This window comes from Vidua macroura, chromosome 4, assembly GCF_024509145.1.
Source record: "Vidua macroura isolate BioBank_ID:100142 chromosome 4, ASM2450914v1, whole genome shotgun sequence".
Taxonomy (NCBI): Eukaryota; Metazoa; Chordata; class Aves; order Passeriformes; family Viduidae; genus Vidua; species Vidua macroura.
The window spans coordinates 44,144,017-44,266,175 of NC_071574.1; the positions used below are offsets into that span (position 1 = coordinate 44,144,017).

The window sequence follows — 122,159 nt, forward strand, 5'->3', positions numbered from 1 at the left end:
TCAACTGTGGTGATATACTTTTCTTAAACCAAAATTGGCACTGGCCAGCAGAAAGGTTTGTTTTGTATTAATGCAGTACTTTAAATGTAGTCTGCATAAGCAAAGGGGAACAGTACTCATCACGTGCCAAAGAATTTGAATGCAGTTATTGACAGCCATTACTGGCCCTCTCTCCACCTCAAAAAAAAAAAAAAAAAACAAACAAAAAAACCCAAAAAAAAACCCCAAAAAATCCCAACAAGAAAAACCCAACCCAAACCAAAAAAACCCCATCACAACAGAGTGCTTTAACCTTCAGCCTGAAGGAATTTCATCTGACAGAAGTCAGCCTCCTGATGCCAGAGAATCACCCATGAATACTCTCCTGTGTAACATAAACAAATCCACAACATGGTGTTTTCCCAAATATAGCCAGAATAAGACTTATCACAGACTATAAACCCACCACAGCCAAGCTGTTTTGAGTGTTGAGAGCTGCAGCCCCCATGTTCTGGTACCAGTTTGCTACCCGAAGCCAGAGCTCTGGGCCATCTGCCCCACATTCCCCACCACACCAGAAGCAGCAGTACCTTGGACCAGAATCTCCAAAAAGTAGTGTGAGAAGCACTCGAGTTGTCAATTACTGACATTCCAACTACAGCCTTCTTGGCATCTAAAGCATTTAATTCTTGCGTTAGGCTTCAGTGGGGTCTGCACTTAGATTTTGGCATTTTTCAAAAACATGACAGGACGAAGGAGAGGTTCTCTCAGCAGCTAAACAGGAAGATGTAAGACCTGGAGGGTCATGAGGACAGTGAAGTCCTATGTGACAATTCCCAGGAAATTCCCTTCATGACCAGGCCAGAGGCTAGATGGGAGGAATGTCTTTCATTGTGCCTGCTGAAAGTCTGTTATTCTGAACAAACTAATCCACATTCATTGGTCCAGGGAAGCAAGGCATCACTTTGCAATGCAACAATTAAGGTCCCTAGCTGGGAGTAGGGAAATTTAAATCTCAATCCCTATTACAACACTGCTTTTCTAGGCAATTACCATATAATATTAAAGTACACAAGCAACCATTAAGAGTCAGGAACAGAAACTGAGTTCCCTAATAACCTATTCAAAACCATCCATTACCCTGGATATCAGCAGGACCCAGACTGGGCCATCCTGTGCTGCTGCATTTTTACTGTTATTGATACTCAAGTTACCTGGTACTATTGCAAATTATTTATACCTGCTGCAATCATATCTATTATTAAAGACAGACATACATTAATCTTGGAGTATGAATGCATCTGAAAGTATCTTCCAGAGCCATTTGTGGAGCCTGCTCCTGACTACTCCTACTGACACAAAACAGGGAAAGAATATAAAAAAGATCTGTTACCTCATTTATTCCCTTTCCCATCTATTGTGATATTCACCTCTTGCTTTGGTGTCTCCAATTCTTTCCCATGCTTTATTCTACTTTGGGGTCCAGGCTACTTTCACCCTCGTCATCCTTTGTCTTTCATTTATCTTCCTTATTTAAGTGATTTTGTCTTCCCTCTTTTTTTCCTCATTTCCTTCCCTTCAATTTCAACATTCAGTATTCCTCCTATATTCATAAAACTTAAAAATGCATGGACCAGAAGAGGTAAGGAAGAAAAAAAAAGGCAGAGAAGCAAAAGTCATTATCTCTAAAAAAAAAAATCTAAGTTTCTGGTTTTCAGTTTGATTTTTCTCCTTGATTACTGCTGTATGAAAGGCCTAGACAAACAACAAAACCAGGAAAAATTAAAGAGCCATCAGAGTGGAATGGTTGCAGCAAACGCTGAATGAACTGTGATCTTTGGCAGGATAAAGATCGACACCACAAGCTTTCAGCTGTAGCGATCAGTCGATATTTTCCAGACCATCCCCACGGTGACAAAGACGGAGGCATTTTTAAGTTGTAATTGAGATTAGCCTTGATACATACAGTTGGAGCCATGCCTGTGAACTTTGCTAAAAGGCTGGCTATGTAAACTATCTATCTCTCAGTTTCACATGAGCAGTAACCTAATGACACCACAAAAATCTCACTATGTGCCTTGCTCCACACGTTCAGCCACAGCAGTAGATTCATGCTAGGGTGCTTCAGCTGTGCAACTGAAGTGTTTGCCTCCCAAGGTCTGAAGCACCACACAGACTATTCTGGAGTGCTCAAGTTATGTACAATGCTCAGCATTGTAGCCCAAAAGCACTCTTGCTCTGATCCAGCTTACTAGATTTGCAGTCACGTGCTAACTGAAAACCCATACATAATAGTACTGAGTCCAGAACGCTTTGGATGAAGCCCATAAAGACACACTAGATTGCTTTTCATGGATGGGAATAAAATATTTTGTTTGTTACTATTAAGCCAACCACAATAAATAGTTCTCTTTCATGTGGTGATGAAACAAAGCAATCATGCTGTATTCCTTTTCTAATTATTAGGTTGAAAGAAGCAGTGTCTTCCTGGCATGTTTAATTCTGAATCATATTCATCACATATATAAATAGCCAGCAACTGTATACAGTAGAGGAGGGCAGAGAGGAAGGTCAGGGAACTAGCTTGATGTCAAGAAAGCATTTCCTGTGGAGTCACCAAATCTGTCCTGGATACAGACTCCTACGTTGCATACAGGGAGCCTGAGGGCAGCTGTGCCCTCATGCACCAGACATGCCAGGTAAGCGTCTCCAACCTTGCTGGCATTTGGAAGCTTCTCTTCCCTAGAAATCACATGGGCATAATTTACTTCTTAGAGCTTTGCAATGATGAGTAAAAGATTTTTCCTCTCTGCTTCACATTATGGGTAGTGCCACCACTGTGAAGACATAACTTTAGTGCCAAATCTCCAGCAGCTACTCCACTGGGTCGGGGAGACTACCACAATATGAACTTTCTCCACTGAAATCCAAGTAGACAGATCCTGGAGGGAACGGCTGGCTTACTACCACTGAAATCCAAGATGCTGAGCCCTAAGAAGTGGCAGCAAATAATACCACGAACAGAATGCTAAAAGGAGTTATGACAGAGTCTAATGTTGTGGCCAGTCACTAAACTCACACACTTTCTATCTGGTTTATGTTTATAAACCACTCTGCATAAACACAAACTTAGCCCTAGACTGTCATTGCACATCTTAGGCCATCAAGAAAATTATGCCTGAACTTCCTGAGGCTTCTTGTTGTAACCTAGACATTGCCTTAGTTTTGCTACACACTGTTTCGCTAAGGTAGCTCTCAGCTGACTTCACAGAATCCTCGAGGTTGGAAAAGACCTTTAAGATCATCAAGTCAAGCTGTCAACCCAGCACTGCCATTGTAACCAGTAAACCCGATCACCAGGCACCGGATCAAGGCGCCTCTTAAGCATCTCCAGGAGGCGACGACTCCACCACGACTCTCTCCCTGGGCATCGCAATAGGTTGCAGGAACTTCGCAGGAACAAACTTCTTTTCCACGCTCGCTCATTCGGGCCGGCAGCAGTGGGCACGCGAGCGAGCGAGGCAGCCGCCTGCCGCAGCAGCCCGGGGCGGCAGGGATGGCAGCCCGGCACGGCGGGGGCAGGGCCCTGCCGGGGGAATGCGGCCCGGCCGGCCCAGGCGCTGCCCCGGGCGGGTGATTTAGCCCGGCTCTCCAGCACCGGGGCATCCCGCGGCTTCTCACCCCGCGCGCCGGCCGTGAAGCCACACGCGGTTTAGGAACTGAAACGAGACCAGGCAGGTTTTGTCGCTGTCGGTTGCGAGTTTGAAACAGCGCACTTTGCCCGGCTGGAGCAAGGTCACTGCCTGCCCCGGCTCGGCCAGGGCCCACCATCCGCCGAGACCTGCGCTCCCCCGGTCCTGACAGCCTTCAGGAGGAGCGGCCGCCTCCCCGGCTGCGGCGGCCGGATCCTCCTCCATCCCGTGCGGTATTTTTAGCCGCTGACCCAGTTCCCCCGCTCGGCTACCTGCGCTTCTCTCTCCGCTCTGCCGGGCCCCCCCGCCGATAAACGCATCGCCCAGGGCCGGCCTGGCCCCGCCGCCCTGGCCAGCGCCAGGTGAGGGGGGGCGGCTGCGGGGCAGGTGCGCCCGGGACACGGCGGCGGCGCCTCGCACTGGACGGCCCGGAGGAGGCGCGGGGCTGCTGAAGGGGCGCAGCCCGGGGCGGGACAGCCGCGAACGCCAAGCCGGCGGCGCTGGCGAGGAGCGGGCGGGCTGGTGCGGGCGCGGCGCTGCCGGGGCCTCCGCGGGGGCGGAGGGGAGGCGGTGCCGGCGGCGAGAGCGGCCGCGGTGCAGTTTTCTGCAGCGGCGCCGATCTACAAGTGAGGGGTAGTGTGTGCGTGCTGCTGTAAGTACTGACTTACTGTCTTTTACAGAAGTGTGAGTGCTCCCCTTTCTTCCCCTCCTTTTCTTTCTCTCCTCGCTCTCTCAGCGAGGACTTCCCAGGGTGGCCGGATAACGGGGCACGGGAGCGGAGCGCGGCTGGGGCTGTCCGGGTGCCGAGGTGCCGGCGGGGGAAGCGGGTCACTCCGCCGCTCCGTCCTGCTCCAGCTTACTTTCCTTCTGTTCTCTTTGGCGATTGCCGCCCGCCGCGTTTCCGCGGCCCCGGAGAGGTGAGGCTGAGCCGCGGCCTCGGGGCGCAGCGCAGGTGCGGCTGCAGCGGGGCCCGGCCCGAGGGGCCTTTCCCCTGGAGTGAGGGGTCACAGCTTCGGCGGGCCCGAGTTGTGTGTTTGGAGTTTTCGATATTGAGAGATACGGAAATTGTATATGGCTGTCGCAGCTTTTTATTTTCTTTTTTTCTATCTAGATGAACACTGACACCGTGTTTGATATGTGTAAAATGTGCTACAGCTTGCTCTTGTGCACCCGGAGTGCTTTGGTCCTGCACTACAAGCATGAAAACTCCTGAGATTTTTAAAAGAGTATTTTTAATGCTTGCTCTTCTGCTGCTATTTATACCGTACAAGGTTGGCAAGGAGAGGAGAACCAGACTTTGAAAAGGACACTGAGCTTTAACTTGATACCATTGTTCCAAAGCGAGAGGGTGCAGATATTTAAATAAAACAAAACAAAGAAATGCCCAGAAAACAACCCCGTGAAAACACCCTACCACTCTGTTTTTCTAGTGCATGATCCAAGCAGAGAACTGAGCATCCCCTTCTGGTTAGGATATGTAGGTGATGTTCTGCCGTGGGGTTTAAGCCTGTACTTCGGTTTTATTATTTGTTTGCTTTATATTTGTGATATGATGGACAGTCCAGCTGGTTAAACCTCACAGTGGGGGATTATCTGAAAAGTGAAGTCTCACACTGGCAGATACATGACTTTCACTTAGGTAAAAGAAATCATTACTGGTCATTGCCTATGCATTGTAAGGTCTTAGAGTAACTATAATGTAAAATATTGTTAGCACTAAGTCTGACAAATTGGATGATACCTGCGCTGTTGAATATATATTAATGGGTAATCAATTTCTTTCTTCTTTTTCTGAATTAATTCAGTACACAGTAGCACCTCTCTCTAAAGTCAGGAAAGCTAGACGCTTTTCATATAGTGAAACTTTAATTTTGGGAATAGAAAAGCTTTAACCTTCATCACTTATATCACTAAGATTTTCAGAGTGGATGGTGATAACTAATATGATGGATCTCCCTCTCTGGATTGCTAAATAAGATTGGTATTAAAAATTGTTTATTCCTCGTGACATGCACCATGGTCTGGTGGAACTGCAGAGCAGCATTGTAGCGGCTGGCTCGCGTGACAGCACACCAGCCACTGGGGTTAACTTAGTTCTCTTAGTGCTAATTATCGTGGGTGAGCAATAGATTGCATTTGAGTTCCGTTTTTATGGAGTAATTGTACATGTGGTTAGCAAGGCTCTGCTAAAAATTCATATAGTCACTTTTAAAATATTGCAAAGCTTTGACTTCTGGCTGAGATCAGTCTGCTTCAGAGCTGTGGCTGAAACAGTGATCATAATCTGGTAAATCTGATGCTAAAACTTTACCTAACATGATTTTCCATTCAGAGTAAGCATGATTCTGTATGTAATGATTCCATAAGTTGAAAATATTTGAACAAATGTTAAATTTCTGGTAGCTAACCCCTTAATTGTGTTTCATGATATTTTTGAGCAGTTGTGATTCAGTACTTACTGCTGGATGCATAATTGTTCTTTATTCTCATGTGTTTTACTTACAGCTGAAATCAATATCTGAGAATTGACTAGCTGCAGAAGTGCAGTGTCAAGCCCTTGAAAAAGTCAAGATTTGACAGAGTAATGACACTCTAAATGCATTTGGAACTTCTGTTTCTAACTCTTGTATTTTGTGGTTTCAAACTTTTGTCTGCAACCACATATGTTAGAAGTGGGTTTCTTTTGTAGGCAGAGCCAAAATTCTTGTACAAAAATGTCAACTCTAAGGAGGCTTTTTTTTTTTTCTTTTAAATCTTGTAGGATTTACTATTGAGCTGAGATTTAACATGTCGGATAACTAATGGTCTCAACAATCTAGCAAATAATTGCTAAGATTAGCAGTTATAGTAATAGGAACTGTGGAATGCAGATTAGCCAGCTGATAGTGTGGGAGTTATTTTTTTTAACTACAAAAATAAAAACACTTATGTTTTTATACATATATATATATAAATGTATATGTAAATTGTATAAATGTATATGTTTTGTATAGAAATGTGGCATATTACATAGTCATATAAGATGTGAAAATGTATCACTGCTGTATTTTGATTGTTTGATGATGAGAGATCAGATTATGTGGTCAGAAGTGCCACGTGTGGTATGTATGATTCAACAGAAGCTGCTGAAGTGATTGCCTGCCCTAAGTCCCTGTTTCTGTTCCAGTCACTTTGTTCTATTAATTCAGTTTCATGAAGTATCCTGATTTACTGTTTAATTGGGAAAATCAAGCATTTTTAGTTGCCTTTATCTCTTTAATTTAGAGGATTACCTGGTGAGTTTGTGAAATGCTCATTCTATGGAGTAGTTTGGAGTTAAGGCTGGAAAAGTTAAGCTCTTTATTCTGCTTTACTTGATTGCAAGAATTAGTGCTTCTTCAGTGTTTGTGCTGTGGAACTGGCTGTTGTACTATGTTTGCTCTATGCAAACATTAACGTGAGAATGATAACAGCCTACTTCTTTTTAAGGGAATGCTTGCACTGTGGAGTTTTTTGCTTTTCCTGATTTACGTACAAAGATGTTTTTAGACTCAGTAGTTGCTCTGATGGAGGCATGGGAAGAATTGTTTTTGGCTTTCCTATTTTCTCTGTTGTTGTGGAGATGATTCCACAGAGTATGCTATGCATAGATATGCTTTATTATCTAACGAAAAAGTCAGTGCTAGTTGATAATTTTGTGTCCTCCAACTAAAAAAAAAATATTAATTATGAGTTGTAGTTTTCTACATGAGTGGGCTTTTTCAGTGCCAAAAAGTTATGTCAGTGGGAAATTTCTTTTTTCCCCATCCCTAGCACCTATATTGACTTCAGTTTTATTTCATGGACTTCTCCTTCCCTTGAATGAATTGCATTAATCCTTTTAAGTTAACTCAAACTGCTTTAGTTACAACTCTATTTAGTTTTTGCATCAGGAAAAACTGAAGCTGCTCTTAGTGGATGACTTTGATGTGATGTGTGAATTGCCCCCTTGTATTGACTCCCCAGTCTCTGTTGTCATTCCTCTTTAGATGGTTCCCTTAGTGTCTGTCATTTTGTTTGGCTTCGCCATAGAATTTATTTGAGCCCTTCCAACTTGGCTAAGTTGCCAATGTGCTCTCAGCAATCTTCAAACACTTACACATTTCATATTTCTTTTTCTTTTGCAATCTTAGATAACTATTTTAAAAAGTGAAAAGTAGCTCATTTTTGCATTTAAAATAACTACGGATTTAAAGATTGCAATATGATAATTGTGGAGAGAAATGAAACTAGTGCACTCAAGGCACTGGGAGTTGGGATATTGTAACCTACACTAGTTCTAGTGCAGACCCCTGTGAGTGTGCATACAGAGGTTGTCTGTGTGCTCAATGACAGTGGTCATCAGCTGTACATCCATCCCTGAGGTGGAGTAAAACCGTTGGAACGTGTGTGGTGTAGCACTTCATTCTACTAATATCTTTCACTCTGTACTCTCTGTACTGTGTCTAACAGGAAGAAACAGGAAAAGCTTTCTTCCTGGGTCAGTTTCCCTGCTTCATTCATGTCAGTGAAGAAATGGACAAGCCTTCTTCAAGCAAAACCATAGTATTGAAGGAGGAATTGTCATTACTATAAAAAATATGGTTGTAGATACATTATATGGGTTTTTTTCCCCGATTTCCTGTCAATGTATGAGGTCCATATAGTGTGTTCTTGGGCTTGTTAGTTCAGTTTGATAGCATTAGCTGACACCAGTGAGGTCTGGATGGAGTGATTTTTGAACTGGTGCTTCTTTTTTCTGAGATCAGCTGTAAACCTATGCAACTGGCCAAAAAAGAAATTATTAACATCACTGGGCTCCTAAAAGAGTGTGATTGTGCTCTTGGATGAGTGTGAGTAGTTGGTGCTGCAAGTGTTAGAGACTGTGTTTTGCCTCTGTTCATCCCCTGTTGGAGTTGTAGCTGAGGCTGCTGCCTTGTCATGCCTCTAGTGTTGAATTGCAGCAGACTGAATAATCTGGACTGAAGAATTTAAAAAATATGAGGATTTTGCTGCACCATCATTTCAGGAGGGTTTGGGAACTAAGGATCAGTATACCATTGGGCAGTCTGAGAGCATTGTGGTAAAGACTATGGGCTGATGAATAAACTGTTGTTAAACAAAGAAGACTATGACTTGTCCATTAGCTATGGTTTGTGTGCCCATTCTCACAATTAATGTGGATCTGCCTTTCTTATTTTACTTGGTGCTTTACCTGTGTGCTTCTAGTGCATCAAATATGATTACTCTTACCTGAGGATTCTAAAGGTAAGATTGTTGGACTATTGTGAGACCATTTTTAAATTGGAGGTATAAATGGAAGATGCTGCTGTGCTGGCTTATACATGGTGCACATCCTCTTAATGCATAGTCTACAAGAATCATCAGTTCTTGGACAGAGTCTGAGTTGCTTGCTCTTAATATCTTATTCAAATGTTTTAGTGGCAGTGATTTTTTTTTTTTTTTTTGCTATAATTATTAGAGGTATTTGAAATACCAGTGATGTGACTTTAACAGGGAAGTCAGGAAGTACTTTCATAATATTTTCCTCAGGTTTGTATTTTTCTTTAAAAAGTGTTCTAATTTACAGAATTACAGTTTGCCTGGGAAGTACCTTTTTCCAACCTCCAAACTGAAGTAGGACTACAGCCTGTGCTAGATCAGCTCAGACATGGCAGGGTACAGCTGACTCTTGCAAATCTGTAGCTGGAGGTTCTGTAACCTATTTTGGTAATCTAGAAAATAACTTCATTTAAAGAAATAAATAACTTGAACTGGGATGGTTGGTGAGCCATTTACAGGATTATAGGCAAGTGTTGTTATAGAAGTTAGTTGGCAATTGTACCTGGTTTTGGTACAGAACTCTTTCAGATGAAACACTGAGATCTTCAAGGAAATTGATCTAAAGTGAGCTGTTGGTGGCCCTTGCCTCTAAAATGAGTCTGATCAGGTGATTAATTCTGTCCCTGAGCAGGTCCATAGCTCTTTGTTGCAGCTGTGAGTTGCAAGAAGATTATAGTTCTGCAGTTTTCTGAATGCTGCCTCTTGCTCTAAGATATTCTCATATGCTCCCGTGAGCCTGTAATTTCATCCAGCTGTATGAAGTTCTGATGCGTCAGATGTCCTTAGCATTGTTTTTAGTTTCAGGGGGGAAAATCTCCAAGTTTGCTGGGTGAAATTAGCATGAAATTTGACTATTTTTAGTGGTATATTGGTAAATGGTGAAAAACTGGAAGATTGCTTAGTGGATAGAAGTAATAGCTTGATTAAAAATTATTCTCTAGAAAAGTGGCATATATGCAGTATATAAAACTGGAAGTCTGTCTTTGCAAGCTTTATTTAAAAATTTTGGAGTTCTGGTAACCTGTGCTCTGCAGTGGTCAGTACAACTTCTACTGTATGGAGCAAAAGCAGCAATACAGAGCTGTTGTTATTTTTAAACTGGGTGTCCAGTTTTAGAGACTGATAAAGGGTTGTTTGATTGGAAATTGTCAAAATTGAATCTATTTTTCACTCTGAGTTGCTTTGGTTATTTTCTTCTGCTTATTTTATTACTTTTGATGTCTTGAATTCTGTGTTATTTAATGTCACTTCTCTGTAGTGGCAGTATTTCATACAGGTAGTTTTCCTGTGTCTATCTTGGCCTTAAAGTTGCTCAATTAAAAAGACAGCTCATGGCAAAGACATTCACCATGAACATTTGGAAATAACCTGGGTAGGCATTCATTTTGGGAGATAATGGTTGGTACAGAAAACAAATATGCAGCATGCATCCCAATATTAGGATTATTTATATCAATATTAATTCACCATTTAACTTACAAAGCAGCATAAAACGTTAATGGTGTCAGGATGCTGTCCTCTTGAATCTTTGTGATGTTCTTGTGGGAAAAACTGAAGAATAATTTGACATTTAGTTTGAAAGGCTTTCAACACTCCTCTCTGCCGCAGGCCGTGCTTTTTGGACTGTCATGTCATCTGCAATGATGTCGCTTGGAGATTAAACTCTTCTGGTATTTTATTGATGGAGTTTTTACCTGTTGCAAAGCATGAACTTCCCTAATGTCTTCATTACTAGGCTGTATTTAAACATTTGTTAAGCCTTCTGTGGATTTACGTTGGTTTTGTTCATACTTAAATTGTGCTCTTTGAGGTTAACAAACTTAAACATCACAGTTTTCAGAAAATACAGTCCCATCATTAAATCAGTGTATAACTTTCCCAGAGACTGGAGAACTAAATGTAATAAAAAGTGAGTTGTTGCATCTTGATTTACTGCCCACATTTGTCTGAAAGCTGATGTTTGTTGGTGAAGGAGCTGACAACTAAACACTTTAAAGCTTAAATAATCCCAAAACCCACTAGGGTGAAAGGATGGGTTGTTTGAAGAACTAATTCTTGCAGCAAGGTGTATGCAGTATTAGGGTTGTCACTTTGTGGAATGTAAAAACTATCATCTATCTTAATTCCTGGGAGTATGCATTATGCTCAACATTTTGGACTGAAGGAGTAGCTTGTTTAGCTCTTCTCTGAAATTAGCACTGAAACTGTCTTCTCATACTGTTTTTTGGCACATCTTCAGACATCTAACCTGGCTTTTAAGAAAATTTTCTGTGGATATTGGACAACTTGAGAAAGTTGCTTGAGAAAGCCTCCTCTGTTTTCTTTGATGATGTATACAGGTTCTCCATGTAAGGCTCAGTGCAGTTTGCTACAGGTGATCCTGTCCTGCTTTTTTGTTGTTTTGGTTTGAGTTTTTTTCTGTAGAAGCATTGGTTGAAACTAGACGGTGCTTTGTCCATCATTGCATGTGGACTTCATGATTGCCTCTAAGAGGATTGACATCTTTTAGTTTTGCAAATGTGCTGATGTTCAAACCATTACTGAATTATTGTGTGTTTCTTTTTGTCTCCCCACTTCTTTCTGGTTATTCCTTTGAGAAGGAGAAAAAAGAAGAAAAGGAATGCTTGTGTTGAAATGTTCCTTTCCACCTTCTGGACATTAATCTTTCAGTTCTGCTGTGTATGTGATTATTTCTGACTCCTGGCTGAAGCTCTTAATGGTTATGTGGCTTCTTTGTTGATGCTGTCTAAGCGTGTGAAGCACTGATGCTGCCTCCACTGTGTCCATGTTGAGTTGCAGGGCAGCTCACCTTGGATGCTGCTGGTTGATGGCTTTGTGATGCACACCATTTCTGGATGTACTGGCCTAGCAGTTCTTGGCAGCATAAGGAGGCTCTGTCTGTTGCAGTGCACTCTCATCTGATGTGTGCACTGGTTATTGCTTTTCTCCCATTAGTCATCAAGGGTCTTAAAGCCACTGCTCTGCGACTGCTATCTAATCTTGGGAAGCCTATTGATGGCTGTTCCACTGTTGCAATCTTACCTAATTGCATGGCTTGTCTGCCAGTTTCACCTCTGCAAGACGCCGTCCATGCTGACTTGACCATTTTATTACATTGTAGATATCTAGAAGGTATTAACAAAAATTTGCAGAAATTTGGTGTTTGTTTGTGTTACTTCTATCTGAACAACTCCCTGTTTCAGGTGTGCTCTCTACCAGATACTTTTAAGTGGGCAGTCTATATGGTGCTGTATCATCTCAGTAATACTTCAGGTGTAAGTTTGCAGGAGCTGAAGTCTACTGCAGATTTCCACCAAAGAGAATGTTATTTTATATGCTTTATTTGCTCCTCATTTAACATTACAAGCCAAATTTATGGAACTTATTCATACTCCTTTATGTTTCAAGAAGTGTGCAAGGAACATGAACTGTTTTTGTTGTCTGTGAAATTTCATCCTTTTCAGGTCTCTGTTAGCAGCAGCTGCCATCAATAGCATGAAGGGGCTGAAATAAAATCTGTTGGTATGATTTGTTGTTCATATGTATTATAACATGTGACTTGATTTAATGAATTTGTTGTCAGAATTGTCTGAGAATTATTTTCATATCACATAGTAGATTACTTACTTACTGTGTACTTTTTAATGCTTTTTTGATTTTGTAAGAGTAATTTTTTTTGTTGCTGCAGGTGGATTTATTTGTATCTGCAGGTGGATTGCTGGAGTTGTTCCTTTGCAAGCTTTCCCTAAATGAAAGGAATTCCTTGGATATTTTGCTCTGTTTGCATCCTTACTTCTGTCTCAGTATAGAAGCATCTCAAAACTACGGATGTTCTTTGTAGTGCATCTGTGTTTCCTCTGCTTTGTTTCATTGTCATAAACAATTCATATGACCTGTTGAGGAATTGTTAAAGTTGAATATTATGAAACTGAACTGTCTGGGTGTTGTCTCCTGACACATTATTATAATCAGCCAGAACCTTGATGCTAGGAGATAATAAAGGCTGGTTCTGTAATCAGCATAGGTTGGTGGCCTTGGGCAGTTAGATGCCTTTAGGTGTTTGCACTCTCAGTATCTGCCTGGAAGGACAACTGTAATGTACTCAAAGGCAGAGGCTTGTCAAGCAGCTGGGAAGGTCACCTACTTTAGTGTGCTTGAATGTGTAGTAACAGAATGAATGTTCTTGCTCTTCTCTCGTGTAATGAATAGCTTCTGATTTGGAGTTGTGCAGACAACTGCTTCACCTAAGGATTTTTTGTGCTCTGTAGATCCTTGATATTCTAATAACAGATAATACAAACCTTGTGAGCTTGGCAGTTTTCTCAGGAGATTGGACATGCTTTTGGACAACCACTTCATTATGTATACTGCTTGTGGTAAAAGCTTGCTTCTGCTATATTGCACAAGCACACAGATCAAGATATCTGAGCAGTTTCTGTATGTGGTTAGGACTCATCTTTACCTTTCTTTCCATGCCTTGAACTTGTTCGGGTTTGTCTGCCATAGATTTTGTGTAATAAAGTGTCCTACTGCTCAGCAAGTAGGCTCCAAAGTCAAATACCATAAAGCTAGTCTTCTGTGTTATATGTTTCATAATAGTCATATTGGGTATAACTAGTATTTAGTTATGCTTCTCTGCTTTAATCAAGCTGTATCTCAACACTGAAGAAGTTAGCAAGTCTGGCTCCAAATTTCAGTCAGCTTGAGCTGGTAGTTCATTTAATACCTTAATTGCAAGGTGATAATTGAATAGGAGTTATCTTCAGTTTCCTACATGCAGAGGCTGTATCATTAGACCTTCTGAAGTCTTACTACAAGCTGCCTCTGCTGAAAGATATATTGCAGCTTTAGCTATTACTTCAACAAGAAAAAGTATTGAGCATGTTTTTTGTTGTTGTTGTATTGGACTAGTTTCCCTGCTTGCCCAGATGACTGTTGGCCCAGTGCTTCAAGCATGTGGTGTTGGTGCATGTCATGTTAGTTGGGGTCTCTGAATGGTTTTAAGCATTCGGCTTTTTCCACCTGTCCCAGCCTAGTGGCAATCAGGACTGTAATTCTTCCCCTTGGTGCCCAGTTAACTGTATTGCAGTAAGTTGAACTGCTGCCCTCACGCAGGTCACAGCACTGTTGTGCTGGTGTGTAAGCTTTACACTACAGCAATGTGTAGTCACAAACACACATTTGTGAAAAATGCACTTTTTAGACAAAATGAGCGCTGTGGAGCTTTGAAAGTAACAACTGTAATGTACTCAAAACTGAGAAGAGTAAAGGTAAGAAACTGCAGTGGTTAGAGCAGCTCTCCCAGCAGAACATATGACACTTCAGTGGTGTAGCTTGGCATGTGGGCATGCCTCCAGCCTTTACTCTCCTAGGGGTTACCCTGTTGGTAAGGTGTCACCTAAATATAGTAAGCCTGTGTGATGGGGGTGTTTTTTCCTCTGCAATGGGCTATTTTCAGCGTAAAATAAGCAGAAGAGCTTTGTGTTCTACAAGGTCACTCCTTCATAGGCTTTCAGATGTTTCCAGTTGTTCAGTTTTCTTGTTGAAGGCTATGTAGAAACTGTGGCAAACCTTGAGATCAATATTTCTGTTCTCTAATCTGTAGTGGGGTTCATATCATTGATAAAAGATGTCTGGTTCTGTAGAGGTCATTCCACAGTATCTACGCAAGTTATATTTAGTGCATGTTTTTTTCTGATTGGTGTCAGAATAAAGCTGCTGTTACAAACTGCTTACTTATTTATAAACACAGAGAATGCAAGCTTCCAGTAGAGGGGCAACCTAGAATTTTGTTCTTAAAAAAAATCTGGGGGAAGAGGTTTCTAGGAAAAAAAAAAAATCAGTTGCAGTGTGTACTTGATGGCTGGTTGGTGGTATTTTGTTTTGCTAACCAGTGGCTTCATATAAAGGTACGTTTGTGGTTGTCAAATGTGAATACAGTTAGATGCTATAGAGAATTAAGTTTTTCAATCTCCAGGACTAATCATGGTCTGCAGGTAGCAGAAGATGGCTTACAACACAGTTGCAAAGTCGTGGGCTGGCTCCTTCCCTGAACTTCCTGTGATGATCATCTTCCCCCTGCCCCCCGACCCCCCACCAAAAAAACCCACAAAAAAAAAACCCAAACCATTTAAAAATGCAGTATTCATGTCCATCCCATATCTGTTTACTTATGAGTGAACACTTGGAACAGTGTACAAACGGGCAGATCCTTGAATCTCTTAACAGTTAATAGTCTTTCAGTGTATTTTGTTTTCTATTTTTGTTGAAGAGAAGTCTTAGATGGCAAATTCATCTTACTTTGTGCCTCAAAGTAACATTGAATAACTGGATAACCATACAATATAAAACTATTAAGAGTAACTGTAGCAACCCTGTATTTTTTCATTCAGCAAAAGAGTAGCATTTTTAAACACAGAAGGTGAGTCTGTAATGTTGAAAAGGGAAAATGTCAAATAACATGTGTCTGTCCGCTCTTTCAAAGAAGTCTGTCATTGAAGTGATTATGAGTGCTGTAGTATCTTTTCTATGCTCTTCAGCTCTTCCAGAAATCGCTTGCAGAAGGAGGCAGAATGGCCTTTGTACTCAATGATACTGCCTAGAGAAAAATTTAATCCCTCTGGACTAACGGCTGGCTTCCTACAAACCAGTGACTTTGAAGTTAATGTTTAAATATTTAAATGGATTTGGCATGTTGCCATTTAAGTGGAACAGAATGTGCTTAACCTGAAACTCAAACAGTTCCCTCGGTAGCCAAAAAAATAAATAAATTACTCAATAGTGCAGTGATCTGGTAAATTGAAAGATTATAGTTTAACCCTAATCCTGAACAGCATTATCCCAAAGGAGCAATATCTGACTGCTTTTTTTCTATTTAGTTGAGGGCAATTTTTACAGTTGTTATTGGAACTTTTTACAGAAGTTCTTAGGCTAAGTGGTAGCACTCATCTGTGGATCAAAGTCCAGTATAAACAAGTTCTACTATAGGGTAGTTCTGCATAAAGTAATTTTAAACTTGTTGAAAATCGGGTAACTTGCTAAATTTGGATTATTTTATTTTTAGTTATTTTTCTTTGGGTTCCAACGTAAGGGTTAAACAAAGGTTTGATGTGTGTAAAGCTTAGTTTGGGAGTCTTGATACTTACGACTTGAAATAGAAGAAGTTAAAGAAGAAAGGCAAGAGCAAGTGCACCTGGCATTCTTCACATCTCTAGGGCTCTCTCCCTTAATCCAGAGGACTGGGTTACCAGTGCCTGGAAGAGAGGTATGAGCTTTGGTCTTGAGACTGCATCTCTAATCCAGTCAGATTCTGACATCAAGTTTACTAAGAAGTTTGCTAAAAGCATCCCACTCAGGGGAGTGTTTCTTGCCTCTCGTGCCAAATGATGCAAACCCAGGTTTTCTGCCAAGTATCACAAGGATTTTCTCATTTTCTTCACATTCTGCACCGGTGACTGCATGCTGTCTGTAGTTGAGAGAACGAAGCAGTGTTCAAGGCATGCTAAGGTAAGCTGGGCTGGACAGGGGAGACATTTTCTTTCCTCATCATGCTTTCTTTTACAAATCTCATGTTCAAGTTAAACAAATATGTGAATTGTTCAACATGTATAGATGTAAAACCTCACACTTTAGAACTCTTAATGAAAATAATTATAAATTCCATAAGTCCAAGCCTATGGAAGAAGGATTTTAAGTTGCAACAACTTCACAGACAAGCTAGTATTTTGCTAAACTCTGGTTGTGTGGTATTTGTACTACAGCACAGAAGTGAAATTGTCTGGGCCAGTATTAGATATTTGCTTGAGCACATGTTTGCATCATAGAGAAAGGAATGATACTGCAAATGTCCAGCACAGAATTCATACATCACATACTATGATGTAATTTATGTGAACCAAAAGAGGGGTCCCCTGGTAAATGATTAGGAAATCTGCACAGTACCAAAAAGCATCCTCCACATGAGCGCTACAACTCTAAAACTGGTATGAACTACTTACTCTTCTACATCGTTTATGTCAGTAGTTGGAGACGATTTTATCACAGTTTAATGTATTTGGTGATTTCCTTATAAATGAAAAAGAAATTTCTACTTAAGTAACTGTTTCACAGGCCATTTCAAGAAGGGAGAACAGACAGACTGCTTTTCATAGACCAGCCTCTTTCTGCTGGTGGTTCAGAGGTAAAGGGAAGATCAAGACAAAGAAAAGTTTTACTTTTGAGTGCTTTATAGAAGGACAATCTGTGTTTCATTCAAGAAATAACACACTAAATACCTCAGTTAGAAAACTTGCAGTAGGAGCTTTTAATATGAAATTTTCAAATCTTATTTCTGAAGAAAAAGGCTCTTTTTTACCCCTTATGTGTTAAATTAGATGAAGGAGAACAATATGTCCAAACTATCAGCTTAACTCTCAGAAGATTACAGTGATCTGTTCCTCAGCTTGCTCCTGCAGTACTCTTTAACATCCTTAGTGTAGGAAAACTTTTCCTTAGGGAAAAGAATCTAGCGGTCAAAAGTGGTAGGCAAGAAATTAGAAAAACCTATTCAGGAAATCACGCAGATTGCAGATTTGATCAGTTTACAAAATATTAATGGATAGGTCAAAGAGAAGATAAATTTGGATCTGTTCTGAAGGAGAGGAAAAGGAGAGCAGATGGTTGGTGATCGCTTTTTTTACAGGGAGATATTTGTGATGTATTTAAATAGAGAGAAAGTATGTTAATCTCCGTGAGAGAGACTGTTATGGGCAAAGTGGGGAGTAATGAAGTAGAAACATCAGTCCAGAGCTCAGTATTGACTAACCTTAAAGAGTAGCTTTTAAGAAATCCTTGAAGTCATAATCAAGCCATAACAAGTTCAGCTAGGGACCAAGGAAAGTGAGATGATGAGACAGGCTTGGCACAGCAGGGGAAAAAGGGCCTGTGTGTGCAAGCTTCCGCTGGTGTTGCTTTAATTTTGGGGGTGGTGTTAGCACGTGGCTGTTAGATGGCTATGGTTAACATACCCTGCCTTGTCCTTTGCGCCAGCTGAGCAGCAGCAGGATTCACCACCCAGTGATTCTGAATGCAGAATGCTTGTGGTGCTGAGAGTAAGGTTCTTCAGCCTGAATATCCTCTCAGTCAATAGCTATATACTTAGTGCTGTAGTTCCTTCTGATTTCTGCGTCTTTGCGTGTTGTTTTTGTTTTTCTCTCAGAGATCACAGAATCATGGTATGGCCTGGGTTGGTAGGTGCCTTAAAGGTCATCCAGTTCTAACCCCCCTGGCATGAGCAGGGATATGTTCGATTAGATCTCTTATTAGGTTTCTCAAAGCCTCACCTCAGCCTGGCCTTAAACACTTCCAGGGATGAGGCATCCACAACATCTCTGTTCAACCTGTTCCAGTGCATCACCACCCTCACAGTAAATAATTTCTTCCTAATGTGTAATCTAACTTACTGTCTTTCAGTCTGTAACCATTCCCCCTTGGCCTGTCACTACATGCTCTTGTAAATAGTTTCCATATTTCTGGTAGGCTCCCTTCAAGTAATGGAAAGCTGCAATTAGGTCACCCTGAAGTCTTTTCCAGGCTGAATAATCCCAGTTCTTTCAGCCTTGATGATTATAGCCTGGAGACAGCTTTTCCTATTCTGCAGATGGTCAACTCTCTACTTTTCTATTAAATTTCTGACATAGTGTTTTTCTGATGGTAAATACAATGAACTGGTAGTCAGTATTTGAGGCTGTGAGATGGGATCTCAATGACAAACTGTGTAGTGCCTAAGTCTTGGCTCTTCCAGTATCAGATTCTTCCACTGGTAACTCTATGGAGCTGTAGTATGCTGTCTGTTAAATGGAGTTCAAAGCCTATTGCCATCCACTTAAGTTTTGCAAGGCAGAAAGAAACTTGGATTTGCCAAATTAGTTTGACACCTTGAAGAACTTAAATGCTAAAAAGCTTATTGGTATAGAGAGGTTGTCATCCAAGAACATGGGATAGCTGAAAGAGTTGTTTCCTCTTCAAAGAGCAATCATTTTATTAATTTAGCCTCTATTGCTAAAAGGATGTCTTAGTAATATAACAGCTGTCACCTATTTCTCTATAGGCAGAAGAGTGAGTTGGTGCTCTGTGCCTTCTTCCATAATGATGCATTATCAATTCTCACTTTAAAATTAAAGATAATTGCATCATTTCTTGTAATACTTCTGTATCACTAACTGGATGCACATTATCCACTGGATACCTTAGATTCATAACTTTGTTTCTGAAATATTGGAGGTTGTTGCTTTAGAAAAAAGGTGTTTAATTTTGTGATCTTTTAAAAGATTTCAGTTGGCTTCATTCCTTATAGCTTGAAAACCCAGATGTTGAACTGAATAAATTAAATGAATGTGGAGAAAGTTCTCACTGAAAAAGAGGAATTACTCTGAAATGTTTAACTCTTCAGCTCTAAATCTGTGTACCCAAAAGTAGTGGTTTGTCTGTGTTTAAAAGTGTCGGTGAGCACATAGCACTCAAATGGCTTAATTTAAATTATGAATATGTTACTGTGAAGCTTAATATAACTATGATAATTTCACATTTAAATTGACTTTGTTAAAATGTACTTGTTTGTATTTATTGCAACTCTTTTATACCCTAAGGAAAGAAATACTTTCAGAGAGTGAAACTAACTTTAACACTGTTTCATATAACTAATGTTTTCTAGTTTTCTTTTTTTATCTCTTCCCACTATTCCTGCAATGCTGAATTAATTTAGAAACCTAGAGTAAATAGGTTTAGCAGCAAGTTATACACTTCCAGATTAATTCTGTGATGTGATTAAATTAATTTAGTACAGGAAAGTCTTCACTTTTTTGGAAGCACCATTTTCACCTTTACTTGCCTGTAGCAGACAGGAGTTAAGGGACTGTAGTTTATGCCACTTAAAAAAGGTGAGGGAGAACTGTTAGTTCCATAAGGCAAAATGAATAATTGTTTGATGTGTTGCAATATGACTTTTCCAAACAACAGTTATTTTCTCAGGCTGTCTGAAGGTAGGCTAAGATTACATTTATCCAAGCTGCTCTGCAGACTTTTCAGTATTAAATTCTCTTCCAGGGAACTGTATGTTGTAATTTTTTATGCACAGGAGAAGGACAGTGACCATGGGGGGAAACACCTGCTTGTGTGTGTATATTTCTCTGTGACCTGGAGCAATGGGTCAATGTTTGGCCATGGCCCCACCTGTATGCTCTCAGCACCCAGCACCTTGTGGAGCCTTGTGCCTACAGCACTAATGGCACTAGGCTGCAGGAGCTCCTGGCTCAGCAATTGCTCTGAAGTAACTTTGTAGCCTCACTGTATTTGAGTTGTGGTAGCCCACAGCTTTACAAAAACAGCTTTTGTGGTTTTAAAGTCTTCTGAGTTCCTCAGTTGCAAAAAAAAGTGAGTTAAGTTCGTCCTCCTCTGACTTCAGCCCTGGCCAGGCAAAGGTGTGCTTATTTTGTTAGCTAGAGGTTTTGTCCCTCGGTGTGAACGTGATCTGAAGTGTTACAGAAAAGACTTCTCTACAAATAGCATTTGTCAAACTTGTGAAGTCCTTGTCAAACCTGTTGAATGTGTTGGTAGCATGCAGGGAATTTTTGATGCAGTGCTGGCAGAGCGTCTAAGGAAAATTCCTAAGCCTGAGTCTTTTATTGCTGCGTGGCTGAGCTGATCTTTGAAAGTTGAAATATCATGAGAGGACTCTCTCTAATCTGGCTTCTATGGTTTTGTTTTGTTTTAGTTCTTCTTCCCTTACTCCCACTGATTGCTGTACTCTGCTGTATGCCACTGTGGAGAGCTTTTGATGACTAATCTAACTCAGACTCAACTTGTCTCTTTTGAAAGGCTTGTGCTTTTTAAGTAGTGCTTGTGCTAAGTAAGTAGTTTATGGGGTATATTTCTTTCTACTATGCCCTAGTGTAAGTTGTTGTATACACCAAATAACTTCCCAGATTTATTACTTGAAGTTGTCTGTTCCATAAACATAGAAACATGCTTTTAAATGTGACGCTTGCAGTTTATTCTTTACTTTAGAGGTTGAAAAGATTATTAGCATTTTCTCAAGCTTTTTGCTTAAAAGTACTTCAAAGTAAATCCTTTAGTTGTAAAAATTACATAGAAGGTAGTAGCACTTGTGAGTGAGGTTTGGTGGCTTGTATTGAATGATAAACATGTACTGTCATTGATTTCATGTTCCCTGTGTTTTAAATTTTACAGCTAAAACAGAAGTGTTAGTGGCTTCCACAGTTAAGGCTAAACACATACCAGGCTGAGAGACAAATGCCAAAAAACCTCCTTCACGTAGTTTCCATATGTTGCTGACACACTATTTCCTGGAAGGCTGATTGATGTGTTGGCAAAACTAGTATAAAATGCCATTTTCTATTAGAAGTTTAGAAAGGACTGTCAAGCTCCAGTTCTTAAAGTGAAGGATGGGAGATGATAAAGGGCCTCTATTTAGTGGGTCTTTTTGCTATTCTCAGTATTTGAAGTGGTCTTTGATCATTGATCTTTGCATGCTAAGGTATTGCTTTTCTGTGTCTGATCTTTTCTGATCCTGCTATCTTTAGCTAAGCTAAAATACTGAAACAGGATCTGCCAGTATTTGATTTCTAAATTAGAAGGAAATGATTATAAATCAAACCTTTAAAGGTGATAAAGGAAATGTAATTTGTTTCTCTTTATGGAAGGGGGGAAGACCTAAAACTAGAATGAGGAAAAAAAAAAAGAGGAAATTACTATTGCAAAATGTATTCAAGCCAACACAGTTACTGACTTGAATGTATTATTGAATTGTAATAAATACTCTGTAGGCAGGACTAACTTGGCTTAGAAACAAGCACAATCCTGTGCTCAAGCAGAGTTCAACACCAGGGGCAAACGACTGGGGCAAGTGACTGTGTAAAAATTCATAGTTTGAGTGATAGTGGGCTGACTCTTGCTGCCTCAATCTTTTGGTGATTCAGGGGTTTTTCCAAACAAGGAAGTAGCCACAGCTTCACCTTAACTTTTAGCTCCATTGTGATCGTTTCAGGAAAAAAGGTAAAGTACCCCAAACTCTGCAGGAGGAAATGCTGGATGCAGCAGTCTGCATATGGGTCTCTGTTAGATAAAAGTAGTAATTATTTCTAAAGAAATCCTGGAAGTAGCTTTTGAAGGATTGTACTGCAGTGACAATATCTTAAATTTATGATTCTCATTTTTAGGTTATTTAACAACCTTTTAAGAATAGTATCCATTTTCAGCATTCTCCCATTCTAACATTCTAACCCTGAAATGTTAGAGGAGGAATTAGTTTGTGCCTGCATTTCTATAACTCACATCTTCACCTATGGCTTTCTGTTGTCATTGAGTAGGACTGGTAGCAATGTTTTTTTTCCAAAAAGCTCAAGATTTTTCTTAATAAAATGTCTTTGTCTTATTGATGCTGAAAGGTGAAGAGCGCATGCAAGTGAGTGTGTGCATGCGAGGAATAACATCTTAAACACTTACACACTCAAAGTGGAAGCTGGTGCTTGGTATCAAGGTGTCTTTCACAGCCAGGCAGATTTCGCCTGTAGCACAGTGGGCTAACATCTCCAGCCAAAAGGTCTGGAAAAGTGCATTAAGTAGAATCTGCTTAAATGTTTAACAAAACCACTGTGGATTCTGACCTGTACCTCATTCTGTGTAATATATCTGTAAGCACAGATACATTTTTCAAACTGAGAAAGGGGAACCATTGTCACAGTTCACTAATATGCTGCTTTTCATTTCTCTCCAAGACTTGATAATTTCCTCAGCAGATGGAGTGAAAGGGAGTGCAGGCTGTGGAGACAGTGGTGGGCTCCACAAACTTTGTTTCCCTTACTATGATCTGAGGGAGTGTGGGATCTGAGGTTATTGCACAGTACCAATTGTTGGCCAGAATTGTATGATTCTTGTACATCTTGTCCTGTTCCTGGTCACTCTGCCGTGCATGAGGCTGTCAACGACCATTCATGTGCTTGTAAATAGATGTGCCCGCCCGTCTTGCAAGTGAAGCCTCCTGGCTTCCAGCTTTCCCCTTGACTCTGATTTCCCCATGAGGCTTTAGTTAGCGAAAGTAGATGATTTGTATTGGTGTAAGTATAGTGGCTGAATTTGTTCCAAGAAATACACTGTTGCCATTAAAGCACTTAACCAACACCTGAAAGTCTGCAAGTACATTCTGTCAGAAGCAGCTGCTGACTGCTATTTTTCTGTATGTATTCTTTCTAAGTGAGCGTGACAGTACTGGCATCTTGTTTCTTTCTGAATATGGTAGGTTATTATGCAAAATGTATTCTTGTGACTCTGACTTACCTCTAACTCTTCCCCTCCCCATGTCAGTGGTCTGAAAGCCAGCTTTGCCATTCTGGTCTGAGTGGAGACTTTTATTCAGACACCCTTTTCCAAAAGGGGCCTTTACTTTTCTTCCTACTTTGACTAGATCTTTTGGTTTTTTTCCCAAGCACCTGGAGTGTGTGAACTTGTTAGGGTTTATTCTAATTGTGAGGAAGATGCAGCAGCCTACAGTCAGGAGAGTCTGGTCTTCGGGTGTCCCATCATCCTGCTGATACTCTTTGTAATTGTAACTCCTGAAGTGAGAGTGCAGCTGTGATTGCTGCAGCTGCATCTGCTTGGTTGTTAAATATGCTTAGGTGGTTCTCCTTGTGTTGGAGAAGCTGTCCGCTTTCCTGGACCTCAGCTGGCTCTATGCATCTTGGCAAAGAGGTGGATGTCATGCCAGGGCTGCCAGACTTGGGTAGCTCATGTAATATGAGAGACATGGAATTTGGCAGCATCAATTTGAAAGAAGTCTGGTGGTGAGACCACAGGAATGTTGTCTAAGTTGGTACTTGGTTTTTCCTTCCATAGTTAACATTTTGAATGTAGTGACCTTCTAGGTACATGCAAGATGGCTCTGCCCAGGCCATAGGGTGAGTCTGTGCAAATGCAACTTCTGCTCATGGTTCTGGTGCTGTAATTTCAGTCAGCAGAGCCTGACTTTGGCTTTGTTATTACATAGTTTAGTTCAGAATAGAATCAATTCACCTGTGGTTGGTTTGTAATCCAAATTATTTGCTGATCTAACTGTTGATTTTCATATATATTTGATGTTGAAAACTTAACAGGGATCTTAGTAAATATATTCTGTGTTGTTTAAAGAGTGAGTATATTTATTCTAGTTAAATCCTAGAATTGTATTTTGTCCTGGTACACTATAAATGAGTTACTCTTTATATCAAAGAGTAAGGTAGAGATAGGCATCTGATTAATCAGGTTAACCTAACTGCAAGCTCCAGTGTATTATTGCACTGATTCAGTGGTTGTGATAAGACTTGTGAATGTTTTGTCAAATAGCTTTTAAGTTGTATTTTTCCATTGTGTGGTCATATAAGGAAACATACAGGTACTGACATACAAATAAACCGGAATACTGAGGTTTATTTCATTTTATTTCTGCATGTGGAATCTAATGCTGAGCAAGCTTTTTGAAGTAAGCGCAGTGTAATAATGGTGTTTCTTGTGTTCTGTCCATTCTATGCCAAATAATTTAACCATGTGGTAGGATGAAGATATAAAAATTGACTGCTAAGCTGGAGCACAAAACGGAACAGGAGAAGGCACTGATGGCAGCAGTGTTCTTTCATTTGTAAAGATTACTCTGCTTAAACCAAAACATGGTCTCTGGCTTGTTGGTATGTGAATGCCAGTTTATTCTCTATGTGTAAGGCTCTTGGCTCTTTCAATGGAGTCTGTGTGAATACCTCAAGTATTACTGGATATAGAAAGCATTCTCATAGTTTCCAGCCTCTCTACTGTAGCATGTGATTGGCTTGGATTTAGTATGTATTACGACCTGCTGTGTGAAATTGCAGTTTCTTTGTAATACATGGAATTTCAGGTTTGAATACCTAAATAATTTTTAGGAACGAATGTAGCTTGTCCACAGCGCTTAAATTTGTTAGTAGGCAACTTTTAATTTGAAATTTGCATGAGAATAATTGAAAACCCCAGTTTCTCAGTCTTGTTATGCAAACTTGGAATTCAAGGACACAATGGGGAGAAACACACACCAGTTTTGGTGTGACTACTAAGACAGAGGTGGGTGGTAAACTGGTAGGACTTAAAACTTTTAGAAACCAGAAGTTTAAGCAGGCAGTTGCTCTTGCTTCTGCCGTGGATGGGGAGAGGAAGATTTTGTGAAACAGTTCAGAAGACTTTAGTACAGTTGACTATTATGAAAACAGTTGCTTTTGCTACCTTTCATGCCCACCATTCTCTGTATTGTGATGATTTGTGAAGAAAATGGTCAAAGGACTCAGTCTATCAACTTCTGCCATGGAAGGCTTGATTGTCTGACAGAACTTGGTTTTGAGACCAATATGTATGCCACAGTAGAGGTTGTTTACCTGTCATGAGATCATTTAAGAATACACATTTTTCTCCTTTTTAATAATAATAAAAAAATCTTATTTTTCTTAAAAACCCTTATCAATGGTCAGAAATTAAATACTCAGTGCGCCAGTCAGACTGTCATGTGCAAGGTCAGAAGAGCAGGACTAACTTGAGCGCTTAGTACTTGCCCATAGATTGAACCTTGGCCTCCTGCATGATAATTGTTCCAGTTCCTGGGTGCTGTCCTTCCTTCTGACTTCTGGCATACCTTGTTTTGATTAGGAACTTCCTTGTTGATGGAAGAAATTCAGCCCAAGAAACTTTATTGTCACCATCCTATTCCTAGAACTATTTTGCAGACTACAGTTCCTTGTTATTTCTTTCAGCAAACTTCTGAACAGTTTTAAGTCTAACTACCAAATATTGCTCTGCAATCCTGAAGGCTCTTCTGTAGCTGGACTTTTCAGAGGACAGAGGTGAGTGGTTTCCAGGTGCCAATCCTTTTCACCCCTTGTTCTTGTGAGGCAATTTCCTCTGAAGAAAGTTCCTAATGCAGTATTAATGGCTTGTAGTTGACATTTGTGAGCAGTATACTACCCAAATGGCTTGTGAAAACACCTCTCTGGTATGTTTAATATGGCACAGAGAGAGCAGAACCCCAGTGGTGGATTTGAAGGAAAAACATCAAGATAGAAACAGCTTCCTCTTCCAGGAATATCCTGCAATACCTGATGAAGGAGGGAGAAAGTACTCTTAAATAGTCCCTAAAATTAGAGAAACAGAAATGAGAGATCCAGTGGATCTTGTGGATTCTCCTGGATGTTCTACTCAGCTCAACTTTTTTTTTTTGCTCAGCTTTTGGCAGTTAGGGTTATGTATTTTCCTAGCAGGAGAAGCTTAATGACTTCCCCCCCTATTTATTTTCTAAGATTACTCAGCACTGGGTGTGTGTTATGGTTTGGGTTTTTTTACTTTGCTGGGGGCTTTTTTCCCCCTGCGCCTACACAGGCACTCCTTCTATATTCAGCCTGCTCCCGCATTCTGGGATTTCATTTACCAGAGTTGTATCAACAAGCTGTGTATGCAGAGTCCTGATTGAGCAGGACATGAGGATCCTTGTTTGTGCACTGTGAATTGGTGGATTTCTAGATGAAAATTTAGAAACTGCAGCCTTATTGACAAGCTTTGTTGAACTTGATGCTGGTAGAGGAAGTAATTCTGTCATGCAAACTTAAATGAACTGAGATTGCTTTCAAAAGGAAGTTAGTTACCCTTCACAGGACAATGTTTGGTTGTGCAAGGTTAATTAACTATTACTAGGTACCTGAGCGTCAATTTTTTATTTTTTTCCAACAGTGTTTCTTCCTCATTCCCTAATGTCCCCCACCATGCAATGTGCAGCCTAAATTCATGGCTATGTATGAGAATTGTTTTCTTGCTTCTTTAAGTGGAAATGCAGGAGTTTCTTATCTGTGTTCCAAACTAATGTCAGCTGTATGAAGTCATTCAAGTATGCTTCTTTGTGTTAGCCCTCTGTAAGAGCTTTCCACCTGCACTGCAGAGTGGTGAAATACTTGCCTTATCAAAGTGTTTGTGACTTGCCTTTGATACGGATGGTAGTTCCATAGATTTAAGTGACTCTTGGCCCAGAAGCTGCTATTTGGTGCTGGTACTTAGCAGAACTAAATAATGGAGGCCTTATGACCCATGTAAATCCAAGAAGTAATATTCTGTCTCAGTTAATGATGGATACATATTATGTCCTTGGATTAACAGCCTGCAAAGCACAGCTTGTGCACAGTGATGCTTTAAACCCTGGAGTTCTCTACGGTTTTGAGCCAGGGAAGCTTTGAATTTTGAGTGTAAGAATATAAAGGTATCATTTAAATAGAATCTTTGCCTGTCCCTATGCAGAATCTATAGAAGTTGCAGTAATTTTTTTCCTCCTAAGACATTTTTTAGATAGTACTAGTGAGAAGCTCCTTTATATGTGTACTTCCAGTTGTTTACTGCTGCAGTTTTGCATGTCTTAAATGTGTTTTAGCCCAATAAATGGTATTGTGTAGGTTGCTGCTAAGAAGACTGGACATCTGGTTGTAGAATGACTGCTTGAAAATGTACCAGATCAGAGTGATGACTTCTAAATCATCCTGCTGCTGTCACTGCCTGTATGCAATTTCACTCCATCAGGCTTATAAAGCAGGTGAAGTGAAAACCAAAAGGGTTACACGTAAGGTAACCAAGTCCTAAAGACTGCAGAAGACCAATCCACGTATATAAGTGAATTGCCTGACTGAGGGTACTGTATGGCATAAGTTAAAGTGTGATCAGTCCTTTCAAAAAAGACAAAGTTGACTCTGAAAAAAACAGCCAGAGCAAGAGAGACAGTTATGATCTTATTACTGTAAAATGAGAGAGTTACTTTTTGCACTTGTTAGTGCAAAACAAGTGAAACAGTGAAACACTTGTCACTGTTAGTTAGAGACAGTGCCAGAGTGTGCAATGTCCTCTAGCTGTGCATATCTCTTATCTGATGAAAGTCTGTACAGAAGCTGAAACTCACTGGGGAACATCAAGTATGGATGTGGCACTGCGTATGTAACACTTCTGTCACTGCCTGTGGCATTTATTTTAGTCAGTTTTGAGTTGAAATCAAAGCTAATGTTCCCATATAACATATGACTGTAGTTCCAGGGAATCTGCAATAATCTGATAATGTATGTACATTTTACTCTTGTGGGAAGTTGTCAAGTCAGCTATTAGTTGAATGGTGAGAACTATTTGAGGAGTTTACATTTGAAGTTATAACATCCAGCTCTCTGAATAGTTTTAGAAGAGGCTTGGCTATACTGTAAAACGATATGTAGTCTATAACAAGCACCATTTGGATTTTATGCTTGACTTCAAGCAAATTGATTAAAGGAAAAATATTTAAAAATCGATTTGTACCACTTGAATTTTAAGGAAGAAATTTATAATTCTTTGCTAAACTACAGCATTCTTGTGGGATCTCAGATGGACTGACAGGATTATTTCTGTACAGAAGCTCTGAGTCCTGCTGTTGCCCTGCAGATGCACTCCCTTTGTGGGAGTGCTGCTGCTCAGGGCTCAAATGGAGCCCTATCCCACAAGCCAAGGAGAAACTGCAGGGCACAACCAGCAAGCGTGCATGTCTGGATCCCTTGCAGGGAATCCCTTGGGTAACCTTGCCGTGGCAGCCTTTCAAGCAACATGTGCCCAGTTTGCCCTTCTCTCCAGTCCTTCACCCTCAAGGTCCTGGTGGAATTTCAGCCCTTATGGAGCTGCAAGCAGCCTGTCGTCAGCTGTGTCAAGCAGCATGGTGAGCTCGTGCTTTCCAGAGAGCATTGACTGCAGCCTGCTACCCAATAGCATTGCATAAATCAAACTGTTGCCTTTTTTTTTTTTTTTAAACCAGCTCTGCAAAACTGCCACAGCATGTTTCTTGCCACTTGTCTGTTTCAGAGGGGCAGTGCTGTGTGTAGCTTTGCAGAGCTGGTCCCTTTTGGATTTGGGGACTTTTGTTTCCTGGGTCTGAAGGGAAACAACCAAAAAATGTAAGGTATACAACTCTTGTATCAGGATTGATCTCACTATTTCCTTTGTAGGGAAAATAACAAGATTTTCTTTTGAATGTAAACCAAATGTGTTTTATTTCGGTTATTTTTCCCTGAGACTATGACATTTGAAACAATGTCTGTGAATTGCCCCCTTGCTCCAGATCCCAGTTGTGCAACACTGCAGGTGAAATACTGGCAAAACTGTTGGGATTTAAACTACTATCCAGCAATACTTACTGAAAATCCTCAACAACCATTATGCCTTTAGGACTTCTAATCATTGGGTTGGTGCTGCTTCCTATTTGGCTACCAAAATATTATTTCCTGTAACCAGTTTATTGCAATTTTGTTAGATTTTTTTTCCACTATAAAGAATCAATAGCCTAACTAGTTTTTAAGTCTAAAAGCACTGCTTTTTTAATTGGCGAATGCAGCATCTTCAGAATTAAATTCTGCTGTGATGATATTGCTGTGCAAAAATGCAGTCCTAACTCAGTGGTAGAACTTCTTGATGTATCAGTGGAAACTGTTCTTGGCTGTCTGTAGTCTTTACTGAATAAATGACCACTTCTGCACAGCAAACAACTTTTGAGTCTGCAAAAACTGCAAGATGATTAAATTTCTGACTTGGTTAATGTGAGAAGCATATTGATTAATTCTTAAATTTCTACTGCAAAGCAATATCAGGGTAAAGATGCTGCTCTTTCAGTCATTAGTTACCAGTTTGGTCTGCTTTTTATGGAAATTAATCAAGTTATAGATGCATTGCACAGAATATTCCACTAGAACTAAATAATACTGCTGTACTTAGAGTGTCTTGCTTCACCACAGGTTGAGAGTACTCCAAATGCTCTGTAAACTAGTTCATATCATATGTCTGTGCTAAATATAGCCAAATGCTGAAAGGCTTCTCAGTTGTAGGTGAAGATCTGAAGGACATGCAATGCATGAGAGCAGATGAATCTTTCTATGTCTTTAACTATCCAATTCCATTGATACAGTTCATACAGAGAGTACTGCTAATGTCAGCTCCACGTTGTATAGTACTCACACTGGGGCTGTGGGCACTGATGCTTCATAAAAAGTTCAGGGACATGAAAAGCTTCAAGTTAGTACATAACCTTAAGAACTCAGTGTATGCTGCCTGGCACATTGTGGTAATGGTTGAAACCATTTCTACTCTGACCTGCCCAGTTGTGGCTCATTCTTAGGAAAGAACCACCTTTTTTTTTGTTTTTTCCTCCGAAGGTTACAACTGGCATTTTAGCCACCGCTCTTGCAATGTTGTGCTGCTTCTGCAGAGTATTTCTGCTGGATATACTTCTGTTTTGTGAAACCTTTGTACTTGTCAGACAAGAGGAGATTAGCAGCAGACAGTCTTCACTTAAATATTATTTATTAAATAATCAGGGTATTTAAAACCCAAATTTTAAAAATCACATGCAAACAAACAAAACCAGTCAAAACCAAACCACCCTAAAGCCACCAGCAAAATCACTTTGCCTTGAGAATTCAAGGTATTATGACTATTCCTGCTTCCCTGTGTACCTGCTTCTCTGCTAGATTTGACTTAGCTAGAATGAGAACAGAAGAACATGGGGCAAGTTAAGGGGATTGACAGGTCTGTAAAGGAAGAGAAACTTATAATGCAGGATAGAAAGGCTGGTGGGAGGAATGACTTCTTACTTTGGAACAGCTTTTATTTTGACTGTTTGAAGTTGATTTAAAGGAAAATGGGCAGCAGGGGTGCTGATGGATGGGATTTTGTCAGAGAATGAGAAATTACGATCCAGAATGTATGATGAGAGGCGTCTCAGGAAAATGGCTGGATATCTGAGGACAAGCTTGAAGCTCGAGGACACTCTTGAAGAGAACAAACCTTATTTGGTCTATGTGAACAGACAGACCTAGCAGGAGTTGACGAAGTATTTTTGTTCTGCATAATACATTACTGCCTTTCTTCCTATACTGATAATATTTCCATCAGGCAGGATTAATATTTCAATCAGAGGGAAAATTCCTGTGAATAATCCCAGCCCACTGTTTCATAGCTTCAAGATACCAAAATGTATGAATGTACCCTTTAAATGGTAGCAGTGGACAAAACCAGTTTAGCAGAATTCCAGGAAACAGAGAAGGTGATCGGATTTATAATCCCTATCTAGTCAAATAACTTGAACACTGATGAGGATTGTTGAACACCGAGCTCTGACAGTCACAGGCTTGTTTGTACTTACCTATTCAATCAAGTCTTTCAAAAAGAAGTACCTGAACCTTGACCTTGCAAGGAAGTGCTGTAATAAATGTACTGTTTGTTTTTTCAAGTTCCAGCTCCTTACTTTTATTTTGACCTGAAAGTTTATCCTTCCTTGTACAATAACATATGCTTTTGCTAAATAATTTAGTTGTGATAAAATAGCAAAAAAATAAAATAAAAAATCCCCAAAGTCTCTCTCTGAAAAGGTAATGTCTAATTTACCATTAAGAAAGAACTTAATGGCATTCTTGCAAGTTCCTAAAGAGGAAAAGACTGATTATTGATCTCATGGAAAACCATGCACAGGCTTTGTTCATGATGGCAACGGATAAGCAAATTATAAGTAAGTGTATAACTGACCATGTGTGGATTTGAAAACCTTTTGAGTAGCCTGACACTTTTAGCAATGAATGCTGTCTTAATGAAGCTACAAATGAGAGTCTGATTAAGTTATGGGGGTGTGCTTGACTATTCAAGCAAGGAGCTTACTGCTGTTCTCATTTGCACATTCAGATATGTAGCTTTGGTTTTGTTTGATCATGCCCTTAATCTCAGACAGTAAAGTACGCTTCCTTACTTGCAGCGTGTTAGTAGCTGGTGTTTGTCACTGGTTGGTGCTTAGCTCTTACTTACATGAGTTTCATCCTGGCAGTTGCTGTAAAACAGCAGAGTGGGGGAAAAGACACATGCATTTGCAGAACACTCTGTCTAGGAGGTTGCATATACCTGCAAATCCCTAGAATACTGAATGCCGTTTCTAGACAATGTTAAGTGTCTTGGTTATCTAAGTAGAAGAAGGGCTTTATTCTTCTAAAAAAAAATACTGGACCAGTGTTCCACTACTGAATACAGAGTTCTCCTAAAACTTACCTAACAATAAAATTCAAAAGTTGTCAATTATAAAAGGAAGAACTGTGTTATCAAGACACTGTATAAATCTGTTGGAGTACCTCTGTGTGTTATGTGCTTACAAATAGTCTGAAATTGAAGATGCAGACAACAGCACAATGTCCTTCAAGATCGGACAACAAGGATGGCCAGAGTTTATAAGTAATTAAATAGATAAGGATTTTTCATCCGAGCAAAGCAATGGCTATGGGCAAGGAAAAAGAGGGTTTGAAAGCTGTTGAAACTTTCCATTGAACCAACACTCAGAGGAGTGAATCACTGGAGGCTGAGAGTTTGGGGAAAACGCTAGCATTGCTGTTTCAAGCAACCATTTACTCACTACTAGGACAAACTACAAGGGTCAGTGTTCTTGTTAGGATCAGCTGTCATGTTTTGGGGTAGTCTGATGGTAGTGTCATGGTTTGAACATCTTACGGGAAGTCAAAACCTCTTGCACAACTTCAGGATGTCTGATTTATGCAGAGGAACTGCTGTTCTACTTACTTCTTCCATATCTTAGAGCCAAGATGTAACTGATTAAAATTAATGCTCCTTGATTACTGTAAATTTTATATTATGCTGCTGCTTCAGTCTTGAAACAGTCTAGCAAATGGCCCAGTAGAAGGCAAAACCTGGTGGTTTATACCTTTGAAAGTGACAGTATTCCTTCAGTCAAAAATGCCTGCAATGATTGCTTGCAAACATATCTTCTACACTATTTCTGCTTACTGTATCAAGTGTCTAATATGGTTTCTGACTTCTAAAATGTCTTTGAGTAAAGCATACAAATATTGCTTAGCTACTCTGTGGAGTGGGTTTGGTTTTGGTTTGGTAGTTTGTTGGGGTTTTTTGTTCTTTTATAAACATCTTCACAGTACACTCACTGGTGACACTGTGTATTCTGAAGCAAGCAATGCCACGAGCATATGAGAACTTAATGTAATGCACTTTAGGAGTAGATTGTACTTGTAATGTTATAAATATTTGTGTGAAGTTGTTACAGGAGCTTACCTTAATCCACTCTAGCATAGTTTGAATCAGCTTGGCAATAGGCTAGTTTACATTAAAATGTGACATTACTGAGGCAGCAGAGAGACCTCTGAAATCTGCAATTCTGTGTAAATGCAGCATTACCTGAACCATTTGGTGTTTTCCTAGTGCTTTCTTATGGGGCATATTCAAGCAACACTGAACAGCATGTTGGGAGGGATGCCTGGTTGCTGTGGATGATGCCATCTCTGCCTTCAGGTGTACATGCTGAAAGAGTCATACTTCTGTGATTGTGCTGTGTTCCAGGACATGGTCACGTAAACTGGTTGTAGTGTAAGGCCTTAATATATTAAATTCTTTCTATGGTTTTTAATTTCAGGGACAGTGGTAATCATGACAGTGGTAATCATGTAAAACAATTTTCTGTGGGAATGCTGATGCTGCATTTTGCCTGGTATCAAAGCATGTTCAGTTAATTAGAGCACTATAGACTGCCTCCCTGCATGTCTGGGCAGACCCTCTCCTTTCAGATTTATTCCCCACCCCATGTCCCCCTTCATACAGACTTCACAAACAGCTGATGGGTTTGAGTAAATAGTCTGTGATGATTTGCTTGAAAGAGTCAAGTTCCAGATGGAGTACCAGGAAAAGTGAAGAATTATTACTGTATGCATTGTGACACTAACACAAACTAACTTGAATTCTTGTAGTAATTTGTCAACCTGTGAGTTATGTATTGTAATTATCTGGCTTTGATTCCATTTTACCTCACACTGAACAAGTGACTGTCCCCCTGCCCTTTAACAACACACCCCTGGACACCTCTTGTTGGTTAATAGAAGTGACAAGATCTTGTTCTAAGCCCTGTTCTGTATGTTGTAGTGTATTTAGTGTATTTCTCCTGCATCTGGGGCTGTTGGCAGCCAATCCCTCCTCATTTTAGGAGAGTCTACTTGCCAAGCTTCTTTTGTTGTGTGGTGGTTTTTTTGTTTTTTTTTTTTTTTTTGGGGGGGGGTTGTTTGTTTTGGGGTTTTTGTTTTGGTTTTGTTTTCCAAGTGGTACTGCTGTTATCCCAAGTTCTTATTTCAGTTGAGGAAGGGGAAAACTTAGAGCTCAGGTAGTGCAGACTTTTTCTGCAGTGTGTAAGCACTTGAAGTACGCAACTGAAATTTCATAAGCTGAGCTTTACCGAAGGCAAAACCAGCTGAACTGTTTTGCACTGCACTGTAGTGTGTTGTGGAGGCCAGGCATTCGTAATGCTTGATGTAAGACCAAGTCAAAGCAAATTTATTAGTATTTAGTTTAGAGAATTCCTCAAGTCACTAGTTGCCAGGAACAGTGTGTTCTCAGCGAGGGCAACTGTTGTGTCTGTGTGTCTGCTCCTGACCCCCCCCAAGGAGGAGATGCTGGGCTGAGGTTAATTTTTCATTCCGCCTTCTATGGCAAATCTAAAACTAATGAATTTCTTTGTTTTATGGAAAGTTACCGAATGTCAATTCATTAAAGAATAATGTTCATCTGGGTTACAGATTTTTAAATACCATAGCTGATCCTTAGGAATACCTCTCTTTTTATGCAGGATGCTTTCAGGACTCTAAATGTGGATGTGAAGCTGTTTTTTAAGCTGGTCTACTTGTTCATGAAAGTATTGATTACTATAGTGAAAATTTGCTTTAAAAATAGTTGAATTAGTAATTTATTTCTGCAGGTGCTCTGGCTATGTGAAAGTCCAGCGCACTGAGTAACAGACTTATATATGTATATGTCCACCTTGGTATGTGCAATATGCTTCATTATTTCTCTACTCAGTATCAAATCTGCTTTTATTTTTTTTGGAGCTTCTTTTTGGAGCATCAGTTCAATCAAACTTTACTTAGCTACCTGTGTTGTTTCAAATTTTGGCATTTTTAACTACATATAGTAGCTATACAGTAGCTACTGTAAGGAAATGCACCATTTTTTAAATTCTCAGGATTTTATTCTTGCTAAGTCTTGAAGTTGCCTATTTTCTGCAGAATGAAAGCTCTTGAAAGAGGTAAGACTTCTGGTTTGATCTGAGCTACTCCTGAGTCAAAATGGAATCTTAACTTTTGTTGCGTGACTAGGTGAGCAAGCTGTGTTGAGGGCTGGTATCCAGACAAGTAGTAACAAGTTTCAATGTGTCAAAACAACAGTGAAAGCAAAGTTTGCAAATATTTTTCAGCAGTTGATTCTGTGATTGACTTAAACTAATGGAAAATTATTCAGAACTGATTCTTGCCCTGCCTTCAGGGAAGACTTTTTTTGAAGAACTTTTCAATCTGCCTTAAGTTTCCTAATTAAAGGTGAAAGTGAGGGTACTACAGTTGTTTCTGCTTCTTTAGGGATTGAGCAAAAGTCAGTAAGCAAAAGATCTAGATCAGCCTTGAAGAACCAGGAGATGTTTTAGCTAGACAAGTAATTTCGTCTTGGGGATGGGAGGGGGGCAGAGGAAGGTGTGCCATCTGATCTCAGTAGCTTTTGTTTCCTTGTTTCATGGTCTTTTTATCTTCCATCTGAGTCAGATGTTCAAATACCATGTAAAGAAAAGGTTGTGGGCCAGAAGCCACTCTGTGTTTCATTCATAGTGAACAGACAAATTCTTGAAGTTCTATAGTAGTCTTTGGATGCTGCTGTTTTGTACTCAGAACTGTTTATGAGCCCTGCAGCTTTATACTTTTCATTAGTATGATAAAGGCTTTATTTTGAATGTAGTCACTCAAGCTGTGTTTTCAGCTGAAGAAAGTAAGGTTTAAGGAAAAAAGTAAATTTTGAATAATGCAAGAAGTAACCTACCTTTCCCTACTTAGTGTGCTGGCTTCATTTTACGCTTTCCGAAGTATTTGTGCATGTGAGTTTGTTTTCTTTCCCCTGCTGTGGTTTCCAGAATGGCTTACATGGTTTCTGTGAGGATTTAAACTTACTTGTTAAAGAACAAATCAAGAATTGCTTCTCAGAACAAACTTGTTTCCCAAAGAAGTCTTTGATTCCTCTACAAAAATATGATTACAGAATTATTCTTCAATGTACCTAATCAACATTGCTATATTAGTATAGTAATATTAGTATTATTAACATTATCATCATCTTTTCTGACCTCGTTGCAACTGTCTTGTATTGCATCCAGTATTGTCACCATAGTTGAAACAGTGAAATAATTTTGGACTTTAATATAATTCTTATGTGAATTATAAGTTATTCTGCCCACTGTCCATACTTAATCCTGATGTACATGTCCTGCTGCACCAAATTTCAAATATGTCATTATATCAGTATCCTTGTTTGAAGAGACCACACTCTGATGTCTGCATTTTTGTTTAAACACCAGAGACCTGTTTGCTCATTGTTTTTGATGACAAGTGTCCCCCTTCCTGCTTTTGATTGGAGAGTATAACCTGTCATTCCAGACAGGTAAAGGTGTTCAACAGATGTTCGTTTTCTTCAGTTGGGAAGCTGACCTTTGCCCATGAATGCATCTTAAGCCAGGTTACCTTGTTAGATCCTGTGAACTTCTTCCCATCCGTTCAGGTTTGAACTGCTCTGAAAGCCTCCTTCTTGCAGATTCCCCACCCCCTGCAACCATATGTTATAAATCTGAAGTTCTTCCTGCCTCTGGTCTCACTACTGGTACTAGGAGCCTTTCATATGGAGTGCGACGGAGGTCATCCAGCTGCTTTGGACAGTTTGATCTTCTCTCTCATTCACATCCTTGTGGTTTTGGTACTTGGGTGCAGTCTTAGTGCTTGTTAGGAGCTTGTCACTGTATGTTGCAAGGGCTCTGTGCTGTTTGTGCTCTGTTTTTTGTTTGTGATTCTCCACCCCATGTGTGGTCAGTTGTCCTCCATCGTCTGTCCATGTCAATCCCGCCTCTTCACCTTTCCATTGGGTTTTGAGTGAGGCTATATGGCTCTGCTCTGCTGGAGAGGACACTGGAACTGTTTTGTCATTTGGCTAATCTTGTGTCATCTGGAAGATGGAGGCAGTTAACTGGTATGGAATTGCTTTCCAGTGACTCTGAAGGTATCCCACATGCGTCTACAGTTGGCTGCCCCACCAGCATGGGGACAGTGCACTGCTGTAGCCCCAGAGCTGATCACAAACCTCCCTTTCGTCTCTTTATTTCAATTCAGATGCATTAAATAACACTTTCAAAATCTTCAGTTGCCTCTGCTATGCATTCCTGCCTCGAAGGGCAGGAAAAAGGCCTTCAGTGCAGAGAAACAACAATCTCTAGGGCTGTTACTGCTCTGCATCAAGGGATGAGGACTGACGTTTTTCTTCACTGAGATTCTGAGTGTTGCTTCTGTGTTGCTGCTCTGATGTCTGAAGACTAGAAACTTAGGAATACTTATTGTCTTAAAATCCTGGTTTGGCTAACTTTTTAAAATTTCTTTTTAATTCCAGAACATTTGAATCTTCTTGGGAAACATGAAAACAAAGAACTCCTTTTTAAATATCTTTCAGGACAATTGACACATTCCAGGGAACAGCAGTTGGGGTTTTTTTTCTGCGAAGTTCAGAAGAATCTGCATTCTCTGAGATTTTAAAGAATTATAAAATGAAAACAATTTAAAATTTACCTTTCAAAATGAATATTGGGAAGTCTGATGACAAAGCAAAGAATGGCTTGAAGTCTTCCTTGCTTATAAGGGATGAAAATGGAAATAGCTATGCGTGTGACAGAGGTACACCTTCCTCAGAGAATTGTGCCACCAAGATACATGGTAATTCAACTGCCCAAAATATAGTGGCTGAGCATGAAGGTGATACCATTTTTGAAAATAAGGGCGACTTCAGAAGTCTTTTAAAACAGCAGTGTATTGAAGTACTTGATCTGCAGAAGACACCTGGTAAATACAGCTGCACAGGAGCTCCATTGGGAGATACAGATGTTGCATGCAAGTCTTCTGTGACTGAACAGACTTCTATGTGTCCTTTGAACTCCAGCTTGGAAGCAACAACAAGCTTAATGAAAGGTGATTTTGCTATGGCAAAAATGCAAAATCAGAGTATCAAACACTCAGTGCCTTACAGTCAGACTGACTCTAAATCTGTACTAACTCTTCCTACTTCAGAGCAGAACATGCAGTCCCTGAAAAATGACAGGGCATGCTGCAAGCTGAGTACATTGGATATTACTAATGTTACAGGTGAGAATCGGAGAACTGATCTAAATGATGACATGCATCTGGGGGAAACATTGATCTCTTCTGAAGTATGTGTCAGAGAGAAATTTGATAGAACCAACTCAGAAAGAACACCTAATTTCACCTCTGCAGGTGTTGAACACTATCAGAAAAACACTATCAAGAATGATAATGAATCACAGGAAACAGAAGCACAGGCTGTAGAACTACCTGCTGGATGTATAGATCCTTATAAGCGAGATGTATTATCACCATGCATTAATATTAATGAGGATGACCAAGTCAAATCCTTGCAAATTACTCCTTTCCATGATGAAACTGGGAATTCCAGTGCTGAAATATGCATGGATAGTGATGTAAATAGTGTGCACCTTCTCCCAGTAGATCAAATGGATGGAGAACAAGTATCAAACAAAACTAGTGAACCTTTAACCAAAGAACAGCGTATCTCTGGAAATGCTGCTCTTCAGAATATGCACTACATTCCTTCTGTATCTTGCAGTGTTCCAAAATTAAAGAAGATGGTTATGCCTGAGTTGAAATGCGAAGCAACTTTTGTGGTCTTCAGTCCAACAGCTGATGAAAGCAATTCATCTCTGTATACTTCAACTCCTAAAGAACGATCGAAAAATAGGACTTTTTCTGTTTCAGCTTTGGAAGAACTTGGAGACAAGTCTTCTAGACTAAGACAAAGTGAAGCACTTGTAGGAGGGCATAACAGGTCTGGACTTAAAGCTAGTTCAGATCAAACTGCAAGAAAACCAATGGGAAGGTCTCTTATTGCATCAACAATAACCAAAGCAAAGAAATCAGAGATAGTTAGTTTTCCCAAACCTAATTTTAAAAATGTTAAGCCAAAGGTTGTGTCTAGACCTGTGCCACAGCCAAGAGACAGTGCAGCATTAAAACAGTCTCCCCAGTCCCGTCAACTATCATCTGTCTCCTCACCTTCAAGGGTTGGTTCCCCAAGGCAATTGTCCTCTATAAAAGTGCTGAAAAAAACAGTAGATCCAGCTAAAGATACTAAGGTGGAATTGCCTGTAAATAGGCCCCATAAGCTACATGTTAACAAACACCTTTTCACTAGCCAAGTCAGTCATGCCACAGCGCATCCCAGAAATGCTTCCCATAAGGTTTCAAAAACACCTGTGTTAAAGTTAAGTCTGCAAGACATTGACAAAGCAAGTGCTACCCTTCCGGTGTGCTCCTTGGCTTCTGCTGTGCTTCCAGCATCTGGAGAGAACTCAAAAGAGATGCTAAACGATAAAATGGAAAGTTCAAACTCCTTAATGATTCCTTGTACTCAAAACATTGACCTGACCAAAGGTGAAAAAGAGCAATGCAGCAACATGGGAGTGCTTCTTGAAGCAACATTGATAAAAGATATGGCAAATGAAACATTTGAAGTGCATTCTGTTCCTTTGGTAAGTGTTTTTGCTTTCAAACTTACTTGTATGTTTTTGTACATTTGCAAAAAAGAAAATTCAGTATTGTACAGTGTGAAAATTGTGGAATGGGTTTGGTGTCTACAAGTATAACTGTAGTGTTGATTTCTACATGGAGTCTTTCCCTAGTAAAGACAGCAAAGAAGTATTGTTTTACAAATTAGTTGCAGTTGGCTTGAATTGCAATTTAGTGTCTCCACTTTCATCTTGTTCCATAACACAATTTTTTTAGTAAAGTCCTTTTTTAAGACAATATAGTTTGTAAGATGTCTAATAAAAGCAAACAAGTCTTAATTTAGACAACCTTGTAAAATTGCCTAGCATAACTTGGTGATGTTTTCCAAATACAGCTTTTAATATACATTTTTTCAAGATTATTCTAGTGATGCTGTAACTTCAAATAGGCATTAGAGATAATTGGTGGGTTTGGAATTTTCTTTTCTTTCAAAATGTGCTTTACAACTAAAGTAGACTTTTAAGTCAGTTGTGTAAATATTAACAGTAACATTAAGTCACAAAACCAAGAGACCAATAAGTTGGTGAAACATTTTATTTTTAACATCTTAATTTCATTGTCTCCTTTGTATGATTTGGGAATTTATTTGTTTGAAGTAGAGCTGGGACTCATTAGAATAGTTGGGAGTAGTCAGGAAATATTTCTTATGCAGAGGGCATATACCTGGTTTTAGGCAGTCAGCCAGCTGGAAGGTGCAAACTTCCTGGCCGGGAGGTATGCATGCGCTGGTTGGCTGGGAAAGATTTTGGGATGAGTCAGCTGCCTGTCAGGAGAAATCTACTGCTTTCAAATGCACTGAAAGAAGGTTAAAAGAAAAGGAGAAGGGGAAAGAAGGGGAAGAGTGTTGGGGTGGGTTGACAAGAATTTCAGGAGGTATAGTAGGGACACAGAATTGGAGTCTTGGTGCTTTTTGGAATCTCTACTATTGCTAGCTTGTGGATGCAATATCTTACGTTAAATTGGTGAAATGGAGGCAGCAGCTTTTACAACTGCTAATTAAACTGTCATCTGAATTTTTGACAGGCCTTACTAATTTGCCAGAAAAATTCCAGTGAAGCTCAGTATATGGGGGAAGCTACTTAGAACATTTTTAAAACATTGCACAAGAAAGTAATAAGTACTATTATTTGACTAATAAGTTAACTTGAAAATGTAAGCATGAAAGTAAGGTTGATCTTTTTTTAATTCTACATTCTAAGAGTTTGCATTCTTTATCAGTCCTTGCTTTTGGTATGAAGACTTGGAGAGAATGTTTTTAATTCATTCCATTACCAAGAAGGAAAACTTTGTGATTTTAATTGTTCTGCTTGTACCTGGAGAAGCAATAGAGAAATTTCTATAAAATGCACAGTAGAAAAATCAGCTGGATTAAATTTAAGAATGTTTTCTTAAATGGAAAAATACAAATTAACATCTGAAAATGAAGATGAGGATTGTAGTCAAAAATGGAAATTCAATACTCTGACCGAATTGCTGCAGTCAGCTTGAGTCACAGAAAAGCACTTGAAGAGCTGAACTGTAAGGTGTGTCTTTATAGGCTTGACAGGGGTGGCCGTGAACTAAAGGCTGTATAAACTGGAGCAAGAATTCTGTGTGAAACATAGATGTTTCACCCATATAAACCAGTTATTTTATACCTGTCCTGGATCTAGTCCTGCGCTTATGTTTTATCTATGGCACCTCAATGTGAAGGATTTTAAGCTGTTGTGACATAAGACCTAGACCAGGAAATTAATTACAAGGACTGTGACATTTCAGGTAGTAAAGGACAACTAACTTTTCAGGGCCTTAACATATATAGTTTGTTGGTTAAGATCTTGAGATTAGGTGTAGCCATGTAATTGAGTGGTTTAATTAGAGTTTGGGGAGGAAGAGGAAGAAATTCTGATGTTAAATGACCTCTGTAACCTCTTTTTAGTGTGTTGGTCATTACTAGTGATTAGCTTCAAACTAATAGGTTTGCATTGCTGAAGGTCATTCAGGAGATTGTTCTTGAGGTTCTGAACTGCAGATGTGGACAATGGGATAAAGACTAAGCATGTTTCCTACTTGGGTGGTCAGTATTTCATTACAGATGCTGCAGAGGGAGATCTTTAGTTTCGCACAGTGGTGGTGTGTGGCTTTTTTGTTTCTGTTTTTTTCTTAAAACAGATGCCTTCTGCGAAAGATGGGACAACACAAGGGAAAAACATACCAAAGAAAGACCAAATTACACCACGAAGTGTATTAACTCCCAAGATTAAAATGGTGCCATCTGTGTCAACCTTGAAGAGAGGATGTGAAAATAAAACTATCAACACTATTAAAACACATTCTCACAAAGAAGCTCTTATGTCATCAAGCTCTGGTAAGAGAATTTTTCACTGGAATATTGCCACTTAACCAGTTTCTTAAAATTTTCTTACTTATCATACTTAATGTACTTTCTGACACAACTTCTACGGTGGTACAGAGCTATATGTCTGTGTTAAATACAATACTGTCTAAATTGTAAATTGTTAATACAGAGTGTGGTGCTATTAGAAAAATCAGTATTAAATATTATTTATATTTAGTTATATTATAGTATTTTGTAAAATTAAAACTAAAAGTACTTGAAAGAGGGAAAAATAGTGTGCTCAGGCACAATGCTCTTGTGATAAGCAACTGCCTGCATCCCAATGGGAATGAGTCCTTATTTCAGGACATATTATATTTTGTTCAACCTAATTTTAGTAGAGCTCTGTAGTTTCTAGAAGGGGGAGAACATAACTGAAGGTGAGACTACTGCTTGAGCTGCTAATTAAACTCAGAGTGATTAATAGCAAGGGCAGGGATGAATCTCTCATCTAGTCTGTAGGCTGCTGCTCAGATCTCATGACTAGAAACTACATTCTGTAACTGAATTATAGAGATTCTCTGGTAGGTTATGTGCTGGGTTTTTTCAACCAAGTGTGGCAATCTAGCTAGTTGCAAAGGTAGCCTGTCTATGAATGACTACCCTATAATGCGCTGTAATTAGGAAAGTACACACCCAGCTATACCCAGTAAAACCTGTTCTTTTTTTTTCTTTTTTAACCCACTCAAACTAAGATTATAAAACAGTAAAAAAAAAAAAGTCCTCTTAATTATATACAGGTACTGAAGTGTGATAAAATCTGTATATATATTCCTTTACAGGATGAGTCCCTCAAAGGAAGTGGGTATAGGCTATTCTCCCACTTGAGGCTTGCTCATGTGAGGCACTTGCTCAGTAAACCAGGCATTAACCTGTAGGCTGCCAGTTTCTTGGAGAACTCATCACCCCTCTAAATACCATCCCAGAGCTTTCCTGTCTGTAATTATGGCCTTAGAAGAAGAGAGATAGATATAGATACAGAGTTTTCCTTTAGGTTATTAATCCAGATAAGATTTATGATACTGTCACTAGAAATAAATGTAAACATAGGTGAGTTATAGGACTAACTTCTTCCCTTCAGAAAAAAAAAAAAAATTAGATTTACTTTCAGAAGAAACAGAAGTCATTTGCTGTTGAAAATAAAAACATTTACTCCCCAGATTTTTTTTTTAATAAACCTGTCACTCCTTAGCCAATTGATGTATGTTGAAATGACGGTAGTCAGAATATTTTCCAAATTTTTCGTACTGGAAAAAGGCTGCTTAAACTAAAAGCACAAAGCAGCACTTTAACATTTCAAACTTGTGGTGTGATCTGGTAAGACTGGAACTTTAATGCTGCACATGAGAAGAAATTTATGTTCTCTATGCCCTTTCCCCATTTCCCTGTTCTTAGTTCACTGGTCCTAGCACATATTACCCTTCATCTTGCTTATGCAGTGTTTTAGTGCTACAAAGTAGGGTTTGATGCATTCAAATGTCAGGTTAACTTCCCCATCCCTTACAAAGGGAGTTTTTAAACATGTGTCCTTGTACTGATGCAAATCAGAGGATAGGATTATGGGGTGGGATATGGGGCAAAGTAGGAGTTATTTGGGATTGCTGCTAAACCCCCAGAGTATTATGTGACCACACCTTTCAGGTAAAACCATATCTACTGCTGCTTACATCTTCTGTTTTTAACATTTTTGATGTAAAACTGTACAAACACTTTTTGTGACGAAGTGGCAGTTTGTAAACCAAACCCAGTTACCTCTTTAGGCTAAAGCATTCCTGAAAGGAATAACTGCTTTTTCCAGTGGAGTCATTTGAACACTTTGGTATTAAACTTCAGCCCCCAATAAATCATTCAGTAGCTGTACAGTTGTTGGCTGTCAGGATTTTGTCAGACTATAGACAGACTAGCTAAATCCAGAAAGGAAAGGACTTCTGAAGGTCGCCTAGTCCAGGCCCTGCTGCCTGTAACTGGGTCATTACTGAATTTGGACTAGGTTGTTCAGTCGTTTGTCAAGTTGAGTTTTAAAAATGTCCAAATCCTAATGAACTTGTTTCTTCCTGAGGTACTAACATATGTACAGCTATTTCTTACCCAGTTACTGATAGTGTTTGGATCATTGGGCAACAAGCGAAGTTTGTGTAGTTGAATCCATTAAATACTCTGAACAAGACAAATGGTAGTATAGCTCTATGTGAACTCTCACATGTATATGCATAGAGATAGAAGTGGTGCATCTGTCCAAACTGTACTAGTGTGTGTATTATTCCTAGAACAACCAAGGGCTTGTGAGGGTTGTGTTCATACAATGGCTGTTCAAGAAATGAAAGAAAAAAATGCCATGTGTAAAACACCAGTTATAAGATCCTTGGAACTTGTTAGGAGTTGAGATTTTGGTAATATTTTTTTTCACTTGTAAAACTTAAGTACTCAGTGGTAACATTCTAATCCAATAGAAAGCATTTCTTCTCAGGAAATTTCCTGATTCTCACCTGAACAGAAGACAGCAGAAGGAAAGCAGAACTCATATCCCAAACACTGTATTTTTGTGAGGTTATTTGCAGAGCGTATTAGGCTAGAAATAACTGGGTTTGTTTATTTCAAAATGATTGCTGAGCATTATTCACCAATATTGGTGTATCTTAGCTGGAACTTGAAGTTTTTGCTGAATTACAAATAGGTTCTCTAAAAGACAAGCCCACCTTGATCCAGTGTACCAAAGTGATTTGGGAAATTATGAAGCCCCATTTCTGCAACTGTGACCAGATTTCCAGATTTTCTGCAAGCTAGATGCCTCAAAATTATTTCTGTAATTATTTATCTCTTTCTTCATAAGAGGGGATGACACACTCACTCTAAGACAAAAATCTTAATTCTCCACAGGTAACTTTTCCATAGTGGTGTGTGTAGGTTTCTGTAGTATTGGATGGCAGGCTGTATGTCTTTTGCTATGTTTGTTTTCTGTCAATGAAAACATTTATTAGAATTCAAGACACAGACTAACATGTTTGATTTACCCATTTTTACTGGAAGGGATATAATTTCAGAGCCCTGGTAGAGGACTTTGAACGAGTTTCAAAATCGAAGCAACTGTTGTTTCTGTTCCCATGAAACACACAGAGCCTTCTGATTTGGATGTATCATAGCCAGTGTGGAGGAGTAATAGCCTGATAACAGTTGAGGTGTTATGGTTTATGAAGAGTCATGTCTTTGCCTTACTTGAAGGGAGGAGTTGAAGGGCATTGGAGAAGCTAAGGAGCTTTGGTGTTCTCATGGAACATCACTCCAAGGTTTTCTGCTATCACACCTGCCCCAGCAACTGTATATTATCACCTGTGCAGTTGAACAAAAGCACTGTGACAGTTTGAGCCACAGGAAATTATTTTAACAACATCAAATAGGAAGCTAAATTACAGTAAATCTAAAAATGTATATGCCCACCAATGCCTTTTTTACCTTCTTTTGCTGACTGCAACCTACCTGAAACTATGTAAAGGAGAGGAGCTTTACTTGCAAGTAAGACTTCTGATATGCTCTAACTTCATCTCCACTTCTGCCTTAAAATTACACCATTACCTTACATTATTTCTCATTGTAAGAAACTTCATTCTTGTTGATGTCTTAGCTCTGTCAAGATGAGAGACCTGTCAAGCTTCCTATGTAATTGAAACTCTTTGGGAATCTGAAAGTATCAGTAATACTATTCCTCTGCTTACTGTTAAAAGACTTGCAGAAATAAATGGAAACCATATAAATCATCTGTGTAACAAAAATGTCTCTTGCTATCTGGTGGGATCTGTTTTGACATTTCAGGTACCCTTTTGTCTCTGATTTAGGTCACTAGTATTCCTTCAGCAGTATAGTGGCCCTGTGCTTTACTTCTAATTTCCATGTATCTAATCCAGTGGTCACTCCCGTTTTCTCTTGAGGGTATTTTCATAGCATTTAACAAGATCAATGAAAGCTTGGATACAGAGAAGCTTTAAAGTATGAATTCTGTGTTTCCTTGAAGATATTTTTGAACAAGTGAGACCTTTCACTTACAATCATACTGCAGGACTTTTCCTGTGTTCTGCAGCTACCAGAAGCATAGGAAAAATAATTCCTCAAATGGTATAGAAAATACATATATGCAGGTTTAGTGATAGTTTGAAATAATGATTTTCTTTTTAGTTCATAAAAATTCCTGCAGCTGAATTTTGGCTTAATCATACATTAAGTGGGTGATTGAGAGAAGCTTCCATAGTTAAACAGAGCAGGCAGTGATAGATTAAGACTCGATTTGTTATTGAATGCTATTGCTGTTTATTGCACAAAGAAAGACTTCTCAGATGGAAAATTCAAATTATTTCAGTCAGTTTTCATAAAGCTGGAAACATATATAAACTTGTAATTCAGGACTTCTTGGTACAGCCTTTCACAATACTAGTGAAGCAGGAGCAAAACAATTCAATTGCACTAAGCATTCCCACAGTCCTTGAGTCTTTGTTCTGACGCTGAACTAGGAGCCAACCCAAATATAGTTACTGAAAATAATTTTTCAGCTTGTATCATTCCTCTTATCTACCATGTGACTCTTTAAAGCTGGATTGACATACTGCCAAGAGGAAACAAAATATTTAAAAAGACAAACATAACTTCCAGGTTTTCTGCATTGAAACAGATGTGACTTTACTTGAAATCCTAGAATAGACAGTCACTTGTAAAGGTGTTCATATATTTTCTCATAAACAAGTCTGGAATGCACCAGGGTCTAAAAATAAAGCTTAAAATTTCATTTCAGCCAGTCTTTTTATGCTTTGCTTTTACAGAGCAGCCAGCTTCTTTTATGGATCCTAAAAGTACGTTCTTCATACACCAACTTACCCAAGATGATTTGTCCTTCTTAGTCCAGATTAGTGGGTTTCAGTCTCCTTTTCTTTAATATATCTGTACTAATTAAAGCCTGTGTTAAAAGTGAACTTGAAACGTGCATGCTTCCCTTCAGAGGTATAGGAAGGAGGAAACTAATACATGGGTCTCCACAGAACATAAGATCTGTAGTCTATAGAATGACACAAAGCTTGTGTCATACTCCTTCTTTGGTCATCATAATCCAGACATGTCCTCTGCATAGTGATTCTCTATCTGGTAACCAGTTCTCTAAACTGGGGAAAAACTTTCTCAGTGTATCCAAAAGGACTTTTATCCAGTTGATGAGTGTGTGAGAGTTCAGAAAACAGTGTTAATTGTGAGGGCCTGAGAGCCTTGCTGTTTACTGTTTCTCCAGTCACTTGAGTTGGACTTGCCTGGTAATGTTTCCAGTCTACTTCGCCCTTACTTCCTGGACATCCTCAACAGGAATGGTTTGCTGGAAGCTGCCTGAAGCAATATATTTACTTGTGCTGAGTACTGACTGAATTTCTGCCCCAGGTGTTGATCATTCAGCTACAAAATGGTCAATTCACAATTTGAAGCCAGAAAGGAGCCATAAAATGATGTAATCTGAATGTAGCTTTGTCAATTTGCTTTTTAGCCTTGACTACATACACTATCAGAAAAGGTTACCATAACTTTGACAGCTATTTTCTTTTGTTACTTTTCATTAACAAGGAACTCTTCCTGTGTGATAGGTTCAGCTTGTGTTTTTGCAAGCCTTTCATAGGGTTAATCATAAAAACGTATTTTGGAATAAAATACTTCCTTTTTAGCTTTGGAAGTCAAGTTGACCTTGAGAAACAAGTAAAAGTGAAAGGGTTTTTGTTCATGAGGTAGTATGGGATCTGTTGCTGTGAATGATTTCAAGGCAGGATGGTTTATTTATCTCAGTATAATTTGGATGTGGCTCTCTGAGTTTTGAAGGGATGGGAGAGAAGAGGCAGAGGGAGTTGGAAATATTTGAGTTTATGCGTAATCAGATAATACAGCTTTCAAAAGGGGGCATTTCATCCTGTCAGCTTTGTTTTAGGTGCCATCAGTGACCATAGTTAGGGAAATAATTTTTTTACATATGTTCCCAGACTTTTTACGGGCAATTTTGTGACTAGCCCCATTGAAGTTTTAGTATGTTGTACCTGTACCAAGAAGCATGATCATACTTGCAGAGACTGATTCTAACAGTTAGCATATTGGCACTGTCAGAAATGTGGATGTATCTATAAGAATAGTCTCCTTTATGAGAGAGGTGTGCACTATTTCCCTGCAGGGGAATTTCTTGGTGCCTAGTCATTTACTTGCAAGGACATGCTGGTGTGTCTTCAAGTAACTCTTTACCTGTACTGCTTAGTTCTGAATTCTCTCAGGGTAGGTGTAAAGGAGGAGGGAAGTATGCATAACTGTCTTCCAGAAGAAATATTTGTTTTGCTGCAGCGAGCTTCCTCTTTCATTCAAGGAACACGTGAATTCCTGCAACACAAAACTTAAAAGATTTGTAGATAATGTGAGTTTTAAAGCTGCAATCTAAGTCAAACAAAATTCAGTACTTAACATGAAGGGTGTGTGATATGGAGAGCTGGACAATAATGATAAAGCACGACTGGATGGGGTTGGTGATTTTCTTTTGCCTCAGTTTACCTTGCAGTACATTGATTTGACTTCTTGTGCCCAGTACTCCTAAACAGACTGAGCTTTACTATAGCTGTGTTAAAGCTAGGGGTTGGGATTGGATTGTTTAAGTCAGCATGCAGCCTACGAGAGTCTCCTGGCAAAACCGGAGTGGGCAAGCTTTGCCACTACTGTGTCTGGGAAGATGGTGTAAAACTATCTACTATCTGCTGTCCAGAGACAGGCTTTGCATGGGGTCATAGGAGGTTGGCAGCATGACTGTGCAGACATGGTCTCTCATGGGGCTGCTCTAGTTCAGTCTTCAAAAGGAAAAACCAAAAATGGACTAAATCCAGCAGGTATCATTATGGGCAGAGAGGAGGTGAGAGAGCAGGTGTGAGCTCAAACTCGAGGCCAGGGTAGAGAAGGGCTGTTTCTAGGTGCTGGAGAGGTCATAATGCAAGGGGTTGAAAGGAAGATGAGGAAGGGAGAAGTCTCTGATTGTGGAAGGGTTTAACTGGTAGGAGATCTGCCACATTTCAAAACTGGACCCAGGGAGGAGCAAAGGTGAAATTGAACAGTAGGCATACATGAGACATTACTTTTCCTCTCTCTTCCTCTAAAAACACCCCAATCACTCTTCTGATGGTAGGATCATTTGAGGGAAGAAAAAGGGATGTTTTGGTTGTTGGTAACTGCTTATTAAATGCTCTGTAATAGTGATGATCCATTCTCCAGTTTTAGTCCAAGCATGTTTAGCTGAGAGGGGAAGAACATGTGAATACTACCTGCATGGCTACCCTAGTTAGATTTTTGGCACTATCTTACTGTTGATTCCTTGCTACCTGTCTGAGGATTATAGGGGAATGGGAAGATTGCTGTCAAAGTTTGTATCAATGGGAATTGAATCTTGCCTTAGTATATAAACTGTTCTCTGACCAGTTGTTACCTGCTAAACAAGTAAATTTCTCTCCTATAAATATTTCAAGACTCAGAAATAACTTGAAATTCCCTGGTTTTGTCCATGTTTATACTGAACATTTGACCATTCATAGTAACATAATGTAATTGTGTCCTGCCTTTTTGGTAATTTTGGTAGTAATTTGAGACTTTAAAAGGGAGATATTAGAAAGACATTACCTTAGAATTACTAAACATACTGTAACCAGTCTTCCTTCCTTGAAGGAAAACTGATATATGTATAGCATAATAGATAGTATAGTTAATAATGCTGGGTGGCTAATCAGGCAAACTGAGGAGCTTGCAGCCATCAGAAAACTGTTAGTATTGCTACTGCTTTACACTGTTTAAAATGGCAACCAAAAGGACTCTTACATGTATGTCAAGATTGGTCTGCTGGAGATAATACCAAAGTCCAGTTTGTTTGTCCATTATTTACTTGCACTTTTCAATAGATGCCAAAAAATAGCATGTTTTCTTGGAGGTTTACTCCCTGTGCTTTATCAAGACCTTGTACTGTAGGCTTAGACAGGGCTTTTTCACCAGCTAAGAAGTTCAGCATTTTTAAAACAGAACCCTTTGGATTTTTAAACTTGCAGGGAAAACCGAAATGCATTAAGCAAAAATCCAAAATTCAACATTTTCAAGAGATTAGGCATTGAAGGGCCAAAACAATTATTAGTGTTAGCTTTAGGTTTAAACAAAAGCAGCAACAAGAAATAGCATCCTTCAAAAAACTCCTTTTGCACTTAGTGTGCCCAAAATTTGTGTTTGGAAAAGGCTTCCAGCCACTCATTTCCAGGTGCCATGTAGCTCAGTGAATGCCAGTTGCTCAGTGTTCAGCTCTATATGTAAAATGTATTGATGAGTGCTGAAATGGTAGACATGAAATTTCAGAATTTGCGAATACATACTTGGCTTTACAGTCTGCCTCATGTCAACATTCTGTCAGTGTGTGGTTTTTTAGTCTCCAGTGCTGTTTAAAGGAAGCCTTAACTTTTTCTTGACAATAACCACCTATGATGGATTGATATGAAAGGATGATTATTTGAGTAAGTATATGAAAACTGGATATATAAGTACATGAAAGCTGATTTTGGTACAACTTCAGAGCTTCTTGAAAAATGAGCTTTGTTCTTTGCTTATTTCCATTCTGATACAAGAGAGACTTTAACATAGTTCAAGTAACATGGTTGTTGCATGGAGACTTTTTTCTAAAGAATTGCCAACATTAGTTCACTGTAGAGGAATATAGTATTTCTGGTATCCCGCTTCAGTAACTAGATTAAATAACTGATGAAAGCCTTTAACTTTGATGCTGCTTCTTGTTTTGTTTATAATGGTTGACAAAATATCCTGCTTTTATGCTCATTTCCAATACTTCTGTTTGTATTCCATATCTTCCTGCTTCTGTCTTCAAAACCTTTGCATTTAATTCTGTGTAACTCTTAGGGAATGGTACTTATGAAAAAACCTTTAAAACCATTAGTTGAAGTAATACCTAGAGTAGTTGCTTAATCATCTTGTGTCATGACTTGAATTCTCCCTTGAGCTGGGCTTTTGAAAAATGCATTTGAGTGCTTGAGTAATTACTTTAATAGAAGCATTATAGGCAAGTACCAAGCAGCAGAAAAACTAAGAGAAAAGGTCATCTGCTTAGAAAAGGTTTGACATGCTTTTGAAACTGGGCATCCTAGAGATTGCTGTGCTCACTGGATGGATTTGAATTCAGAGCACTGCCACACTCCAGCCTCTGCAGAGAAGTTGGGCTTGCTGCAGATCATGTATAGAGAACATGCTGTATTAGACAGGACTGAGATTTTCACATGCTTACTTTGACCCCTCTTGAGTGAAAATCACTGTGAAGAAAACAGGATTTTGTTCCTGTATGTTTTGGAGTGGATGAACGAGTCCAGCACAATAGCAATTAAACATGTTACCTTCACCTTTAAGCAATCAAATACAGCTGATAAAATGCATTTGTTCCTCTAGCTCCCTTTCGTAATGTAGAACTTTAACTCACTAAGTCATACAAACTTAACACACAGTGTTTGTACAGTGACACTTTTTTCTGTTTGTTTTTTGGGGGAGTTGTTTGGGTTTGTACCTTGTTTTGCTGGGAGGCTACTTACAAAAGGAAATCTGACTGGTTTGGATTGGTTATTTTCCTGGTATGTTGACCCATGAATAAAAAATTCAGAAAACATTATGGAAAGTTTTATAAAGCTGTCAGGTTTGTTCTATGACATGCAAATGGGACAGAAACTTTTTTGGTCAAACACATAAATTTATTTCTGTTACATTGTCTGGAGTGCTGTTTCAGAGGTGTTTTTAAAAAGCATGAATTTGTGGTTTGTGGTGTTCTCAGCACAACAAAGCTTGTATGCTCTTTAGCATGTTCCATATATTCAATTGTCCCTTTCACTAACTTTCAAAAAATTCTAAAATACGGCTGATAATTTTTGTCTCAGAGGTTTAATACCAGGCTACAGTAAAGCTATGTACAGAGTCAGAGTTCGGCATAGTAATGGCAGGTAGTAAAAGTGCAGCTGTGAAGAGACATCTGATGCAAAGCTTGTTTAATTGCTCATTGAAGCTCGTGTGTTCTATTCTGTGACCAGTAGTATGTAATATGCTAATGCAGGTTCAGTATATATTGTGAGGCTTCTATTTGTTTCTGAATTGATCTGAACTGAGGGAAGTAGCTTGGACATACCTTCATTTACTAATCCTGTTCCTGGTTTTGTCTACTTGATACAGGACGTTTTGAGACAAGTTACTTAATCCTGTCACACCACCTACTGTTGAAAGGCAGATACTGGGCATGTTTTTCTTGTCTAAAATTTAATGCAATCCCTTTAATGTCATGATTTCCTGGGTTTGGTGCAAATTTTAGGTTTCTTGGTCATTAGTATTTAGGAGTAGAAATCCTGTAGTAAAACGAGTGTTGCTTAAGGTGAAATGACTAGCTAATTTTGTCATATTTCAGCAGTTTTCTAGTTTAAGCAAAGTTGAAATGTTGTTTATAGTGACAAGAATAAAGGGAAGGGTATTCCCTTTCAATAGAAATTTGATTGTTCTGTGTCAAGTCTGAGACACTTTAGTTGCTTCTTTTCCCTTAAGATAAACTGACAGCCTTGAAAATGGCAGTGACATAAGAAATCAACATATTTTAGATAGTTCTTCATTTAACATTCTTTCCTCCTCCTTTTGTTCTTATTTCTCTCTCCTCTTTCCCCCCTAATTGACAGGTGTAGGATCTTTGCCAGAAGAGAGGCATGCCTCAGTGAAAAATTCTCCAGCCTTGTGGACTAGCTTTGGTAAATCCCTTGCCAAATCCAAAGTGCCTGTCAAAAGATCAGTGCTTGAGAGGACACCTAGCCTCTCATCAGTGAGCAGCGCTCAGAGTGAGCAAAGTCTTTTCAGCACTAATTGTAAGTATATGTGAGGGTTGTGGGTTTTAACTGATTGATAGCCATCAATTGCTTGTTAGCAAAAATCTTCTTGAAAGGGAGTCCTGTCTGACAAGTACCTGTGTTAATTCTGATTGTACTGCTTATTGGTTCTAGGTCTTAATCTTTTTGCCTCTTTACTTGGAACTTTCCTTTTTGAGACATATCGTCTGAAAGAGCTTTGAGCCCTGGATTTTGGGTTGATGAGTAGAGATTTTGGTACAACTTCTCTTCTATCCTGAAACACTACATAATCAGCATGTCTTTTGAAGCAAGAGTTTCCTAATGTTTACATGTAGTGTAATATGTCTGGACAGAATGGTTTACTTGTCATAATATTTGGAACAGTGTGTTACAGGTTTTTGATGCTAAATGGTTTTTTGAACCAGTTTATATCTGCTTTCAGAGTTCTAGGACAAAATATGTAGATCAAATTACAGGCACATAAGTGAAACTTGTTTTAGAAGATAAATCTTTGTATGGGTAGACTTCTGTAAGTTCCATGGTAGCCATAAACATTGGTGTATGACCTAAGCAAATCAATCTTGATTAAAATTAGTGAGAATAATACAAGGACTTGCTTTGTTTTGAAGTTCTACAGAAGTTCTTAGGAGTTCTGAGGGGGAAAAGTATGAAGGAAATAACATATAGCTGACTATCAGGCATATTAGTATTCCCAGCTATGCATATTCAAATAAGTACATTCAAATATTCTGCTATTATTGTATCACCTGTTATATCTTGAAGACTGGGCAAAGACCTTTTATTTGTGCCAGATGTCACTTAAATCTGTCTTCAATGGACTGAAAAAGAGAGCTGTGATTTAACATACGTCTGTGGTTTATATATGCGCATATGCATGCACATGTAATTACATTTCTTCATATTCTTCTCCCCCTGCCTTGTACTGCCTTCATTAAACTAAAAGCTAACATAGTCCTCAAATGAATAAGAGTATGTGTAATAAAATATGCATGTGCCTCTTGCTCTGTAATGAGATCGCTTCTGATACTGTGACAGCCATGTTGACTTTTGCTGTTCAGGTTTAGGACTGTATCTGGAGCTGCTAAGCAGCTTTGTCCTCTTTTTGTTTTGTTCCCTCATGTAACAAAGGAAGGGGTCATCGCTTCGTAACAAAGGAGTGTATTCAGATTAAGTATCCAAACAGATGACTCCTTATTTAGCCTGATTTGCTAGCTGCTGTAATCTGTTTTGTCCACTGCCTTCAAGCTTACAATTTTTTCCACTCCGATTCACGAAGACCAAGCAAGAGCAATATGAGAGGTTGAACATGGCTGCAGTCTCATAGACTTTAAGCTTGCTTAGATCTTTTTTAAATGACTATACCAGGAGGACTCCGCAGTTGCACAGAAACTAATTTTTCTCCTATTATTTTCTTCAATTCTACACTAACACCACCGACTGACTCAGGAAGCCACTATGATATTACCTTACTGACATTGCTGGTAGTGGGGTCTTACAGCTTTTGTATTGTTCCTTTGTTAGCCACGTTTACTGGGAAGAGAAGTAGGTTGTATTCCTTTTATTTCTATTCTAAAGCTTGTATTTTGTTTTGTGGAGGTTGGTAAATATATGCAATATTTTGATCTGCTGATTTTCTGTGATATTATTTTCCTTTAGGGAATTTTTTACACTTGATGAGAATTATTTATATCTAATAGTAAGGATTTGTGAGTATAATGACTAAGATTATGTGTAATTCATATGTTAATGAAATTTTTGACTGAATCAAATTGGAAAGAACTAAGGAATTTTCTTTGTATTCTAATGCTAAGTTCAGTGCTGTTCTTGTTTTTTATTCTTGCATTTAGTCTACTATGTAATAATTTCAGAAAAAAATTGTGAAGCTAAGGTGTTTTTATTAGATTGGTGGGACACAAAAGATCAGAATGGGAGGCTTATGCTGTGTGTGTCATGAAATGTATGATAAACTACTGTGATCCTGTCAACAATATTAAATCAAAAAGGCACTTGGCTTGTTTGGAGTTTGTCTTCTGTTAGCAGAGAAAAAAAAAGGACAAGGGATAATTTCTGCTGCTTTGCCAGCTTAGCCCTTTGTTATGGGGTGTCCTTGGATTGGTAATTCCATGTGGCAGCATTAGGACTTGTTTGTTTGGTTTTTTTTTGTCTAATGAGCACTTGAACTTTGTGATTCTTTTCTCTAAAATGACTTCTTATTTGAGAAGCTCAAAAATCATGAGATTTGAAATGCTGTTGTTACTAAAGCATATTTTGCATGCAATCAGTTTGAGCATTGAAAACCAGATTTTTTTTAACAGTAATCTCAGTTTTAGCATTGAGCTAAAAATGCTATCCTTTTAGCATACCAAAATGATTAACTCTGAGGTTAAGAAAAAAGATTCCAGATTTTAATTGCATTAAATAATTACATATATAGTAAATAGTGCTTCAAAAGTTAAAAAGCTGATCCTAGCAGTTGACCTGCAACTGCATTTTTGTACAGCCAATACTTCATTAAAATTCTTCTAATGAGTTGAGTTTTCAGATCTTTACTGGGCTGAAATCACTTCATATCTGTCCATCTTTATTCAGAATTGCAGTAGCTGCTCTGAATTTGAATCCAAAAGTGATCAAACACTGTAAACCTGGGAGGTTTTCATGGGGTCATTTTAGATTTTTTTTTTGATTCCTGCACGCAGCCTGGTTAGCTGATTCCAGAGTTTTTAATAGGGCAGAACAGTTCCCTAAGTAGTCCTGCACCAGAAGGCTGCTCACACACCCAAAACGTTACTTCCATGGTGTGCTGCTGTTTTAGAAGAGGAAGTAGCACACTAGTTTGCAGGCAATTGTTAACTGCTTGCAGTGAACTCTGAGCAAACATCCTTAATTTAGTGATTTACAAGAAAAGTTAAGGATTGCTTCTTGCCTTGTGCTTTATTAAAATGAATTGTTCTAATTATCTAATGTTGATCAGAGTCCGATTCCTACAGAATAACTGTGTTGCTGATGTGTTATGCAAATTGCTCCTCGTGTATAGACTTTTTTGGCCAGTATTTAGCTTTTGTGTGTTTAGAGAGGCTCCAACTTCCTTTTTTTAAAAAAAGATGATGGCCTCAGTTGCATGTGTTTGTTAAAGGGAAGTCCTCTTTCTGTGGTAGAAAATATTTAGTGGCCGAAAAGCAGTTTTGAAGTAGTTAATTTATGCTAGTCTGTTTAAAGACAATAAAATAATCTCAAGACTGTATGCTCAATCTCTCGAGGAACAATATTAGACATGTAGTTCACATGGCTTTTAAAAAACCAGTCTCATTAAAACACTTATCTGAGGCAAACCTGGTAGTATAATGACAAAAAATTCCCCCTCCCCACCCTTTTTTTTTTCAATGAATAGAGAGAAAAGAAGCACTGTGACAAACAATTCCACAGTGACTTAATTTTTTCTTGTCCCTGGTAAATGCCATGTGAATTCTTATGCTTTAATGTGTTAGTATACATAATTTTTAGTGCCCAAAACAAAGTCTACTGAATCTGTACTTACTTTAGAAATATTTTCATATTTTTTCTGGACAACAGGAACAATGTTTTCCTAAATTTCAGTTTTTTGTTTTTCAAGGAAAAATTTCTATTGTGACCGTAAACTCAAACCTCTTTCAAGGTTGTTTAGTCTCTGGTAAAACTGACTTGTCTTATGATTTAATTTTCTCTAAACTATATATGCCTAGAGCAAATTCTTTTGTGATTCTGTTTTGCAGCTGCAAATGCCACAGTCATCAGGAATGGAGAATGGCCTTCAAAACCAGCCTGCCAGAATGGCACTTCAGGGTCTGCCCCTTTGAAAGCACTACCAAGACCTAGATTGCACTCATTGAGGTCAACTCCAAAAGGTATATGAGTCTGTCTGTAGACAGAGGAGATAAAATCACATCAGTGGTGCTTCAAGCATTGTAAGACTTCATAGGACGACTAAAGTATTCTTTGTAATTGGTGGAGGTGTTTCAGGGAAATGGAGAGGTCTACGCTGTAGTACAGGACTAAATGCACCTTGCTACATAGCAGGTTTCATCACATGGGGTTTGCATTGTTTTAAAAAGAGTTCTTTTCCTTTGGAAAATTCAGGGCACGGACTTTGTCACTGCTGGTAATCTGCAGAACAGACATACCTGAATTTATCCTGAGTGTATTGTTGTTTTTGTCTTTATGCAGACTTTGTATTATCTTCACCCTTTTCAAGACCCAAAGGACCTTGGAGGATGGGGATATATTTTTGAATAAGATATAGTTAGAATGTATCTTCTTCTGTAGAACAATGACATTATCCCATCTTTCAAAGAGAAGAGTCACAGAAACGTAGCTTCTCATGTTGCTTTTTCTTGGTGTTCTACTTGGGCTGAATTAGAAGAATTGGGCTGAATTTAATGGAGACAAGACGATTAATTGTGTTTTATATTCTTGTGCTAAAAGTAACATTAAATGTACTTCCTGACTTTGTATTAAACATTGTTCAGGTTCCTATTTTGGTTTGAGCTAGGAACTCTCGATTGGCCAACAGTGCGTCTTTCACTCAAGCCACAAACACCAGTTGACAAGTCATTCTCTGACCAAAATTAAAGACATGATGGGAGCAGATAAATAAGCTTGCTCTGTCTCTTTCCTAAGTCCTAGCTGTAATCAGCTTGCTTCTGACCATCTTTGTGGTGGACTGGTTATTGTAATTGGATAAGCCTAATTAAATGCTGTACTCCTGCATTAGACTTAAAATTTAAGCTGGTATCTGACATAATGGAGAATAAATAAGAGATGCCTGTCAAATGTCTCACTGTAATGACATGCTTTAAAAGAGTAAACAGTGAAAAGAAACAGAATTTGCCACAAATTATAAGTCACTTTGAAACAAATACGAATCATATGGCTTTCTGACAAGTTGATGCTTTGTGTCGGGGTCCAGCACATGCAGCACAACTATGCATAGCTCATCGTCTTCAGTGACCTGGCAGTGTGCCTTGAGCACCTGCAGGAGCAGTGTGGCCAAAGGAAGCTGGTATTCCCCTTCACATCAGTGTTACCAGGCCTGTGGTGTTTGGTTTTGGGTCCTTGCCAGACCAAGAGGTTGTTTTAAAACTGGAAAGATCCAGTAGAGACTTAAGATGGTTGGGGTCTCTGTCCAGTGAGAAGAGGTTGAGGGAGTTGAGCCGGTGCAGTCAATAACTTGAAAAAGGACAGCTATAAAGCTCATGGTGCCAAACTCTTCTCAGTAGCACCAGATCATGTAGCAATCAGAAATGCTTGCAAATTGTAAAGTGGGAGATGCATCTTTGCCCAGTGGTGCTGTAGAACCACCCTTCCTGGAGGTTTGCAAAGCCCATCTAGACAAAAATGTGGTCAGCTGATCTTGTCTTAATGGTGACCCTGCTCTGAATGGGAGTGTTGATATCTGGCCTCTGGAGGTTTCTTTCAGCCAGTGTTTCCTTAGCTGCATTGTATTTGCTGCTGTTTTGAGACTTAAGTAATTTGATCTTAGTGCTAAAATGAAATCTTTACTAATGTTTTCTCCTGCTTAGAAGGCTTTTAAAGTTATCTTTTTATTTCTTCCAAGGTGGGCTCTGGAGAAGCAGAGCTAAGTTTAAATACAGCTTAAACATTCTAGAAGGTTTCTCTTCTAGTGTTTGAATAGATTTGTGGATCTTGTACTTAAATGTAAAAATGTAAGATATGTCTTTAATTACTTTAAAACTTTAAATAGTTCTACTTTAAAGTTCATGTAAGCTTTTACTTTTAGGAGCCAAGACCAGATCTGCTTCGCTGAACCAGTGCACACCAAAATCATCTGGGCCTCTACACTTAGCAAGGAAAGTCAGTGAGACTAGAGGTAATCAGCTGTTGGGTAGTCAGTTTTTCACTTTTTCTTGGATCTCTCTGTCTTGAGAAGGAGCAACTATGCTTTATGATTTCAGAATAATTGGGATAGTTGGCTCATTTTCTTTGCAGTTCACCAAATTGGACACTGGCTCTGCAAGGTTCTGTTCTTTATTTGCTTTAGGGACATCCATTGTCTGCTTGAAACTTGCATCCCATAAGGACTAAAAATACAGAATAATTAATCTGTCTGTTAAATGATGTTCTGTCACCTGCTTATAAGGTTGTGTGCTTGCAAGACACAACCTTAGATTTTGCTAAGTTTGTGTTTAATTTAAGCAAGATTCTTGTGAGAGCATGCTGATGAGCTCTGCCTGTTGAAGATATTTACTCCACTCTATGTTTCTGTATCAGATGTTTGTTTTATCTTTAACTTTGAATTAAAATTGGTCCTTTCCACCAGAGTGAATCAAAAGAACAAATGCAAACCTTTGGAGAAGCTTTGCTCCCATTTTCACTTTGGGAGCAAAGCTCTATTTGCAAGGCTGAGGCGGGGGGAAACAAGTACAGTGGTGGTACAAAGCAGCTTGTTTCCTGAGGAAACCTGTGCCATCAGATCCACACTATTCCTAAAGTTTGTAGAAAGGTGTTGTCAAAAGCCCTTTTATGAACTTCTGCACATGACTTTTGCACTTAACACTCAGCTGTCCAAAAGATTGTTTTCATTCAATATCCTTCAAAATAATAAAGTTTTTAGGTCATTTTCATATAACTTGTAAGTAATACAGTAAGGGTGGGTTAATTTTCTCGGTGCTGTCATTTATATCTAACTTGGTTGTTCACACATTTGAGAATGTTAATTTATTGCTCCTCTATGCAAATAAAATAACTGTAGCATACAGAAAGAAAAAAATATGCTATAATGCCAGTATAGATGCTAGTTTTTCATTGTCTGTGGTCCTCTTTGAATGAATAAAGTGACTTTACAGTGCTACCTGACTTAAATGAAATATAGTAATCGTAATGGGATAATTGTAACTGGGAATGCATCCTGCATTTTCTAAACAATTTCTTGTAATGCTAAATCTTGCTGTAGATCATGCTGTCAGCCATCAGAATAAAGAAGCTGAAATAGCAAAATTTGAGGAGCTTATGTGAAAAGAATCTTGAATCTTAAAAAAAGGTAGCCCTACTGCCCCTTACTGGCTTGAAGTATAATTTCTTTGTTTGTTTCTTTTCTTTCTGAAGGTACTCCTGGAAGAAATGTACACCAAAGCCTATCTTGTTCGGGTCCTGGTGAGTTTTCTGAGTGCATTTTATATTTTCTGTGGTGCAACTCAAATTAAGTTTATACATTATATTAGTATGTTTATTCTTTTCTGGGAAGAATAGATGCACAATGGATAATTCTGTAAACTATCACTGACTCTAGTTTCAAGGAATATGGAAAAAAACCTATTTACCTGGGTTTTGTCTACTTCCTGTCTTCTTGCTACCCATCTTAGGCTATGCAGTCTGGTCTGTTCTTCTGTTTCCAGTGAAACCTAAGGAGGTTTAAACTGTATGGGAAAAAAAAAAAAAAAAGGAAGTGGAATTTGGGGGTAATTCTTATTTTTTAGCCAAAGTAAGTAATGAATGAACTCATGTATTTCAGCATTAAAAAAAGCCAAAAACAAACAAATGGAAGAATCCCACATAGCCTTCCTTTCCTTCCTTTTCTGGAACATTCATTGTAGATAACCTGGCAGTGTGAGGTGCTGTGTGTACCACTGTAAACTACGTTTGTGTAAGAAGTTGAAGTTATCGGAGCATGTTGATGTGTGTGTCTGCTCATATGGCAGAGGGAGAAATTGCAGCTGATTAAGTGGCAGATGGCATTTCAAAATCTGGCAGAGTTTTAAGGACTTCATATTGGGTTTGTTTTTGGTGTTTGTGCCAGTCAGGACACCTGGTGCTAATTTCTATCTGCCAAGAGACTGAAAAGTCTTCAGATGATGCTTCTACTTGCACCAGTTTCCAGGTCTTTTCAAGAGAGTTGGCAGTCTAAATTAGTTTCCTGAGAATCAGTGTGTATTTGTTGAATTAAAAGCTACTTGTAATTAATTACTCATTGAAAAGCCCTTTTTGAAAGATACTGAAGATCACTGGAAGGCCCTGTGTCCCCTGAGTGAATAGCAGATGTCTTTCTGAAAGAGGTGCTGTAGCCAAGCAGATGTTGTAAATTTGAGTCTGAAATAACTGGGCAAATTAGTTCTAACCTGTTACTCTTTCTGTGGCAGTTTTTTTTACATTTTCTGTAGTCATAACATGCATTTAATGGTTTTGTCTTTTACTCTCTTGGGTGTCAAATGTCTACATATTAATTGTGGCTGAGTATTTGATATCTTCTGTTAGGAGTCAGGGCTTTTGTCAGACTTTGCCCAAAGTGCTTGTTCTGTTTGTTGTTTTTATTAGCTGAACTAATGTTAGTTTAGGTAAAGCCTGACACTGAGTTTCAAGAGCTCAAACCTAGTCTATTGTATTATCATATAGGGGATGATTCAGCTGGCAACATAGTGTCTTGATCAGCTCAATTGAGGAAACTCCTAATAAGAAATAAAATCCATGTCTGGACTAGAAACTAGAAAAGTAAATTGCTCTTACGCTTGCTTACAGTAGTCTCAAAATACAACTTTATTTCCCTGAAAATTTAGTGTGCACATTCTCTCTACTTTCCAGAAAACTAGCGTTCTCTCCCCTTTTTTACTAGTTTAGTAGACTTTTGCTTATGATTCATCTTTTCTGACCTAAAAAAACATGTAAAAAATTATGTAAAGCTACATAACTTTGAAGTGTTGGATTTGAAAAACACAGCCATAAACTCCAAATTGACTGTAATATTTAGCAATATTTTAGTAAATGCTCTTTACTCATACTTTTGCCAATAAAATGGCTGTATTTCAGTGTTTGTTTTAATAAACCTGAACTGCTTACTGTACTGAGTCAGCTTCCAAAACTGGAGATGTTAGACATTCAACTTAATACATTTCTAATTTGTACAGAGAACTAGTGTAATTTCCCATTTATGAATGCAGAGCTATCTGGTAGAGTATTTTGCATTTTTAAGAAGTTTTTTTTCCATCCTTACAGTTGCAGATAATTCTTACAGAATAAAAATACTGTGTGACTGCTTGGATATTCTGCAGTACAATGTCTTACATTTTAAGAAAAGACAAATGATCTTTTTTGAAATGAACGGAAATAATGCCAGCCAGTACCATGTAGAATGAGGCCCGCTATCTTTTTTTTTTTTTTTTTTTTTCCTTTTGGCTTTGATATTATAGTGAAGCTTTGTTCTAATGACTGCAGCTAGTATAAAGCTTTTGTTCTTTTATTTCAGTGCCATAGTTAAGTCTACAGTTTTTAGCCTGATCCAGTCAGAAGTTCCAACCTCACTTCTATTTCTCGCCCATATGCCCAGGACTAATTTGTTACAGCAGAACTCTGATAATTGATTACAGTATGAAGGTATTAACTAAGTGTCTAGCTCAGTTGTTCATGCTGCCTTTCACATTTCTTCAAGGATGAAAAAATAGCAGGCTTTTCTAGATACACTTCCATTCCCTTAATGTTGGTGCTGTTTTTCCATTCTCCATTCATTTACAGCAATGATGCACAGCCAGAATCTGCTTGATGAAGCAAACCACAACTTACTGTTAGTGTGCCTGTAAATCTGGACAGACTTGCCTGTTTGCAGCTGTTAATTTCTAGTTTGTGTTAAAACATTCACAAGGCTTCTTTTTCTGAATTCTGTATTTTTCATGGGTGATGTTCAGTGCATCAAATAGATTCTACAAGTTCTGTGGTATATTTCTTCAGCACTGGCTTTAAAGCTAAGGCTTTAAAGTTCTTGGGAATGCTTTATTATACTTCCTAACTTGCTAACTTCAAGTAAGGATGTTTTTGTAAATATGAATAAAAGTGTTGCCTCTTATGAGATGGAATTTTGAACTATATGCAAAACTACCTCTAAAAATGCATAAAATGCTGTTTCCTTTCTTCTTCAACTTCCCTGTAGAAAAAACGGGCTGTGTCTAATTCCTCTGTAGTACATTGCAGTGCAGTGTGTGTGGATGCAGTGGGTTTTCACATCTCAGGTCTCTGTTACTGACCAGAAGTTACAACACATAATCTCTGAACCTACGTAAGCCAAGCAAAAGCAAATACCCTGTTTGGCAGTTCCAAAGGTAAAGCAATCACTTTGGGAATAAAACATGTGAATAGGTGGCTTATCCTGTTTTCCCATGACCCTGAAAGGGATCTGTGATGTATTATGGATAGCAAGTTACACTTACATATGCAGCACAAGACCATCGTCCGGACAACAGCAAGGACAACTGATGGATACACCTGCAAAGCGTTATAAATATGAACAGTGTCATTTGTGTTGTATCTTTTAGCACTATGATGCAGCATAGAATAGGTTACTAAAGGCTGCAGAAGCCATGAAAATCAAGGAAGCTTTATTAAAAAAATGGTACATGCTCCATAATGGTGTTCTGTTTTCTTATTCTCATAAAGAAAGGCTGTTTGTTTTAGTTCAACCATTTGTGAGAAAATATAACACTGGGAGAGGGAAGAAATTCAGTCAGGGGGGCTTATTGCAAAAGTGAGTAATAGTGCTGATCAAGCTCAAGTGGAAAAATAAGGTACAAATATAACAGTCCAAGAAGTTGTCCCTTGGAACAGGTTGTTAAAGGTGGGTCTGGCTCTTCACTCAACCCTTATACTGGGATAAGATGCTTTTGCTAACAAAATACTCTGGCTCAGGCAAAAGTTGGAGGCATACTTTAAGATTCAGTTTACACCCTTTTCTTTCATGCTCTTAGTCATCCCTGTAGAAATTTGAGAGGAAACAGTTCTTATGTTGCAGATTCTTTGATAGAATAGGTTACTCTCAAAATACTTGCACTTTCCACATCTGAAAAACAAGGATTAGTGTTTATCACATTCTGATTGTGTTTTGACAACAACAAACAAGACTTAAGTTTTAAAATTATATGTTATACTGTGTCAAAATGTGTATTTAAAAAAAAAAAAGGGAAAATTATTCTGAGATGTGATGCACATTGTTATGAGTGCCAAATACTTAGGTCTTCAGTTGACTCTAGCATTCAGCAATGTATGGCAAATTACCCCAGCTGACAAGGGATATCTGCTCAAGTAACTCATTAGGGCTCTGTTTCTCTTTTTGTATCTGATTAGGAGATCTTTAGGGGTTTGTTATTGATTGGGGAGTGGTGTGTATTTGCTTGCAAACGTTTTTGCAAATGTAGAAGAAACTCTGAAGGCAATCGTGTTGCTTGGAGACTTGAAAAGGCCTTGATAATGTATGTGAACATACATGCCCTGGCAGCCAAGAGATCCAGGTCTTCCAGATTGCAGAAGTGGGACTCCTGACTAGCACTAACTAGGAATTTCAATATAGATGTATTAGATAGACTGGATTTTCAGTCTCTGGTGTTAAGAGCTTCAGCATTTGTAAATAAGTTGGGTTAATCATGTTTCTGTCTCTGTCCCTATCTCCAAAAGAAAAGCTAGGAAATCCTGCAGAAGAACTTGGAACAGTTTTGCATGTTCTAGGGTGACACAGATTAGTATAAGATTAGATTCTGTATTCATTTAATGCAGTTAATGTTTTACACACTGGAGATTCTGGGAGTTGAACAATGTAAATAAATATTTTTACTTTATCCCTTGAAAAGCAACAGACATCAGGCTTAAACCTCTTTTGCAGATATTTTACTGTGGCTGTACTATTTTGTTGCCTTTCTAGCTGCAATAAAAAGCTGACTATAGTATTTTTTTAGATGTTTTTTTTTCATTCATGTGAACTATGAGGACTGTCTGAATGACTCAATTGTCTTGTGATCTAACCTTAGAATACCTTCAGGCTAATGCTCTTATAAACAGACAGCAAAGTAGAGTAGCTACTGCATGTGAACTAGCTATGAAAGCTGGCATTTCTTTTGCCATTTCTATATAAATAAATGCATATAATCTAAATGTATGTATTGGAGTTCCTTAATAATTGTATTCCTTGGGGACATATAATAATATTTATTTTGAAGAGTTAAGGGAAAATCTATAAACCTGAAATAATATTTGAAAAAGAAAAGCTGTTGCCTTCTTGGCCAGATTTTTACACTGTTACTAAATAAAGTACAGTACAACAACTGGATCTAAGGATTTAATTTCTTGGGTGAGAACTAGAATGCTCCAGAAGTCTTCAAAGTGGAATGGATGGTTTTGATATTCAAAGAATGCCACTCTAAACTCTGAAGTAATCTGTTTTGAGTGGGGCTTTTTGGTTTGATTGTTTTTATTTAAACAAATGGTGTTTTCCTGATGCAGTATATTTGTTAGAATAGGCAGTAGGATGCAAAAAAACCAGAGGTACATGACAACACAGTCTTAATGCATTCCAGATTTGGTCCCTTCAGCTAATTCTATCAGTGTATTTGCATTTGTGTTCCTTGTGTTCTTCTCAAACTTGATCTTCTGAAAGTTAACCATTTGGGAAGGTTGTCTGTTGTTCTGTGTTAACAATCAGCACTGTCCCCTGTGCCTTCAACAGATATTTTTACAAAAAACAAGGGATTCCAAAACCTCAAGGCTTCCTATGGAGTAACATATGAGCCATCTAATTCAAGTGGTAGTAGTATTCTACTACCACTACTAGTATTGAATTAGGGGGGCAGTTTATCAGATTGATGGACTGAAAATGTTGGGATTATATTTAAAATCCCAGCAATGAGGACTTTGTCGAGGTTTTATCAGTTTTACTATCCTGACAGATGATCATTCATTAAGGTCTTTTATAGCCCAACCAAAATGGTTTTCACATTACAAGGTCTGTTTCTTCTGCTAGTGCTTTTAAGTAAGGACCTGTTTTCTGGATTACAAGTTAGATATTTCAGAATTCTTTGTTATTATTTAGTTCCAAACTTCTGTGAGAACCTTGCTCTCCAGCTCCACGCATCCATACTCCAAACAAGTGGTGATGCAGAAATATTCAGGCTTTCTACAGCAGGAATGTTTGTAGTTTATTTCTGTGGTATTTATTCTGTTATGGGGAGGAATGTCTGTGGTTCTCTTCCCTGGTATTTATTTTGATGTTTCATAATAACAAGCCACACAGGAGCTTTGGTTTTCTCATACTTGTCTAAATATTGGATAGGCCAGCTGCTGTGTGAGTAGAGAGGGCAGCTGAAAGGGATCTCTACAGATTGCATCAACTCAGTCCAAGTGATAGATAGAGAAAATTCCCATGTTGGGAGCTGGAGTTCGTTGGACCCTGTTAGGGGCTTGAGTGGACATAATACTTGGAAGATCATTGAGCTGTCACAGAAATGTGAAACTCATGGTCTTGTGTCAAAGATGCCTTTTTTTCTGCTTGTCTGGGGTAAGGGAGAGCGTACAAAGCCCACACAGGTATGCAAAAGACAATGAGTTATCTTAAATGTGCTTTGTGCTCTCCAGATAAACCACTAGCATGTCTTAGGGCATATACTTGCCAAATTGACTTTATTTGCAATACTGCTCTTTATTAGAGGCTCTCTGGATATTTTTGTGAGGCCATGGATGAAATGCACGTGCACAGTGAATATAAATCAGTATTGTATAAATAAATAATTAATAGATCTGTTGGCTGTGACTCTAGTTTAAGCATTTATTTTTTCCTCTGTTGCTTGAAGTTGGAGCTCATAAGAACTTAAGCATACACCTACCCTGTTTCTGAAGGGCAGCAAAGAGTGGTTTTGAGGTTTTTTCACATCTGGCCAGACCATGGAAGCTTCAAATTTTAGGGCATTTTACCCTAACATTAGTCATATTGTACAGTGTTGTAGAGTAGTATCTCTGTAGAGATACTTCGACTGAGGAAGTCTAACCAAAATACCATTTTGAAGGGGACATCCTGCAAATGCACTTCCCTTAAATCAGAAGTTAAAAATGAAATTATTCTTGCAGTGTTTTGTGGCTATTCTCAACTATAAAAGAGTGAAGATAATGTAAACACCACTGTTGCATGTGGGAGACACAGATCAGCCTGATTTCTGTATCAGTTTGCCTGGGAATCCACTGCAGCATCACCTTCAGTTTGACAGGCTGCTGAATTTATAATGGTTAAAAGCTTCTGTGTACAGAAAAAAGAAACATAAATTATTTAGGATTTTAGTTCCTCTCTGAGGAAGGAAGATGATTCCTTTTTTCTTCAGGAGGGGATTTGAACTTAAAATTAGTCTTGAAGCTGCAGTTTGCATTCATTGTGGCAGCGGGTACTGTTGCCTACAGGACAATTAGCTTTTCAAAGTAGAGCACTGGCTAGAGCATGGAGATCACAGGAAAGTGGAGTGGGAGCAGTCATTTTCCAGAAATAAAAATGAGGACACAGATGACCCTTTGGCTTTTAGTAGGTTCCTGTTTCTTGCATCTCTCTTTGCATAAGCAATCACCCTTCAGTTCTTCCTGAAGTAAAGCATGCCAGTAAAATCCATCTGCTCTGCACTGCTCTTGCTGTCTTGTGACACAGAGCCAAGTGTCCTTTACATGGACTTCTTGGATTTAAATATCTAGCTCCTGATTTAGACCTTTATACAGTGAGACACTTAACTGTGTTCCAATGGCATTCTTAGAGACTGTTGGATGAGGAGAGAGGGAAAGGGACAGTAGAAATGCAGACACTGTGGATTGGCCTCGTGAGGCTGAATTGAGAGCCTACAGATGCCAGTGCACTTTGCTCCTTTTTTGTCACGTTGCTAATGTTCCCCGGAGTGGCAGATATACTAAATCTGCTGGGGTTAAAATAGGTCTGGCCCCTCCATCAATCTGATGGTGTCATCAGGTACTGATGCATTTAGCAACCCACACTGAATTACATGGTCATAACAGGATACAACCCCTTTCTCCATGTTGATCACAAGTTCTGCCCTTGGAATCAGAGGGAAGCCACCAGTAAGATACTAGCAAATAAAATCTGTCTTGTCCTTTTGTCTTTTGTATATTGCTTCCTATTTTATTCTGCTCTTTTCTGGTACTGTTTTCTGTCACCCTTCTCTAATGTCAAGAAAGCAAAAGACCTGTCTGTGATCCTCATGTTATGCGTGCAATGTAGACAGCGTGTGCTCCTGGCATGCTCTGTTAGGATCCCATGGATTATGCCCTGGCTTTGTAGTCTGGCAGCACGAGGCCCTAGATGACTGTCGTGGGAGTACAGACAGGAGTGGAAGGTGCTGTTTTCCTGAGCCAAGGAAACCATGCTAGCACATGCAGGGCCACCACAGTGGAGGTATACTGTGGTGTGACACTGAGCTCTGGAAAGATTACTGGAGGAGCCTCTCTGCAGGTTAACTCTCGCCTGGGAGCTGTTCAGACTGGCGTGGGCAGTCCTCTTGCTGGCTGCTGTCAGAGCGCTCTGAGCGCTGGGTACTAGATGGCACTAGATGAGCCACGCATCCATTGCTCTTTATTCGTGCTGTCACGTCTGCTTCTGAATAATGCAGACTTGTTTCAGGTTTCTGGGGTTTAGTAGAATTAAAACTCAAGAGGCTGGAAAGGCATTTCTGTCAAATTAGAAGGTTTTTTACAAGTAATATCTGTTTCTTCATGGCCTATTTTCACCCAAACAAAGAGCAGGAAAGAAGAGGCAGTAAAAGTATTATTTGTGCTACCTCTGTAAGAGGAGTTTTGTTCTTTCCTACAAGGATTTTGATGTCCATATAGAGCTTTTGTTTGCTTATATTTTGTATGGTGATTCATTCCTTCTGCAGTTTCCAAACTGGTTCATTACATCATGTTTTTCCTGTAGAGATTCTTTGTTCTAGCTCCTGTTCCTAGGAGGTTTCAGCAGGGTGTTCCATCTTCTCTGGTTTTACAGCCAATGAGGAGTTCTTTACCTTTCTCCTAAGCACTGTTGCAAGGATGGGGAGAAGTGGTGGGTTGTTTCTTGGATGTGTTTTGTTGGTTTGTAGTGGTTTGGGGTTTTTTTTTTAGCCTGATTGGATTGTTTACACCTTTTTGAGAGCATCAAATTGGGAAGGTGAGAGAATATTTACTACATAGGGCAGCTTCTCCCTTGGAGAAATGTGGGAACAGGAGGGAAATAAAAGGGAGTTCTTCTGGGGGTGCCCTGGCAAAAGGGTGAAACGTGGTATGGCTGGGTGCTAAATGATGTTTGAAGACTGGCTGTATGCCCAGAAAAAATCTCAAAATGTCTTAATTAAGAAAGGATTTGACAATAATGATCTAATATTTGCTGAGATGTGCTAATGAAACTGTGCATGTGTGAATACACAAGTCTACTGAACTGTGCTGTAACAAGCCTTCTGGTTTACTGCTCAGTGTGGTTTTCAAGCATCATAATAATGCAGCCCAGAAAGGGGCAATGTCTTTGATAATAGTATTGAACTAAGAAAGAGTCTGGAACTGCAGGCTGTTGGAAAGATAGATGAACACACATTGCTTGTGCCAAAGCTCTTCAGACTAGAAGGAATAGATGAGGTTTTATAGCAGTAATGACATGCATGCCCTGTTGTGTGCAGAGGCTGCCCTGGGAACCAAACAAAAAAACCTAATTTACTGTCTTTGTACTTATTTTGAATGGTTTTGTGGGGACCGAAGATGTATTATAGTACTTCAGAGTTGGTGTTTCATCAGTGTGCTGGGAAATAAATATTTTGGTACCTGCTTTGAAAACATGCCAGGGTATTTTCAGGCAGTCTGTTGTGGAGGTTGCCTTGATGGGTCTGTTTCGGTGCTGCCCTGCAGCCCTTCTGCTCTACATACAGTGAGCATCTGCCTCACTGTCACAGCACCAGGCTCTGTGTGATCTTAGACATACCCGGATACAGCAACAACATGCTATTTTTAGTTCTAGCTGATGTGGAAAATAAGCTCTATGAATTTAAAGTGCATCTTGGGCAAGTAAGATATGCTATTAAAATATGAAAGTTAGATTTGTGGAGGTAAAGAGAGGACAGGTAAGGCACTGCTGAAATGAGACCTGTCACTGTGATGTTTGATTTGGCTTATACCTGCTTCAGACTAAGTTGAGTTAATTGTTTCTGGAAGTGGAAAAACTGTTCCAAGGTATAGATGTTAGAGAAAATTGGCTGGGGTTTGCTGAAATGGCAGAAGTACAGAATCAATGGAAAAGCACTTAATTTTGTTGTCTCTAAAGAGTGACAAAATCTGTGGAGGCCAGCTCGTCAAACAGCCCCAAAGAAGTGTGAGCTGCCACTGTCTTGTCTCCAACACTGGCTGAGAGTACTTGGGTGGTCCCAGCTGCAATGGCTGCCTGGTAAGGCAGCTGCTGCCCTCAGGAAAAGTAGTGAAATGTTTCTTTTTGCACAGGAAGGTGGCCAGTGCATGTATGTATAGTCATAGGTCACAGGTAAAAAATGTAACATTTTCTAATCTGTAAAACAGTTACTCCTTTATTTTCTAAATTTATTTTTAATTTAATTTTTGCTAATGGCAATGGACTTCAACAAAGTATATGCAAAACTTTTCAGCTCATTAAATAGTAAGAGAAAACTTTTTCTATGAGGACTAATCAAATATGGGAAGATCATCTATTTTGTAAGAATTCCTCCAACACTGCTTATTTGCCTCAGTGTTTGGGTGCCTTCAAAACCCAGCTGGCAGAGAACTGTTTTAATGTGAATTAATGCCTGAGTCCTTCTCCTCTTATGATAAATGGAAGCATCTGCAGTGTTGAGCTGCCAAGCTAAGCAGAATTTCCCTTAAGCAGCTCTCAAATACTGAATTGTTCTTAGAGAATAGATGTGTCTTTGGATTTGTTAACACTTTAAATGTGGACGTAATATTTGATTGAAGGAAACAGTTTTAAAAAAAGTGCACACTGAAAAGAGTTTTGGAGAGTGAAGCTGAACTATGCCTCCAGGAATATTCAAATAATGTTCCTTACAGTGTCCAAAGAAAAATTACATGGACCGTGACATTGCCGGATGATATATTCAGCTGGTGAGACCACCCACTTCCTCCTCCTCCCTCCTCATCCTCCTCCTCCCATTTCTCCTTTTCCAGTTCCCAGCCCACGGAGTCCCATAGCAGATTGAGCATCGGTGCTGTGATGCAATTCAGAGGCTGATGGTTTTTGAAATCACTAAGTCGGTTTTATTCTGAGGACAAGCTTTGTTTTCAGAACATCTGGTGAGGAGAAGCTGCCAGCAGCATTTACATTGTGGATATCTGCTTTTACTGATTTTTTGCTTGTCTGTGCATAAGGAGTAACAGCAAAGGAATGGAGACCTGATTATTTCTTCAAGCCTGTTTTCTTTAGCAAGAATTGTTCACTTCTGGCAGTAGTGATTTAAAAACATAGTATGTGACAGTACATGGAGGCTATTTCTTGCTTGTTTGTCTTCCAATTGCACTGAAGACATGTTATGGTCCCCGAAATTTTCCTTATCTAACATGCGCGTAAGGCTGACAGCAAAGGGATTGCTTCGAAACATTCGTCTGCCTTCTGGCTACAAGAAAAGCACTGTTATATTTCATACAGGTTTGTGTATTTTTAATATGATGATCAGAGCATGCATTGAGTGAGTGGCTTGTTTACTTCAACAGCATCTTATTTTTAGCAAGTAAGAACTGTACTGGGCATGAGAGTTTTTGAATTTCAGACAGAAGTCTGACTTTTAAGCAAAGTAGTTTCATATTCTAAGCCTCTGCATGTGTGCTGAGCTGCTTGTTTGGAAGATAGTTATTCTGTTTATGAAATGCAAATTGGGATTTGCTTTTTCCTTGCACAAATCCAAAAATAGTATCGGGAAATCTGTGCTGTTAAATATTTATCTAATCATTTTAATGGTTATCTGCTGGGAGCACTGTCTTTTCTGTATCTTGATTGGGTGCAAAGGGGGAAACAGGGAGGGAAGTGGAATTAATACAGGCTGTCATGGTGTGACTTTCTGTCTATGGGAAATACTTGAATACTTACCTGTAGATATCTATTATCACAGTTGTTGTGCTAAATAGATATTACTTGCAAGTGGAACAAACAAACTTTTGTGCCTCTTGTTTCGAGAAAAACCTAAAAGGTACAACGTTTTGAGACACTGAAGACAAGTGTGTATGTTTAATTCACACATACACAGAGCACAACAAACAAAAAAAAAAATTTCAAAATTCTCATCTGCGTCTGACCTGATTTTTATTTTCAGTGTCAGGCAAAGCGAAGCAAGTTTCTGGAAGGTGGGCTTTATGCCAGGACAGGGTCAGGCGTGGAAGTTGTATTTTTGTTTGAGCTGAGCTATGTGACATCTAGAGATACTGAGAGCATCTTGCATAAGTATTTTTCTCCACTGCACTATTTACAATTTTCTTTCATTTTACTTAGAGGGGGAGCAAGCAGCTATATAAGCTAGTTTTGCAGAAGCTCTTCACTCAAGAATTTCCTCTCTCACTTTAAAACCCCCTTTTTTGCTTTTATTTTCTTGCAGTTGAGTGCTATCAGTCAGCTTTCCTTACTGTCCTGTCTTTTCACAAGGCAGCTTTAAACATTTGCCTTGTCATTTCGTATCCTTGCCAAAGTAAATCCTGCTTCAAAATTATCCTGGGACGATAAATGCATTTATGAACATAATACAGGCCAACTGTACAATATAGGCTTCTGTTTGCAGGTTGCTTGTGTTGGCATTAAGCTAGGATTTAAAGACTTTGATGTCAAAAACTCTTACGTAAAGAGTGTCTTTGTGCATATAACTATATAAATAATGTGAAATTTCTACATAACATAACACATACTCCAGGACCAAAAATCCTGAAGGAGAAGGTGAGGGGAGATAATGTTCAGTCTCCCAAATGTTCATTAAGTGCTACTGAAATTCATGTAATTTTGAAAAATAAATTTCATTAAAAAAGTGCATGTATCAAGAGAATTTTACAATTATAAGAATCAGCTTTTGGTTTAATTTATTTTGAGTGGATGTGAAAGCAAAACCTGCCTGAAGGTCTCTGTAAAATACAACACGTAAAATAGATTGCAAGCCCTGTGTTCTAGTTAAGAAGCACTACATTAAGAAGTGCTGAACAGACCTTCTGTGTGTTTTCTTTATGTACAGATTAATAGCACAGCACGGAAGCTTCAGAGGTTTTTGCTTGCTTTCCCCCTTCTGCTTTGCTGTCCTTGTAGGAAGTTATTATGTTAGCAGAAAGCTGACCAGTGGTTAGCTAGAGCTGAGTATACCAAAAAAGTAGGGCATATGAAAACCAGGTCATAGTCTGTAGTGGAAAATGCAAGTATGTATAGATAATACTGCAGTTTTTGAAACAGCAGAATGCATTGAAGCTTGTTAGTGATTATTTCAGGTTCATAAAACTCAGCAACAGTACATGAGGCAATGACTGTGTATATCACAAGCATAAAAGGTTATTTTCTGTTGTTGTTAAATGCCAGGAGGAGCCATATTTACTTTTACAGCACCAATATTACTGTCTTTTCTTGTAGTGGTTTAATTTGATTAAAATGGCATGTGGCTTCTTTCCAAGGTCACATGAACAGTAGGCACAATAAGCAGTAGAGACTGTGTCAATAAATATGGGAAGGGGTAACTGCCAGAAGGAATTTCAGGGTCCATCTAGGAACATGAATATGTACGAGTGTTACATAAACAACACTGAGTACCAGTTTTGATGTAGATTTTACTTCTAAGAAGCATTATCATGGATTTCATTCTTTGCTCCCTTTGATCATAGCATAGATCGACTGCCTTTACTACTGTAGACCATCCTTGAAATGCTTACGGCAATTGTTGAAATGTAGAATTTTAAAGTAATCTAGAGCACAGGTCAGGTTGGATTCTTCTGTTGTCATATCACCCCCCCCACCCTGTGCTTGACAATTTCAGTGCAGTAACTTGGTAAAGTTAGAATGTAAACACTGTTGGGAGGAAGAGGATGGAACTTTTTCTTGGATTTCAGTCTGACTTGAGGTTAGTTCGCAGCAGCCTGATGCAGTTTCTTCACATGGAGCATGGGGGGACACACAGTTGTTTACACAGGTGTTATGTTATTCTAGGTTAGTCATTGCAATTTAGCATTAAATGGATCCTTGGGCTGGATATGTTTGCACTACTTGTATTGTCATTCATGTGCAGGTGTCAAAGTGCCTAGAGTAATTCAGATATGTTAAAGCATAACTATGCAGTCTGTTCAGGGGAAGCCAAAAAAATCAGATGCTTTTCCACTAGGAAGGGAATAAATCCAGGTAAAATTTAATGTAATATTTAAAGTGTTTTTTAAGGTCTTTCAGCCTTGTGTCTAACTTCCATGACTGTGCTGTGTATTGCTTCAAGGTCAAGATATCCAGAAGTTTCTTCTCTCTCCTTAAATGCAGAAAGACATCACAGTATCATTTTTCGCAGCAACTGGAAGTACAAACACCTGCATTGTTTGCTGTATATAATGAGTGCCCTCTTCAGCAAAACAACATCCTGAAACCTTAAGGAAATAATTTATTTTCCCATCCTGTGACTTATAAAACTTACTTGTAGCAAGTAACTGCAAAAAGTCTAAACACTTCAGAACTGCATAAACATGGCAGAGGAGAGTGGGAACCACTGTATTTCAGTGATGAAATAGTATATTTGCTTCCTTTATTGAATTCACCATTTAGGATTTTTACCAGAGTGACTAAAGTGCTCTTACATTCTTCATGCTTCAGTGGTGTGACAGAGTAAATCATCATCTCTGCGTAGATCATCAGTTCTGTATAAACTGTGAGAGAAAGACATTCTGTTATGAATGATTCAAAATAGTAGTTTTGAGTTGCTTATGTTTTCTCTTGTATAAAGATAAAAGTCCAGACAAGAAACTAGCTTTGCAAATGGAGGTCAAAGCTCTTGTGCTTTTTTTCTGAGAATTTCTCAATGTTTCTATACTGTTTTGTCTCAAAATGTTGTCATCCAGCCCTTCTTGCTGCTTTTCCTCTTTCTTTCTTCCCTTAAGCAAACTATACTTGGTGCTCTTGTCTTGCTGGTGACTTCCTTTGCTTACTAAACATGTCTTTTCAGCAATACCAGTTTTAAAAACTCCCTTGCTTATAACAAGCAAACATCATAAATGTGTTTACTTGGGCAGCTGATATCCTTTTTCAATGACTTCTTCCCAAAGTTGTTCTTTGATCACATTGGGAACTATAAAATTACTTCTGTGTGTTGCAAAACAGGGCTCTTAAAAAAGGATTCTGAAAGCCTGAGATATCGTGAGTTGCTTAACTGTTCATATCACTTTTTCCCCCTCCCCCTGAACAATAAGTGAAGTACTGGTTAAATGTCTGGCACTACAGTTTAATACAGCACCAAAGAAAGATGCCCAACACACTGAATCCTATTAAGTATTCTAAATCCAGAAGTCTGCTGGAGAAATTTTATACAGGACAAGTATGTTAAATATTTGTGTCACCCACCAAGGAAAAAAATATTTCAGAAGTAAAGCCAGCTTATCTGTTCAGAGCAAAAGAAGTTGAATAGCTGGAAACCATTCATCATGGGGGATTTTGAATTTATTCATGTTCCTGTTTAAGTCAATGACATTCTGCTCCTGACTTAATCTATTCAAGACTGGGTACTAAATGACCTGCCTGATGTGCCTGATTTCAGTCTTAATAGGTCATAGCTTCAATAGGCATGTACATGATAACTAAATGGAGATTCTTATTTTCAGGTGTCATGGCTCTGTATTTCAGGGTTTGTAAGTACAGTTTGTACTCTTTGCAAGTCTCATCCAATGGAACTGTTTACAATAGCTATAAAATAAAGATAGCACTAGTAATTTAAAAGGTAGCATTAGTAGCAGAAAGGATCTGCCAAACCCACCCAAACCCTGTCCCTCAAACAACAAAAGAAACTCCCCAACCCAACAAAAAACATGCCAGAGTCAAAACAGAGTAACTTAGATGTTATGTTAACATTTAACCTGTGCATATATTTAATAAAGGATGGAAAAGAATTGAAATGGGGAGCTTTGCCCCAAAAAAATCTGAGAAAGAACAACTGGTATGCTACTGAAAAACAGATGCATAGCAACTTACATTCTACTCCACTGTAGCTAGTGATGTTGGATTTTGTTATGCCTTCACTTAATTAGATTAATTATATGTGAAGGATACCCCAAGTATTTGCCAGTATGAAATAAATAGAATTGTTTCTTCAAGCTCTACCTCATAGAAGAAAATTGGAGAGTAAATATAATTGTTGGAGTTAATTGGAGAGTAAATATAAAGACATAACAAATAATCTCTACTAGTACCACTGTATATTCTAAGTTGCATTTTTTCCCACTTGACATATCTAATAGGTGAAAAGGGTCTGGCTGCAAGTTCTATTGCTCTGAAGTAGGTTGGGGTTTGAAAATGACAGACAGCCACACTTACACTTAAAAACTTGAATAGCTTTTAAATTACTTCAGAGGATTTCCATTGTGGTAAAACAAGGCTTTTACGCTTCCAAAATCTGCCTCTTCCAGTTTTGCAGTTTGTGCAAATGAATCTATTACCATAATAGAAATGGCTTGCAACATTCAGACAAATTAAGTATTACTACTTACTCAGCCCTTCTAATCTGAACTTCCTAAAACATACAGCAATAGCTTTTTTTTGAGGAACATACCATGAAATTTCAGTGGTAGAATGCAACATTTTGAGTGTTTTCAGCCAATTGTTTCACTGTCTTGTGTTACTTTTCTTTCTTTGCTGGCACAGAAAACTGATGTGTGAAGGAGTTTTTTCTATTTCTAGTTAGTTTAATTTTATGTTAAGTAATGTGTAGATTGGGACCACAGTTACCATTCTCACTGCCATGAATGGCAAGAAATGTTGATTTATTTTTATAGAGATGTGCATTCATTTAATATCATGTAGTGAAGTAGCATTGCTAGTATTTTTATTATTTAAAAAAATTGTAATCTCTTAGTATTGCAATGCATAGGAATAACCTGAGTCCAGAGGTGATGGATTTGATGTCTTTAGGGAAGTTGTCGTGTTCCAAGCAGCTCTTGACTGTTTTGCCCAATATCATGCCAAAACCTAACTTATTTGGAAAATTATTTGCAAGCAGACCCTATCTCTTCTGGCTTGTCTTTTAGAAAAAAATTCTGTTAAGGCTCCACTGGTCAAGCAGTCTAGCTGGAATAGTGTTGGTACAGTTAAACAGTAACAAGTTAAAAGTTGGTACTGTTAACAACAAAAAAATTAGCACTATCACCAGCACCTTTCTAACCATGTTCACCAACAGGTCACGGAGTATTGTTTCTGTTATGTCTCCTACAGGACAACAAAATAGCATTTGATCTGCTGAAAAATGAATGTATTGACAGAAAAATGAATGTATTGACATCTTAAAATAGTGTAAAAAATATGAACAAACCAACATCCCATTTAATTTAGCTGTCTAGATACTTAAATGTGGAAATAACTCACCTTAAATAACCTGTGTTGTATCTGGACATGATGTTGCTTTACAGTTGCTATTTACAAACATTTCATTGGTATCATCTTTACTGATGTGTAGTAATTGTAGCAAGGGCATTAAATAACCTGGAGTCCTATGTTCATCTCTTGATTAAATTTATATTTACTGCTTCTTGTCATGATAGTGTGCTGCTTGTACACTTACAGCAAGTAAAAGATCTTCCTTAGGATCCTTGTGTAAACAGTTTGTATGTGATGTTATGGAAATATTTCTAGTTAGGCAGGAAATAGAACAGCTGGGAACATCTGTGGTGAAATTCTTTTAATGAAAGCTCATCCTTTTCTCAAAAAGAACTAGCAGTCCTTCAATAGAAAAGTCACAGTATTACAAATGGTACTCATTTATTGCTTAACTTCTGTATTAATAATTTTAGACTCTCAGATACTGCTTATATCAGAAGCATCTAAATTATAAAAAATGGTTTTTGTATTTATTACAAGAGTAGACTTTGTGCTAAGCCTTTTCAGCTATTTTAATTCGTAAAACAGGATCATCGGAAATGTTTCTGCAAAAGAATAAGTGAACTTTCTTAGAAAGCCAGTTGCAATTATTCTACTCCAAATAAAACAGAAGACTGGAAAAAATTTGCTTTTCTTAGACTTAAACATGGCTATGTTGTGTAACGAATATAATAAGGCTTGCTTATTTCCACAAATATTACTGTACAATCTGCCATCTGCTTAACTCACTTATCAAGTTAAGACATTTTGCCAATTAAGAAGATAAAAGGTCCTGATATGAAATGAGTCACATAACCCTATTAAAACTGTATTTCTTTATTTCAGGAGGGACCTCAGGATTTAAGGTAAAGGAAAGCAAGATGTCTGTGTAATGTGCAGTGAATATTTTTCTTGCTGCCTTTGTTAGTGGTACAAGTAGAGGTGCTCATATTTGGAGATTTTTTCTTGAGGATTAACCTCACATATGGATTTTGGTCCTTGTGGTAAGTTATGGGTATGCCCCAGTGAACACCACACTTACCTGAGGTGTCAGCTCCTCAAGAAGATTTCTGTTGTCTTCTTTCCCTCCCTCCCTCCCTCCCTCCCTCCCTCCCAGTCCACCACCCAGTTAAGCAAAAATCTGTCTACCATCTTTGTAGTTTGCTAGCTTACTCAGGGGAACATTAAGTGCAAGGAATGATACGTTGAATGTTTTAAACCTTCCCCACAGGAACTGCTTGGTCTCCACAGCAGGCATGACAAGCAGTCCCTCCTTGAGGGAAGCGCTGGTAGCTGTCAGACATTTGCCAAAATGGTTGTCAGTTGTGCAGCTTGGTTAGGAGTGGCTGGAGAGAGAAGTCCCTTAACTGCTCAGCAAGCAGCAGAAGGACTTTGTGCCTCTCAAAGGGTGGAGACATATTTTTAGCTAATGAAAGTGCTGGATGCTGCCCCATTCTTTGTTTTGTTTTCAGCTTGGCAAGATGTTTTCAAATAGGTTCCGATATATTGCACTTAGGCTTTTCCTGAAACAATGGTGTGCAATGTCCCAGGCACATCCCTGGGGAGATATCTTTGCTGTTTAATAGCAGGAAAACTGCTTAACATGGCAGGAAGGACACAAATAGGTCCTTGATGTGGTGACGGCCAAGATCTATATAAGCGCATTTTCTGTGTCTTTTGGAAATGTGGAGTTCCAGCAGCACTTAGAGCTGGTATGAGGCACATGTGATACAGTATTTTCTGTCTTGAGCTTGCAGTGAAGCATGGAAGATTGAGTTCACATGAATGATTTTAACCAGCAGCAACTGAAGTGCTTCTGTTAAGATGCTGTTCTATTCTGTTGACCAGCGAATGTTTTTTCATTGCTAGGGTAGCTTTAAAGTAGCATTTCAAGTTTAGTTTTAGACACATGTTCATCTATGTTGGTGTTCCTTAAAACATGCTATGCTGCTGTCTCCTTAAATACATTTTCCTAAAGTTGTGAGTTCAATTTTGATAGCTTAAATTTTCTTTTATTCTTCAGGGACATAATGTTAATTGTGCTGATATGTGTAATCAAAAGGATGAAAAGCACAAGTGCTTAAACTTCAAATTAGAAAAATGACTTCCACTTGTGTGAACCAGCCCAGTGGGGGTGAATATGTGCAAAAAACATTTTTAGTGCTTTAGAAAATCAGTACTGATATAGAGTAACTCAGAGTCTTAACAGAGCTGTGAAACAACGTTGAAATAGATAATCCTTTACTTAGACACAGCAGACTTTATTGCAACTTCCCTTACCTGATCTTGTCATGCCAAGGTAGTTATCTGCCAAGAGGGTAATGGTATGTCTCTGCCCTGTTGTGTGGAAATGATGGTACAAATTAACACTTTTCTGTAAAGTAATTGCTTGGTTATTTTTTAGTCATGGGAAAACACTAAATCTGGGACTGATCCTGAACTTGTCAAATGAAGTCAGTGCAGCTGGGGAGGAGCAGCCTGCTGGGTTACCATTTTGGGCTGTGATTGAAACTAATCAAGTTAATGATTGGAGAAAAGTCACTGAGTGATACCATAGTCAACAATGTTGAAACCACTTCATCAGTGTTTTCTGCATAGCCCCTAAGAGTGCTAAGACTGATTCTTGAAGGGATTTGGGAATTTGATCAGTTACTGTAAACTTTACTTTTCTTAGTTAATTTCCAGCCTATAATCTTAGTCATGCCTGTATCATCATTTGTTAATCCTTAGAAAAAAAATCATGTACTAGTTTTGTCTCTGAATTGGTTTATACTCTATTTTATACTTAGAAATTTCTGACTTCTCTTACAAAGTTAATTTGTATGTACTGAAAAAAAAAAAAGAATTTGGATGCTAACTATTAGTTTTGTAACTTGATATTGCAGACTAGGGCCATCAATTTTTTGAGGAAAATGTTAGAATTGAACTTCTTAATGATCTTTTGGTAGATAAAATATTATTATATTGGATAACTTAGCTGATTATAGTGCTTCCTGCATGCTTAGGAGTGTTGTCACCTTGCTTTTTAAAGAACATTATCAGTGAATTTGATTTTTAATCTGAATTTGCTTTTAAATGGCTGTAGAGTTTCATGAACACAGGAAGATGTGTTTCAGCTTCAGAAAGACTTTCAGTACAAAGGCAATAATGCAGGCAAGGCTTTGGAGGCTCTCTAAATTCCCACTGTCTGCCCTACTTTTTCTTCCGTAATATCCTTTAGGCAGGATTTCAATGCCATAGTTAAGTCAGTGACATTTGTTAGAGTCATATAACATCAGCTCACACTAGTGTGATTAGATAAATAGCTTCTGAGTTCAAACTAAAAGCCATTCTGTCCTCTCTATCCAAGATAGCTGCAGATACTGCACAAGGAAAAATGTTGCATATTAATGTACTAGTCTTGTGGTCAGAAATGTATTTTTAAAGTCTCTTCTTTGTACAGTTGTTTTCAAGGGAAGATTATGGTTCCCGGCAAATTATTAAGTCTTACATATGCCCTTCTCTGAAGGACTTTGAGTAGCTGAGAAAAAAAAAATCAAGTTCTTCAATCTAGCAGTAATCTGAGCTAATGCATCTTCTGACCATAAGCTAATATGTTGGTTGTGAAGAAAGAATTACCATGTTGCATTAGAAGCAGGCAAAATTTACAAAGTGAAGTTCAGTGATTCAGTCAAAATTTCAAATTCTTTCCAGGTTGATTGGTTTGTTGGTTTTCTTTGTCTTTACTGCAACAAAGTAGACGTCTGTAGTACATCAGCAGAAAGTAGTTTGCAAATTTAAAATCTTAATTGTATATGCTATAAGAGTCCTGTTTGGAGTTCTTCCTAGTCCTTTCTTGGGTTGTTGAAGCCAAGTTTTGTATGTAGATATAGATTTAATTTATGATGCAAAAAATTAAGTCTGTAAACGTATTTTACTTTGATTTGGAAGTGTCTCTCCCAGTTACTTTGTTTATCCTTAGCATAATTTATAATGCTTGCCAGCTCTTTTGGAAGGAAGCATGTTAAAAAGTGGTTGAAAAACAATTAAGCTGTTCTCATATCTGACTTTCCAGAACATAGGAGACTGCTCTGCGTGCATGAGAGCAGAAGAGAAAACTCAGCTAGGCTTTTAGTACCTGTGTGAAATGTGGCATGAAGAAAAACTCAAGTCAGTGATTTCATCTATGTGAAATCAGGTTGGGTTTCATGTGGAAGAAAACATACAACGAAAAAAATGCAGCAAGTCTTACCTTCTTTGTGATAACACTTGAAGTAAAACTTGTGGTAAAACAATTGAGCAGTCTGGTGAAATGCCTTTTGTATCTAGGTAGTGTTTGCCTTGCTTCAACAAGGAGTGATGTAAATGGTTTCAGGAGGCTTTTTCCAGCCCTATATTCTTGATGTTGAGCAAGGTGGGGTGGACTGTAGTATTAAAGAAGGAATACATTCAAGTGTTGCAGCTTAAATGGCTTCCTCCTTTCTGGCTGTGTTTCAGCCATTTCACCCGTGGTAATATGTGAGGCTGGGATCTTTGCAAAGGCTCGAACAGGAAGAAACCTGTATTGGCATCGTCCTGCTCTTGGGTCTTGTGTGAGGGTTTTCTACACAGGTGTGTAACACACACTCTGAGTGTATCCAAGGAGGATATGGACAAACAAAGGGATCAGGATTTGTACTGGGAAGACAATTCATTGGATCTGGGAAGGGTTTGCCAATAGTATGAACTAATCATGGTGAGAATCCCTGTCCCAAATGACTCTGGGTCCTGATTTTGTGGACAGAGGTTGCAGAACGAAGGGAAAAAATGTGGCATATCCTGTACTTGCGATGAAGCAGTAGAGGGCACCAGACAGTAAGGAGCAACTTTTTGTACAGGACTTAGGGAGAGAACAGACTTGGAGGAAACAAGAGCAGTCTTCAACATCACTCCATGCTTGGGCTTGGTTTTTTTGGGAAGATGTGTACTTCATCGATGACAAGGCACAGCTGCAACTATAAGAAAAAGAACTGCTTCACATGTTTCTTTGCCTAATCAGAGAAATCCCTGAACTAGAAACTTACTGAAACATAAACCCCTTATGTAAAATAAGTATAGCTTCCAGTATATTGTGTATTTTAAAGTTAAGAAATTCACAGTTTTAGGGTTGCTTGTATTGTATATGATGAACTTACGTAGCAGAGTTCGGATACCTAAACTGAGGATAATACATTGAGATGTAGTTCAGTCTTTAATTCAGTTCTCATTGGCCAAAGCATCAGCACACTGTAATATCCTCATGCAGTTACTTTCCATCTGTTGTCATCTTTTTCATTAAAAATGGAGGACAGTGGTTTTTTTTTTTTTAAGGTGGATGAAGTAGTTTCATTAATGTAGATATGGTCAATCCCTCTCATATCAAACCACCCATGCTCTAGGCTTTCTAGTACAATAAATTAGTTCTACCAACTTCCTTCTTTTCCACCCCCAGTGCTACAGGTATGTAGCACTGTATGGGTAACTAACGTGTTAGGCTTTGTCCTAGTTCAGAACAAGCTAAAAAAAAAAAAAATCGATCATCAATATCACCCTTGGTTGTTTGGAAAATAACCAGGACAACCCTGATGCACTGATAGTCTATCTGTTGAATGTTAGAGTTGTTTTCTGTGAATTGCATTGTGTTCCAAATTTGTTTGTTTTGTTTGTGGTCATCTCTGAATGTATGGTGAGATTATTAATATTTTTATCTTTGTAGTAGACATGTGACTCATATTTGTGCTTGCTATTTACTAGCTAGATCACACACAAACATGCAGAATATTCTGAGGTGGAAAGGACCCACAAGGGTCATTGAGTGCAGCTCCCAAGTGAATGGCCATAGAGGGATTGAACCCACAACCCTATCATTAGAACCATGCTCTAACCAACTGAGCTATGAAGACTTAATTCAGTTCTACTGAATTTACAGTTCCTGTAAACTTGACAAAATACATTGTGAATGCAGAGGCAAAATCACTGTATAGTAGGTGTTCAAAGCCCAACTAGTGTTTCTGTAAAACACACCTGTGGTACATAAAGTAAAAGATGTTATGGGAACCATAGTGAGATTTTAGAAGAACATAAATACTTCTGAGATTTCCCTTTCCTTTTCATTATTGTGTGTATAAAGATAATATCCAGTTCTGGCTGAAAATGGGGAATGAAAAGGGATGGATTTAAAATGTTGCACTGAGGTTACAAGTCAGTGCTGTAATAAAGTCAATGGCTGAGAATAGACAGAGACTTCAGGAACACTACTTCAAACGGAATGCCTGGAATAATGTGTGATGACTCTGCACTCCCCCTCCAGGCTGTACAGCATTTAAAAAATACATGCTGAAGAACCTTTGTACCCCTGAAAAAAAAAAAAAAAGCAGAGAGCTTTCTGCCATGTGTTTTACTCCTGCTGAGTCAGTTTAAGCATCTAGGTCAGGTTTCACCTGCCTGCAGTTAAATTTTGTTCAGTTCTTGCATCTTTCTTAAAAGCCTCTGTGGTGGTTGATTGGTTTCTTCAAAACAACTTGAAAAGGATTTGATGACAGCTGAAATAAGCTGGTGTTCCTGGACATGGGCTAGTACTAGACATTAAAGAAGAGAAACTCAAGAGGTTACAGTAAGAGTAGAGGAAAGGGAGAGCTGCTGTACTGCTTTAGGAAGCATTTAGTTGTCAGCTTGGGCTTCACGTCATGTTGATGCAGAGGGAGATGCAAGATGAGAAGTGCTGTTTCTCTTCATCCATTTGCTTTGAGACAAGACCACAGATAAAGAAGCTTCTGAGGTACAGCATCTTAAGTATTTCAGTTGAGCAGATGATTCAGGTACAACTCTGAAGAATGAAGTCTCTTTGCTGTGAACTAGAACTGGCTTCTGACTGGCATGCTTGAAGTGTGAACAGAGCAAGTTGGGACTGTCTGCACCAGCTCATACAGACAGGCCTGAGGCAGAGCTTAGAAACAAGTCTTCAGGAGTCTGTGTTTGTATAATCACCAGCCTGGACTGTGAGAGGCACAGGAGGAAGGTGTGTGTTCACCACTTGCCAAGATGGATGCAGGCAAAAATTACAGTTGACCAAACTGTGGAGGTCCTGGTGGGGTTTGAAGACCTCCATCCACGTCCAGCCTTGCCAGGCCCTCAGCAGACACCATTAATTTGGTTTTGTGACTGCTATCCCTGTGTATTTGTCCGACCTGGGTTATATTATAGCCCACAGCAGGAGTTTTGGAAGAATTTAAGGTGGTGATTTACAGCTAGCTGAATTTCCAAGTTCTCTCAAACATGATATATGTACTACTGCAGATTAAACCCAGCAGCTTTCTTATTTGCATGGATGTTCTTAAATTGTCCTCTCCTAATGGGCATAGCTTGTCACAAGGCAAACTTTAAAATTACAGCGATGAGATTAAATGGCTGATCAGTCTTCCTGTTGCATTGCTCAAGTAACTTTTACACATTGTGATGGGGGGAAGACATAATTAGAGCTGTAGGTGTTTTGTGTTTCCTGGCTGGCAATTGTCTAAAAGATTTTTGTGTTTCTGTAATGTGAAAGAAATGCCTCAAAAACAAAACAAAAGACACACCCAAAAATCCCTCAAACGTATCTCACACAAAATAGATAAGATTCTATTTAAGTAAAATAAGTCCTTTTTTGTTCTGCCCTAACTTTTAATGTACTTTTGAGAGGAAATCCTCAACAGTAGTTGATCCATGTTAGTCTGTGAAATCAGGAGGTTTTTTCCTAAACAGGAAAAACTGTTAGCACACTTGAGATGCATCAAGGATAGAGACTTCTTAGGTGGAGCAGAAGGTGATGTACAGCAGGTGAAATGGGTAATTCTGAGACAATGGATTCTAGGGGCCTTGATAAAATGTTCTCCATCTGTCATTAGCTATCAAGTATTCTTGTTGACAGACAGGTTGTAAAATTCAGAGTAGCAGCAACTTCTGTGGACTTAAAATTTGCTTTGTAATATTAACCAATAAATTTAATTTTAGATAAGACTTTAAAGAGTGTCTTCCAGAGTGGAGAAAAATAAAGGAAATCTGTCTGAAATCTATGTCAAGAGGGTGATCTTTACAAATTGACAAAGATTTCTTAAGATCAATCAGCCCATCTTAGTTTAAGTGAGAAAGATACCAAACACATTGAGTGCATTCTGGATAGAATTAATGTATTCATATAGAGCAAGAGTCCTGCTTCCAAGGACAGGTTTTCTTCAGTGTATTACATTATAGCAAAGAACACTTGGCAATTAGGATGGGTGCACATGCTTGTAGAAAGGAGGCTGCAGCTTTTGGATTTGGTGATGTTAGACAGGAATGACAATTACAGCCCCTAATTTAGTCACCTGATCTTTGTCAGCCAATACAGCTTATGTAGAGAAGGGCTTCCTTCAAGCACTCACTGATGTTACAACAATGTTAGGATTCTGCTCTAGGTCAGTATCTGCAGGAACCTGTTCCACTACAGAGGGACCAAGGGGTATCAGTTGGAGACTTTTTTTACCCCCAAACATTTTTTTTTGGTGTGGGTGTTGTGTTTTGGTTTTGGTTTTTTGGTTTTGTTTTTTGTTAACTGCACTGCTTCCTGGAATCACTCTTTCTGTAACTATACCTTTAAAATCATCAGAAAGTAAAATTATGCAGGATGGCACTTGAACAATTTATCTTAGTATAAACACAGGATTCATGTTAGCTGCCTTAAGTTACTAGGAAGATTTTGAAATTGGAGGTTACATCATGAGTCTGGGAATACCCTCCCTTTCACCTGTTTTCCAGCTGTATCACAACAGAACCAGTGGAAGTAATTTCAGATGGATTTTGCTATCTGACAAGGTCTTTGCAAATGGTTCACCAAGTGAGATTTTTAGAAACTGCTAAGGTATGGTGAAGAGTGGAGTGAAAACTTCCACTGCTCCGCTGAATTACTGCAGCTGACGGTCAAGGGATACAGAAGTACTGCTACTGCTCTTACCTGGCTCTCTTCACCTACCTAAATCTTTTGTCAGACATGTTACCTGGATTCAGAACTTCAGATTGACCTTCTGTAACCCATGTGCTAGTCTTTAGTGGTGACTGTGTGAACAACAATGTTTAGGAGCTTTTGGGATAGCTATTCAACTAGGAATGGGGCAGGGAGCTGAAAGGGGAAGAAACTATACCTGTGACCTGTAGCTGTGGTGGGAAATCCCATCAGAAAGTCCATGTCTGGCCTCTGGCAGGTGATACAGAGGCTTGGAAAAAACTTCCAGCATCGACTTTGTGTTTACCAGGGGCTGTGATAGCAAAAGAGTTGGGGAATACCTGCAAGCCACGAGATGCTCTATGTGGAGGGTGCATCTTTGATGCCTTCCTGGTCCCATTTGTGTGCCTGGACTAGTGTAGAAGGAGCACTGGCAAACCAGCAGTAAACTTTCACTGAAGGCAGGAGTCCCCAGATTGGCCTTTTGGCCAGCAGCACTGTGGTGATTTGGAAATTGTGGCTCTCTGCATGCATGGGCTATTGGCATCATCCCAGTGATGCTTCCCAGCCCAAAACAATGCTGATGGGAGTTATTTCAGTTATTGACAGATAGCATGTGTTTCTGCTCTGGGATCATCACTGCCTCTGAAAGCATCCTGGAGTCATGACAGGACCAAAGGTGTGGTGTATAAGTTCTCCTGAGCTCCAGCTTGTGTGGTCTGAGTCCTGTTCTGCTGGGTGTTGTGCTGAGTACTTGCTCACCTCTTTGAAAGCAGAGACTGACACCTTCTGTAGACCAAGATCTACATGGTACTGGTCATTTTTTCCAAACTGAATTCAGGGACTGCGTAACTAAACTGCTGTATAACATAACAGCTAACAGCCTGGTGCCATTAATCTGCCTGTATTCACATGGAGCCTAGACCTATTAAGAGTTTTGTGCTTAAATATAAGAAGCCTTAGCTTTTCCAGAGAAGAGTTAACATTCAGACCTGGTAGCTAAACCAGGTTACCTTGGCCTCCTTAACATGGCAAAAATAGCTCATTAGTAATTTTTCCCGTATTGCTAAGTTTTTATTGTTTGTGGATTAGAGGGTTTCCTCAGGAACTGTGTTCTTCCAGAGATTGCCAGAAGGGTATTGCTTTCTGTGTGAATAAAGAGAGCACTCAGTGAGAGTGGGGCATTATCAAATGTGTCCACAGATATATACCTGAACCTCATATTTAGCAGGACAGGTGCATAATCACCTTGTTGAATATACAATTGAAATAACTACACACTGTTGAACTGTTTGGCTTTCATCTCCTGCAGGCGATTCAGGCTTCCTTTGAGCCTTTGTGTCGTAAAGGAAGGGCCGCTGCGTTCTCGCAGAGTGTTTGGCTGCGATGCAACAAAACTGGTTACTGATGCCCAGGCATACTTTGGTTGATGCACAGATCAAATGACTGTTGGGAGTGGCTTTTGGGGTGACGTCCCACGTACAATGATGTCAGCAAAAGATTTTAAAAAATTCAGGTGTGGCATAATCTGCCAATTAAACTGATTAGTGCTCTGGCTGAGTCCTGAGAAGGAGCTCTGACTACAGCCCTGCTTGTTGAAGTCTTTCATGTAGTGCCTTTGGCTCACCTTGTAGGAGACTTTTACCAAGTGCTTTCACTGCAGGGTGCTGTAAATTGTGGTAGGATACCATCCCAAGGGCTGTGTGCTAGCTTGCTTGCCATCAGGGGAAATCTGATACTGTCTCACAGATGTGGTGTCTGACCGTGTGGAAGCTGTGATACTGGAAGAGGTCCTGCGACTCCCGTGGGATCAGGATGGAGTGCATCGCTGCTCTGTTGGCAGAAGTGAAAGCTAGCCAGGAGGCAATGCAGGCTGGGCAGAAGGCACTAAAGCATGATGTGGAAACATCTCAGAAGGAAATCAGAACGGTGTTAGCATTGCAGAGGAGCCAGCAACAGGTGAAAGAAGATCTCAAAGCAGAGATGAAGTCCAGTCACTTGGATATAAGAACTGTGCTTGAGGAAATCCAGCGAGTAAGACAAGAAATGGAAGCTCGATTAAATACTCAGGCTGATCTGGTCTTACTGATCAAAGAAGTGAGCACCAATTTAACATGTGTAGACAAGGCTTTCCAGAAAATGGAGGAGAGGCAGAAAGTTTTTACTAGCTTGCATCTTCCCACGAGAGAAAATGTTGAGCAAGGATTTTTCTTTGAAAAATGCTTACACCAGACGCACGTGGGTTTTGAAAGACCTGTGGAAGCTAACAGTTTGGATGATGAATGTGAAAAGAAGGTGCTTGGGGGTAAGACAATTGGGACTGTAAGTGTGGGGAGAGAAGTGAGGTTGTTTCTATTTGTGCTTGTCAATAAATTTTTTTAGTCTATTTTGAATGCTTTTAAGAAATGTAATTGTTTTTAGAAATTGAATGTCTTGCTTAAAATAATTTCTAGTTAGTGCAGATACTACTACACATACCTTCCTAGTACATGATATGCAAAGGAAGGCTTTGATTTGGTTCTGCAAATCAAAAATGTCAGAAATTTTTCTGGTAATCCAGCAACAATGCACAAGATAGGGAGGCTCAGGAAACCAGTAACACAATGCAAGCTCTGAGGTAGCCAAGCAGACAAATACTGTGTCAAGTACTGGGCAGAACCCCAGCACCTAAATGTAACTTTATGGAACACGCCCTTTGTACTGACAGTTGTGTATTTCTTGCTTCTGAACAGCTATTAACTAGAGAAGCTATGCATGAGAAACAGTTTGCCTCACGGAGAAGCTTGGAGTGGGTCTAATGCTCTCCCCAGTGAACTGGAGTCAGCTGCTGTGCCATCCATATAATGGCTGTGGGAGGAGTGAAAGGATTTGTGGACCTTTTTCAAGATCCAAATCAAATCTTCTGTGAATGATTCAATGATCAAAAGGCTTACTCTTTGCAAAATCACTGCTATTTTTTTTTCTTTAATGGTGTGAAGAAGGATAGGACTTTAGATGGTGATTCTGTCCAGTTACTGTATTACATGCAGTACTTGAAAATCTGATTTTCTGTCTTCCAAAACCAAACTTTCCAACTACATTGGGTAATGTGGTTTTGAGCCTGCTGGAGAGGAGTCCAGAACCTGATTTAAAGGTGGCAACGGTTGTGCGTTACAAGTCTGACTGTATAGAGGTGGCAGGTGAACAGGCCCAAGTGACAAGGACTTGGGCTGTTTACCAATACTGTGTTTAAATTAGACTCTGTCATTGATGTGGTGGTATCAGTAATCAGACTCATGATGCTTTTGTCTTAATGAAAGCATGGCTTTTGTTTTGACACCACAGCATGCCTTCTATACAAATCTGGAAATGATCTGTCATTGCCCAGAGGTACATAGGCCATAAATAAACATCATAGTGTCAGTGGTGTTAATCTGTAGGGGCAGTTCATGCTACAGAGAGCTCATGCTTTTCAGCATTTGAAGTGGCTGTGTATAGCACATGTCTATGATAAAATTGCCAACAGGAATGTCACTGAGTTTCACTTCATGCATGTTTTTTGTTCAGCTTTTTTTAGTATAGTATCAAGGGCTGGCTTGGTTGGATGCTTGGTTAAGCTTCTTGGAAAATACTTGGTGGTCTGGGCAGCAGGATAAAAGTAGTGGTATGAAACTGACAAAGTGATAAGGGCTGGCTGAACTATGGAAACAATGGATATTTGGAGCCTTTTGTCATTTGTGGTTAGCTGTTGTATCACTGTATTTAAATGAAACTTCTTCATTAGGTAACTAACTGTGTAATCTATTTTTTCCCCAGCGTAAAAATAGTCTGCAATTGTTCAGGTTAAACACAGCTCTGTCAGTGTCCTAGAGATGGTTGTAAAACTAATTTCAAATATTTAATTAAATTATGACATTAGTATCTGTATCAGTGAATTTACCCAATACTCTTACACCAAGAATAATGCTCTAGTTCTCTATTTGTCATAAGCGGAGCATTCAGAAGAGGAGGTGGAATATATGAGAGAGTAGGAGTATGTAAGACAGTAGGGAAGAACTGACTCTACGTGTTTATTTGCTACTCCCTGCTCTTTTTTCTCCCTCTCTGCTTGATTATTATTTGTTGTGATTTTTGAAGGAGCTTCAGAAGGTAACCAGTAGTTTCCTACACACAGTATTGTCCATAAGATTGCTGGAAATTTGACATGGTTGCTCTCAGATGTGAACTGGCATTTGTGTAAAAGTGTCTACTCAAAAGACCTTGTTACAAAGTGAGAAAAGAAGTGGTCATGTTAGTCAAATAGTGGTAAGAATAACTAGAACTGGCAGCCAAACTCACTGCTTTTGTCCTACAAATTTGTATTTTGATTTGGGTTGATACACCTTTTAATAGCTCTAATATTAAACTGCACAATGGTATGTTTCTAATTTTAACAGTCTTTAACAATCTGCATCTCTGAGCAGAAGTGTAGGAAAATCTCCAAGAATACAAGAGCATTTGGACATTATAAAGCACGATATGCTGATAATTCTCTAACCAGCAGAAAATCTTGCCCAGATTTATCTGGAAAATTAATAGGCTTGGGAAGCACTTTATACCAGGCTCAGTAAGGAAGGCATAGAGTGCGTTAGTATTTTGAACAGGAAAACTATTTTCAAAGACTTTAAAAACAAATGCAGGCTGTGGAAGACTGATGTATTAATACAATAGCTGATATGTCAGTCAGACTAACATTACCTAAGAATCAAAGCTTTTGTTCTTAATACTTTCTCCAGTTGTGAGATTGAACCTTACACTGCTGGGATAATTCTAGAGTCATTTGACAACCTTCAAACCAGGTGCTTGGGATTCAGAAAAGATTGAGTCTTGTTGCTTAGTTTGTCCCCTGTCTTTTTTCTGCATCTTCCTATCTTTCTTTTATCCATATCTCACCTCTCAGGTTTTTTCACTCTATCGTGAAGAAATCTTGTTAAATTGAAACTGTACAAAGTAATCTGCTTAGATGTCTTCATTAAATTGCCAAGGGATATTTATCTATTGCATCAGCCTTTTATTGCAAAATTGTTTGCTCATTCCCTTTGTGATCAAGGGGGGAAGACTGGCCTTATCTGCACAGCAGTATTGCACTCCCTTTCCAGTCTGAAGGCAGCAGAGAAAACTGAAAATACAATGTTTCCGAGTCAAGTGCTGATTTATGTAATCTGGTTTCCTCTGACATGAGGTGATTGTGTACTGTGAAAGCATTGAGGTTGCCACAAAACTAAGAATATTAAATCAATAATGTAATTTCAGGACTGTGAATATATATTGAAATATATTACATTTTAGAGCTTTCTTAAAGTCTTATCCTTGTGACTGAAAATTGCTAGCACTTGAAATGCTGCAAGACCTCTAGTTAATAAAGCTCAGGCCTCAGCTGCAGAGAGGGAAGTTTTTACAACTAAAATTTTAAAAGGAAGAAAAATAACAAAGGAAATGTAGAGAAAATGGTTTTGTATTCAGCAGTACTTTAGAGTGCAGGAAATACAAATTCCATGTTGCACACAAAAGAGCATAATTCTTATGTTAGAAATAAGTTACTGAATAGATAGGAGGACAGAGATCTTGCATTTTATAAAAGTATTTTTTCAAAGCCCAGTGTGAAGAGTATGCTGAAAAGTGTGCCACAGAACACATGAAGGTGAGGATGAAGTACAAAACACTGTATCCAAGGTTATGGTGTTAGGAATTAACAAATTGAGAGTACCTGCTCTGCAATGCTACTGAAATAACCCTTTCTCCTAGTTAGTATTTCAGCAAGTGTTTGCAGGAATTTATAACTACTTTCTTTTACACCTGTCCTTTACATTTTGGTGAGAATTCAGCATGAAATGCATATTGATTCATTGTTGTTGTTTTCTTAGTTGACAAGGGCAAGCAACGGAGTGCCAAGAGCTCATGCATACGGACTCAAGCTTCCACAGATGCTCGTTCACCTGGTACAAAAGCAGCCGAGTTGATACAGTACAAAACAAAATGTGAGACCCAAAGTGGAATCATCCTGCAGCTGAAAAAATTCCTGACATCCAGTAACCAGAAGTTTGAAGCATTAACAGTTGTCATCCAGCACCTGCAGTCTGAGGTAAAGCTCATCAATTTTGGCTTTAATTGCTTGAACTCTTCTCAGCAAGGGCTCCAGAAAATATTAATATACTGATACTAAATTTTCTGTTTCCTTTCCAGTGTTTTCTGTTTTCCTGTATATACTTTTATATATATATATGTATATATATATAAGTATATATACTTTTAGCATCAGTTGGCTAGATAAAGAATCAAATCCATGACACTGGGCTTTGTAGCCTCTGCATGCTTCACATGCTCTTTAAAAGAGTTTTTAAATGTTTGTACTCAGAGAGTCCTTCAGGGCTGAGTAGCTTTCCAAGTATGTACTTCAAGTTCTGCCCTTGTAGGAAAGACTAGTTTCAACAGATAATCTGCATGGCTTTGTTTTGTTATCTGACATTGGATGGAAGAGTATTTAAGGGGTGGGTATGTTTTTGAGCTACTCAGAATAAAGTCTGAGTTGTTACAGTTTTATTTATTGAATCCTGCATTGTTGATGATGTCTTTAAATCACTAATAAAAATAGAGAAATGCATCTGGAATTATGGAGTGGAATTAATCGGATTTGGCTTAATTTTTCTGATCTGTTTGAAATATGTAAAGACTTAATCAGTTTGGTACTACACTAGAAACTGTTGGTCTGCTTTGAAAACTTTTGAGAAAAGAAAAATGTGAAGTCAAGGAAATTATAACAGTTATGAGTTTATACTGCACAGCTAATGTAGGCTTTAATAGCCATTTCTCTTGCATTTATAACTGATGTTCTAAGATTGGTATCAATTTCATTTCAACTTTTCTGCTATGTGGTAATTTTATAGTCTGGTATACAAAAAGAACACAGAGTTTTTCCATTGTTGGACAGCTGTGTGTGTGTGCTGGCAGTGATAGGAACACATGTTAAACTGCACACTAATTACAAAGCAAGTTGAGTCTTTCTAGAGTACTGTGCTTCCTCTGATCCCCTGGTAATTCCCGTTACTTCATGACTGCTTTCCTGTTTTTTAAGTTCAAACAAGAAACGAAAAGTGGCAGTACAGAGGAAATGGTGAAATTGGCCATTTACAATAAGCACATGAAGTGCCAAGGAAAGCAGTTTTCCATTAACCTTTAATGGCACTGAGCTCTGAAATTTACGCTACTGGATTTGAGTTGATCTTTTAACTTCCACTAGTATTCATTTTGAATGTTTTGTCCGTTTAGTAAGAGACGCTTTAAATATGTGGTTAGCATGTCTGTGATAAGTCAGGTTGGGGATGCCACTCTTGCACATCTCCCCTCTCTTGCCTAGCCCTTGTATATGCCTGGGCTTCTTTGGGAAGCCAGTAAAAAAAATTTCTATGGGCCTAGTTTTACAGGTCTGTCCATGTCGAAAGTGTTTTGGGTTTGTCCCCATGCAGTGGTTCACAGTGAGAAGGAGTGGAAGTGAAGAACTGCCAGTGCTGGGGTGGGGTGGGGTGGGAATGTGTGCCTGAGAGGTCTGCAGCTGTGGCTAGGAGCCAGCTGCTCCCTTGGGAAGCAAAAAAAAACCCCAGTACATCACCAGCTGATGAGGCTGAGGCTATGGCAGCTCCTGCCTGAGCCTCTGCTTCTTGCCTCCTGAGAGGTGTTCAGCCCCTTTCCCTGCCTCAGGGCTGCCCCCCAAGGCTGTGAGCCCTGCAGCTGGGCTGTTCTAACCTCCAGCTTGCTGCTGTGTAAAAAACCCTTACATCTTTGGGAGTGGAGGATGATTGTTTTGGCAATGTGGTATTAGCTTGGTTTTCAATCTGTCTAAGGCAGATTTAGCTGTCAAAGAAAAGGGTAGTGTGTATTTAGAATGGCTTTGTAACTGTTCAAAGTGTGAATTGATAGATACTTCATCTTCTCATTTTAGTGCATAAATTGCTACATTCAGAACTACTACCTAAGCGTTTAAAAAAAATAGATGGTAAAATGTTTAGTTATGAATATCCATTTTTATTTTTCTAGTTTAATAAATTAATTCAATTAAGCATCTCAGTAATTCTCTACAGAATCTGGTACAGAAATGGGCTTCAAATATATATTTGTGAAACAGGGTAGTATAGAGATGAAAAGAAACTCAGTTTCATTGTTGTGCTTTTCTTGGTATGGTCATGGGAATGTTGCTATTTACTGGTCAGACTTGGGAATGTTGTGGTGCCATCTTTAAGAAGTTTCCTTAGTAGAGGAAAAGGCCATTTGAGAGGGTATAGAGCCTTGACAGTAATGTGTGGGTAACACTAATTGTGGATGTGACACAGGAAACAACATGAGGAATGTGCTAGAAATGGTGTGACTGAGCAGGCTTCAGCATTTCTAGGTGGAAATAAAAATTAACCATTAGTATATGACTTGTTGTAACTGGCATTTCCTGACATGTGCATGACTGTAAGAGTCAAGATACTAGTTTCCTTGGGAACTTAGCAGTTCAAAATGTTTTTTTTTTTTTCCATTTCAGAATATATGAACACATCTATTTGAAATGTTTGTCCTGGCCTTCGTGGAAGTTCAGCAGAAAATGTTTATATTTATCAAATGAGAAATGCATATCTAGGTTAAGGGGCAAAAGTACGCATTGCATCACTAAACCCCAAGAGTTTTGGAACGGTCATATCTTTTGACCTATAAGTCCTGTTGTTTAGAGCAGATGTCTTTGAGTAAAACTTTTATTTTGATTTTCTAGAACTTAACATTGAACTTGGCCAGTTGTCATTAGAATTTTCACAGATGTATCTGACTTCCCAAAATATGGACGTAACTTTTTATGAGAGAGAATAAGGATATGTAATTGAGATAATTTTTGTGCTTACTTAAAAATAAAAAAGAAAACTCAGAAGTCAAAATGTAATATCCTGATTTTGAGGAATGCAAATATTGTCTGTTTTGTAACAGAGAGTATTTTGAGTATTACCACAGTAGTTTCCCCCTGTAGAGAAAACCTAGGCTCTGGAAGCCTGTGTCTGATGGGTAGCAGTTGGAAAGCAAGGAAGTTTCAGATTATTCTCAATGTCTCTATAAAACATGGTATGAATGAACAAGAATGTTTTGGCAACAGATTGAAAATTTGTGAGCTCTAACATCCAGAAAAACATTTTAATCCATTAATTACTATGAAACTAGGCTCTGATGGAAATAATTTTTTAGAAGATGCGTCAGTTAAGCAATTCAAATGGTACACCTAGGTATTCAGAATGGGTTACAGCTGAGGAGAATTGGGAGTCCTATCCTATAGCTACTCCTAGCAAAAAGTGTCTTGGAAAAAGACACATTTTACTGAAACAAACTTAATGTTTCAGGCAACCAGTGCTGCTTTCCACAAAGACCCTGATTTTCATGACTACCTTGTTATTTCTTGTAATTAATTTTTTTTCAAGAAGCTGCAGAATTAATGACAGGAGCAAAATAGAGGCATCTCTTGCAAAATTTAAGGGAGCAGTTAGTAGAAGAAAGAAATATGTTTCAATCTTGTTTCCTTCTTGATTTTTGCTACTTTTTCAGGTGAAATTCTAAACAGTCTTAATAATGAAATTAATAGTGTAATATTATGCTCAAGCACAGGCTCTTATTACAACATTTTGAATAATTTATAATAGTAATAACAGTTTTATAGACATGAGAAAAATAGTGGCGGTATAACTTGTCAAAGTTATATGGTATCTGGTGGCTACTGTGTCATAGTCAGATGAGTTGGACTGAGACAGAAAGCTTTAACAAAATACTGAGAAGTAAGTAGTTGCTTAGATGAGGATTAGTTTTTATGAGATTGGAGTTTCTACAGGGAAAGAAGGAGTCATTCTGTGTAAGAAGTCAGAAACGCTGTAAAGTAGCAAGCAGGCTGTTATAGAGAAGTAAAATTAAATAGCCCATATTATTACATCTGGACCTATCTTTGCAGGGCTATTGCATGAAGGTGGGCATGACTTCTGAATTGGAAAACAAAGATCCCTGTGAGCCTAAGGTCCTAGGTAAAGCTTGCAAAAGCATAAAGAGCTCACAAGTAAATGTGTTAAGTACATAGTGACTCATAGGAATCCTGTTTGGCTGGTTCGCTGCTTTAGTGATTTCTGCTTTAGTGTTTCATACACTAAACATCAGGGAAAAAACATCTGATTCTCTGTAGATGTACCTAGTAGATAAAAGAAGTAAAATATTAGAAATTGCAGTAAACCCCTATCAGCTAATCATGTAAATGCTATATTCTGAGTCTTAATTCTGCTTGAAGTATGTCAAGGTGAAAACTGATGGCATATTTCATGTGGTAAGAAGCAGTGCGTAACACAAATGAGGCCAAGAGTAAATTAGAAGTATTAATTTCACTGTATGTTTATTGATTTGAGATGGTTAATGACATTTTTATTTTATCACAGTAATAGTCTGCTGCTCCTTTCAAAAATATGCATGGAGCAGAGTGTAAATCCTGTTTGTTGTACTGCTTCCTTGGCTCATGTCTTCAGCTTGCCTTTGTGTTGAGTGATGCAGAGGACCTGACATTGCAAGGGGGTGTTAAGTGAGGTATGGAGTAGGTGAGTTTATAAGAAAATTTCTAAAATTGCTAATATCCAATGAGAAGACTTACTTAGAGGATTTTGCTAGGAAAGAAGGAACAGGGATAGGTAGAAATTCTGTGGTATAAGGACCAAAATCCTCAAGTCAAATGTCATACTTCAAAGCGGATATGAATGGCCCTTTTGTTGTCCCTTCCTAATTACCTCCAGGCTGTTGCTGATGACACACAAGTGACTGGAGTTTATGCAAAGATGTGACTCAAATTCTACACTACAGCCAATGATGATGATCACTTTTTTATGACTAGAGCAGCACAAGGATGGAGTACACATAAATATCTAATGCTTCGTACCCAAGAGGAATATCTTCTTGGATGAGAAAGACATCCTGTTGACAACTGAGACTGTACCAGTATTAGAAAATATTTCAATTATGATGTTTTTTTTCCATACAACCTCAGCATATCTCCAATAGCCATACATGTTACAGAAGTGCTTGCAAATTTACTAATTTATTAAGACTAATTTATTAGATTTTTAAAATGCTCAGCATTTCTCTCTAAGTTAAATTCTAGGAGTAAGTGCTTGTGGTTTAGTTTGACAGTAAATGGCTTACAAAAAACAGATTCTTCTTTCCAAGAATAGAATTAATTTGGCCCTGTGTATGGTAGTAAAACACATTTAAGTGCTTCCGTTCTTTGCATCGATGAATTTGTTTTATGCACTCTGAACAAATTTTACTTAGTCGGTTATAATAAAATGCTTTTTGAAAAAAGCACTGCGATGCTTTTATATTTAAAACTTAATTTTCTACTCCTTTAAGTTCTGAGTCTTTAAATTAGTTGTTTACGAAGTGTATTGCTGGTGGAAACTAGAAGGCTGATTGCAACCTTCCCAGTCAGAGGTGTTCCCACCCACCAGTTACACCAGTGAGAGCTTCAGTTGCTGCACTTTGCCTGAGACTCAGAGCTGCCCGTCCTGTCTGCACACTGCAGGGGCTTCGTACTGCCATTGTCAGAGCCCTTCTCCACCTTCCCTGGGCAGGGACCACGTTGCATCCCAGCACTGAGATGAACATTCCAGGATGGCTGCTCCAGTTGTGTCATGGAAAAATTCCCACAACACAGCCTGATTCCCTGGGGTATTTCATGGCCTCAAAGTGAGTTGTGTCTCTTCCTTCGCAACGTACCGATGCTTTGCAGTTTTTGGTTGCAGCAATTTATAATGCTTCTTCTGAATCTGTTACTGAGGTAGACTAAGCAACTGTGGCAAGTGGCTTATCACATAGATATCAATGTGATATAAGCTACTTGAAATTAAAAAGGCAAACAATTACTGTATTTTGGTATGCAAATGTGAACTTTTCATTATTGGTTCTTGTAAATTTTTCTTTCTTTAGTACAGCTCCAAAAGAGTGCATATTTTGTTTCCCAAAGGAATGTGCTTGTTTAAAATGTGAACTGTGATGTTTGGATAATTACTACCAGATTGGGCAATGTTAGCTTATTTGGACACACATACTCGAAACCTGTTTTCTGCCATGATTTGTTTTTTTTTATATTGAGTAACTGTTGAAGGACTTGCAGCTCTTAACGTGGAGGAAAAACTTACAAAAGGTGATTAGGACTTTTTGACCAGGCACAGCCTATCTGTGGCTCTCAAAGCCTTGATTTGCAGGCAGAGCATGGGGCTCCCACACCAACATCACCCCACGTGGCCCAGGAGCAGGAGTGTGCTAGGAAACCTGGAATGGTTAGTCTGGCTAGTTGCACATCCTCTCAAGGAAATACAGAGTTGCCAGTTTGCTGTAAAACTACATGCTCTTGTATTTGTGGTCTTCAAAGTTGCTGTGGCATACTCAAGGAATGCTCATCTATTCTAGCTTGAGAACTGCTCAGAACCTGATGTCTTGGGGGTAACTTGGGTCTGTCTCATGTGAAGATTTGGTATAGGTATGTAGCCAGGAAGGCTGTTTGTTTGTGTGCTTGGTACAAATATCCCTCTTGGTCATTTTGGAATGTGGGCTTTTGTAGAGCTTCCCGCTTTCAAAGCAGAGCAATGGAAACTGTTCAGACACTGATATGTCCTCACCCTTGTTTGTATCTAAAATGACCCTAGGCTGGTCTGTTTGAATCTCAAGCTGTAGCAAAAACAGCTAGTTGCCAGGAAAAATACTCTTAAGTCTGTAATTGGGCTGCATAATTGCCAACAAGACAAACATGGATGACAAACTTTGTAATTTATTCCATTCCTGACTTGGTAGTTTTTGTCATCTTGAAGTTGTTGTGTTCTTTTACCTTCTACCTTGGGCCTCACCTTCCCAAGTGTCTTTGCTGTGGGGCATATGTCTACCTGAACTTGTCAAATGTTCAAAATGTGAAGGATTTTTTAACTGGCTAATGTTTCTCAGAGCAAGAAATGTCCAAGTCTCCCTTGTTATGCTGAGAACTTTTCTGTAGCATTAAAAGGCAGAGGAGCACCATTCTAATATTGCCTGTGGCAAACCTTTTATCCCTAAACTCTGTTCTCTTTCTTTCCTGTAGCTTCCATGTTTATGGCGGGGGGGGGGGGATGTTTTAGTTAAAGTTCAACCTACAATAGATTCTTTGTAAAAAAGAAGAAAAAAGTACCAAATAATCTACCTGATCTTCACATAAATTCATAAATTGTACCACAAGAAATTGTAAAGGGGTATGAAGATCCTTAATGAGTCTCTGACAACTAAATGAGGATGATCCTTATTGCTGGTTTTATTTGGATAACAATGCCAAAATTGCTCAATCCTGTATGCTCCAACTTGGTTCTGCTCTTCCAATTTCTGGTACTGATTTTTCAACTAGAATCTTGTTAAGCATAAGCTAGAAGGTTGCTGGATATTCCAGCCCAAAGCATATGCATGCCTGACTTTAAATTAAATACTGAAGATAGGCCCTTACTGGATTATTCAAGTGCTTTTGGTATTTTACTGCATTTAGATTTCAGATTTCAGAAAATTTAAAGTTTTCTTGGGGAACCCCCCATACCGGCAGGTTCAGTTCTCTCAGAACTTAGATAAAAGTGTACTAAGTTAACTGCTAGTCAGTCCGACTACTTTAGGTGGCTCCTTATCCATATGAGCAACTTGGTCTTCTTATTTTAGGCTGGCAGGTTTTTTCTGAAGGTATTTGTGAGCAGGAGGTGATGATACAAATCCATCTGGATTTCTTGGATTTGTTAAACTATGAATGGGCAAGCTATACTGAGGCAACAGGTCAAACAATACCAGTAAAAAGCAACAGGGCTTAGGGAACAGCAAGAAACATGAAGAAGATTACAAAGGCAGTGTTACTTGATTTTGTTTTGGATTTTTAGTCTTAGCCTCTTGTTAGTCCTTAGTATATGCTGATCACACATGCCCTTTTTGCATCAAATTTCTTTAACTGAAAGCAAATACAAAATGTCTAGACCATGAAGAAACCCGTTTAGAAGCACTAAACAAAAATGTTAGCATGTCCAAAGGGTCTGCATCATGGTACAGCAACTAGGGAGAATTTGAGATCTTTTACTGACAGAGTGGGCTGGATAAAAGTAGGTTGTGTCCCAGTGTGCAAGGATGCAGCTCAAATAACTCACTGTAGCATTCCCATTTGCATCATCAGATGCAGTGTCCATAGTGGGAGCACTGGCGTTGAACCGGAGTGAGATGACTCATCTCTCCCTTCTGAGCAGAGAAGCAGGGAAGAGCAGGGCAAGTCCTTTCAATAACTGAGCTCTCTGCTCTCCTGAGAATTTACTGTGGAGGTGAGGCGTGGTTTTCAATCTTAGCCCACTGACACTGTAAAAAGCCTCTAAGTGCTTAATATAAAACTGCAACACAGCTGCTTAATAGACCTATCAAAGTGTAAAGTGTCCAAAGAATTGTTAAGACTGCTTAAATTGAGTGATTAAAGGGGAATCTTTCTCATACAAGGTCAAAAATACAAATATTTATAGTAAAGGGCTGGTAGTTTCTTCTAACCAGCCTTTACAGCTGCATAATAATTTCCTAAAACTTGCAAATGAGTTTGTAGCATAAAAATTACTCATTTTGATTAGTCTTTTGTCAGACCTTAATACATGACTGGGTTTTGGGTGCTTATTCTTTCTAGTTTTTCTAAAGAATGGTGTATTTTGCTGCTTTATTTGTTCTGCAGGCATGCAGTGAGTATTCCCTGCCTCCAGGACAGGGTGCTCTTAAGATGTAAGCCTGTGGTCAGGCTGCAGTGAGAGTGACCAAGGGCAGAGGGGGAATTTACTGTAAACGTGATGTTTTCCCTGGGGAGAACCAGCTGTAGGTGTGGCTCAACCAGTCTGCAAATTCATCTACTGTACTCAGTTGTGGACAAGTCTGTGGATTTTTGGACTAGTGGTTTGGGGGTTTTTTGGTGTTTGTTTTGTTTTGTTTTGTTTTGTTTTGTTTTTCCTAATGTATCCTTGTTAAAGGAAAAGCATGCAGAGCAAGTTTCAAGCTGTTTGCATGCACCGGGGCTATTGAACATAGCCTGGGCATTGACAGCAGCAAAGTGCTCTATCTGTGGCTCTCCCATTCGGTTTAGGCCTCCTTGGCTTATTTTTGCATCAACAAATTGTGTGAAAGCAGCGTACAGCAAGCTCGAAACAGCTAAAAATAAGCTCGGTTATCTGCAGAGAAGGGCAGTATTCCCTCAGTGATCCCGACTGCCGTCGGAGCAAGTGGAGATCGATCGATCTAATGTCTGGGCTCGCCTTTCATAAAAGAAGGGCTGTGGCTTTAAGCAGTCGCTGGCTGCTTGTGCCAATTGCAGAAGCTGCAGTATCTGCCGCTGTCGGGAGCGCTGGGCGCGGACGCAGGATAACCTGCGGAGGCACGGTCCAGCCTTGACGCTCGGCCCCGGCCAGACCTGCCCGGCTCGGTGGTGCCGCCGCCACCCGCGCGTCGCCGATGAGGGCCGGGGGGCCGAGCGGGGGGCTGCCGGCGCTGGAAGATGGGCTGCTCTAGCAGCAAGCTGTGCCTCTATTCTCAGTGTGCTGCAGCAAGGGTAATGAGTGTTTGTTTCGCAGGGAGCCGGCGGGGAGCGCGGTGAAGCGCCCTGCCAGCCGGGCGCGTGGACCTTGTCACCTCCGCGCGTGGTGCGAGGCGGTGACCGCCGGGCCACGGAGCGGCTCTGCCCTGGCTGTGCCTGCGCCGCTCCCCGCGCTGCGGGTCTGGGGCACCGCGGCCTGGGGCTGCCTCCTCCTGGCCAGGGCACAGCTCCTGGGGAAAGCAGGGAGATGGGTGCTTCTGCTTTGTTATGATCTGTTCACACATTCCTTGTGATTCTCTTCGCATAAGAAACACCATCTATCTTAACATTAGGAACTGCGCGCCGCAGGGTGGGTTGTATTCAACTTTGAACAGGGCCGTGCCTTTTCTTCTTGGAAGGCTAAGCATTTAGCAAAGTTGTTGGTTTTCTGTTTGAGTAAGCTTAAGATAAATATTTAATGCATGCCTCTTTCACATATACACTATACTTCTGTGCCCTTGACATCTACCACTTGATTTGTTCTGGAGGCTTATGTTGCTACACCCACCATAAAATATATAATTAATTGCTGCAAAGTAGTATTTTAATTGCAGAGCTGTCCTGGAAAAAGCTGTTCTTTGTTTTAAAGTATAACTTCCTTAACAACAGAAGAACATCTGTGTATATTGTGACAGCTGAACTGTTATCCTAAATGAGTCATATCTTGGCTTCTTGCTCCTGCCTCTTGTTTTTCCTACAGAAGACATGAAAGTTAATTATTGGAAGGTGCTCTGCTCAGACCGCTAGTAACCAAACGTTTGGGGTTTTGTGTTCTTTTCTCTGCAGAGGGAAGAAGCACTGAAGCAGCGGAAAGAGTTATCTCAAGAACTAGTTAACCTTCGAGGAGAACTAGGTAAGAATTTATTTTTGTATTCATCATGAGAACAGAAATGCAGCAAAGCAGATCTGCAGAAGACAGATGCCCTGGTACTGTAATGGCAGTCATTTAATTCCCTGACTGAATTCCGCTCAGATGCTTTAAGTGCTGTGGAGCCCTGACAGCGTGACCCCAGGTTCACCGAATTCCTGGCACTGATCTGACTGCGCCTTGCGGGGCCCCCTTACAAAACATGTGTCTGATGACCAAAGCACTCACTTCTAAAAAATGGGAGGATGGCTGACAGCATATATACTTTTGATCCCTAATTCATTTGTATGCTGTCTTTTGGAGATTCACTGGCAAAAAAATCATAAACCTGTAAAATACATTGTGCAAAATCTGCATTTTTGCCTTAGTGACCTGTAGGTGAATGAGTGTAAAATTAACAGAAGGAAATGCTTTCAGGCTGATGAGATTAAATCTTTGAACTCATCCTACTGGATGGCTATAACATGAAATTGAGCTATTATGTGCAGGGGCTGGTTTTGCCAACTTTGAAGCTTGATGTAACTGCATTTAGTGGTAGTTCCATTTAATGTATTTGAACTTAGCAGATGTTCCAGGCAGATCTCAGTAGGGGCTGGCTTTGAAAGAGCCTGGCCTTCCCCTGCCTTTGCATCCCTCTGTCCTCCTTATGCCAGCATTGCTGCAGGGGCAGCCATGCCCCCACTGATGCAGTGAGCTGCCTGGGGACCTAAACCAGCTGAAACTATTGCCTGGTAGTGCTGTTTTGCCAAAGCTGCCTGGCCTGACTTCAGTATGTGACTGAAGGAATACTGGGACTGGAGCAGAGAATGCAGAAGGAGTTGCAGGGTTCAGGGTCGTGTCCCCCATCAGCTGCAACCGATGTTTCTATTACCCTAAAGTGACAACAAGACTAGAGTTTTAATGTGGAAATGGCCTTCTTGCATCACTAAAAAGTTGTGCTGTAAACTTAATAAACCAGATTTCTTTTTATTTATGTACTTAATGTGATTCTCTGAGCAACCTCTTTTGTTTACCTCAAGAAAATGACTTCAGAAGGATTGCTATCAGAGAAAAAAAGTCTCTTTCCTTCTCTAGGCTTGCATCTTTAATATTATTTTTCCTTCATCAACTTAGGTACTATGTTTATCACATATCTAGAAAGGGAAAATTCTGCTTAGATGGGTAGACCAAAAGCTGGCCAACACTTTTGCCCATTACCACATTTGAGGGTTTTGGGTTCGAGGTTTTTTTGAATGCTTAGCTCTTTGTAAGGATGCCTCATGCTTAAATGAGTGTTCCATAAACTTGTTATCTTCTTGCTTTGATTAGCAGCCTGCTGAGCTCATAAATGAGACTCCCATTGCAAGCATGTGCCATTCAGTAGGTTGACAACTAGAAAAAACTTCAAATGCAGCTGTGCCTGATGGATCTGTGACACCCGAGTGCCCAAAGCTCTCAGACAGGGATGCTGGCTGATGTGCTGCTGGATGACATCATGAGCTGTTCCCCTCATGGAGCTAACCTTCCTAGGTTAGTTCTGCAGGAGTATCTGAGTGGCAGCCTGGGGCTCACTTCCCTTTGTAAGGTTTCCAGACCATGGTTTCATGAAGCATTTATTTATCTTCATGCAGCTCCTTTGTCTTAACCACGTCACACATCTAGCCTGTCTGCACTGCTCTCCTCAGCATGTAAAGGGAGTGGATTTAATTACAGAAATGAAAAACTATCCAGGTCTTCAATTCTATCTAGCTTTAAGAATAACTTGGTTTGGGTTTTTTTTTTTTTTTTTTAAGTTAAATTAATAATTTGTTGACAAGGTGTGAAAAGGCATTCTTAAAACAGTAGCTTTAGCTGAAAATAATCTGCTTAAATACATACCTGCTAATCAGCTTTCTATTGACACTGTTAAATGGATACAGGTGAACTTAAGATTTCCATAGACTGTTTTGACGTAAGTACTATGGATTTTCTTGCACAGTACAATCTAAGCATACGTTTGCTGGGAAAATTAAGTGCAATTTGAGTCTTATTTTGGCCATGTAGATGTTTTGTGGAGTCCCAGCTGCCATGTTTTTAATGACTGTTGGTTTGTAGTTTGGGGACAGGCAGTCTGAGAAGAGGAACTGGGTGTGCATAGCCCAGTGGAGTCTGTTCCCTGCATGCTGCTGAGTTTGAGAGTCTCCTGAAGCTTACACAGTTTAGACTTCTCAGTTTCTTACTTTGAAGTTTAACTGTGCACATTCCCAAGCTCCTTGATTTACCTTCCAAGACCAAATTGACTTGCTGTCAGATGGTCTGTTTTGCTGGATTATTGTGTATGACCATTTCTACCAAAATACCTTTTTGTTTAATGGTTTAAATATGCATTCCTGTCCCAGAATATGACTGCACCAGCCAGGGGGGTGATGGTTACCAGACAATGCTTTCTGCTCTCAGTAACTGGAAACATATGCAAGGATTAGCAGTGATAAGTGTTTGGGGATGGGCTTTTCCAAAGGGAGTTCAAATTCAGTAACAGTTGGGTTCTGAACTTGGACTTCCTTAAAATCTCCAGCTACAAATACTGGCTTGAATGAAAGCACCATAGTTCTGGGAGCCTGGAGCAGCTAAGGATGTTCTGCTTGTCAACTGTTTCTCTTCTTAAAATGCAAGCTAGTGCGTAAACTTCTAGTTACTTGTTTAATTATGTAAGCAGAAATTGCAAGGGCTGCATATTTCTTGAGAGGTATGAAACTATTCCTCTAAATCAATTGCACTCCAGATTGTTTCACAGCCTCCTTGCAATCATGCTGGACATGATCCAGCTGAGTCCTGCTACAAAATAGCAGGTGCAAAGTTGACTCAGCCAGCGGCAACCTTGGCCCTTTGAACATTTCCATTTGTGAGTCCTTCTCCTTGGCCTGGAGAGGCCTGTGTGTACCCTGGACAGGCAGCCAAATGCCAAACCCCTCTCTCTCACCTCCAGCTGCTGCATGGCAATTGAAAAACTGTATTTCCTTCAGAATACCTTCATGTTCTTTTTTATTACTAAATTATCTTCAAGATGCTTTGGAAGTTCAGATAGAAGAGACCGTTGTGTTTTACAGTGAATGTGTGCGATTTGGTTTTCAGGTTAAGGTGATCCTTAAAAATACTTAATAATAGGTAGATGTTTCTTTCACTTATTTGAGACAGGGCCTGACTTGCCACACTTCATAGACTTGTCTGTTTGCCTGCTTGAACAGTCTGTCACTTGCAGTGTTTGCAGCACAGGGGATGTGAATTTACTTCCCAGCAGAGAAGTGAGTGCTTCATGTTATTTATTTAATCATACCTGCTTAAATGTTGCTTAAAGCAAGCTTTTTTTGGCTACCTGCCTTGTCTGACTTGCCCAAGAACAAAAATATGCAATGTGGTTTAATGTCCTGTAAATAAGTCTCATTATGGAAGTAACACCAAGAGAAACCTGGTCATAAACTTGAAAGCATATTTGGGTAGAAGGATTTCACTATTGAGAATCTGCCAATACCATGAATTAATTACTATATAGATATAAAAATATGTGTTGTATAGAGAAGGAAATGAGCCTGTCTATAGCAGACTTACTGGTCAAGTGAACATACAGCTTGCAGTGTGCAATTAAATGTTAGTGCAGGGTAGTATCATGTAGTACTAAATACTTGAGCTTTTTTATTATGGTAATTATCCCCATTTCACATTCCCCACACCTATTAAAATGCTAACATTTTACTGTTCTAGTGAACTCTGGTTTAGTATTTCAGACAGTCTAATGCCTTTTCATTCAAGTGACTTGGACTTGAATTTTATGACAATAATAACTACTGTTTGCAAACCATTTATTTCAGGGTTCCAAAAAATCTGTTGTATTTTATCTTAGAGCTATGGTTATGGTAGCTTTTAGGGGAATGTAATTTGAAAAATGTTTCATCTAAGCAGTTTAGCCATAAGGGCTGAATTTGGATGATGATTAGAATGAAAAAAAAAGTGAAAAGAGATGCTGCACAAATGTCTTATCTCTTGGCTACTTTTAGAGAAAATACAAAATAGCTTTCTTGGAGATACAAAGACAACTTTTGTAGTCCTCTCCTTCAGCTGCAGCAACTGTTGCTGTGGTTTGTATGTGCTGCTGTTTGCATTAGGAAGGGAATTGCCATGTGCCTGGTTCTCCATGCTGCTCTTGCAGGCATTTGTTTTATGGTTTTGGCACTTGAAAAGCTTCGTAGTGAAATACCCAAGATGCAAGTTGGTGATGTCAACTACTACAAATAAAGGGTAATTTTACATGTCAAAACCAGCATTTCTGCTCTGAAGATTTGCTGTTACCAAATCTCAGAAACTTTCCGTGATTTCTAAAGAAATGGAAACCATTTGCTGTTACCAAATCTCAGAAACTTTCCATGATTTCTTTTGTCAGGCCCAAAAGAACCGGGCTCTTAATTTATAATTAAAGGTGTTAAGAAGCCTAAAACCACAGATTAATCTTGCTCCATGCTGTACTGATACAGGGAGAGACAGTTGTATGATTGGGAAGAGAGACTGGGACAACCAAGTGGAGAAAAAACATTAATATTTGGAGGAAAAAATACATTAGTGGCTCTACTATATGAATAAAGAAGTAAAGATTGCTTCTGGCTGCCAAGTATAGCATTCCATATACACTGTCCTTAAAACTGTTCAGTTTTACAGGTAAAATGTAACACTAGACAGACAAACGAATAGTGCATTTTTTCATCTGCGTGACTTGCTTTTTCCCTGAAATGCTGTTGGACCATTTGTTTCCTGTTGGTTTTTTTTTTTTTTTTGCTCAAGATTTGTGGTCTAAAGATGTGGAATTGTGGAGAAAAGTGCTTCAAGAAGGGAAAGAAAACAGATTAGCAGTGTACAAAAACTCTAAAATATGCACTTCAGGTATCTCTGGAGTGGATGAGAAGTTGAAATAGATTTGTGTGTGTTTGCTACTGGAAGAGCACATGTTCCAGTTAAAATTTTTTCTTCAAAGTTTAGCATGAGTTCAGTGAGAATACTCTTCACTTGAGCAGCCATCAAGTTTGGCTAGTCAGTGGCTAAATGACCAAATTAAGGAATTTGGGACAAATTATGAAAAAAGCAACTTTCTTTAAGAAAAGCTGAGCCATTGTAAAATACATGATTCAGTCTGCAGATGGATAGGGCTATAGAAAATACTTGCTGCACACATTTCAGTTACAAGTATTTAGACAAACTTTGGTTTATGAGACATCTCATTTCAGATTTACAGTTCTTTAATTGGTGTTTTTCCTGAAGTCAGGAAAAACCATGGTCAGTTTCTTGCACCACCATGATACTGGGAGCTCACTGGTTGTGTAGTAATTCTGCTTCTTGTTTGGATGGCAGGGATATAAGTCAGGCTTGTGATCTGCAAGGAAGCATTGCAGCCTCCAGCTTTGTGGAGGCCAGAGTTACCTTTACGATAACAACTTTAACTGCTAGTGCAAGTTTCAAAAGTTTTTTGTTTGCCTTTGTAACATTAGTCTTCTTATAAATCTGAATTGCAAAGTGCCTGAAGGGGAACTGATGTGTCTGTTTTCTTTGACAAAGGCGTGGTTTGCTATTTGCTTTTTTTCTGAAGTGCTTTGCATCATCTGAAGTTCTGCGTGCTGACATTTAAAGATAAGGCAACGATAGGCAGCACATTCTTCTGGCTAACTGGAGGCAAATGAATAGCTCTGGCCTTGCAAATAAGGAATTTGATGCTTCTTCCTCTGTTGGTTTTAAATGAAGTGGATCATTTGAATCATTTTGCTGCAGTTGCCTCAACTAAGCCATGCAAGTCGCCTGCCTCTCAGCTATGCCCTTACTCTGCTATAGAAGGTCAGCTCCATCTGCATGTGGTTGGCTGTGTAATACCTCCATTTGGCTTGCTGCCTGGTTCTTGGCATCGTAATACAATGTCCCCTAACAATGATGTTCCCTCTTCTCCAAAAACGTGGCAATACAGAGTATATATATATTCACTAACTTCATGCCCCTGCAATGTGGTAGAAGTGTGAAAGCTAACTTTTTTTTTTCCTTTCCCTAAGGGAGCAGTTTTAAGAGAAATTAGGGGAGCAAAAACTTCTTTTGGTGCTGCTGCAGAAAGCAGCAAAAACTGTGAAATCTGCTTGAGTTGCAGAGAATGTTGTGGTAGGTTTCAGTTGAGCCTCTGTTGCATCATTTCCAGTCAGAGAATGAAGAGCTTGGCCTAAATCTGTCCAGATCAGCACATCTTTTGCACAGACCCGGCATAGCTAAGCTTGCTGTTAAGCCTAATTCAGGTAGACACACATGTAGATTGATCTCCATGCAGTACAGCTTGCTCTCTTAACACTTTCTAGTTCCACTGCAGGTTCCAAGTGATGGTAGCAGGGCCAGGAGTCTTTACAGTTCCCTTAAAAGAGGGTGGAAGTACCATCCATCAAGTTACTCACATGCTTTTCATGAGCTATAGCAAAGAAGAGTAAGACACGTGTAACTTGAGGCACTCTGCTGGGGCAGGCTGCTTTCCCTTCAGCTGACCCATTACTACTTTGGGAATGAGTCCTTGAGGATACTGTAATTTATTTATCTTAAGGCTCAAACACTCTTGTGGTGAGAATTTCCTGTACTGCCTGTACAAAAATCCTTGCCTCTTCCCATTCTTTTACATAGAGTTTATATTTACACTGTTTGGGCAGTGTGCCAGTCTGCTGTGAAATGTATGCATGCATGACTTCTCCTGCCTTTGAAGATCAAGTTAACATTTTAGTTGATTTTTCTCTTAAACAGCCACTCATCTCACTAATTTATTTTAAACCATAGTACCAGAGTCTGTATAGAACCAGTTTTGCACAAGGTCAGTGACCACACACTTGTGTTAGAGATGCTGTTTCACCTTGCTTCCAGGCTTTGGGTGCAGCTGGAACTGCATAAGGCATTTGCTGCAGTCATGTTAACAGTGTAGCAGCATGACCCCTCCTATTTAGGCCTGGCTGGCTGGACTTGGGAATGCTAAATTTCAAACTCAAAAATGCAAGTTGCTAACTTCTGTTTTGCCTTTCAAGCAGCTGCAAATATGGGGAGACAAACCTAGGCAGCCTTCTTAGCAGACCTGTGTTAATGCAGATGTAAAGAGAATTGCACAGCATTTCTCTTTTCTTAATACTCTGCACTTTTTGCCTAAAACCATTCTCTGTCTTGCACATTTAAATATCTCAGGCATAAACACATGAGAGTGCCTTTCAGATTGGCAGATCTGTATCAGGCCCGTGTCAGGCTAGAATTGCTTCTTTGCTGTATATCTGAGCGTGGGTGTCATTAAACATAGAGTTTTCAGGGAAAAAAAGACTTTCAAATTTAGCTAAGTGGTTTATATGTCAAAAAGTGAAGTACTTTGACAAATATTCTGCTGGATGGGATCAAATAAGATAAAGTAGCAAATGCAATTAATTTTTTTCTTGGAGCTCTTCAGTGTCTCTCATGAGACATTCCTCCTTCCATGTCATGTCAGTCTGTCACATTTGTGCTTTTTATGTGGGCTCCTGGCTTAACTGCGATCAATTCATTCTCAGCCTAAGAAACATGGAATTTGATATTTTTGTGAAGAAATTTTCATGTGCCCTTGGAGGCATACATTTAATGGATAAATCATATTTGTCTTGGTATATAATCATGTTCCTGTGTAATGTGTTCACTGTTTTTAATACCTGTAAATGAAGATGTGACTTTTGTATTGAACTTGATCCAGTTCCTTTCTTTTTCTTTTTTTTTTTTTTTCTTTTGACATCTTCAGTAACCACTTCTGCAGCTTGCGAGAAATTGGAAAGAGACAGGAATGAACTGCAAGTTGCTTATGAAGGGTATTTGCAGAAGTTAAACCAGAAACATAATGATGACTTAGCTGAGGTGGAGGAGAAGCTTAAACAGTTTTACACTGCAGAATGTGAGAAACTCCGAAGTATCTGCATTGAGGAAGCTGAAAAGTACAAAGCCCAACTCCAGGAGCAGGTCTGTAACACTCAAAGTAGAAAAGTTCTCCAGCAACTGCTTTCTGCTACAAATGAGCCTTCAGAGAATCCTGGAGTTTGCTAATAACAGCTATTTAATGTGAAATTCCACTTCATTGCAGCAATAAAAAAATACTTCCACACTTAGCTGTACAAATGTTAGGCTTATGTTTAAATGTAGTGGAAATTGGTTGTGTTCTGCCAGCTTAAGTTATTTCTAGAGCTCCATGGGATATTTGAGCCAGCTTGAGTTTTAAGATTTCTAGAAACACACCTCTGACCTTGCTTTGCAGCTCCATGTGTGTGAGAGATGCATACGTTTTGCTGTTGGTAGTGGTAAACTGTAAGGCATCATTCTCATTTATTAAGTCTTGTACATGGCTTAGCTTCTACTTTTGAATCCTGCTAGACCATTTTAAATGTACTTGACATAGTGCATGAAGCATTGTTTAAAAAATGCTTTAAACAAGGGTTAAGTTGATACATGTATGGGGAGAAAAATCATGTTGTCATATTGCAGGTGGACAATTTAAATACCACACATGAAAGCTTTAAGCTGGAACTCGAAAACAGACACTCAGAAAAAGTAGAGGAGCTGAAAAAGGAGTATGAATCCTCTTTTTCAGGCAAGTATTTTGTATTTAAATATGTATGCTATAGTACTGCTAGTCACAAACAAAAATATTCAGGCATTTTGATCAGTATGTCCACTTCACTGTTCTTTGTGGCAAGCTATCTTTAAAATCATTGGCTGAATTCCTTTCTTTGGAACTGACAAGTCTTATTTTACATACAGCAAAAACCATGATCTCATTGTAGTTGAATGAAACTTTATAAACAGTTTGAGTGAAAGTGACTTTTTCTTGCAGTAAGACACCTGAATTGCCCTCAAAATCTCAAGTGACTGAATAATTCCTTCCACCCCCTAGTTCTGTAAGGAGCACCTCAAAACTGAAAATGAGGATAAGTAGGGTTGTGTGCTTTCCATAATGACATGGAAATGTTAAGAAATATTATACACTGTGCACTGCACACTGTGGCAGAGGTGTTTTTCAGGGACAGGGTGGTGACATGCTCAGGTTTAAATGACATTGCATCTCATTGATTTAAGGGATGATGATTTCCATCCTCCTTCCAACTCCACTTGATAGCTAAGTTTTCAGTGATACTTTTTTGTCTTGAAGACTGATCATGCTTGCATTGCTTTCAAAGAGCAAACTCCTCTGCATGGCATCCAAAGTAGGAAAATAAATGTTTTTTAGGAAGTTTGTGGAAGACACAATTTAAATTTTTGCTGTTTCCTTCCATAAACTCAACTTTTGTCAGATGTGACCTATGCTTAGTAAGTCGATTTGCTGCATGCAGATGAATGCTCTCAAAACTCATAGACTGTCTGCTAATGAAATGGATATGGGAGGGTACAATCAGTAAATCTGAAGTGGGAATAAATCTGATACTTCATAAATTCTTTGCATCAGTTAATGATAAATGTTCTGTGTTGCCGTCAACTGTAGCTATGCAGTATTTGTAGGCTGGCTCTTCAGGCTGTTTCTTTTCAAAAAGAATTTTCACGTCTTATGTGGTATTAAAAATCTGCAAAAATAATTTGTTTTAGAGCTCAAGAGTACCCATGAATCTGAAAGGAAGTTGCTTGAAGATTCTTTTAAAGAGAAGCAGGAGTTGCTGGAGGTTTGTTGAAGGGCTGGGTTCATTGCAACAGTTTAAAACTTGAAAAGCAGTTTGGAGATGTGCACTGAATTCTTGGCCTAATGATACAATATATTTACATTTCAGAAAAAAATCGATGAACTAAAAAGTGAAAACAACTCTCTGAGTGAGAAGCTGAAATTAGAAGAACAAAAACAAATAGCCAAAGAAAAAGCCAATCTTGTAAGTCTTGATCTTCCAAAGAAATGTGGATGAACAGATCTTGCCTGAGTTTATTTTATTGCATAATGCAAAAAATTTTCACTGAAGCCTGATAGGGGGTCTCATACTTAGCAATATTTTTTTGTAAATGGCTCATCTGCCAGAAGTTTTTTGCAAGCACTGTGATGCTGTGTATTAACTTTACCATTATAATTCTATAAAGCTCTTGAGTATCTAAGTCAGGATTGTAAATAATGGCCTTGAAGACGCATGTGTGCACAGGAGTTGTACCATAGCATTTTTCTGGACAGTTGGTAACTGTTGTACTGGTGCTATGATCAGTGTGGGCTTGCATCACTACTGCAAAGCTCATTTCTAATGCATTTATTCAAACCTTGACTCATACTTTTTGCTGATTTATCCTTCAAAGAAACTTTTATTTTGTCCTGCCTTTCCTCCCAAGGCTGCCATTGCCTATGATGCTCCTGGGAGAGAAATGTGTTCTGAGAGAGGGTTTATTTATGCACCAAGTGGTGGGGGGTAAACACATGTTTATCTTTCTGGTTACCCAGAAGTAAGTGGAATACCAACAATATTGTTTATTCCACAAAGAGAAAATCCATGCTTAAAGACTCACTTAGGATGCCTCTAGTGGAAGTTGCCTTAGTTTTCACTGGAATTTGTTCTGTTTTCTCTTATTGCTTATTCTAGTGGCAGGACAGAGCTGCCACAAGAAGCTGCAACCACAATATTTTGCTGTGGTTCTCTACTTGGCAGTGGTAGTTTGAACTGTAATTCCACAGGCACGCTCAGATGTTGCTTAAATTAAAGAAGCAATAGTCAAGTGCCTTTACATAGCTGCAGATGTGCTTTGTGCTTTCCTGGCAATATAAGATGCATGATAAGCTTGAGACTTCTCTTTGGAAAAGCACCAGTTTGACTCAGCATACTCTTCTGTACTAAACACAAATTCTGCACTATCAGAATTCCCAATAGCCCTTTGAATAGAGAAATTAGAGAGAATTGAATAGAGAGGTATTTCCACCTCTCTGGTATAATTTAGATAGTGTCACTTGATACTCCCAGGTTTTTTGCTAAAAACTTATGTAGGCCTTTCAGTCTTTTTATTTAGCTGTGTGTTCTCCTCTGAGTAGCTAATGTGGGGGCTCAGACTTAACTTTAAAAGCACATTTTAAGACCATTGGACTTGAGGAGGGAAAGAAAATAAATTGAATATTGAACATACCGTAACATTTAAACTTTTCAGGATTCCTTTTCTTGTTAGCTCCTATATTCCATGTTAAAGTTACAAAACAGGAACAGATCATCTGCTGCCTTCACTGAGGCAGCACGGCATGCTTCACCCTCGCACAGACTTCTCAAAAGAAGTTAAATAAGAACCACTACTGCAACAGGCCTTAAAAACAAGCAGGAGAATGAACTGTGTAGGTGATGAAGCCCCTATTACTTGTGACATGTCCTGGCTTTGTCCTTCTGGGACCACACCCCACAAGACTGCAGGCATTGCCCTCCTGTCCGAGGTTTCTGGTGGGGGAGTTACTCAGTGTGGTGCACCTGTGTTCTTACCCAAATGCACTAAAACAAGTTTTGTTTGATTTTGAAGATAAACTTTGTTACACAACATGCTTAATCATTGATTGAGTTCAGCTCATGTTCCATTCTCACTACCTGGAAATGGACTAAGACTTGCTTTATTTTCCCTTTTTTTTTTGGCTGTGACTGCCTTGAAATGCAGAGCATGTGTTTTACTCTGCAGTGTTTGAATGGTTTCTTACTCTGGAAAACAGGTCCTTGAGGCAACCACATCTTACCCTACTCTGGCCTCCTCCTGCTCTCCCTTTCACCTCCCAGAAAACAATACAGAGAGGACAAATAAAAAAGTCCTAACTTGCTATATTGTAAATAAGTTATGCATGTGCACCAGTGCAAGATTTGTATGTATAATTGCATTTTCAGGCTTCAGAAGAACTTTCAATTTCTGATTATGAGCCAGCTACTTTCAGACTCAAACCAGGGAAAATAAGCTACAGTCAAGTTCAGAACTTAAACTTCTGGTGCTTTCTTGAACTATTCCAGTGCCTGGAAACTCTTCAAATGTTTACTCTAATTATCTCTTGGGATGGGTTATGAGTAATACGAAATAAATTTTGGAACTCCTAGCCTTAAGGCCTTTGGGCACTCCTGCGAAACAAGTTCTGCTGTGACAGCATTCATGCCTTCCTTTGATTCACGAGAGTTTTTCATGTCTGTGCATTAAGTGTTTTCTGAACAACTTCTAATGAAGAAACTGCAACTGTCCACCTACCCTGAAGGACAAACAAAAACCAAGGAGGAGAAAGTGATATCAGATCTTGTTATTTATTCTAGTGTTTGACTTGATCTCACTTAGAACAAGTAACTCGTTACTGCAATTATTTCCTTGTTTTTTTCTAAATAGCAGAGAAATATCTAAATTATTCCTGAAATTCAGGGAACTAAGCAAACTCTCTGGCAATGTTTCAGAAAAACCCACAGATTATGTACCTAGAACAGGAGCTGGAAAGTTTGAAAGCAGTGCTGGAGATCAAGAATGAGAAACTCCATCAGCAGGATATAAAGCTAATGAAGATGGAAAAGCTGGTGAGTATTCCTTGGGGTCTGGCAGGCTGGGGCTGTGTCTCTGACTTGTGTTCTGTAACAAACTTGGGCTGGACGGACTTACATGCAAGAATTAATCTTTTTTGTTTAAAAGGAAACAGGAATTCATGATGGGACATGCTCACACTGCAGGTACAGCTTTGGGATATCTGTCAACAGGCGAAAAGAATGACCTGATGCTCTAAATGACCTTTTAACATCTTAAGACAACTACTGGTTTGAATAAACTATTGCTATGTTAGTACAGATTATCTGGGAGTCTCTTCCCCTAAAGAACAATCCTTACCTGCTACATTGCTCAAGCGGTATGGAAGATAGATTGCAGTGTCAGGAAACCATTAACAAGGAAATGATCCTAATTTAACAAGAAGGGATCACATATGAAAGGGAGTAAGTCTTGATTAGCTTAGGCCAATCATTTTAGCTGCTAAGCTGCTTTGTTTAGCTGTATGGCTGTCTTGCTGACTTGTGTGTGATTCCACATGAAAAGTCAATTTTGGAAGCAGGACTTGTAATCACTTAGCATGCTTTTATGTGTGACAGGACAGGGTCCTTCTCCTGGGTGGGGCCTTTGAACACTATTGTAATACTTGCTTAAGCAAGACTTTAATGAGCAAGTATAGAAAGAGGTTTGGATACAAAGGAACACATTGATGTCAGTTGTTCAATATTGTGCAGCACTGTGTGTTACCCTAGTCTACAATTACTAGCAAATTGCTAGCAAACCTGCATTTTTTCTGACAGACTTTGGCCACAGTGTAGAAGGTCTTGGACCATGCAACCACTTAATCACTTTTATTTTTGACAAAGTCCTCCAGCAATGACGTGGAATCAGAAGAGCAATAGGAAAAGCTATTTATTATGGGGAACTCTTGAATTTGTTGTTATTTCTAGACAGTCTTCTATCTAGAAAGGTGCTACAGTGTCTAAAACTGCTGACAGAAATTACTGGAATGTGCTGGTTAACAGTAGATCCCCTACCCAGTCCTCCTTGTTGGCATCTAATCAGCACAAGTGGCCAAGCAGCAGTGTTATGCAAGGATGAGGTAAATGGGGTGTTTTTGTAGGTACTCTAACAAGCTCTGCAAACTCCAGATTGCCAACGTCTGTATAGCTGAGTCAGAATCTTGATGAGTGCATGTATGGGTTTTATTTCAAATTGTGACCTTCTTTCCAAGGTGGAGAACAACACAATCTTAATGGATAAATTAAAGAAGGTTCAGCAAGAAAATGAAGAATTAAAAGCTCGGATGGACAAACACATGGAGCTTTCAAGGTGAAAAATCTCTCTGGACATTTAGATGCCCTTAATCAAGGGGAATGGGTTCCTGTGACAAGGAAGTAAATTCTCTTGAAGTACTGGTGAATGCAATTTTTTTAGTGCTCTGTGAAAGAACACATCCATTTCTTCCCCGCTTGTATCTCTGTAAGATGTGCATTCCTGTATACAGTTAAAAAGCAGGAATATTTTGAAAGGGGATAAAGGTTTAGTGTGTTCTTCAGTAGTGCAGTATTTTAGGGAAGAAACAGCAACTCAGAAATACCATCATGCAAAGATTGTCCTTTTTAAAGAACTCCTGGCTTGTAAGCTAGACTTGGGTCATACTTATAACCACTTCAGTGACTAATTTGTCCCCAGTTTAGATTAGTGTGGTTTATTTAGCAATAACAGTAATATTTAACATGAATAAAACCGGTCTGAGCTCTTCCTAACGGTTGCTTAAATGGATGGCCAGACTCTTCCAGTGTGAAGGAATCTGTAGCTTCTATGTTGAGCTGAGCCTGCAACAAGACCCAAAGGTTCCAGCACAGCCATTTAGAAGCGTGTGTTGTTTTAAGCAGGACAAGCGTCACTTTTCAGATGCTTTTTCTGGTCCTCAGGGATGTTTCTTACTGGGACTTTTCTCCTGCTTTCTGCAAGCTACCAGTTTAAATATAGCTAGGATGAGAACATGCTCAGACCTCCTATTAAAGCTGGAATTCAGTTGTGAGCCAAGCAAAAGTTTATGCACTTTCATACCTTTCTTTTAAGTTTTAATACTGCAGCCTCCAAGTTGAGTTACGTGTTCTGATGTAAATCTTCCAATTGCAGGCAACTTTCTACAGAGCAAGCTGTTTTACAGGAGTCGCTAGAAAAAGAATCAAAAGTAAACAAACGCCTGTCAATGGAAAATGAAGAACTTCTGTGGAAGTTGCACAATGGTGACCTATGCAGCCCAAGAAAACTGTCTCCCAGTTCTTCATCTGTGCCTCTTCAGTCCCCACGAAATTCTGGTAACTTCTCTAGTCCTGCAGTATCACCGAGATGACATCTCTTCAGAGAAAGAGGGGCCTGCATTTCATTTCTGATCTGCAGAACCTTTCCTAACTTTAATCACAGAAGCAAGAGCTATATTAGCCGCCTATGACAACTAAACATAACTGGAAACTATTTGGTGCAAAAACAGCGATAGGAGACTGTGAATATAGGAGTAAGACATTCACTCCTCCCAAAAAGACTTATGACCTCTATGGACATTGTTGCACAAAGCACTTATAGAGCAAGAAAAGACTTGTTTGTTGCCTTTTCACCTAACCATAAGAAGAACCTCAGGGGCTTAAAGATCACAACCTTTATAATATGTTCCTTATCACCGACACTTTTTTAAGGCTGTGTGCGTGTGCGTGTGCCGTGGATGGAATGGGTGTAACACACTGTGCGTGTGTCTAATGCTGCCTTCTTTGCTGTGTATGTAATAAAGGATAAAAGCTGAAGACTATACATTGACATGTATTTCCTTGATACTGCTCTCAGTATGCATGCTTAACAGAGTGCCCTTGCCTCGGAATGAGGAGAAACTGCCACTGGTACTGTAGGATGGTTTCCTTCATCATTCTGGCTGGTAAAAAAATGGCATGAAGAACTTTGTCAACTGACTCATTAGTGTCTTGGCCAACCTGCGTATGCAACTTTGAATTAATTTTAAAAACAAACTGAATTGCAGCCATATTTTGCATGGGTTCTTTGTTTCATGTCCTTGCACAACTCTGCCATTTATGAGGAGAACTTTTTTTACAGGGTGCAATGGATTTTGGATTTCAAGTCAATAGGGTTGTAGTCAGAACCCCAGTAGCCCACAAGGTCAGAAGTTTTTAGCTGAGTTGCAAGTTTAGAAGCCTAGACCTAGCATCTTACCTGCTGAAAAGGAAGCACTGATTTCCCCAAAATAGCATGTCTGTTCCTGAGGATAAACAAAATGTAGATTTGAAAGCCAAAGAGAAATGCAATAATTGTAACTAGGTTCATTCTTAATTCAGTTCTCAAGAAGACTAAGTAATTTGTGAATTGCAATGTAGCTGGTGACACACTTTGCCTTTTTAAGCATTAGCATCTGTATTAACTTTCCTCAGGGTTGGCTAAATTCACCTGAGGATGAGGTGGTATATTATCTTGCTAATTCTGCCATACTTTCCCTCTTAGACTGCAGGATATTGGTGTTTTGACAGTTCATCAGGTGAAAAATCCTGTACAAGAGATTCTGTAGAGTAGGGGAAAAAGTTGTCCTGGCTGCTGGAATTGGAGGATGAGGGTGTCAGCATTTCTGGAAATATCACATGCTGAGTTTCAGCTTCAACAGGGTAATTGGATAGCCTTGCTCCACCCTTGATCAGACCTGTTTAAGATGACTGCTCTGTACCTACTAAAACAGGTTCAGCTTCAGATTACTCTTAGAAAATACTACTGATGCTTATAGTAGCTTGGGCTTCACAGTAGGGCCAGGATGTTGTTACACTGCTGGTTAGCTAATGCTGGTAGCTGGCTGAGTTTCCCTGTCTTTTTCAGTAGCTTGGGGACAGGAATCAAGGGCATGGGAAAGCATTTAGGGAACTCAACTGGAGAACCACTTCAAAGTATTCTACCTAAGACTTGCAAAATCTTGGCTAGTAATGAGGAACACAGATATAGAAACAACACTGTTAACAGTGCTCATACAGTAAGTAAATTTGTAATATATTTAAACTTGTGATTGACTCTTTCATCATTAAATTTACTTAAACCTCTCATAATGTACAAGTTAAGGGTGCCAGTTCTATGGAACATTATGCTTTCTTTTAATCCTTTTTAGGGCACTATACATACCACTTATTAGTGGTGTCAATACTTAAAATGTTTACTAGGAGGTTCAAATTTAACTATGAAATCCTATGTTGGCTACAACTTGGCTTTACGTACATCTCAGAACATTCTTACTTTCTATGGTCAAAGAGATTTGATTGCATGTATTTGAGCTGAATGCTTTACAATAAATATTTTTTACCGATTGAAGGATTTTTCTTCTGCTTGTGTTAGTCAAAGGAGCTTTAATCTAAGGAGGAACATTTTTCCAGTTACTAAAAACTCTTGGTATCTGCTCAGCACAGCAAAACAGCAATGGTGAAGCTTCACAGCACAAATTATTAGTGTTCAGCTACTCCTTAGAAAATTTTCCCCTTGTTACTCCACTTGTAGGTAGAAGATAGATGGAGCTTGCTTGTGATCCTTCAGAACATTCTGCGTGTGAGAAAAGCCCCAGTTAGAGGTTAGGAGTGTAACAAGTCCTGTCACAATGCACTTACCTAGCCACCAGTAAGAACTTTACTACTTTAGTTGCAGTGTAATGCCTTGAATAAAAAATGCAAGCAGAGTGCACACAAATGTTTGAAGGTTAAATATGGCATAGCCCTTCCTGTAGCAAGAGCAGAGAAAGCTTTTCCAGGCTACTGTACAGAAAAGTAAGTATGGTATAGTAGATAATACAAAGACCGTTAATTTGTTGATAATTTACCTCCACAGTACAGGTGACTCTTCATGTCTAAACTGCTTGCAAGTAGAGTCTTTAATGCTTTTATGAAGAAATGAAGACTGCTTGTATGTAGAAATCAGATTACGGAAGTACCTGTTTAGTGTTTGTCCTGTTGGTCTCAACGAATTAAATAATTCTGCTAATCTGTAAATACAGTTTCAATGTTTTTCCTCTGAGTATTAGTATTTCAAGCTTTAACTTAAGTACCATGTGTTAGTAAAGACTGTTCAAACCAGTAACTTTTACATATTTTGGGTTTTTTATTTAGCATAAGGTTTCCTTCAGGAAAAGCTAGAAACCTCCTCATCATCATAAGCCAAAGGTCAAGCAATTGAACAAGTGATTTTCTTAAGATATTCAACTTTACTCTCAGTTGCAACTCTAATGATAAGTTTCAGAGGATGCTAAGGTGACATTTAACAGCTGTACCATATAGTTTGTTGCCATTCAAACTATTTATAGTATGGTTCACCTTCAATGCTTTTCTCTAAAGGTCATTGTATGAGTTGCACTGTATTTTTTATAAAATTTGAGATGAATCATTTCCTTGAGCTAACTAAAGACTTGATGTTTCTCATTACTAACACCAAAGACACTTACATGTAAACTGGTATCATGCAATTCATGCACGAAATTCCTTCTAGACAGTAACCAACCACTGATCTTGTCCAACAGCCAGGAAATCATTTAGGGCTAAGCTGCAGCTGAAAAGGTCATCATAAAGTTGGGATAACCAACTTTAACCAACCTGAAGAAAAAAAATACCTTCTGACTACTGCTGCTGCCTTGCCTTAGAAGAGCAGTGACACAGGTATGGAAATGGAAATAACAGCACTGGCAGCTTTAGGCATGTAACTTTGACAAATCACTTAAATTTCATTTCCCGGGCTTCATTCTCTTACCCTGTCACTGTTCATTTAGGTGGAAATGTGCAGTTAACTGCATCAATGTAGCATCAGCTCTGCCCAAGAGGCTTTTGCTAAAATAAAAACCATATAAAATACACAGTAAAAGAATTCTCATTGTTTTCAATTACAAGAATTATTTTGATGCTTGATGGGAGGACAAGGACAGAAAGGTTGACAGGACGTGACCCACCAAAACTCTTGCTTAAAAGCACTGCTTCTGTATCAGTCTTGAGACCTGCAAGTGATGGTTACGCATAACCATTACACCCCAGGGGAATACTCAAGCAGTGGATTTACACCATCTTTTCCTCTCCTGCCAAACTATCATCAAGGAAGTGATGCCTCCACTGTGCTGTTGAACAAGGGTGGGTAGGTGACATGATCTCCCACTTCCCAGATACTTTGAGAAGGAAAAAAATTGTTGAATTACAGGCTCAAATGCACTCTGAAATTCAAAAAGCTGGCACAACTCCTTTAGTTCAAAGGGAAAGACATTGTTCTGAGGAATGAAAATGCTAAAAAGGAATTATCACATTGCACAGCCTCATCTAGAAGCTCAAGGATTGTTAGTTAATTTGGTCAGAATAAAAAAAAAAACCCACATGATACAAGGACATTTTTTTCCCTAAAAATATGGTCCAAAGACCTTTTTTTAGGTATTACTATGAAATTGTATAATCTACTTAGTCCTTTGGATTACAATGTAATGTTCTTGATACATTTTAACAGATTAACCTTGCCTTTTATTCCTTCAAAGTTAGTTCTACTGTTTTAAATTTTTTTTACATACCTTATTTTCAGAGGCCAGAGATGAAAAAAGTTCCTGGGGGATGTTCTCCATGTAGCCTGTTACATGAGACCTGCATGGAACCATTTCAATCTTTACCATGGGTATTTCTCTTATCAGTTAAATTGGTTAAGGTTCCTGCATGCTGAAGAAAAAGCATTCAGCAAGCTTCTTTAATGTTTTCATTAGCTACACTACTTATCAGATCATTGCCTTCATTGGGAAGCTGCCATTTTTACATTAGCACTTAGAGCTGTCACTATTCCAAACAGTGCTGTACACATCTGCTCAAG

The 122,159-nt window shown here is 39.0% G+C and overlaps 1 protein-coding gene across 6 annotated transcripts; it reads left to right on the forward strand.

Annotated features, from left to right (window-relative positions):
- Window positions 1–3,794: 3,794 nt before the first annotated feature.
- On the forward strand, window positions 3,795–119,654 carry MTUS1 (microtubule associated scaffold protein 1). 6 transcript variants are annotated; one of them, XM_053976753.1, is made up of 16 exons: window positions 3,947–4,033; window positions 37,557–39,723; window positions 41,912–42,107; window positions 52,865–53,047; window positions 56,800–56,931; window positions 58,824–58,913; window positions 60,149–60,196; window positions 92,211–92,428; window positions 102,761–102,827; window positions 110,608–110,822; window positions 111,342–111,447; window positions 112,437–112,510; window positions 112,616–112,711; window positions 115,214–115,330; window positions 116,527–116,624; window positions 117,441–119,654. In XM_053976753.1, the coding sequence occupies exons 2-16, from the start codon at window positions 37,741–37,743 to the stop codon at window positions 117,655–117,657; spliced, it is 3,840 nt and encodes a 1,279-aa protein (XP_053832728.1). In that variant the 5' UTR covers window positions 3,947–4,033; window positions 37,557–37,740; the 3' UTR covers window positions 117,658–119,654. The 6 variants fall into 6 exon arrangements, with proteins under 6 accessions (XP_053832729.1, XP_053832728.1, XP_053832734.1 ...); XM_053976759.1 differs by lacking the exons at window positions 3,947–4,033; window positions 37,557–39,723; window positions 41,912–42,107; ... (1 more) ...; window positions 58,824–58,913; window positions 60,149–60,196 and adding exons at window positions 54,346–54,592; window positions 83,166–83,176; window positions 89,768–89,791; window positions 91,488–91,491; XM_053976754.1 differs by lacking the exons at window positions 112,616–112,711; window positions 115,214–115,330; window positions 116,527–116,624; window positions 117,441–119,654 and adding an exon at window positions 111,695–111,754 and having other exon boundaries at window positions 3,795–4,033; window positions 111,342–111,451; window positions 112,437–112,490.
- The last annotated feature ends 2,505 nt before the right edge of the window (window positions 119,655–122,159 follow it).

What these genes read in the sequence shown, in the direction of transcription:
- MTUS1 (XM_053976753.1), top strand. Translation starts at nt 37,741, where the DNA reads ATGAATATTGGGAAGTCTGATGACAAAGCAAAGAATGGCTTGAAGTCT. An exon ending in AGAAGCAGGAGTTGCTGGAG is followed by an intron (nt 112,511 to 112,615) that starts GTTTGTTGAAGG and finishes TTTACATTTCAG; the next exon opens with AAAAAAATCGATGAACTAAA. An exon ending in AAACACATGGAGCTTTCAAG is followed by an intron (nt 116,625 to 117,440) that starts GTGAAAAATCTC and finishes TTCCAATTGCAG; the next exon opens with GCAACTTTCTACAGAGCAAG.